The sequence below is a fragment of the Notolepis coatsorum genome (assembly GCF_963971535.1).
Source record: "Notolepis coatsorum genome assembly, chromosome: 6".
NCBI lineage: Eukaryota > Metazoa > Chordata > Actinopteri > Aulopiformes > Paralepididae > Notolepis > Notolepis coatsorum.
Window position 1 is genome coordinate 73981756 of NC_140170.1, and position 124124 is coordinate 74105879.

A 124124-nucleotide genomic window follows, 5' to 3' on the forward strand; every position below is an offset into this window, starting at 1 on the left:
CGCCATGCGTCGAATGCCAACAATGGCGTAAATCGTTTTTGGGATCAATATTAAATTTTTTCGCCATGGCATTCATAATTTATCCAGTCTCCCTCCGGACTGCAGAGGTACCCTGTATGAGATTGCAACGCCTCAATACCGCCGCCTGGTGGATGGTCGGGCGAGTTACACTCTCGCCAAAACCGGAAGTGGCACTGGTGCATCGAGGAAATCCCTCCGGCAGTAATATCTTGTTACGTGGATCCAGACAAACACTATAGTGCATTTGGATCGCTTTCTAAACTCAATAATCAATATGATTTCGCCGTTTATTGCGCCATACAAACCGGAAATGGATCTAAGAGATCGGCGTCAAATAATTGGGATCTTTTTCCTCCAGTCTCATCGGCGAACGGTAAGAGGACACTAACGTTATTTTCAGCCCGATTGTTTTTTTTTTTATCCACTTTTTCTCCCATTTTTCTATAATATTCTCCCATCCCAATTTCGTATCATCCAATTCAACCCTCCCCTGTCACGAATGCTGTTTCTTGATTGATTGATTGATTGATTGAAAACTTTATTAACAGATTGCAGAATGGGTACAGTACAGTACAGCTCAATACATACAATTGTTAAGGGGATGCAGACCAGAGAAAGACTTTTGTCTTGTTTACAGCAGGGTCCCCCATTTTCAATTCATCGTAACATATATGACATACATGACATACAGATAGACAGTACTGCTACATCTATACATTTATGACATACCAGATTTGCAAATACAGTACTGTTTGTGATACAAAAAGAGTCCAGAAAAAAGAGTATATACAGGGCCGCCTGGGAGAAATGCGAGGCCCTGTGCGAGATTTAACGCGAGCCCCCCCCCCCCCCCCCCCCCCCCCCCCCCCCAAAGGTAAAAAAAAAAAAATTATATATATATATATATATATATATATATATATATATATTTTTTTTATACAGTCAACATATTCTTAAATAATAGCGCTGCCCGAGGCGGGGCATGATACAGTCAACATATAGCAAAAGAGAGAGCGAGAGAGAGCTCCCGTTCTACAGTCAATATACAGTGTACAGAGAGAGAGAGAGAGAGAGAGACACACATTGGAATGAAATTGAAATGCTATTTGGCCCTAAACAGAGAGTACACAGTGGCAGAATACCTGAGCACTGTGACTGAAGATCCTTGAGCACAGCCTAGCCATCGAGAAAGGCCGCCATAGGCAGACTGTGTGTGTTAGAAAGAGAGAGAGAGAGAGAGAGAGAACATGTGTGTTTGTCATGTGTGTGTGTGTTAGAGAGAGACTAGAGCATGTATGACAGATTCAAAAGGACAAAGATCAACACTTAAATCCAAGAGAGAGAGAGAGAGAGTATGGTATGCGCATGGACAAGATGGCGGCAGTGGACAAGATGGCGGCGACGGTGGACGTGAGACGAATCGAGATGACGCCCGGAGAGTAGCGGGGCAAGAAGACTTCATCTTCGGGGCGCAGACAGCGTACGTCACCCGGCCGCGTGTACCTGTTCCGCAACAGTAAGTGACTTCCGGGGTAGGCCTGATTGGCCCCGACAGGCACGTGACGCGGCAAACTCAGGACGCGCAACGAGGCTGCTGAGAGCTGTCGCGCGGAAATAGGCTGTCTATTGCCATTCTCTAACACAAACTCTAACCTTAACCAGCTCCTTAACAGCGCCTAAACTTAACCGTTCTAACCTTAACCAACTCCGAAACTATGCCTAACCTTAACCTTAACCTTAACCATGCCTAACCTTAACCATAGAAAGAATATTGCCATTCTCTAAGACAAACTCTAACCTTAACCAGCTCCTTAACAGCGCCTAAACTTAACCGTTCTAACCTTAACCAACTCCGAAACAATGCCTAACCTTAACCTTAACCTTAACCATGCCTAACCTTAACCGGCGAAAGAATACACGTTAAAAAAAAAAATCACGTTAAAAAAAAAAGTTTTGATGGGATTCGAACTCACCAACAACGGACTGCAGGATCGCAGGACCGCTGCTCTGCCAGGTGAGCTATAGCGCCGAATGAGAGTCATGGCGTATTTGGACGGTTACGTAATTCCGTAAGCTCTGCCGCTCGGCTCCGCGGAGCGTGCCGCGCGGCAGAGAAAGTTGCGCGTCACGTGCCTTGTCGGGGCCAATCAGGCCTACCCCGGAAGTCACTTACTGTTGCGGAACAGTTACACGCCACCCGGCCAACGCAGCTGCAGCAGGCCCAAAGGAAGGGACTGATCGTGGACACAGGTGCGTCGTCCCACGTCATCATCGACAGGAGTCGGTTCAAGAACTTTGACAACACTTTCGACCCGGAGAGACACAGCATGGAGCTGGCAGACGGGAAGCGCACCTACGGGTTGGCGCAAGAGAGAGGAGACGCACAGGTATGCCTCATAGACAGTGAGGGGCGCCGGTGTACAGTGACGTTAAAGAACTCTCTCTACGTACCCTCGTTCCCACAAGAACTATTCTCTGTAATAGCAGCTACTGCGAACGGTGCCAAAGTGTTCTTCAATGAAGGTAAAAATTTTCTTGTAGAGCCTGACGGTACACGATTTAACATAAAGGTGTACAAGAGAATGTATTATCTACAAACAGAGTGTAATAATAGTGTAATGTGACTGTCAGTCACGATATTCAGACATGGCATGAGATTATGGGTCATTGTAATTACGAGGATTTACTGAAACTGCAAGCAGTGATAGAAGGCATGCACATTGAAGGTGAAAAGCGTAGACCTGACAGAGAATGTGTAGTGTGCATAAAGGGAACGTTCACTCGATCGATAAACAGAAATCCCACCGAAAAAGTAAAGGTACCACTTGCGCTAGTTAACACAGATCTAGCCGGTCCAGTAAGCAATGAGTCCATAGGAGGCTTTAGATATGTACTGTACAGTCTTTTACAGATGTGTGTACAGGGGCAGTGTTTGTTTACTTTCTCAAAGCAAAGAGTGACACACTCCAGGCCACGGAGAAATTCCTGGTAGACGTAGCCCCTTATGGTAACATAAGATGCTTGAGGTCCGACAACGGAACCGAGTTCACAAATAGAGAGTTCCAATCACTGTTGAGAAGGAACAAGATAAGACACAAGACGTCATGTCCATACTCCCCACACCAGAACGGAGTGTCAGAGAGGGAATGGCGCACTCTTTTCGAAATGGCTAGGTGTAAGCTAGTAGATAGTAACTTACCTAAGAGTCTATGGCATTATGCGGTGCAAGAAGCCGCTTACACCAGAAACAGGTGCTTTAATAAGCACACAGGCACCACCCCGTATACAGCACTGACAGGAAAGAAGTGTAATCTAGCTAGAATGCACCAATTTCGATCAGTGTGTTATGCTTACCTGCAGGACAGAGGAAAGCTCGAGTCCAGATGTGAAAAAGGACTCTTTGTAGGGCACGGCAAAGGAAACCCCGCTTTCCTAGTTTATTATCCCGGTAAAGGGAGAGTGCAGAAACACAGGCTAGTCAAATTAGTCACAAAGACAACATGTGAGAACGAGACACAGACAGAGGAGCCAGAGCTGGACTCCAGAGTAAGGTGTGAAGAAACAGAGACACCTCAGCCTAGTGTACTTAGCACGGTCGTGCAGACAGACAGTCAGCAACCCCCAGAGGACGATGACGAGGAGCACCCGAGGGTGACGTCACGTGCCCCAAGCAGTGGGAGGTATCCCTCAAGGGAACACAAACCCCCAAAGTATCTGACAGACTATGCCCGGAGAGAAAGTGACGAGGATGACAGTACACTTACCAGCATTGATTACTGCTACAGAGTAGTCAGTGGAGTACCTCAGACCTTTAAAGAGGCCATAGTGTCCCCTGAATCAAGTAAATGGGAGAGAGCAATGGATGAGGAGATGAGGTCCCTAGAGGACAACCACACCTTTACTCTAACCAAGTTACCAGAGGGCAGACAGACAATGGGAGGGAAATGGGTGTACTCAATCAAGGAGGGTATTGAAGGCCACGACAAGTACAAAGCCAGGTTCGGAGCTAAATGTTTAAATACTGAAGGAGGGTACTCCATCTTTAAATACAGAAGGAGGGTGGCTACATGCTTAAATGCAGAAGGAGGATACTCCATGTTTAAATACAGAAGGAGTAGATTCCAGGTTTAAATACCGTAGTGGATTCCATGTTTAAATACAGAAGTGGATTCTATGTTTAAATACAGAAGTGGGAGAGGGCGGAGCTAGGCGATCATGGAGTAGACGTGTTTCACGTGAGCTCCCTTCTATCGTGCGAAATATACTTTTCTCCCCATTAGTCTTTATTTAATTTGTATTTGTTATTTGTCTGCTTGTTGAGTCGTCGAGTTTCAACTACTGTCGTCGACTTTTTTCAACTTTCTGCAATGTCGGTGGTGGAGACCAGATCCATGAGCGCCCCAGCCGGCAAACTGCCACCGGGCCTAAACTCGCCGTCGCCCGGTATCAGTGAGATAAGCGAAGCTGTACTCTCGGTCATGACCAAACTCCATGCAGACTTTGAGACACGCTTCGCTGAAACACAAAGAAAAGTGCAGGCGGAATTTTTTGATAACCTTCATCGAGAGATTGGCGGTCGACCCGTTAAAAGATAAGATGGAGTCTGTAACTGAGGGGTACAATTCCCTGACTGTATTGTTAGATATGATACTTACTACCACTACCTTTGTACTTAATATTCGGCCACCCAGTACTCGGCATAAATATATTATGATGAACACTGTCACGTAGATGAAACGGATCCAACACAAATGTACGAATTAGAAATAGGTCTTTATTTCTACACAGCGATGGTGTGTAGAGCAAGCACTTAATCAAATCAATCACATTTATGAATGGGAATTAGTATGCACTTTTATGGCAAATGAGTATTCGTTGGTATATCAATAGAGAATGTCCAATCTCTGGTGGCGCAGGCGGTAAATATACAACCTGGAATATTTAAGGAATAATAGCAATGATACTTTAATGATTATAGAACTGGATACACTAGGGGGGAATTCCGGTCGCTTGTAAGACAACTGGAGAAGGGGGGGGGGGGTAGAGTCTGGCTGTATCCGTCTGGCCGAGGGTATCCTGGGAGAACCCACGGTTGTGCGGCTCGGTGCCTCAGCGAGCCTCGATCCACAGATGAAAGCAGTTGGACTCTCTGTGGGCCGGCTTCCTTCGGTCCACGATGGAGAGACGTGAAGCGACCTCGTCGTGTAGAGCGTCTCCTCACCTGTCGTCCTCTCCGGGGGGGGGTTTTCCAACACACGGCAGTGTTGGTCTTTATCCATAGAATAATCACTGTATACAAAGCATAATCCGTGCCTGGGAAGGCGGGCTGTCGTCGGTAGAATAATCCGGTATGCAGGTCCACTCGCTCGTCGGCTCTGGGGCTCCTCGGGTGCAGCCTCACATGGGGTCGGCCACCCTGGATAAGCAGCCAGTTCTCTGCCCGAAACGATGGGGTACTGACTACGATAGTATTCTCACCGCACGAAGCACTACATATGAATAGACTATTATTAGCTTAATAGACTACGTCCAACTCGACGATATAGTGCCAAATATGACTATTCAAATATTAATATACACGATGTCTCAATACCGATGGTAGGCCGAACTTGGCCTTACTCCCACACGTGGCGTCGCGGGGAGGCTTTACGTCTGTCACTCTATTGGAGGGTAAGAAACTGGACTAAAAAAGGAAGTCCTACTTTAGTAGCGCAGTATATATACGCACTATGAACAAATAGTACCGTTAGTGGTGCGGTAGCCAGATTCCTACGCGGAACTAGGACTTGTTCGTACATGTTGAGCGGTACGTTTGAACTGGGTCTGGGGGGTATGGCAGCCTGGCACCAAGGTCTCGACCAATAGTCGAATGGAGACTATTATGGGATGTTCAGTAGGCTAGAATGGATATTCAATGCATATTGTACAAGGAATATACAAGGGATATCAGGGAATATTAGAGAATATACAAATACAATTAAATATATATATATAAATAAATATATATATTCGGTTTGAGCCTCGCCACGGGACGGGTGTAAGTGCGACCCTGGACAAGCACTTCAGCTGCTCGGACCTTGCCGTCGGCACCGGTGATCACTTTGCTTACGCGGCCGGCCGGCCACATAGCTCTGGGCAGTGATTGATCAATAATCATGACGACTGTTCCTTCTGTCAAATTGTCTCTCTCCTTTACCCACTTCTGGCGGGTCTGTAGAGACGGTAGGTAGTGCAGTAGGAATGTCCTTTGTTGTGCACTCTCTATGGTAGTGCAATCATCTATGTTGGGGTCTGCGGAGATAACAGTGCTCAATCCACAGAACACAGGCTTCTTATTCTCAGCCTCCTCCTGACTGGCTTCCCTCGGGATAGGCGTGGGCCACTCTCCTTCCGGGAGCTTTAGGAATGCTGGGCCGTCACTGTAGACATTGCGACGGGTGAGGTCATCCAGGGGCATTCCCCGGGTGATGACGTCAGCTGGGTTCTGTTTTGTATCAACGTAGCGCCACTCTGTTTCTCCGGTTAACTCTTCGGTTAAGTCTTGAATCTCGGTGACTCTGACTCCCACGAAGACTTTGTACTTGCATGAGTCCGATTTGATCCAGGCGAGTACTGTCGTGGAATCTGACCACAGGATTGTTCTAGACACCGGTACGGTGAGCTCACGTTGGATGAGCGTGGCTAGGTGCGCTCCGGCTAGGGCTGCGCAGAGCTCTAGGCGTGGGATAGATTGTTGCTTGCGTGGGGCTATTCTCGAGCGGGCGAGGACAAATGCTGTGTAGATCTCTCCCCCCTCTTCTTGGGCCCGCAAGTAGGCTACTGATCCGTATGCGACCTCTGAGGCGTCACTGAAGACGTGTAAGTCCATTTTACATGTCTCTGGCCTCACCGTGGGTGGGAAGTAGCTTCGGCGCATATTAACGCCTGGGAGTGAGTGGAGCTCCATCTCCCACTCTCTCCGGGTGGATGCAAGGTGTGCGGGAATGGGGTCGTCCCAGCCCTGGTCCTTGTCCCACAATGCTCGTACAATCATTTTTGCCCTGGTGGTGTACGGTAGAATACATCCTAGCGGGTCATATTGTCGGGCGAGTGTTGTGTACACACTCCGTCTGGTGGTCGGCGCCGCCGCCGGCCTTCCCTGCTCCGTAGTCAGGGGCTTGTGTCTGTAGTGAAGCAAATCTGTTTTGAATCGCCACACCAATCCCAGGGTCATCTCCTGGGCTTCTCCCGGGATTGTAGCCATCCAGGTCTCGCTGCTGGCTGCCTTGTCCTCGGAGGAGAGGCTGCGCAGTACTTGCGGATCGCTGCTGGCCCACTGCCTGAGATCAAAGCCGCCTTTGATCAATGAGGCGCGGAGTTTAATCAGGAGAGCCTCGGCTTCTTCCTGGGTTGAAAGGCTTTGTAGACAGTTGTCTACGTAGAAGCTGTTCTTTACGCTGTGTCGGACCTCTTCGTCCGCTGCTGGGTCCTCTGCTACATGTTTCTGTAGTGCAAATGTAGCACAGCAGGGGCTGCACGTCGTTCCGAAGGGGAGGACTTCCCATTGGTAGATGGCTGGGTGCTCATCTCCTGGCTTCTCTCTCCATAGGAACCGTAACAGGGGCTTGTCCTCCTCTACTAATCTCACCTGCAGGAACATTCCTTTAATGTCCCCGCTGATGGCCACCTTTTCCTGGCGGAAGCGGAGTAGAACGCCGAGTAGGGAGGGGCCGAGTGTGGGACCGGGCAGTAACTCTTTATTCAGATTTTGGGATCCGATCTGGTAGCTGCAGTTAAATACTATGCGGTCTTTACCGTTGTGATGGACCTTGTGGTGAGGCACGTACCACGATTCAGTGGTCTGGTCAGCCTCTTTAATGTCCATCTTTGTGACGTGTCCCGCTGTGATGAGCTTCTCAATCTCAGCGCGGTATACACTCTCTTGGGCGGGGTTCTTGGCTAAGCGCCGCTCCGTGTTCAGCAGGTACCGTTCTGTGGCATCTGTCTTGGCGTGGAAAGTAGGCATTCCTTCTCGCCGCAGGAGTGGCGTGGCGTATCTCAACACGCCGTTGACCGGGACTCTCTTGGTCCCTGTCTCGAGGAGGTGAATGGCGTAAATGTCATCTTTAGAGCGAATGTCTTTCTTTCCGTTCTTAAAGGGCATTTGTTCCAAGGTCCATAACCGCTCTACGTGTTGCAGGAGTGCGGTTTCTCCCTCTGTGACTCGGGAGTGGAGACATCTAGTGGCTGTACTTCGGTTGAGAGATTTGGCGAGCGGGCCTTGGAGAGTCCATCCCAAACGGGTCTCGACTGCTGCAGGACAGCCTCGGGGTCCGGTATGAACCCGGTCTATCGGGACAATGAGGTCTGCATGGTCGGAGCCTATCAACAGGGTCGGCATAGCATTGTCTATGAGCGGGATCGGTAACTTGCGCAGATGTGCATATTTCTCCATCAGCTTGGCGACGGGGTATGTGTACCGCGACAGTCCTATTTCTTGGCTGGTGAAAGCGTCTGTAATCTGGTACCGTCGCTCAGGCTGGCCGCTTGCTGCGATAGAGAATGAGACATTCTCGCCCTTTATTGTCTTCAAATCTCGTCTTATTGTCCGAATTGTCATTTGGGTTTCGCTTCCCCGCAGCCCTAGCTGGGCCGCAGCGGAGGCGAGCAGAAGGGTCTTCTCTGACCCGTCATCGAGGACGGCGTAAGTGTCCAGGACTTTATTCTGGTAGCTTAGTGTCACACGCACTACTTTTAGGAGTACTCGGGCTCCACTGCTGCTGGCGGGATCGATGTACATGACGCTCGCTTTGCTGCTGGATGGTGCGGGTGAAGGGCGCCGTCTGTTACTGTCGTGAAGTATGTCCAGATGGGCTCCATCGCACTTGGTGCACCTTTTCTTTAAGCGGCATTCGGCTGCCATGTGTGAGCGCGCACAGCGAAAACAGCGCTTGTTGGACTTTATCCATTGACTTGCTTCCTCCGCGTTCAGCTTGGGGAAGGAGTCACATTGCGCTAGCCAGTGTTCTTTCTCACAGTAGGGGCACACTATCTTCCACTTCTCCGTTCTGGAGGGGGTACTGTGGCTCCTGCTGCTCGGTACTGACTCCGATTGGTGCATCACAGTCACCGATCTTCTTCCATCATTTAGTCGTCTGGTTCCTTCTCTGGAGCCAGGGGTGCTCCGTCCGAATGTATCTAGCCGTAGGCTGCTGACTTCTCTCGCCAGGAAGTCTGCTAGATCGAGGAGGTTCGGTTCGGGGCCATTCGGGTCTCGGTGGTCTCTCTGCCGCCTAAAACGCTCCTGTCGAGCGGGCGGCAGCTTCTCCAAGATCCTTTCCACATTTGTGTTGGCGTAAAGTTCATGCCTCCCCTTCTCTCTCTGCGCTCCCAACATCCCTACCAGGGACTGCACTCTGATGGACAGGTCGTCCAGTGCTCGATTGTCTATTGCTGGGGGCAAGCGGTCGATGTGTCGGATCTCCTGGATCACGTAATCCCATATGCGCCCATACCTCTGGTCCAATGCTACCAGCGCTGCTGTGTATGGGGTGGTGGAAGTCGCGTAGGCGAGCGCTATATTATGTGCGCGGGGTACCTTTAAGTGCTTCAGTAGGATGACGTATTTATGGCGTTCATCCAATACATCCACCAACATGGTCTCCAGACACATGCGGAGTTCTGTATACTGGGCCCGGTTCTCTTGGGTGAAGTCGGGTACCATAGGCGTGCCAATGTATGACGCTGACTGTGGATACATCGGCGAGCGTTGGGGGAGAGGCCTCCTAGGCGAGTCTCCTCCCGCTCCTTGGTAGGGGCTGGTACCGGCAGTGTACCATGGCCCGCTTGTCCAGGTGCTGTTCCTCGGTGCGGGTCGTGCGTCGTGCTCACCCGTGTATAGAGTCGGGGGTCTGTAGCGCAGCTCCGCGGGAGTATAGCCTGGGCTGTACCGGACCTCCTGGTCCGGTAGAGTACTGTGCTGTCGTCGGGCGTGGTTCTCCTCCTCTTCCTCTTCGTCTTCAGTTAGGTCATCCAGTGCTTGTAGTCTCTGGTTTAGCCTCTCCACAGGATATGCTGCTCCTTCCCGGTTGCTAGGTCTCGCTTGGACCGGTGGGGGGAGGTGGTCTGTGGGGGGTATAGACCTCGTCTGTTGGTCAAGTTCAGGGTTGTTTACTCGGCTAGGGGATGCCGCCCTGGAGGTGTGTCTAGACGAGTTCCTGGAGCCTCTGGCGGAGGGAGAGGGTGTTGTCCGTCTGATCAGCTGTTCTATTAGTTGCGCTTGCTGTCTGTCGCGCTCTGCGTCCCGTAGAGCACCAGCAGCTGCTCGCTGGCTGTCTGCTCGGTCTCGGGCCACATTCTCTTCCCTCTGAATGCGTCTTATTTCTAGACGTATATGCTCTTCTTCGCTCCGCTGCTGGATCTGCAGTCGTCGCGTTCAGCAGCGGCGTTCAGGCTGATGAGGAAGGCCTGCTGTAGGGTCCTCTCTGCCTCGCTGGGAGAAGGCGGTTGTATAGGGGAGCCTTCCCTCGGGGTACTCCTTGCGGAGCCTTGGAGCTCTATCTCCACGGTGCTCTCCCCGTCTTCTTCCGTGCCGAGTTCTCTCTCGGTAGCGTTGTATTCCTCCCGGGACTCATCGGGGACTACTTCTTCAGTACTGGCGGGGTGTGAAGTCATGTCTGGTTCCCACTGGTCCCCACCGTGAACTTGGTCAGTTACATTAGAACCCGTAGGGGCCTCTATGGTCGGGGTAGTCTGGGCGTTGGGGTTAGACATACTTTTACTTTCTAGTTTTACCGCGTTTACTGTTAGTAGAAGACTAGGTTGTTGACTGACAGCGTAAGCCTCTAAGTACTGAGGGAGCCGTCGTTCGCGCTGCGGGCGTTGGTTAGGAGGATCGTTTCGTGGAGTGTTCATCATAGGCCATTTCAATATTAATAACACTATATTAATATTACACTAATTACCCTCCGGCTCGAAGGACCAATTGTAACTGAGGGGTACAATTCCCTGACTGTATTGTTAGATATGATACTTACTACCACTACCTTTGTACTTAATATTCGGCCACCCAGTACTCGGCATAAATATATTATGATGAACACTGTCACGTAGATGAAACGGATCCAACACAAATGTACGAATTAGAAATAGGTCTTTATTTCTACACAGCGATGGTGTGTAGAGCAAGCACTTAATCAAATCAATCACATTTATGAATGGGAATTAGTATGCACTTTTATGGCAAATGAGTATTCGTTGGTATATCAATAGAGAACGTCCAATCTCTGGTGGCGCAGGCGGTAAATATACAACCTGGAATATTTAAGGAATAATAGCAATGATACTTTAATGATTATAGAACTGGATACACTAGGGGGGAATTCCGGTCGCTTGTAAGACAACTGGAGAAGGGGGGGGGGGGGGTAGAGTCTGGCTGTATCCGTCTGGCCGAGGGTATCCTGGGAGAACCCACGGTTGTGCGGCTCGGTGCCTCAGCGATCCTCGATCCACAGATGAAAGCAGTTGGACTCTCTGTGGGCCGGCTTCCTTCGGTCCACGATGGAGAGACGTGAAGCGACCTCGTCGTGTAGAGCGTCTCCTCACCTGTCGTCCTCTCCGGGGGGGGGGTTTTCCAACACACGGCAGTGTTGGTCTTTATCCATAGAATAATCACTGTATACAAAGCATAATCCGTGCCTGGGAAGGCGGGCTGTCGTCGGTAGAATAATCCGGTATGCAGGTCCACTCGCTCGTCGGCTCTGGGGCTCCTCGGGTGCAGCCTCACATGGGGTCGGCCACCCTGGATAAGCAGCCAGTTCTCTGCCCGAAACGATGGGGTACTGACTACGATAGTATTCTCACCGCACGAAGCACTACATATGAATAGACTATTATTAGCTTAATAGACTACGTCCAACTCGACGATATAGTGCCAAATATGACTATTCAAATATTAATATACACGATGTCTCAATACCGATGGTAGGCCGAACTTGGCCTTACTCCCACACGTGGCGTCGCGGGGAGGCTTTACGTCTGTCACTCTATTGGAGGGTAAGAAACTGGACTAAAAAAGGAAGTCCTACTTTAGTAGCGCAGTATATATACGCACTATGAACCAATAGTACCGTTAGTGGTGCGGTAGCCAGATTCCTACGCGGAACTAGGACTTGTTCGTACATGTTGAGCGGTACGTTTGAACTGGGTCTGGGGGGTATGGCAGCCTGGCACCAAGGTCTCGACCAATAGTCGAATGGAGACTATTATGGGATGTTCAGTAGGCTAGAATGGATATTCAATGCATATTGTACAAGGAATATACAAGGGATATCAGGGAATATTAGAGAATATACAAATACAATTAAATATATATAAATAAATATATATATTCGGTTTAATCTGGCCCTTCACAACAGAGTCGCTGCACGTTGTCTCCTCGGCTAATGCTAACGAACTAGCCACGCTAACGACAGAGGTCTCACTACAAGGCGAGAGGATGGCGGGTCTGGAGACCTCCCTGCTGGCTAGGCAGGCTGAAGTTGCCAAACTACAGTCGGTAATTGTGGAAATGCAGTCCCGGGAGAGACGCTACAACATCAGGATTGTTGGTGTACCGGAGGGCAACGAGGGAGGCCGTCTCTCGGAGACCATGCCGGAATTGCTGCAGGAAATACTGGGGAAAGATGTCCTCCCCACCCCTCCCGTATGTGAATCGGCCTACAGAGCGGGCAGGACCAGTCCTGGAGTGAACAAAGAGCCGAGGCCCATCATTGTTAAGCTGAACAGGCTTCAGCAGAGGGAGCTCATCATGCGGTCGGCCCGTGCCAGAAGGGGTAAACTAAGTCTTGGCGATCACAAAGTGGCCATTTTCGGAGACTTTACGCCGGAGGTTCAAGCACAGAGAGGCGAATACAAAGTGGTCATGTCCAGGCTATGGAAACTAGGCCTGAGGCCTACGCTATTCGTTCCCGCAAAATGATCTGTGCTGGGTAAGGACGATGATCGGCGTTCATTTTGGTCGTTGGCTAAAGCGAAGGAATATCTCGGGGAGTCGGGGGGATAGTCGAGACTGTAGCTTGATATCTATGTCGGGTGAGTGACTTGGCGATGTGGGCCTGAATACATTGATGGGGCGGACTACTCACAAATGCTTGTTGTCATGCCCAGACATGCTAACTGTCCACTGCCCATCCAAACTAGCGGGGCATCCCAATGACTTCTGTTACTTGCTAATGCTGACCTCATGGTCGTACTTGTGTGTCGCCTCTATGAAAGCTAGCGAGCTAGCTGAACAATGTACAAAACAGATTCTAGCGTGCTAGCCGGATTCATCACTAGCTTACGCGCTAGCCTCGGGCTAGGTAGCAGGCTGTGTCTATCGCCCGCGCCGAGACATTCGAGACCCGTTAATGTTTATGTATTTTGGTTGTTGTTGCTGTTTAAGTGACATCGGTTTGCACAATTCAACGGTGATCGGGTCCTTAACTAACTTCTTGTATGCTTTTATTTTTATATCCAGGCTGTTTTGAGCTTTGGGCTCCAGTAGTAGAAGGTCGGTTGAATATATATATACAATATATGATAACAGGTTGTGTCAGGTATAGCTTATTACTATCCCCGGTTTAATGAAGGTGTTTAATTCTATTCTTACATAGGTTATGTCATTCCAGCCGTTGTGCCTGATCAGAGGGGCTGTTACATGCGTGCACTTTGACCATAACCCTTTTTTCCCTTTCTTCTTATTGTCGCTGTTTAAATGACATCTGTTTGCGCAATTTAACTGTGATCCGATCCTGCCTTAGACTATCTGCTGGTATGCTTTAATTTAATTTTGAATTTTCCTTTATCCATTTATGCTATAACATTGCAACATTATACGCAGACTCGGAAGTAGATGGTTACAGGGTTGATGTTGAGTTATTATATAATAATGGCTATTTTTTCCATGATAGTTGTCTCATGTTAGGGCCAAGGCTCACGGTGGTTTTCGACCGATATCTTTATTGAATTTAATTTTAATTTTAATTTGTGTTTATTGGACTAGTGGGGGTTTAATCAGGGGTTTATCTAGAGGGGGGTCGGAGTGGAGAGCGTCTTATTGGATCCATGACTCCAGTGGGAAATGATAGGAAGATGACCATCCTTAGTGGATGGGGCATAGGGAGGGGATTGGAGAGTGGGTATAGGAGGGTTTATAATAGGACGGGTGGGTTAGGGTTTAGAGTAGAAGGAGGGGGGGTTGTAACTGGGGTGGTATTTTTCTGTGTTTTATGTACTGTTGTCTTATATGTGTGTAATTGTTCCTCCTCTGAACTCCTGGGATTGACCGTCTGGGCCCGCCTGGATCAGCGCCTCTGTACTCAGCCTGGCTGCACTGGTATGTTCTCTACGCATTCATTTAGACAAACTCGACCATGGCTAAATTGAATATTTTAATTTGGAACGCAGGGGGTCTTAACGCCCCACACAAGCATGCCAGTGTCCTTTGGTTATTGAAGAGAAGAAATATTGACATTGCTCTCCTTAGTGAGACGCATTTATTGGTGGGTGATGTGTCAAGGCTAGCAAATCGACAATATCACGTTATCTCCTCATCCTCAGCCGATGATAAGACGAAAGGAGTCGTCATAGTTACAAGACGTAACCTTGATATCAAAGTCCTGGATGTGTGGTCGGACACGGAGGGAAGGATTACTATAGCAAAAGGTGAGTTCTCTCATAGGAAGATGGCAATAATAGCATTGTATGCCCCTAACACATTTGATTCAGCGTTCTGTAATACAATCACGAAGAATATGTTGGAACTTACTGGATACGCTCTCATTGTGGGTGGCGATTTTAATGCGTGCTGGGATGCGGAGATGGATAGGTCCGGGTCCTCTGAAACAAGCGACCAAAAACGGTCCTCTAAGGCCCTCAGGATGTGGGCCCAGGACACGGGGCTCGCAGACCTATGGCGCTTATCCAATCCCACCCTCAAGGATTACTCTCACCTGTCAGCCAGACACAAAACCTTCTCTCGAATAGACTATGCATTCGCGTCCCCTAATATGTTTGATAGTTTCGACGTCTCATTGGTTCCCCTGGCTCTCTCGGACCACAAGGGGATTTTCCTAGTGGCAACCTTTGGCAGGCTCTCCACGAGAGCTCCCAGGTGGCGTTTTAACTCAACCTTATTAAAGAACGATGATTTCTGTTCTGAGTTCAGGAGTAAACTAGCTGAATTCTTGCAGATCAATGTTGGCACGTCGATGACCCCAGGGTCCTATGGAACGCATTGAAAGGATTTATCAGGGGTCATGTCACACTTTTCGCCTCCAATTTGCGTAAATCCCGGTCAAAAAAACTAGAAGGACTGGAAACATTATATGCGGACCTATACGCATCTTTGCAAACTAACTATAGTGAACGACTAAACACACAACGTAAGATAGTCAAGAAAGAAATAAACTCCATACTTAAACAACAGTCTGAGTTCTTGATACATAGGACAAGGCAAAATTACTACTTTCACGGCTCCAGGCCTAGCCATCTATTGGCAATGAAAATACGCTTGAATGATCATTTCTCGGATATCCCCTCGATCAAGACGCGACAGGGTACAGTCACTACTGATTCGAAAAAGATCAACGACACTTTTAAAGAGTTTTACTCACAGTTATATAGCTCAGAGGTTAATCTCGACGACTCTAAATTTGAATCGTTCATTAGCGGGCTTGAGATACCCCACATTTCTGAGGAAGAGGCTAAGGAACTGGGGAAACCGATCACTCTTATGGAACTAAGGGAGACGATTGCTGAAATGCAGAGGGGTAAGGCACCAGGCTGGGATGGTATTCCACCCGAGGTGTATTTAGCTTTCTGGGACCAACTGGGTCCATTGATGCTCGATATGATCAATTACGCTATCGAACAAGGGGAGTTCTCAAGAGATGTCAACATGGCGTTGATTTCTTTACTTCTCAAGAAGGACAAAGATCCCAATGATTGTGGTAGCTATAGGCCCTTGAGTCTTCTCGGGGCCGATTTAAAAGTGTTTGCCAAGGTGCTGGCCCGCCGCCTGCAGAGATTTATGACGGTATTGGTACACTGCGATCAAACTGGTTTTATCCCGGGGCGCCTGGCTGCAGATAATCTTAGGAGGCTGTTGCATGTAGTCGATAACAGTAAAGACAATACAGCTCCGTCCACAGTTCTGTCTTTGGATGCCATGAAGGCGTTTGACAGACTAGAATGGTCATACCTGTGGAAGGTACTTGAGGTCATGGGTCTTGGAAAGAATTTTATTCATATGATTAAAGTCCTGTATGCCTCGCCGTCGGCAATGATACTGACAGGCAAAAACTGTTCCACACTTTTCCCAGTCTCCAGATCTTCTAGACAGGGTTGTCCTCTGAGCCCAGGACTATTCGCGCTTTCCCTCGAACCATTGGCCCAATTTATTAGGCAATCGGAGGACATCGTCCCCATAATGATCAATAATACACCACACAAAATTGCTCTCTATGCGGATGACCTACTGATTTTTATGGATGACCCTTCCCGGTCGGCCACAAAATTATTGGGAATAATCGACGACTTTGGTAAATTGTCAGGCTTTAAGATTAACTGGAACAAATCAGCCTGCCTACCTCTTAATGAGCTGGCCAAGGCGGTGCGACTACCAGCTGATATCCCCATAGTAGAACATTTTAAATACTTAGGCATAGAGATATTCCCCACGCTGAGTCAAACTACTAAGTACAACTTCACGGGTACTTATGATAAAATACGCCAGGATCTAGACAGATGGTCGTCCCTTCCTAACTCCTTACAAGCCCGAGCTTCCATAATCAAAATGAACGTCCTGCCTAGGATAAATTTTGTTAGCTCAATGCTCCCCCTGCCCCCTCCAATAGACCACTGGCGCAAGGTACAATCGATGGTATCTAAATTTATCTGGAATAACAAACGCCCGAGAATCAAAAGAGCTACTACTCAACGTAGGAAACAAGATGGGGGCCTCGCAATCCCTGATTTTAAGCTTTATTTCTGGTCCTTTTCACTGAGACCTCTGATGTGCTGGCTAGACCCTGTAGATGCTGTATCTTGGCGCTCCTTAGAAGCGGCGGCGGTCTCACCGCTAAGATTGCAGGATGTGGTGTACTCCACTGTCCCTATTTCGAAATGCCGACTGAGGTATGGACCGATCATAACTCACATGATCCAGACGTGGCGTAATGTACAGAAGTCGTGTGGGGTTAAATGCCCATGGCACCTGGACTCTCCAATTTTTAATAACCAGCAATTACTTGTTGGGCACAAGCCGGTTAATATTCCTCAATGGCAAAGGAGGGGGGTTCATACTCTAGAGGATATTTATGATAAGAACGGCCTCCATGCGTTTCAGGACTTAAGAGAATTTTATGATCTTCCCGGCGAGTCCTTCTTTCTTTACCTTCAACTAAGGTCAGCGCTGAGGGCGCATGGCGTGCCGTGAGCTCAAGCTTTGTAACCACACCCCTTCCTCAGGCTCATAGTGGACAGGACGACCTCCAGAGGGTTTGTCTCAGACTTTTATACGCTCTTAATTCAGTCCACGTATAAAAATGTATCATTGGATACAATCTGGCATGTGGATATCCCGGAGTTGGACCCCGAGTTTGACTGGGATGATGTTTGGGCAAATGTGGCATTGTCTTCCCGCAACCCCAATCACCAGCAAATTAATTTTAATTATATTCATAGGACCTACCTTACACCTAGGAAGCTATTTGCTATGGGACTGATAACCGACTCTCGGTGCACTTTGTGCTCTCAAAAGGCCACTGGCACTTATATGCATATGTATTGGGATTGCCCACCAGTGGCCCGCTTCTGGAGGTCAATAGCGGACAAACTTTCAGATCTGTGTGGCTTAACTATCCCATTCACAGCTGTTACGCTACTCCTGAACGATATAACAACACTACTCGCGTCCGTACAACTGAAAAGGGTTGTCCTAGCGGGCGTCACAGCGGCGAAGAAGCTAATAGCAATGAGATGGAAGGAGCCTGAGAAGCTCACAGTGATTAACTGGTCCCTAACACTGTTGGATGTGATTTATCTTGAGATATCCACGGCGCGGGTGATTGGGGTGGGGCAGGCTGGGATTGACCTATGGTTCGCAGCAGCTGAGAAGGTCAGGACCGCCGTGTGCGGCTGAGCGGGGTTGGGGTGCTTGTTCGGGGGAGTCCGGCGGTCTCGTGGGAGGGGGAGGAGGAAATGTCTTGTCTGTCTTGTCTTTTGTGATGTCTTGAATTTAACTAGGGATTTTATTGGGGGGCAGCTATTTAGCTAGTTCTTCGCTATTTGGTCATCTATTAGATAGTACCCCTGGAATTTTGTATTTAAAATTTAAAAAGGTTGAACTCTGTTTTCTTTTCTTTTTGTCTTTATAATTTATAAATTGTTATATTCTGTATTATTATTGTTTTTGTTATTTTCCTGTGAAGTTCTGTGTATTGTGATTGTGATTAATGTGTTGTCTTGTTTCATGTAAGTAATAATAAAAAATTTGATCAAAAAAAAATACAGAAGTGGATGATTTACCAGATTCAAAATGAAGGACCTTGGAAGGTTAAAACATTTTCTAGGCATGGACTTTGAACAGTCTGCCAATTGTGTAAAAATATCCCAGAAGAGATATGTGGAAAAGATCCTGAAACGTTTTGACATGCAAGAATGTAGAACAAGGGAAACACCATGTGATCAAAAACTAGACTACCAAGAGGATGCTCAGAAATTGACTGATGTAAAAATGTACAGAGAAGCTGTAGGTAGCCTCATTTATTTGACAACATGTACTCGCCCTGACCTATGTTTTGTAGTGAGTAGATTGTCACAGCATTTTGCTGACCCCACAGAGGAGCACTGGATTACAGCAAAACACGTTTTTCGTTATCACAAAGGTACAGCAGATAAACAGCTTTGTTTCAGAAAGAGCAGCAAGGACTTAGGGCTTAAAGCCTACAGTGATGCAGACTGGACAGCAGACACCACAGACAGAAGAAGTACCACAGCGTATTATGTGAGTTTGAACACAAACAGCTCACTGGTTTCGTGGAAAACAAAGAAGCAGCCCACAGTGGCACTATCAACTTGTGAAGCCGAATACATGGCTCTAGCTATGACAATACAGGAATGTATTTATCTAGAACAACTGCTCGAAGGAATGGATACCTATGTGTATAAGAAGACTGTTGTTTATGAAGACAACCAGGGCCCTATTCCCCGTACCTGGTTCAACTAAGTCGATCAAGAGTCACATTATCCAGATTCAGTTAACCCGATGTTTGAAGCCGGGATTTTCCTGTTCCTCGAAGGTGGATTCAGTCTCGTTAACTCAAACCAGACTTGAGACCCAGGATAAGTGGGCGCGGCCGCTCCAGTTGAAAAGCCAGCACGTATCGATAGCAGAGATCCTGATTCTCTAGCGGCATTGATTGATTAATTGATTTAAAACTTTATTAACATATTGCAGTACGGCTCAATCGCCTCGCCGACAAGTTAAATGCGTTATCTATAGGCTAATTTTAAGTCCCTCATTACCTCAATCAATCAGATTATATTCCTTTAAACTTGCCTGCTGGATTGAATAATCAAATGAGATCTTGCTAGCGAAAATAATTAGTTAAACTGTTATACAGAATAACGATACGGCTCTCTTACCCATTGATTGATGCAGTGGCGGCCGCTGGCGCTGGTGCCTTGTAGGTCGCAGTTCTCGTTAATAGGTCGAGTTGAAAATGTAATGCTCTGAGATGCTCTGGAGCAATCTCTCTCTGTCTCTCGGATCAATCAAATCAAATAATTAACACATGTATGTTGTCATTTTAAACAACTCACCATTCATTCATTATGCATCAGCAGCAACACAAACATGCACAGCTCTCTCTCTCTCTCTCGCTCTCTCTCTCTCTCGCTCTCTCTCTCTCTCTCAGATGATGTCAGATCCATTCAATAATAAACACATTTGTAAAGCTCGTTATTTTAAACAAGTTACCATTCATTGTCTGAGTGGTTATGTCCCACATGCGGTGAAATTAGAGAGAGAGAGAGAGAGCGAGAGCGAGAGCGAGAGAGAGAGAGAGAGCAAGAGAGAGAGAGAGCATTTTAGTAAAGTTACATTTTCAACAAGATTGCTGCTATTTAAACACTTCATGGAAACGGGGTAACGTTAACCTTATGTCGACTGTAGTATTGTATGACCTCGACATAACGTTTAAACGTTAACGTTACTCCGTTTCCATGCAGTAATTATAAAAGTGGCCAGCTAAGCTAACGGAGCTAACAGCTAGCAGTAGCTGTAACGTTACAACGTTATGCGGCATCAGTAGACAACGTATCATGTATTAAACTAGAGTTAAGATCGCTAATCTACCTTGTTGTTGGCTTGTTGATAAAGTATATCCACTCCATGGCATTGTCCATCCAGCCTGTGTTGATGTCCATCCATTGTTGTCCCTCCGCATCCATATAGCTTGTTGTTAGCCAACAAGCTGTGTGAGTGAAGAGCTGTGTCTTTGTCCATTTCCGCCTCGAACAGCCTGCAAACTACCTGGCGTTCTATCGCCATGCTCTAAGACAAACTCTAACCTTAACCAACTTTGAAAGAGTGCCTAAGCTTAACAGTCTAAAGAACTTGCAGTCACGGTACGCTCGTCTAAGACAAACAGCTGCCTGCATCATTCTCACAACAACACTATCTCCACCGTCGGACCAACCTAGGAATAATAACCTAGAAATTGGATTCGGCCAATGATTTGTCCGTCTTTCAAACGGTGTTGATTTGATGGATTTAACAGAATTATCCAATTCCATGGTGGTAGCTTTAGCTAACTATAAATCGAAATGAAAATACTCAGTCCTTGAATAAACCTGGCGCATTCTCTCTCTAAGCCAAGTAGCCAACCCGAGAAATGCGGCTATGGAAAAAAACTGGCATCGCGTCGGCCAATCAGAGAGCGTCTCCACGAAAATGCGGCTATGGAAATTCTTCACGGAAGTTCACGCTGCTGCCTAGACCGCTTCAAATCGCGCTCGGATTCCAACATAATAGTCATATTTCAACGCACCACGCCGTATGCACTGATTGGCTGTGACGGAGACAGCGATCAAACTGTGACGCGCACTCAGAGCGCTATCGCTTCTAGCCCGGGCGAGAAATACGAAAAAATTTAAAAAAACGTCACTTCCTGCTCATGAAAACGATGTTTTTTTAATTTAGATAATAACGTTATATTGTGCATTGGAAATACAAACATACTTAAAATGAGTAAATATTATTCATTTTAAACATGTTTATATTATTTATAGGGCTATAAAACACAAAAACGAAAAAGTTTTATTGTCTTCTTCTCTGATTTAACAGCAGCTGGCCAGCAGGTGGGTCGGCGCCCTTGCGCCCCTAGTGGCGAGCCGCCACTGGATTGATGTATGGTCGATCTTTTACTTATCTCCACTGTGGTGTAACGGGTTCTTCTTTTGACTTTCACGCAGACGACCGGGGTTCGAAACCTAGTCTTTTCCTTCTCTTTGCAATGTAGGAATAATTCAATTTGGTGCACGTTGAGAGCTATATAAAGAATGACATCCTCAATGCATGTAGATTTATAATATTTTAACTTAAAACTAGGCTACTTCTGCGTATAATCATTAATATTATATTCCAAAAAATTATATTGGAAACACGGGGTTTCGAACACCGGTCGCCGGGTTGCCAGGATTGAGCACTACCGCTGCGCCACTGTGCCAGATGGGATAAATTCATTGTTTATACATTAATGAACGAGAGACCCGTGTTTAGAATATTCTTTATTTTGAATGAAGTTTCATCTCTTTATTCTCATTCATTAATGTGACGTCAACGGCTCATTCAATTTCTCAAATCCGTCAAACAGCGCATCTCATCAGACATCTTAATCCCAGTTACAATATCACACAAAATCCACAATCCACGCATAGACACTTCAATTTTATGCTGGAATGAAACAAAATCCAGGCGCTCCTGTCCTTCCTCGCTCCTCATCCACAGCGGAGAATATGAAAGGAATCAGAGCCAAACGAGCGATAGGTTTCAATCATTAAGGATGTCCCCGCGGGATTCACATTTGCAATGCTGCGCGTTGTTAAAATAACCACATAATGTGTACATCGCACCGAGCGAGCGCCACGGTATATAACGCGCATTATTTAGGACAAAGTGAATTTAGTATCAGCATTTTGGGTCTATTTTACATTTCAAAAGCCCCCTCTGGAAGAATGGAGCACAAAAGCGTAATTCAGAATGGTATAATGCAGATCGTAGACTGTGGGAATAATTTCAGGAAACGGGCTGTCATTTCTTTGCGGGGGCGTGGCGATGGTTCATCCGGCTAACTTGAACTTAAACCCTGCTCTCGACCAGGCTCAACCTTTTTGATCTGTTGTCATGGTGATTTAGACAATCCAGCTTCGGGGAACAGGAAGGTCCGGCTTAAGTCAGACTTGACCGAAAGTTATCCGGCTAACTCAGTTATCCAGGTACGGGGAACGGGGCCCCGGGAACCATTGCGATTGCTAGAAACCCTGTGTGCCGACAGAGGTGTAAACATGTCGATATAAAATATCATTTCATCAGATCTGTCATCAGAGAAGAAAGAATGACACTGATTTATTGTCCAACAGACGACATGGTAGCAGACGCTATGACGAAACCTGCTTCCAAACTGAAATTGAGAAGATTTGCAGAGGTCATGTTTGGTGTGTAAATATTGACTGTTATGTAGTATTGACTGCCATATTCTTTTTGATGCTCTGAACTGTATTATTTTCTTTGTAAAATTGTTTTTGAAGAAGTTGTACAGTGTAACTAGACAACCATAAGTGGGAGTGTTAAAGTTAGAGGTTATATATGATTGCAAGTAACTGAGTAACTGTCTAACTATGTATAACTGTTTCCACTAGAGGGCGCTATAGGCGGAGCTGTTAATGCTGCCGCCAGGTAGAGGGTATATAAGGAGATGCCGACTCCCCCTCTGTCTCTTCCACCTTCGCTCTCATAAGAGAAGGATGTATCATGTACTGCTGTGGACCAATGTGAAATAAACCACGCCGTTTAATGGCTAAAGATAGAAACCATGCCTCATGAACATATTATTGTCGCCCCATAGCAGACTCTGTCAACACTTAACCTGCACAGTAACATGTTAAAACATGATTAATTGATTAAAATGTTCCTTACGCTTTCTCCTAGCATCACAATTGTCCATGCTTGATGAACGAGGGGTGTGGCTCTCCACTTTAGATGATGTGGAACTACAGTGGTTGGCTTCATATGGGTGGGTGGAGTCAGATGACAATAATTGTAGATCTAGACAGCCTTGAAAAGTCATGTCCATGGATCGAATGGGATATCTTTATAAATTGTACCATAAATGTTGTATTTTTTGTGTATTTTCATCACATCCAGAGTTACAGTATATTTGTAGTCAATAGTAGGATGACACATTCAGTTGCATTATTATCCATGGGATCTTGCTTATAATGGTGATATTGCCTTTTAAATGTAGAATATGTACCTGGTGAGGGGGAACAAAAATATTATGTTTTCCTTCATTGTATCTCCATTTATTCTGGAATGGTAATAGATGGTTTACTTACACTGGATTCACATGTCCTATCTTGTTACCTCACTGATTCTTGAGAGTTGGGACAAAACATGTCCTACATAGAAAAGTCTAATTTATATAAAAAATAAAGAAATTCATAATGAGTGATATACTCACAAAGTTACATCTAAAGGTATTGTGTATACTGATGTTATGTTTTAGCACATATATTTGTTTTTTGGGGGATATTTGTTTAAATGTATAATCTGTGGTTAGAAGCTCCCATGTTAATTATCTTGTCCTCAGCAAGGGGTTACATTATTGACCAGCCCAAAAAAGCTTGAAAGACCTCTCCACGTGTGAAAACATACATATCAAATCAAAGATAAGGGTTATACATGTATAAAACAATGCATGCCATGAAACTCAAATAATATTGCCCATAGAAATCTACCTATCAAAGTTGTGTCCTCAGTTTATGTCAACTCTGTCAGACCTTTTCATAAACCTAATTAAATCAGGCAATAGCATGGCTAGCTCTATCCCTGAGGACCCCTTTTCCTTCCCCTGAATGTGGTGAATGCAACACTACCACACATGGTCTGGTAAGTTTTACACTTTTTGATATTTTAGACAAACAATGTCAATATTCCGATGGTCACAGCTGGAACATGTCAACACCGTCTCTCCGTTATTATACTTTAAAAAAAACAATAGTGGATTGAATTCAAGTGTTTCAGTGAGATTATTAAGACAGCTAGCAACTGCCAAAAAAACTAGCTAGCTGCAGTGCACAATACAGGCTTGGAGGGAAAATGTGTGCCCTTTTGTCAACTCCGTCAGCCGTCAACTCCATCCGATTGTGTGTCTGACGGAGTTGACGTGTAAACTGATGGAGTTGACAAATCCATCAATAACCTCATAATATGCTATTATTATACTATTTTTGAACATGGTAAAGGATTTAAATGTTATTTCAGAGTTTTATCTGCACAGAAGTGTGCATATAATAGCATGCATCAGAGCATGGGCAGGCTGTGGTCTGCTTATTGAATAATTGTCTTACTTTCCCAGCACATGTGTTAATAAATAAATATAAATATATCACTTGTCTACGTTGATTGATTGATTGATGTAAAATATGGTGCAGTGTGTAGTTTTCACTACCAAACATCTACACTCTTGCCTCTTATAGAGCGGGGAAGGAGTTCCATGTTGCCCTTTCATATCCCAGAAGAGATACAAGACAGAAGAAAACAGTTATTCTTGTTATTATACTGTTTACTTAGATCATCAGAGCAGAGGGGCACGGTGGTAAACTGTGGATATTTGTTAGGTTTTAGTGAGTTGTTCCTTACCTTCGCGTGGGGTATGTCTGGGAGTGCTTGCATTCTTTCATTTATTTGCATTTCTTTTAAATTTGTTGGACCTTATGGTGTTCTTGTTCTGTTCTTGACTTATTGTTATGTTTCTTCTTGACTTGTTTAAAGAAGACGTGTACGGCCCATGGGGACATTAACGTGTGTTGTCGGGCCTTACAAATAAATTTGATTTGATTTGATTTCATCTTAATATCTTTATAATAATTCTTAATATAGGACTGGTCCATGCGTGTCTAGATTGCTGCATCATCCTTTCTCTGACTTTCCATCCATAGTGTAATACATTATGGTATGGAGTGATCAACAGGATAATTATTTGCTAGTCAGTTGTCACAATCTTATCAGTTGTAATTAAGGCTGTCAAAGTTAACACGGTATTAACGCGTTATCGCCCGATTCTATTAACGCCACTATTTTTTTTAACTCACGATTAACTTTTAAGATTATTATTATTTTTGTATTACTAGACTTCACTCAGGTGTATTATTGATGCTCTCATTGATACTATGTTTGTTTCTGAAGTGTGTGTGTGTGTGTGTGTGAGATATATATATAGAGAGAGGGGGGTGAGAGAGATGAGGAAGGGGCAAGAGAGAAAGAGAGCCGGGAGAGTGTGAGTGTGAGAGAGAGAGAGGGGGGGTGTGTGATTACTCAGCCCTTGTGTGGGTGAATGTAACAAGTTCCTAACGTTTTCTTTCCCCTATTATTTCATGCACACTTTATTCATTGTTTTAAATTATTATTTTCTTTTAAGTTATTTTGTGCATCACTCTGTTTTGAATTTGATGCAAATTTGCAATGCATTGTGTTAAATGGCTGCATAAAGCAAGCATTTGTTGACTCATGTTGATAAGATTATTAAAACTTGGAACTTGAAAAATATCTGTTTAAGGTAGATAAAAAAAGATATGTTAAAAAAAATGCGATTAATTCATGATTAATCGCGAGTTAACTATGGACAATCATGCGATTAATCACGATTATATATTTTAATCCATTGACCGCACTAGTTGTAATATACCCTAGGATTATTGGAATGAATGTCTTTGAATTTTCTCCCACTGCTTCCACTGAACATGGATTTTGTCTGCACAAGCCAGTGTGAAGATGTTTGCAACATCTAGTTGTAGAAACTACGCACTGCAGCTTTAACGTCAATCAATCAATCATGTTTAGTAAATAGACACCTGATTTTATAGTCTTATTCTAATACATTTTCATGACTTTTGTATTATAGGAAAGCATGGCTAGACAGAAATTGTCAGTTGAGGAGCGAAGGAGAAGAAATAGAGAGTACCAATGAAAGAGAAGAGAAGAATTACACAGTGACGAAGAGAGCAAACATGTCATGCAAGAGCAGGAAAGACAAAGGTGGAAAAAGAGGGTTCAAGACAAAAAAGTAATAGAAATAGACAAGATGGGAGACAGGGCACAGAGGTATCGGAGAAAATATTGGAGAGAGGTCCAGAAAAGGTGCAGATAGAAAAGGTCCTGTGAAGGTGCGGTGCTGGAGGCAGACACCCCCCCAGATCAGGATATTCTAGATAACAATGCCAGACAGCGCAGAGAGTCTCTCAGACAGGAACAGAAACAAAGTAAAACACGAAAAAGGCATTCAAGATAAATACAAACTTTAAAAGAGAAGATTACAAATGTAACAAAGCAACAAAACAACCTGAGAAAAACAATAATGTGCTGAAAAAAGGCTACAAATACTGTACATCACCACTGGACTCTCCAGGCACGGAAACAAAGAATATGCTATCAGGAAGCAAAGTAAGGAATCAGAAAATCCAAAAGGCCCTGCTATTCCACCACATCCTCAGAAGAGAGCTGAAGACAAACAAACAAACTCCTGGCCCACGGCGCCAAAAACCAGCACTGAGTTCATCAGGCACGATTCTTAAAAAGTATCGTCTTCTTCAACAAATGAAAGACTTTGGGTTAACCTATAAGTTAATGAGAGAAAGGGAGCATCCTCAGAAAAAGCCAACATTCATACAGGGTGTAACACAGAATGTCCAGGATTTCTTCCTGAACTCTGCACGTGTGACGATGTGTGATGATGGATAGTGCTAATGATGGCTTTGTCATTATAAATTATTTCCCATATCTTTTAAAATCTTCGAAATTTTGCAATACAAAATTATGTAGGTTAGAGTTATCCTATCCCAAAAATGTATACTCATATTTAAATTCCCCATTAAGAAATGCATCATTTAGACACCTTGCATGTTAGGATTTCCTTCAGATTCATGTTGGCATCCATGTATGGCGAAGGCCCGGACTGGCCATCGGGAGCTCTGTCTGTCTGTCACACACACACAAAGGGAGCCGCATGTGATTGGTGGAGGCGGTACCAGGCCATACAACTGATTGACAGTTGAGATGAATGAATGAATGAATTAATGACTTTATTTGACAATATAAAAAATAAACATGTGACAGAAGAGCACAGTCGGGATATACTGCCAAGGATGAAACACAAAAAAGCTCAGAGCTTATTTCCATTGTGGTCCTTGTAGGGGGGTGGGGGAATGTGATGCTTAAAGGGGAACTATCTTATAAATGGCCTTTTTGAGTGTTTAGCATTGTTTCCTAGCTATGTGAACTTATATTAATATGATCTATGTCTAAAAATTCTCATATTGGCGCATTCTTCCAATTCTCCTCTCACAATATTCACCCTCACTGAACTGAGTCATTTGAAAATGTGCTGATATGTGATGTCATAAAGACACCGCTGCATGTTAATGTTCAGGCGAAGACGACGCTGCGCAGTGGTTTAGGAGCCCAGGCTCAAAACAGCTCGAGATCTTGAGGTAGAAAAATGCTGTTTTTGAGGACTTGATTAGAAATACAAAACAATGAATAAAAAAATATATATATATTACAGAGGTGTTCCATAGACTCACAGGAATTGTGTAAAAGTGCCCAAATAGTGAAAGAAATAGTAAAATAGTTCCCCTTTAAAACATGCATCATACAAAACGTGACATCACAACACATCACATATAGTGTCTAGGTATAGTCCCTTTTGAGCCATGTCTTCAGATGGCGAATGGAATGGCAGATGGCACTTCTGCAAAATGACAGGGAGAGACAGCGAAAGACAAAAAATGTCAAGCATAACCTGCGCTTGAAGATGGACAGTGGAAAAAGAGGAAGGGTCGAGCAGAGAGGGAAAGAGAGAAAAATACATACTGCTTACTGCTTGTATTTCACAGAACAGTCAGATGGAAATGACTGGAAATGAAATGTTTCAACAGTGGAAAAAAGAGGAAGGGTGGGGCAGAGAGGGAGGGAGAGAAAAATACATACTGCTGACTGCTTGTATTTCACAGAACAGTCAGATGGGAATTACTGGAAATGAAATGTTTCAACACTTCAACAGTGAAAAAAAGAGGAAGCATGGAGCAGAGACGGGACGCCCTAAATGTTGCCGCTAAATGTGGCAACATTGACCAAATGTTTTCTTGCACCACGGGACCACCAGGTTAGTCAGTGATAAAAATAAACATGCTAGCTAGCTAACATAGCTAATGTTACCATGCAAAATGAAATACTCTAACTTTTCTGATTTCTGAGTTGTTAAGTCTGACATTACAAAAACTAAAAATCCATCAAAATCAGTGTTGTTGCTAATCATTGACACATGATGATTATAACAATTATTAGCCTGTAATAATCCCCCCCAGAAAAATCCACTTTGCATTTGATATATTGAAAATATTTAAATGTGTGTGTTTTTTTAACAATAATTTGTGATGCCATCACAAACAATGGCATTTAAAGGGTAAACATTTTAAAAGTCCTGCACCAGCATGTAGGGAATTAAGTCATTGTAACAAAAATCTTCCTGGTGGGGGACCCCCAGACCCCCTGCTTAAAAATTTGCCTGACTTGGGCTATATTTCGCACTATATTTCCTGGCCTGAATAATTCCCCCAGTCCGGCCCTGCAAAGGGGTGAAAAATGGTCAAATCTGCCAGTTTGAAATACAAAATGATGTAAGTTAGATTTATCATATCCGAAAATGTTTCCTATATTTTAATTTAAGAAACACATATTTTAGACACCCCTCATGTTAAGATTTCTTTAAAATTCATGTTTGCACAAAAGTATGGCCCGCCCTAATATGATGACCACTGGTGGCTAGCCAAGATCATCGATGTGGATACTGATCAACAAGATGTAAAAGTGGAATTTCTGCATCCCCATGGTCCAACAGAAAAGGTTCTGTTTCTGCCCAGTTCAAGACATCATAGTGAAACTAATCGGAAATGCAGAAGGAAACGAAGAGGAGAAGTGCAGGGTGAGAACGTGGAGATCAGGAAGTTGGGTAGATGAAAACAGGGACGAGAAGAAGGGGTCCTGCCCCGTTCCCCGTACCTGGATAACTGAGTTAGCCGGATAACTTTCGGTCAAGCCTGACTTAAGCCGGACCTTCCCATTCCCAGACGCGCGATTGTCTAAATCACCATGACAACAGATCAAAAAGTTTGAGCCTGGTCGAGAGCAGGGTTAAGTTCAAGTTAGCCGGATGAACCATGGCCACGCCCCCGCAAAGAAGTGACAGCTCGTTTCCTGAAATGATTCTCACAGTCTAGGATCTGCATTATACCATTCTGAATTACGTTTTTGTGCTCCATTCTTCCAGAGGGGGCTTTTGAAATGTAAAATAGACCCAAAATGCTGATACTAAATTCACTTTGTCCTAAATAATGCACGTTATATATACCGTGGCGCTCTCTAGGTGCGATGTACACATTATGTGGTTATTTTAACAACGCGCAGCATTGCAAATGTGGGATATCCTTAATGATTGAAACCTATCGCTCGTTTGGCTCTGATTCCTTTCATATTCTCCGCTGTGGATGAGGAGCGAGGAAGGAGAGGAGCGCCTGGATTTTGTTTCATTCAAGCATAAAATTGAAGTGTCTATGCGTGGATTGTGGATTTTGTGTGATATTGTAACTGGGATTAAAATGTCTGATGAGATGCGCTGTTTGACGGATTTGAGAAATTGAATGAGCTGTTGACGTCACATTAATGCATTTGAGAATAAAGAGATAAAACTTCATTCAAAAGAAAGAATATTCTAAACACGGGTCTCTCGTTCATTAATGTATAAACAATGAATCTATCCAGTCTGGCACAGTGGCGCAGCGGTAGTGCTCAATCCTGGCAACCGGGCGACCCGAGTTCGAGACCCCGCGTTTCCAATATAATTTTTTGGAATATAATATTAATGATTATACGCAAAAGTAGCCTAGTTTTAAGTTAAAATATTATAAATCTACATGCATTGAGGATGTCATTCTTTATATAGCTCTCAACGTGCACCAAATTGAATTATTCCTACATTGCAAAAAGAAGGAAAAGACTAGGATTCGAACCCCGGTCATCTGCATGAAAGTCAAAAGAAGACACCGTTACACCACAGTTCAGATAAGTAAAAGATCCACCATACATCAATCAATGGGTAAGAGAGCCGTATCGTTATTCTGTATAACAGTTTAACGAATTATTTTCGCTAGCAAGATCTCATTTGATTATTCAATCCATAAACCTACTGCCAGCAGGCAAGTTTAAAGAAATATAATCTGATTGATTGAGGTAATGAGGGACTTAAAATTTGCCTATAGATAACGCATTTAACTTGTCGGCGAGGCGAATGAGCCGTACTGCAATCTGATAATAAAGTTTTAAATCAATTAATCAATCAATGCCGTTAGAAAATCAGGATCTCTGCTATCGATAAGTGCTGGCTTTTCAACTGAAGCGGCCGCGCGCACTTATCCTGGGTCTCAACTCTGGTTCGAGTTAACGAGACTGAATCCACCTTCGAGGAACAGGAAAATCCCGGCTTCAAACATCGGGTTAACTGAATCTGGATAATGGGACTCTTGATCGACTTAGTTGAACCAGGTACGGGGAATAGGGCCACGTCTCCATGACTGTTTTTGTTGTTGGAAACAGTGCATTTTGTAATAGTTGGAAACAGTGTATGTAAAGTTTGTTGTTATTACAATTGAGTTAACAAAATGTTCAGTATTAACATTAACAAGGAGTTATTAGTTCTTATCATTGTCACTTCCATCTGTTTAAAAAATGCATGTGTTCATTTATCAGAGATGCATATACAATTTAGTCAACTCTGTCAGTTTCTCGTCAACTCCGTCAGATCTTTGTCAACACCGTCAGATGTTTGTTTTTGTTAATTCTGTGGAAAATACAAATTCCTTCTTCAGTTTATGTTGTTTAAGTAATAAAGGAGCATCAGATCTTCATCCTCTTGTCTTATTTACTTAATGATCTTTTTTTTATCATATCAAAATTAAAAACAAAGTTTGAAAATGCAAATATTTCTAAATCTGTGTTTTCAGAATAGTGTGAAATTACACCTGAGGTTTATATATTATATTTGATTGCATACCAGAGTAACTAAACACTATTACAACATACTTCAGAACCTTAGATTCTTGTTGGACTGGAATAATTAGAATTATATACTTTTTTGTGTGTCTGACGGAGTTAACCCAAATCAAGTTTCAAAGGGAAACATGTGAATTTGTTCAAAATGTTTTTCTATGTAGAGCCCGCACCTTTACATGGTTAAATAGCTCAGACCTTTCTCTACATGAATATACAACTCTAATCAATATAGTGTGCATTCTCAAAATATAATATTAAAACGTGTTTTGTCCCGACTCTCAAGAATCAGTGACCTATCAAAGGAGACCAGACACATGCATATAGGCCTTGTGGTTCAGGAGCTATCATGAATTAATTTGGGGCATGTAATTTCGGACAGGAGGCCTGAAAAATATGCTTGTAGTGTTATAAAATGGGTGATGGGTGATTTTCTAGCAGTAGGGGTGTATACCTTCCCAAAAATCACTATGAAAGTTAGTCCCCCAAGATGGTACCCGTGACCCAAATTTGGGGCCCTGGCTCACGGCCTAAACGGAGCACAATGGGTAACAGACACACAGGGAGAGATGACAAAATGGGGAGAAAACAGAGAAACAAGGATACTTTAACAAAACACAAGTGAAGGAGGAGTAGTGGTAGTATTTGTCCAGCAGGTGGGGGTACAGGACCACGGATGGATGGAGGAACAGAGGGGATTTGAGCATGGGTGAATGGAGGATGTGGGTGAAGTCTCTGAATAGGAGGAGGAACGTGGGGAGGAACTGGTGGACCGTAACTAATTTGATGGATAGGCAGTTACAGATGGTGTGATCTGTTACCAAATTGTCATAACACATCCTTTTTTTTTTTTTTCAATTATTATCTTTTATTTGCTTTTAACATTTCATTTACATACAGTTGTAAAATGCAAGTTATAAATATATAAATTACATTTCCTAACTAAACAATTACTAACCCTTCCCCGACCCTTCCTAGTACAAAAAAAAAAGAACTATCGAATGCATGATTTACTTTAAGACCATGATTGTCTGTGCTACTACCTGAATAAAATAATAAATATGACAACAAAAAAAAAAAAGGCAGACAAATATAGAATATAAAAAGACATAATCCACAATCTCTATGCTTCAATTGGCTCTCTCCAGTTCTATACCCATATTTGGTATGTAATCCATTGCCCGACCCCAGATCTTCTGAAAGTGTATTATTTTTCCTTTCACATTATACATGATTTTTTCAGGTGTGCAATAGGATAGGAGTTCTGCCCACCATTGTTTAGTCTGGGGAGGGGGTTCAGATTTCCAATGACAAAGAATACATTTTTTTGCAGCAGACATTCCTAACAGGATACATTTCTTTTCAAAGTTGTCAAAGTTACTCAGCATAGAGATATCACCCAAAATAGCTATTCGTGCGTCAGGAGTCATCGTCTTTCCAATAATTTTTGAAAGTTGTTAAAATATAAATTTCCAGTAATAATTTAACTTCCGGCAATTCCAGAACGTGTGGATTAGGTCCCCTTTAGCATGTTGACATCGAAGACAATTGGGTGATGTCTCGTGGCTAAATTGATATAATCTGTGAGGTGTATAATAAATTCTGTGTAGTATATTAAATTGTGTTAACCTATGGTTGGTATTTGTTAAAGTTGTTTGGGAGTTCTGGAGCAATGACTGCCATTCTTTCATGGTATATTTGTGTTTAATATCTTTTTCCCATTTATCTTTTTGTTGTAGCATCCTATCATCTTTCTGTTCAGTGTTCATCAGTGTGTCGATTTTAGATATCAGGCCCTTTGATGTTTTTGTAGTGTTAAACAGTTTCTCTATTGGTGTTTCAGACATATGGGGATAGCTATAACTGTTATTTTTGACCCAGTTCCATATCTGTAGGTATTTAAAAAAGATGGATGAAGGTAAATTATATTTCGCTCTCAGGGAATTAAAATCAGAAAAGATGCTTTGGTTATACAAGTCTCTTATTTCGCTGATTCCCTTGGTTCTCCAATTTTCAGATATTCCATCACTAATAATTTTGGGGACACAAGGGTTGTTCCACAGGGGCATGCTCATTAACAAGGTATTTTGATTTCCCATTAGTTTAATAGTTTCTTTCCAACATGCAAAGGTATGATGTATAATCTGGTTTTTAGTGATAGAGTTAAGGGTTTTTTGCGTGTCTATATAGGGGATTACCTGTAGTGGAGTAGGATGGATTATGTTCTCTTCCAGTTTAACCCATGCTGGTGTGGGCAGCCTCTCACTGTTGAGCCAACACCAAATAACACGTGATTGACAGGCTAGGTAGTACAGTCTGAAGTTGGGGAGGTTTAAGCCCCCTTTATTCAGGGGAGCCTGTAGTGCTTTTAATCTGATCCTAGCCCGTTTCTGGGACCACAAAAACATTAAAATGATTTTATTCAGTGATGTAAACAAGCTTGGTGGACAGCTAAGTGGAATTGACTGGAACAAATAAATTAATTTAGGCAGAACATTCATCTTGACCACATTAACACGTCCAATTAAAGAAATTGGTAGATCTTTCCATTTGTATAGGTCTGTTTTGATTTTTTCCATAATAGGTAGATAGTTATTTTGGTATGTTTGGTTCAGGTCATTAGATATTTGGATTCCCAGGTATTTGAAGCTTTTTGGTGCCCATTTAAAATGGGAAATCATTGGGTGGGTATTCTGGGTGGTAACACTATTTAGTGGCATTATTTCACTCTTGTCATAATTTATCGTGTAACCAGATATGGCACTGTATGCCTCTAGTATGCTGAGTAATTGCGGCAAGGATATATCTGGTTGGGTAATATAAATTAGTAAATCATCACAATATAGTGAGAGTTTGGATTCGTTTGCTCCAGTCTTTATGCCACATATATTGTTGTTGTTCCGTATTGCCACCGCCAATGGTTCAATGGCTGCGGCGAACAGATATACGGAGAGTGGGCAGCCCTGTCGTACTCCACGTCCCAATTGGAAGGGTTTGGAAAGTATACCATTTGTCAACACTTGTGCCTTCGGAGAGCAATAAAGCATCTTAATATAATTAATGAAAACATCACCAAAATTCATCTGTTTCAGAGTATAAAAAAGATATTCAAATTCTATTGTATCAAAAGCTTTTCGAGCATCCATCGAGATTACAAGTCTTGAGTCATTCGTTTGTTTAGAGAGCTCAATGATATGAAAAAGTTTTCTGATATTGTCAGATCCCTGTCGCTGCTGAATAAAACCCGTCTGATCCTCGTGGATTAAGAGAGACATCACAGGGTCCATTCTTAGTGCGAGTGCTTTAGAAAATATTTTATAATCCACATTTAACATTGACAGGGGCCTATAGGAGTCACAAAGTTGTTTATCCTTAGAGGGCTTAGGAAGTACATTGATTGTTGCTAATTCTAGACTTGGTGGTAATTTACCATTATTGAGACTGTCTTTGAGCATGTCCATATAAGGGCGGATTAATTTATTTATGAACAGTTTGTAAAATTCAGCAGGTAGGCCGTCGGGACCGGGTGCTTTGCCCGTTTGCAATGAGTTAATAGCCTTGGTGATTTCTTCCTTTGATATTTCTGTTTCAAGAGTAGTTCTCACTTCTACAGGAAGCTTAGTAATCGGTAAATTTCCCAAGAATTCCTCGCATTTTGTAGCAGTTGAGTCTTGGTTTTCAGATGTATATAGATTGTGGTAGAACATTTCAAAACGCTGGTTTATCTCTTCAGGTTTATGTAATACATCACCATCCTTAAATTTGATTGAGTCTATTGTTTTTGCCATCTCTTCTTTTCTTATTTGCCAGCTGAGTAGCTTGCCGGTTTTGTCCCCCTTTTCATAGTAGTGGTATTTAGTTCTGGCCATGTCTGCTTCTACTTGGCTAGTAGTTAAGTTGCTATATTCAAGCCGCTTTTTTACTAGTATGTGCAGAGTTTCTGCTCTATTGGATTCTGCGTGTTTTTTCTCTAGTTCATGAATTTCTTTGTCTAGTGTGTTTAGATACTGTCTACTTTTTCTTTGTTTAGAAGCTCCAAAAGACGTTATCTGACCTCTTAGGTAAGCTTTCAGTGTCTCCCAGATTATGCTTGGGGAGGCAGAGTTTACATTAATTATTAAAAAGTCATCAATTTGATTTTCTAGGAAGTTAACAAAATCTGGGTCGTTAAGGAGATATGGCTTGAATCTCCAACGCTTAGTTTTAGGTTTGTCCAAATATTGTTTCACCTTCAATTTCAAAGGACAGTGATCCGATATTGTAGAGGCTAGATATTTACATTCAATTACATTGTGAAGTAGTGATTTAGTTGTTAAAAACAAGTCTAATCTGGAATAAGTGTCATGTACCGCAGAATGAAATGAGTATTCCCTCTCCAGTGGGTTAAGTATTCTCCAAACATCGACCAAACCCATTTCAGACATACCATCCCTTACTACTTTGGCTGCGGCACTTAATGGCTGGGGGATGCTATTAGATCTATCTGATGTGCTCAGTGTTAAATTATAGTCACCTCCAAGGATACATGTGCCATAGTTTTGAGCAGAGGATAATAGAATATTCCTAAAAAAGGGTGCATCGTCTTTGTTGGGGCCATATATATTAATAAGTGTAAAAGGTTCGTGATTTATGTCACATTTGAGGATTATCCATCTACCTGCAGTGTCTTTTTCTTGAGAACGTATTTTTAGGTTTAACTGTTTGTGACATAGTATGGCCACTCCTCTTGATCTGGAATTAAATGAGGAATAAAATACTGACCCAACCCAATCTCTTTGCAACTTATGCTCTGCATCAGTTAAGTGGCTTTCCTGAATAAATGCAATGCCGCAATCTTGATTCTTTAAATAGTTGAGAATCTTTTTCCTTTTAATGGGATTATTGATGCCCTTAACATTGAAGGACATAAATGTCAGAGTGCTAGTCATCTAGGATCATTTTCAATATCGACTTTAATAGGGGTTTAAATGTGGTTTTGTTATAGAGATTGCAGCGTTCCATTTGAACTTGAGCGCGTGCGTGTGTTTTTGCACACACACACACACACACACACACACACACATGTTCGCAGTGCATATGCCTACCATTAGTCACTCCAGTTATATCATACAATCTATCATGGTTCACAAGATCACATGCATTGAGTTCGTGAAGATAATATGTATTTGTACTAGGTCCCCCCCCCACCCTTTTTTCCCCCCATACCCTCCCCAAACAGAAAGTAAACCATAACATAGGCTCACTAGTCCTATATTACCCTACTTGGCTCCCTGTTAACTCCCCCTTTAAATTGCCAGGTGGCACACCACTATTTGAACCAGGCTGTGAAGCGTTACTCCTTATAACAAAAAGAAAAAAGGAACAAAATTAAACTAAAAAACAAACAATACAGGCAAGCAATTGATTCAGTAATAAGGCAGAGAAATAAATTAATTAATGAATAAGAGAAATGAATAATGAATAACACATCCTGCTCCATTAACAGCAGAGCAGAGCATGATTGAGATGAAGGAAAACATGCCAAGCTTTCACCCCAGAATGGATCTGATTCAACTTGAAGAGATATTAGCAAAGTGGTTGGAATAATATAGGAAGAGGGAAGCCATGCTGGGAAATTAATAGGAGGCGACGTCCTCACTGAAAACTCAACACGTCATTCACATTATTAGAGAAACTGACTTGTGCTGAATAGCAATCAACTGCTTAAATATGAATATCAATTGCAATATTGTTTATGAAATCATATCTCAATTTGATGTAAAAACTAGCCAAATCGTTAGCCTAGCTTACCCTTGCTTGTAATCTTTTTTTAAAAAGATCCGCCGAATGACATTCCAAGTTTAAGTTTCTAAGACCCTAAAACATGACTAATCCGTTCCTCAATCAAACGAGCCTCCTCTACTTTTACTGGTATAGGTCATTTTATGTCATATATTTACAGTACCAGTTTGGACACAATTTCTCATTGAACTGAATGAGAAGGTGTGTCTAAACTTCTGACTGGTTACTATATACGTTAGCTTGTTTGCTAACTTGTTTCTTTGTCGGGTCAGTGTGTGCGGCAACGTTACCGATGGTCATTTACTCTTCAGGTTTGCTGGGATGTGCTCACCATAGCACTCGTCTTGTGTGTATTTCTCCATGTCAGTAACATTGTTTTCTGCCCACTAGAGGGCAGCAAGGTGCCATTGTTTACACAGCACAGTATGTTTATCATGTAAAAAACATATATATATCAGATTGGTATCACTATCAGTATATGCAGATACTCAAGGTTGTGGTGTTGGTATCAGAAATGGAAAAAGTGGTATCGAGCCATCACTCACCGATATATCGGTCTGGCTCTAACTGAGAGGCTCATCTGTCGCTCAGTACTAGGGAGAGGGCATGCACCACCTCTACCACCTCACCTATCTCTTCTACAATTTTAGCTTCGTATATTGTATAGTATTTGGTCTTTATCCTTTTACCTTTTTACTGTATGAAGCACAATCTCAGGAGGGTCATACAGAACCAAGCATTTCATGTACCTTTATTTTTATTTATTTTTTAGCGTTTATCGCTTTTTACTACTGGGCAGTCCAGTAGAGAGAGAGAGAGGAGGAACGGGAGACAGAGTGGGGGGAAGACATTCGGCAAATAATGACGGGTCCGGGAATCGAACCCGGGTCGGCCGTGCTGCGACTCAGCGCGTTATGTGGTTCGCCACTGGGGCGCCCCTCATGTACCTTTATAATGTGACAAATAAAACAAAATGTGAACTTAAAACGTGCACTGGCCTGTTTGTGAGGATGTCCTTAGCACAGTGCAGACCTCCACCTGAAACATATGCTAGAGGAGACACTGTAAAATACACATACTATATGACAACAGCACGTGACCACGACACAAAGGTGTCAAGCAAAAATGAATTTATTGTTTCTGTCTTCAAGTATGTACAGCTTTTGAGAAAGAGTAGGCTACTCCTGACCACGCCAGGAAGGTGCAGGGAAGAGGCTACACAGCAGGCTAAAGCAATCACACAGAGCGTTTATCGCAAGCGTTTAAAAGAGATCAAAGGTAGGTCTTGCTGTGTAAAGCACATGAAGATAGCTGCATAGGTGATGTTTACAGAGAAGGGGGGAGGGGGAATTCATTAATGGACGATTCTTCTATGCTCTCGAGTCTATAAAAGTTCAATTTTAACGGAACTAGATAAACACTGTGCAGTCGTGAAAGGGTTCAAACTTTTACAAAACAAATTGCCAATGTCCGAGAGCCCCATGGGATGAGGAAGAGTCTTCTGGCCATCTGAGACAAACACAGCACGGTGACTTATTGCAGCTGAACCACACAGATGTGAAAACAAACACAGTGTCATTGAGTTTACTCTATGCTCAACACAAATTCTACTGGCTAGTGGCTAGTTTCTCTCTATATGGCTCCGTCTATCAATTTCAGTACAGGATTTACTGATCTAGCTTCGTGTTCACAATAAGTGAAGTGAATGGAAGTGTTTTAACCACTGACCATCATTTTGTATCATTTAAATATATATTTTTGCAGAATAATCCAAAGACCTGATGTATAGCCCTACATTAGACCGGTCGACGGAACGAGTCAGAAGTTAAACAAAAAACAAACAAACAAACAAACAAACAAACACAACTGTAGCAGACGTTACTCAGCAGTATTAATGTGGCAAATCACAGATGACCTCCTCTTTATCCGTTGCAACTCCTTCTAGTCACACGTGGATCCCATGACGACACGATGTGAGAAACCTCTGAATAAACAAACGTACTAACACCCTTCACAACCTACCCGGAACAACCTATGTATTATTGCACATATACGAGCACGACGTCAACGCGTTTTAGCCGAACCGTCTCGGCCGTTCAGTAGCATCACATTCTCTACCCGTCCTCTGGCGTCTTCTCGCCATGTCAAAAGCGTAAACCAAATCTGTAATCTCTTTCGAAAATCAAAAGGCAACCGTTTGTAAAGCTTCCTACTGCATACATAGAGGTACGAGATTATCGTGATTTTGTAGAAGATTCGGTTGAGTTACTCAGCCCTCCTTATTGTATGGTATCAACGCCGACTTCCGAAGAGCAGGCTATCGACTTTGTACCATATCAACCTGTAACCTGGGAACATTCAGGAGAACGGTGTAGAGCAAAAGGAGCATGTAGCCGTTACCCATCGAGGCGACAGGAGACGACCGCCGGTGAACAAATGGAAAGGTCACAGTTAAAGTTAGTACATAACCTAAGTGTATTTTCTGTGTGTTTTCTGGGCCATTTTCCACAAGTCAATTAACGTTTCATGAGCTTCAACAGAACCGGACAATATTGTTTCAAGTCCAGCAGTAGTCTTGATAGCAGTAGTCTTGATAGCAGTAGTCTCGACTGTTAGAAATAAATAGGCGGTTGTCTTCCCCTAGTTTGAACCAACATTCATTATTCAAATCGCCTCGCTTTCCCCGTTGAAGGCAAAAACCGTTACACACAGAATGATTATTGTACAAAGTCGCCTGCATTCCCTCCGGATAAACTGAAACTGCAATTCAAGGCACTCTCACAGGTTTATATATTTTTTTATATATCTATTTTTTTTGTATTCGTTTACTTTTTTTTCTTTCACCTGAAGATAAAGTTCAAGTTCTTTTTTAAATCTCTTAGGACTATTTCAAGCGCTTTTTGTGCTGGAAGCATTTCGTCAACGAAGCACTGGTGTGCGATCCTATCCTCGGACGACGCGAGCAGAGTTCAAAGCAGCTACAGTCATACAGCGACCCGGGACGACGAGGCTTCACAGTGACGGCATGGTGGTGAACGGTGAGCGTGTTGCGTTAAGGACATCTATCCGCCGTACCGACCGGCACAGTTGGAATATTGAACTACGCAAACACACTACAGTATGTACTACAGACCGACAGGCAGTGGTGGAAGAAGTACACGGTTCCTTTACTTAAGTAGAAGTAGAAATACCCAGATAAATGAGTACTTTGGTAAAAGTTAAAGTTCTCCATTCAGATTCTACTTAAATAAAAGCAGAGAAGTATTTGCCATTGAATGTACTTAGTATCTAAAGTAAAAGTGTTCATTCTACATGACGTTTTTGTGTATTCCAGTGTTTGGGAGCTTTCAATCCTCAATTCATTGACCTCTAAAGGTCATGTTAAAGTGGTATATGGTCCAGTTATGCTGCTCTGAGTAAAGGTCATGTTAAAGTGGTATGTGGTCCAGTTATGCTGCTCTGATTACATCCTCTTGAAGTTGGCAGGCTTCAAATGTGAAAGTATATATAATCTTCATAAAATGTTTCCACGTTTTCTACTCAAAATATTTTTCTTCAAAGTAACTAGTAACCGATGGGTTCAGATAAATGTAGTGGAGTAAAAAGCACAATGTTTCCTTTGAAATGTGGAGTAAAAAGTTCCCTAAAAATTTAAATACTCACATAAAGTAAAAGTCGCAAATTTTTTTACTCAAGTACAGTACTCGAGTAAAAATACTGTACTTCCACCACTGCCGACAGGCGCTCATGTACACACACAGGGGCTTACATTTCTATCCTTGATGTTGTGCGGGCGGCACAAAATTAGCTATTTACTGTATACACACTCAACAGTATGAACGGACAATGTAGAAATGATTATGTAAAGTCATAGAGCGGTAGGCCATAATGTACACACTTAAACATGAAAAAGAAAGATATGCACATTCAAACCCTGAATCAGCTAATTATACATCTGATTTTTTTGTTTATACATTTCTACTGCACATCCACTTCGGTAATATGTATAACATATGGGTTATGTACTGCATCATATGAACATGAGGTATGTAATGCAAAACAAATCAAATAACATAATAATTCAATAGGCTATGTACAAATAGTTCCTATTAACATACATGCTGGTTAAATATATACAGTATAAATACTGTAGGCTGACTAGAGCTACAACCTAAATCAAAACAAGATTTATTTTTGGTAACAGAGAGTTGAAAGACACGATGCTACTTGGGTTAGAGAGTCCTGGTCTTGGGGTCGGGGGGCTCGTGGGGGGGAGGCGGGGCCGGGGCGGGAGCGTCCCAGGCGGGGGGCACGGCGGGGAAAGTGAAGACCAGGCCCCCCTCGGCGAGCGGGGACAGCAGCCCGGGCCAGTGGGGGCCGCGGAGAGGCGAGGCCGGCGAGCCCCTGAAGGGAGGAGAGGCGGCGGGGGGGAGCGTGTAGCTGGGCAGGGCCCCCGCAGGAGGCCTGGTCCTCGCTAGCGACGAGTAGCTGCTCATCATGGGCCATGACAGCGGGAGCTGGGAGACCTCCGGACCGGGGCCCGTCCACGTAGGCAACTGAGGAGTATAACGTGAAGGTGACTGTGTGGCTTTACATAACGATCGAAAAAAACTACTAACCGTTGTACTGTCTTCTAAATGGTAAATGGTAAATGGCTGCATTTATATAGCGCTTTTATCCAAAGCGCTTTACAATTTGTTCCTCACATTTTACCCATTCACTCACACATTCACACACCGATGGCAAAGGTAACCATGCAAGGTGTTAACCTGCACATTGGGAGCAATTAGGGGTTAAGTGTCTTGCTCAGGGACACTTCGACATGCTGCCCTGGAGGAGTAGGAATCAAACCAGGAAGCTTCCGATTACCAGACGAGCGTTCTACCTCCTGAGCCACTGTCGCCCCAATAGTCTTCTACTAGTATGCACTCTGCTACTAAGGAATCTACCTTGCCTATAATATTATTTACTCTCTTAATTTGCACTCAAGTCTGTAGCACTCAAGTTCAGCTAAATTACTAAATGTAAAATGTAAATGCATTGAGGCCTCGCATGGAAGGTTTGTGTGGTTCTCTGGTCTTCCAACATGGCTGCCTGTAACATAGCAACCATTGTTTTGTACACGGCAATGGAAGAAACAATGGTTGCTATGTGCAAAACAACGGCTATGTATGGATATGAGAAATGAGAAATATATCAACAATGATTTGATCATTTGGTGTCTTATTATTGGATCTAGTAAACAACTCACAGTAGTAGCAATATCATGCTTTTACCAACCCTACCACTAAGTGGTTACTAATGGTTACAGGCAGCCATGTTGGAAGAAAGAGAGTTACCAGTAAAGACACATTTCATGCAAGGCCTCTATTATAAATCTCTCTCTCATTGTCTGTTGCATTGTGGTCTCTCTCTCTCTCTCTCTCTCTCTCTCTCTCTCTCTCTCTCTCTCTCTCTCTCTCTCTCTCTCTCTCTCTCTCTCTCTCTCTCTCTCTCTCTCTCTCTCTCTCTCTCTCTCTCTCTCTTTCTCTCTCTCCACAGATACACACACACATACATACACACACACACAAGACAGGAAATAATTTTAATTGTTTAATTAATTATATTCTCTGTAATATGCTTTTGTTCCCATTTGTGCAATTATGGTCATTTTTGAGCATTCATAGGGCAATTACAATAATCAAAATCATTGTGTGCAAAATAAAGAGATAATCTCTCACATTAATGTGAGCAACACACTGTAGAGTACACTATATAAGCAGTATTAATACAGTCAGACAGACTGCATTACTATTTTCCATTTCCCATCTTTGATTTCAGGGTAATTTTCCGCACCCATAATCCCAATTTCTGGGTCATTTTTGTATTAACTTTCAGGGGAATTAATTCCCCCCCCCCCTAAGCTGCCGTTAAACCACTTCCCGTCATGAAACTCACATCTGGAGCACTGGCCAGTCTCCCGTGGCCGCGAGGCGCTCCCTGCTCGGCCCACAGCGGCTGCCCGCTGAAGCTGAACAGGTTGGGCTGTGGCCTGCAGGACACCACCAGCACTTCCTGGGTCCAGTCGTCCACCAGCAGGTGGCGCTCGTCTGTCAGGTGGCCTGTTCCCGTGGCTCTCGTCTTGTTGTTGCTGTTGTTGGCCTGGGCCTGAGCCAGCCCCTTTACGTTCTGGTGGGGAGGTGGGGTGGCACTGCCTGGAGGCTGCTGGGGCTGATGGGAAGCCCCTGGCCCTGCGCCAGACCCTTGAGATACACACACACACACACGCACGCACGCGCGCGCACACACACACACACACACACACACACACACACACACACACACACACACACACACACACACACACACACACACACACACACACACACACACACACACACACACACACACACACACACACACACACACACACACACACAGAAGACACCATACATACGTATTTCCAGTGGTGGAAGAAGTTCACAGTTCCTTTACTTAAGTAAAAGTAGAAATACCCAGAGAAATTAGTACCCTGGTAAAAGTAAGAGTCCTCCATTCAAATTCTACTTAAGTAAAAGTAGAGAAGTATTTGCTATAAAAATGTTTGCAAAAGTAAACACATTCTACATGACGTTTGTGTAATCCAGTGGTTGGGAGCATTCAATCCTCGAACCATTGACCTCTAAATGTTGTGTTCAAGTGGTATGTGATCCGGTTATGCTGCTCTGATTAAAGGTTATGTTAAAGTGGTGTGTGGTCCAAACATCTGGGATGATGTTTGACTGGGATGATGTTTGGACAAATGTTACATTGGCCTCCCGCAACCCTAATCACCAGCAAATACATTTAAATTATATTCATAGGACGTATCTCACACCAAGGAAGCTGTTTGCTATGGGACTGGTGACCGACTCTCGTGCACTTTGTGCTCTCTGAGGGCCACTGTCGCTTGTTTTTGGAAATCCATACTAAACTTTCAAACATATGTAACCTAACAATCCCACTTACGGCAGCAACACTACTTCTAAACGATATATCATTACTACCAGCAAACACAAACAACAAAAATGTAAATGTAAATGTAAATGTAAAATAGTAATTCTGGCGGGCGTTACTGTAGCCAAGAAGCTGATAGCTATGAGGTGGAAGGAACCTGAGAAACTCACACTGATTAATTGGTTTCTGACACTACTGGATGTCATCTATATGGAAATCTCGACTGCACATGTAATTGGGGTGGGACAGGCCAGCATTGAGCTGTGGGTCGCAGCAGCCGATAAAGTAAAGGCCACTATCTAGCAGCGGATCGGGGTTGGGGTGTTGGTCCTGGGGGGTCCAGGGGTCCTGGGGTGGGGGAGGAAATGTCTTTTGTGATGTCTTTTGTGGTGTCTTTTGTGGTGTCTGTAAAAGTACAAGTTGTTTTTTATGTTCTGTATTTATTATTTTTATTATTGCTAATGTCGTTATTGTTGCTATTATTATTGTTGTGGTACTGTGTGGTCTTGTTATTATTATTACTGTATTGTGTTGCCTTGTTTTATGTTTAAAATGAAGAAAAATATATATATATTTGATAATAAAAGAAAGAAGTTATGCTGCTCTGATTAAAGGTTATGTTAAAGTGGTATGCGGTCAAGTTATACTGCTGTGATTAAAGGTTATATTAAAGTGGTATGTGGTCCAGTTATGGTGCTCTGATTAAAGGTTATGTTAATGTGGTATGTGGTCCAGTTATGGTTATCTGATTAAAGGTTATGTTAAAGTGGTATGTGGTCCAGTTATGCTGCACTTATGATTACGTCCTCTTTAAGTTGGGTTCAGATAAATGTAGTGGAGTAAAAAGTATAATATTTCCTTTGAAATGTAGTGGAGTAAAAGTATAAAGTTCCCTAAAATGAAAATACTCTGCGTATTGCAATAGTAAGAAGATGTTTCTTCATTTCTAAAAAGATAAGGCGAAATACGTACTGCTGCCACGCTCTTTGCCCAGACACAGTCGTTTCAGCGTTGTCCCTGTAAGACAAAATAAAATCAAGATTCCATACATAGCACACCAAACACAAAGACATGTTAGACACGTATTACATGTTGCCAGAGCCGTTCAATAGCTGGATGTGGTAAAAGCAACGTGGCATCAGTCTCAAAAGCAACAGCAACAACAAAAGCTCTTAGGCCAGTCATGCAGGTATTCTGTACTGTATATGAATCACAGATAAGTAAGATGTGCTCCTTTTGGTTGGATAGATGGAGGGAGAGAGAGAGAGAGAGAGAGAGAGAGAGAGAGAGAGAGAGAGAGGGAGGAAGAGAGAGTGCATGACGCAACAGACGATGAACCTGCAAGGACAGACTAAGGGGCAGCCTTATATAGCGGGCCAGAATATGTGTAGCCATGCAGAGGTTTCCATTATACAGTAGTGTAGGTGTAAAGAATAGAAGTCACAGAGTCTTGGGTCAAGCAGGACGTGAGAAGGACAGCGCAGCTGGCATTAGTCCAACATCTAAACCTCAGACTTCTGAACACACTGGTCTATAAAACGAGCATCACTGAACCAAAAATAGATATTCAATTGAGAATGTGTAATTGTTGAAATGTCCCTTGTACATACGAGCGAATATATACTGTAGCAAATTAGTCTGTGTACAGAACATTTCAGAATTAGCTTTGGTGCAGAATTTCAAGCCGGTTCGCTGTTCCAAACATTCCCTTCTCCAATCTCCACATGCGAGGCGTTCAGATGGACGAGGTTCCGCTGGTACAAGCAAAGGGGACAAGAGGGGACGAGGAGGAGACGAGGTGGTGAAGGGAGCGGAGGAGGAGCGGTAGACGGGAGGGGGGGGGGGACCAAAGACAGTTGTACGATGTCGAGGCGAGGACCGTTTCGGCGGGAAAAGACGGAGAGGAACGGAGCGTGCGAGAGGAGAGTAATGTGGAAAACAAAACACAGGGGCGAAGCTATGGAGGAGAGGAGGTACAAACAGATGGAAAGAGAGACAGGCCCACTGAGGAATCTAGCTCGCGACTTGCTACTGGATTTATAGGTCACTCTCTCAGACGGTTGAGGACACGGAGGCCAGCCTGTAGAGGGATATATACGAGGAAGAGGAGAGGGGATACCAGGGGAAGAAGAGAGACACCCGAACACGTCAGACCAAATCGATCAAACAACCCCCCACACCATAGACACTGAATTGATAGAACGGGTCACGTTCCTATTTGAATCTATACCGTTTGACTGCGATGGCTACCGTAGATTCCACGTTGTCATGGAAATTGGTGTTGGTTTGATTCAGAGAGCTTTTGTGTTTACCGTGGCAAAGGCGTCGTCTGGATAAACATTCTGGTGTCATCTGCATCTCAACTAATTTCTATTACGATTATATGGACTACAATTCGATCAATTAACGATTCTCAATATTTGTATTTGATCCCATTTGATACGTGGTGATTTTTATTCTTTTTGGCCAGACCCTATACGACCCAATGTCCCTTACTTACCGACTGACTGACTGACTGACTCCCCATTGTACAAAGAAACATGCGTGAGTGTTGTAGCCTACTGAACTTTAGTCTAGGGTTTAATTTCCTCCTTAATTATTACACTGCCTACTTGCTCATATGCTTATATTCAGAGTTAATTATATTGTTTACACTGCTTATTTTTATCATTACTATAATTGTATTGCCTATATTTATGTCTTTCTACTATTACCCTGCCCATACCTGTACCCCCCCCCCCCCCCCCCCCCCCCCCCCATGCTGCTATGATGCCTGAATTTCCCAAGGCGATCAATAAAGGAATATCGTATCTTATCTTATCTTAACCTTTTCTAGTCCCTGGTAGCAAGTAACCTCGCCCCCCAAATGTTGCCACACCAAATCGCGCTGTAAGAAGTAGCATTATCTCCCAGTGCTAAACAGCTTCTTTGAGAACATCGGGGTCATGACCCTGTCCTCTTCTTGGAATGGTAGTGATAGACTAGGAACAGACCCTTCACATCCATTCAATGTCTGTGGTCCACACACCAAAATAACAGCAGACACCAAAAAACAACTTATCCTCTACTGATCCGAAACGTTTACAGCCCACGGTAAGATTAGAAAGTGGTGGTAAGATTAAACAAGGTGACAGGGCGGTCCGGTCTGGGAGAGAGGAGGGAAGAGGAGGGAAGAGGGGAAAGAGAGGAGGGAAGAGGAGGGAAGAGGAGAGAGAGGAGGGAAGAGGAGAGAGAGGAAAGAAGAGGAGAAAGAGAGGAGGGAAGAGGAGAAAGAGAGGAGGGAAGAGGAGAGAGAGAGGAGGGAAGAGGAGAGACAGGAGGAGAGGAGGGCAGGGGTGGGAGAGAGGAGAGAGAGAGGAGGGAAGAGGAGAGAGGTGGGAAGAGTAGAGAGAGGAGGAGAGAGGCAGGAAGAGGAGAGAGGGGGGAAGAGGAGAGACAGGAGGAGAGAGGGGGGAAGAGTAGAGAGAGGAGGAGAGAGGCAGGAAGAGGAGAGAGGGGGGAAGAGGAGAGACAGGAGGGAGAGAGGTTGGAAGAGGAGAGAGGAGAGGGGAAAGAGGTGGGAGAGAGGAGAGAGAGGCGGGAAGAGTAGAGAGAGAAGGAGAGAGGCAGGAAGAGGAGAGAGAGGAGGAGAGGGGGGGAAGAGGAGAGACAGGAGGAGAGAGGAGGGAAGAGGAGAGACTGGAGGAGAGAAGGGGGAAGAGGAGAGAGAGAGGAGAGAGGCAGGAAGAGGAGAGAGAGGAGAGGGGGAAGAGGAGAGAGAGAGGAGGAGAGAGGAGGGAAGAGGAGAGACAGGAGGAGAGAGGAGGGAGAGAGGTGGGAGAGAGGAGAGAGAGGAGGAGAGAGGCAGGAAGAGGAGGAGAGAAGGGGGAAGAGGAGAGAGAGGAGGAGAGAGGAGGGAAGAGGAGAGACAGGAGGAGGGCAGAGGAGGGAGAGAGGAGGGAAGAGGAGAGAGAGGAGGAGAGAGCGGGAAGAGGAGAGAGAGGAGAGAGGGGGGAAGAGGAGGGAGAAAGGTTGGAAGAGGAGAGAGAGGAGGAGAGAGGAGGAAAGAGGTGGGAGAGAGGAGAGAGAGGCGGAGAGAGGAGGGAGAGAGGTGGGGAAGAGGAGGGAGAGAGGTGGGAAGAGGAGAGAGAGGAGGAGAGAGGAGGAAAGAGGAGGTAAGAGGAGGGAGAGAGGAGAGAAGGGGAGGTTAGAGGAGGGAGAGAAGATAGAGGGAGGATGGAAGACCATCCTGTCGAATACCGCTACGTGTCCCATGTGGTGGTCACCTTGTTCGGGCGGAGCTTGCGTGCCGGCGCCCTCGTTCCGGAGCCCAGCGTAGATGTTGTCTGAAGACAGGGAGCCCTTGAGCGAGCAAGGCTGCTGGGTCTGGACGGGGTCCGACGGGGAGCTGGGCAGGTGGGTGGTGCTCGGACGCGTCCTGCTGAGCGTCAGGACCGCCGGGACCGCTGGACCTCTGGCCGGAGACCCGTTTAGACTCGCCGTAGGTTCACCTGCCGCCACGTCTTGCACACACGCACGCACGCACACACGCACACACACACACACACACACACACACACACACACACACACACACACACACACACACACACACACACACACACACACACACACACACACACACACACACACATACACAAACACCATATTGGAGCATTGGTTTGAAAGTAATTAAATACTTAAAATACTTGTTTAGTGCTACTGTTTTACACGAGTAACACAATTTAACCCTTTCACTACCACCACACTACAGAAAGTTAACCTTTCACTACCACACTACAGATGGTTACACTTTCACTACCACCGTCTGTAGTGTGGCAGTGCAAGACCGTCTGTAGTGTGGTAGTGAAAGGGTTAAAGTACAGTAAATAAAGAGATATTTGAGTAATATATTTGACCTACAGCTAATCTAGTTCCTCACAACCGTATGTCCCCTAATTAATAGATGCTCACTTGCTTTGCTGGAATCGCTAGATTTGGCAGTGACGTTTTTGAACTGCTGAACAAGGGGGCTGAGTAGTTTGCCGGCCTTCAGTTTGTGCTTGCTGGACCGTTTCCTGCGGCCAGTAGGGGGTGCTGTGTGCGAGAGGCCCAGACCAGGAGGCAGGGCTTTGCCCAGGCGTTGATACAGAAACTCCACCTCGCCTCTCTGGTGGGACTGCAGCTCCGAGATCTCCTTCAGGTGTCTGGGTGGCGAGGAGAGGAGGGAGATAGGAGGGAGAGAGAAGGAGAAAGAGGAGGAGAGAGTGGAGGAGAGAGGAGGGAAGAGGAGAAAGTGGAGGGAGAGAGGAGAGAGAGAGAGAAGGAGAGGAGGGAAGAGGAGGGAGAGAGGAGGAGAGAGGAGGGAAGAGGAGAGAGAGAGGAGGGATAGAGGAGAGAAGAGGAGGGAGAGATGAGGAGAGAGAGGAGGGAAGAGGAGAGAGAGAGGATGAGAGAGCAGGCAATAGGAGAGAGAGAGAGAGGAGGGAAGAGGAGAGAAGAGGAGGTCATCAGTGGGCAGGAGGAAAAGGATGTTTGACATAAGAGATGTTTTTTATTTACAGAGGTCAGGTTTGGCAACAGCCATGGCAACAGCAGGCACCTTTAAAGTTTAGCCAGGGGGGAGGGTGGCTAACTTTTCTGTCACAAAATAAGTTTATGCAACATACTATACTGTCTTATTTAGACTGTTCTAACTAGAGAATCTCTGACAGATGGTATAACAGGACAGTCTGAAGAGACAGTAGGCTACACGAGGTGAACAACCGTGTTATTTCTGCCACGTTCTGCAGTACAGTTAGTAAAGAACACAGATAGTAAAACCACACAAATCCTACTTCTCCCTCAGTCTCGTCAGCTCTTTCTTCATATCCGAGTCCTCCAGCTCCGAGTCGTTGTCGCTGCTGGCGTAGGCCGAGCCGGGCGCTCCCCCGTGCCGGCTCGGCGAATCGGAGCTCTGCACGCTGCTGCTGCGTCCCGAGCGCCGGAGGAAGGCCACCGCCCTCTTCATCAGGTCACTCCCCCTGCGCTCAGAGCGGCCGGCCCGGGACGGCGTGGCGGGCGCCAGCTTGGCGGGGCTGCTCTCGGCCCCCGAGTCCGAGGATAGGAACCGGGGGGCGTGGACCGTGACGTCCACGGGGACGGAGGCGGAGGCGGAGGAGGGCTGAGGGGGGCCCGGGGAGGCCCGCTTGGGCAGAGAGGGGGGCGTGTCCAGGTAGAAGTCCGGCGGGGCGGAGTAGCGGCTGGCGCGGGTCCTCAGAGTGATGTCGTCCTCGGCGACAACCACAGAGAAGCGGCCGATGGTCTTGGAGGCAGCCATGGCCCCACCCAGACCGTGGTCCCCGATGTGGCCACCAGGGTGCGCCGGGGAGGCGGCGGCACTGTTCCAGGTCCTCTGCTTCACGTCTCTCCTAGCAGCCGCCTCAGGGGGAGCGGAGATGATCTGGGCAGAACAGAACAGACCGAAATACACATACTGGCCTGCAGGGGTGGAAGAATTACACAGTTCCTCCATTCAAAATCCTACCTAAGTAAAAATAGAGAAGTATTTGATATTGAATGTACTTAATAAGTATCAAAAGTAAAAGTATGCGTTTGTGTATTCCAGTGCTTGGGAGAGTTCAGTCCTCGAACCATTGACTCACTCGATCTACAGGTTAAAGTGGTATGTAGTCCAGTTATGCTGCTCTGATTAAAGGTGATGTTAAAGTGGTATGTGGTCCAGTTATGCTGCTCTGATTAAAGGTGATGTTAAAGTGGTATGTGGTCCAGTTATGCTGCTCTGATTAAAGGTGATGTTAAAGTGGTATGTGGTCCAGTTATGCTGCTCTGATTAAAGGTGATGTTAAAGTGGTGTGTGGTCCAGTTATGCTGCTCTGATTAAAGGTGATGTTAAAGTGGTATGTGGTCCAGTTATGCTGCTCTGATTAAAGGTGATGTTAAAGTGGTATGTGGTCCAGTTATGCTGCTCTGATTAAAGGTGATGTTAAAGTGGTATGTAGTCCAGTTATGCTGCTCTGATTAAAGGTGATGTTAAAGTGGTATGTGGTCCAGTTATGCTGCTCTGATTAAAGGTGATGTTAAAGTGGTATGTGGTCCAGTTATGCTGCTCTGATTAAAGGTGATGTTAAAGTGGTGTGTGGTCCAGTTATGCTGCTCTGATTAAAGGTGATGTTAAAGTGGTATGTGGTCCAGTTATGCTGCTCTGATTAAAGGTGATGTTAAAGTGGTATGTGGTCCAGTTATGCTGCTCTGATTAAAGGTGATGTTAAAGTGGTATGTGGTCCAGTTATGCTGCTCTGATTACGCTCAACAGCTCTGAAATTGACACGCTTCAAATTTGAACGTACATAATCTTCATAAATTCTTGCCATGTTTTCTATTCAAAATCTTTTTCTTCAAAGTAACTAGTAGCTGATGGGTTCAGATAAATGTAGTGAAGTAAAAAGTACAATACTTCCTTTGAAATGTAGGGGAGTGAAAGTACCAAGCTCCCTAAAATGAAAATACTCACGTAAGACACAAATGCCTCAAAACTATACTTAATTACAGTACTTGAGTAAAAGTTATTTCCACCACTGCTGGCGTGTGCTTGCATTATATTAACAGTTGTGGTGGACAACAGAAGGTTAACCCTTTCACTACCACACTACAGAAGGTTAACCTTTCACTACCACACTACAGACGGTTAACCTTTCACTACCACACTACAGACGGTTAACCTTTCACTACCACACTACAGATGGTTAACCTTTCACTACCACACTACAGACGGTTAACCTTTCACTACCACACTACAGGTTAACTCTTTCACTACCACACTACAGACGGTTAACCTTTCACTACCACACTACAGACGGTTAACCCTTTCACTACCACACTACAGACGGTTAACCTTTCACTACCACACTACAGAAGGTTAACCTTTCACTACCACACTACAGACGGTTAACCTTTCACTACCACACTACAGACGGTTAACCTTTCACTACCACACTACAGACGGTTAACCTTTCACTACCACACTACAGACGGTTAACCTTTCACTACCACACTACAGACGGTTAACCTTTCACTACCACACTACAGACGGTTAACCTTTCACTACCACACTACAGACGGTTAACCTTTCACTACCACACTACAGACGGTTAACCCTTTCACTACATTTACATTTAGTCATTTAGCTGACGCTTTTATCCAAAGCGACTTACAAGTTCTGTACGACAAGCCATCAGGAAGGGCACAACTCTATCAGCTGAGCAACAATGTTCATCAAAGTGTTGAGTGCTACAGTGTAGGTTAGTTTATTAGGACAAGTGCATGACAGTACGGTTAGTTAGGGTTCGATTTTTTTTTTTTATTGTTTTTTTTTAAAATTCAGATAATGGTTGAAGAAGTGCGTCTTTAGTCGACGGCGAAAGATTGGACGTGATTCGGCTGTCCTAACTGGGGTGGGTAGTTTATTCCACCATTGTGGGGCAAGGACTGAGAATAGGCGACTTCTCTTTGATGACCCTCCCGGAGCTTGGATAGGAGTAGGTCTGAGGCGGCCAGAAGATGCAGAGCGTAGGGGTCTTGAGGGTGTGTAGTTAGAGACCATTGACCGGAGGTAGGCGGGAGCGGTTCCCTTTGCCGCACTGTATGCTAGGTCGAGGGCCTTGAAGCGGATTCGTGCAGCAATGGGGAGCCAGTGCAGGTCCCTAAGAAGTGGGGTGACATGGGCCGACTTCGGTAGGTTTGAGATCAGGCGGGCCGCTGCGTTCTGAATGAGTTGAAGAGGCTTAGTGGCAGTGGCCGGGAAGCCAGCGAGCAGTGCATTGCAGTAGTCGAGGCGGGAGATGACTGTTGATTGGACGAGGAGTTGGGTGGCTTCTTTTGTCAGGAAGGGGCGGATCCTTCTGACGTTGCTCAGGAGGAATCGGCAGGTTCTGGTCGTCGCTGCGATGTGAGCAGAGAAGTTCAACTGGTCGTCGAGGACAACACCAAGGTTCTTGGCGGTCGGGGACGCAGTCACAGCTGCATTCTCGACTGTTCTCGAGTGATAACATGTGGTGATAACATGTGGTATATATACAGTATATATATAAAAAGAAAACATACAAAATATAATTAAAGATAATTAAAAAGCGGATTGACATATAAACAGAAATATGTACTTTTTTTTCTGAGGTGAGGTGAATTATCATATTCATGTGGAGAAGAAAAAAAAGGTGTATTGCTAATTCGTTTTCAATACTAAATGTATTGCATGTTCAATTAAAATATAGGAAAATTACAGAAGGTTAACCCTTCACTACCACACTACAGGTTAACCCTTTCACTACCACACTACAGACGGTTAACCTTTCACTACCACACTACAGACGGTTAACCCTTTCACTACCACACTACAGACGGTTAACCTTTCACTACCACACTACAGACGGTTAACCTTTCACTACCACACTACAGAAGGTTAACCTTGAAAGGGTTAATCTCCACATAAGGTAAAAAATACAACAACCAAAAAAGCTTTTAGTACCTTAAATCGGCCTCTGGGTCCAGAGCAGGAGGAGGAGTGGGGGACGTGCCTTCTGGAGATGGAGGCTGCGAGGGAGAGATTTCCACCACAGTAAACACAACAGGACTACAGTATAACACCCACGATAACACATGGATTAAGGATGCTAGTTAAGGATGCTATTTAATTCAGGCCACTCTAGCGAATGCTAGATTAAACGTCAGAATGACTAGTGCAGGCTGTACCTACCACACACAGCTGAGTCACTGAGCGTGCTCAAACTATCCATTCTCTCTGGAATCTGAGGCTAAGAAGAGTTGAACAACAACAAAAGGAGAGAAATAGGGGGGGGGGGGATAAAGACAGGTAATTACTGTTAGAAACAAGCTCAGTTTTTTTTCATTTAACATTTTTCTAATGAATGTCATCTTAATACATTTTCCTATATTTTAATTGAACATGCAATACATTTAGTATTGCATGTTTAGTATTGAAAACGAATTAGCAATACACCTTTTTTTTCTTCTCCACATGAATATGATAATTCACCTCACCTCAGAAAAAAAAGTACATATTTCTGTTTATATGTCAATCCGCTTTTTAATTATCTTTAATTATATTTTGTATGTTTTCTTTTTATATATATACTGTATATATACCACATGTTATCACCACATGTTATCACTACATGTTATCACTACATGTTATCACTACATGTCATCACTACATGTCATCACTACATGTTATCACTACATGTTATCACTACATGTCATCACTACATGTCATCACTACATGTTATCACTACATGTCATCACTACATGTCATCACTACATGTTATCACTACATGTTATCACTACATGTCATCACTACATGTCATCACTACATGTTATCACTACATGTTATCACTACATGGTATCACTACATGTCATCACTACATGTTATCACTACATGTTATCACTACATGTTATCACTACATGGTATCACTACATGTTATCACTACATGTTATCACTACATGTCCTGTATGTACCAGCTGTTCTACGGTCCGGTAGCGGCCCTCTCCCATGGGCCCCGGGGTGTTGTTCCCAGACCCTCCCATGGCGATGTCGGGCCCGGAGGGAGACTGGACGTACTCGGTGCAGGAGCCCGGCGTCTCCGCGGCGGTGCCCGACGGGTACATGGGGGCGTACTCCTGGTAGAGCAGGTTCCTCAGCTTCTCGTCCAGAGTCTTTATGGTGCTGTCCACGAAGCCCCCCCGGCCCAGCCTCGCCCCCTCCCCGTCCGACTCGCCGGGCCCCCCGCTGTGCTGGGACGGTGCCGGGCTCTGGGGCAGCGAGGACACTTTGGCCCCGCCCACGCTGGAGAAAGGCTGCTGGAGCACCACGGGCTGCTGCGGCCGGTCGCCCCGGGCGACAGAGGGGAAGGACATGGCCAGGGGTTCCCTGGCCGGGCCCAGTTCCAGCGGGAGGGGAGGGAGAGCCAGGCCGCCGTGGGCGCCGACATCCAGGGATAAAGGCGTGACGAGCGGGCAGCAGGGGGCCTCCTCCACCAGGGAGGTGGCACACGCGATCTCTGCCATCTGCTGGGCGGCGTGCAGAGAGGACATGGGGCCCAGGTGGCCCCCCTGCGACTCGTCCACAGACAGGGAGTTGTGCAGGGCGGAGGGGGCCGGGGGTGGCGCTATAGGGGGCGGCGACCGCTGCGCGCTGGGCTGAGTGAAGCTGGCGGCGGGCTCTTCGCAGCGCAGGACCGGGGGTGCAGAGACGGGGGGAGAGCGAGTGGCCAAGAGCAGCGGGTCCACGTTGGACATGACAGGGGGACTGTAGAAGCCATAGGCCTCATAGTTAAAGCTCCCGGCTGACATGGTGGAGGAGGAGCCGTCTGGGAAGGAACAAACACATCAGAAACCAAGGAAACTATAAAAGAAGGAAGGGTCATCACGCCACTGATGCGCTTTGGTGCCAAGTGTGGAAACTTTCAATTCGGCCGACATTGAGTTGAATAGGATCGCCATCTCATCGTCATTTAAACAGATTATTACCTCAGGTGTCAGAATCATTGGCATTGTTAACTAGCTAACGCTTCATGTATTAGTTGAGTCTGGCACCAAGCAGAGCATAGAACGCTGGTATTCTGACGTGATGATGCTTCCTTCTTTCATTCATTTCATATTGAGCCGTACTGTATTGTACCCATTCTGCAATCTGTTAATACAATTTTCAATCAATCAATCAATCAATCAATCAATCAATCAATCAATCAATCAAACAATCAATCAATCAATCAATCAATCATAGTTTACTTGTCAGAACTGGGGCGAAAGATGAGAACTTCATGTCAATGTTTATAATTATCTGGGTCAACTGAGACACTGACATTAGCCTTATTGACTCGGCTGCCAACTCTAACGGAGATGAGGCTGAGGGAGTGAGACCAGAAGAACCACATTGAGTCCCACGTTACAGCTGCTGCAAATGTCGCAAAGAAAGTCGCCATTTTAGCATCGAAATTATAGAAATGACAAGTGGAATTAAATTGACATATTTTCAAAAGTGTTCCTAGATGACGTTGTTAACTTAGAGCGTTTCGAGCACATTTCAATTAGCAGATGACTCATTCCCATACATTTCAAAACACAAAGACTATGGCAGATAAAAACAATCAGAGTCTGTGGTCACATTAGTGTTGATGCCTGTTGATTTTACTAGTTCGGTTCTTGAAGAACCAAGGGGGAGTCTTAGGGAGCGGACTACCTTGGATTATGTTGGGATAAACCAACTACCATCATAATGTAGACACCTGAATATGTCTAACAGTAATTCAATGTGTCTAACTCTAATTCCTTGTACTCTACTGTGTTCACGATAACGTTGTGTAACTCGCTGACCCGTCTTGATTCTCCACATCCTAATATTGACATTTAGTAGTGGGACATGGCGCTGGACTGTCGCCAGGGGGAGCTGGTGCGACGTTGGGCTGGCAAAGACAGGTGAGGAAGAGACTGGCATGAAGGAGGAGCTGGATACACGGGACGCTCTCTTCGTCAATTTCCAGAGAAGCAAGCAGACGTGTGGACGAAGAGCTCCTCATAACAAGGACACGCGAAATACGACTCCGGCCACGTTGTGGGAAAGTAACGTTGTATGCGAAAGTTTAGCTTACCAGTATAGTGATTAGGGTACGTTTGAACCAAGAAGAAGACGTTTCCGGACTGCACTGTTGATCCTCCATGTGCTGCGTTTAGAACGTATAGTCGGGAGAATAGTTTGGTCACACTGACCAGAGCTTAGTTTCAAGTATAGGCCTGTTAGCCCAATTAGCTCACGCGTCGCCCCGCCGTTCTTCTAGAGCCCGGAGCTGACACCGCAGCAGACGTTTCCGGACTGCACCCGCCTCCAGCATTCTCCTAGCCGACCGCCAGTCCAGCGATTCGCCTGCCTAACGTCAGCCCAGCCAGCCCCTTGCTATCACAGGTGACACCCATGGGACCGTTCGACGGCCAACTCGCGTCACAGACATTCGTTGCAGGAGCAGGCCAGCACTCGGTTGGTATACTCACGGCAGGTACATTTAGCGCTCCAAGCGCCCTGGAATATGACCGGCGAACATTTCTGTTTCGGTAGCATGCTCGTTAGGAGCGAAGATAATAGGGTGCTTTGAACTTTCGCCCCAACCTTTGTTATTTTGTTAATGCCGGCTTGATCAGGTATTTTGTTTCAGTGTGGGCCCACTCTCTTGTATTTGTTGTGTTGTGTTATCGTGCTGTGCATATGGCACCATTGTATGAATAAGTTGTTTCCCATTGTGTGGCTCCCGGAGCGTCCTGCCAACCTCCTCGTTATTTGCATATGAAAAGTGTATTAACCCGTACGGGGACTTGTTCATGCAGATACCAAACTTTAAGTAAAAGGAGAGGCATATAAATGGGACCACTGTGTGTGTGTGAATTACTGTGCATTATCGTTTAAACCCTTTTCTTGATTAATGTGCATTATTGCTTAACCCCTTCCTCCTCTATGGCCTATGTGTAATTGGGGCAGTTGCTCTGTACAGGTCTTCACCAGTCAACAAGGAAAGCTACTGCTTTGGGGAGAAATTATATCACCATCACTACCAGGGCCCGTGAGCGGATCGGCACGGGCGAGAAATCCGCTCTTCGCTCTAGACGGCTTGTTCCGCTCGCTCACCGCTCACCTTGAATCGAGCGCTCCCCGCTCCCCGCTCCACATCGCTCGGCAGAATATTTTTTTGGAGCATGTTGTAAATTTGCTTGATTTGACCAAACTACAACAATCTACACCCCCTGGGCCCCTTAACAATTTTTTGTATTGAGCCGTATTGTAATTGTACCCATTCTGCAATGTTAAATAACGTTGTTTATCCATTCACTAGTTCTACTAAGCGATGATAGCTAGCCTAGCCACAATGCTATGGTCGCTGCCATTCACGTTAGCATGTAAGCTAACGACAACAACAATGGCGGCATATACTTTTTCTAACAGGATGTGAGTGACGGTTCACCCTTCTCATTGGTTGAAAATTGCCTTCATGTTTGTACATCGCCACCTGTTGCTTTGGAATTGTACTACATGTATATTACATCAGTGTTAAACCACTGTGAGCGGCCCGGAGTGGATTGGAGCGGAGGAGAACTCTCGCTCCGGACGTCGCGCCGACCCATTTTAAAACCCACTCCGTCGCTCACGTCAAAACCGCCCGCTCCGCTCCCCGCGCCGCTCCCCGCGCCGCTCACGCGCCGCTCACATGGCCTGATCACTACTGCCACCGGGTGTGAGAGGGTGTGGGACGTATTAGGGGAAGTGTGGGTGTGTGGGGAACTACTGCAGTCGCCCTGGAGGCGTGTATGCTTTCCGCAACGGAGTTCGGTTTCCGGGTTCCTCTGATTGGCCGCGACCCCCACATGACCGCTGCCGCTCTGCTGTGTGTTGACCCCTACCTTCCTCAATTTATACGCATGGAAGTATTGACTACGCCGTAACGAATCATTAAAAAAATATACCGTTAACTGGAATATGTTGTGCCTTTACACATATGGCACAATATGGTCTGTCATGACAAACCAATAAAATATTGCATCACCGGCTGTCTCTGGCTTGCTCCAGCGGACACCAGAGTCCGCTGGAGCAAGCCAGAGACAGCCGGCGATGCGATATTTTATTTGTTTGTCATGACAAACCAATTACATAATCCAACATATGTGTAAAGGCACAACATATTCCAGTTAACGGTATCTTTTTTTAATGATTCGTTACGGCGCAATCAATACTTCCATGCATTCGGGACCTCCATGTTTTGGGGGTATTCATCAGACAAATCGGATCCGGGGATTCGGCTCCCATCAGTCGGGCAAGAACTGCAGGTTTTCAGCCTCTCTCCTCTCTCCTGGAGCTTAAGGGGGAGCTTAGTATTCCTGCCTCTGAGGAGGGCGACTACATGCAGTCACTGTGTGTTGTTGTAGCCAGCGGGTAAATCGCAATTTTTTTATTTGTTTGTCATGACAAACCAATTACATAATCCAACATATGTGTAAAGGCACAACATATTCCCGTTAACGGTATATTTTTTTAATGATTCGTTATGGCGTAGTCAATACTTCCATGTGTATAAATTGAGGAAGGCAGGGACCTCTGCCGCTGTGGTGCGAGCTGCAACACAACACACAGCAGAGCGGCAGCGGTCACGTGGGGGCCAATCAGAGGAACCCGGAAACCGAACTCCGTTGCGGAAAGCATACACGCGCCCTGGAGGGCAAGAAGGACCAGTGTAAAACCACTAGGTTAGTAAATCCTAGGCCCCATCCACTCCCTCTGCTAAATCCCCATTCTAGTACCCCTACACTACAGTCGGGGACTCAGCCGGACCCAGATCTGCTGTGCTCCCACTACCTGGTGACAGTTCATATCCACTCTCATAAAGTAGGGATAATTCACCCTTCTACAATCATATTTAAACATCTCAGCTTCACGTATCATAAAATGAAGCTTCCACCATCCCACCGCCAGGGGGTGCCATCGGCCCCCCATGACATGACACTGCCTGTGGTCACATTAGTGTCTTCTGCCTGTTGATTTGACTAGTTCGGTTCTTGAAGTGGTATTTTTATGGATGTGAATGGGCACTTCTGCATCTTCCCACCCCGTCATCCAGTGATTATAATGTATAACCAGTGTGAATAAGGGACCAGTGCACCAGCATGTCTTCTAACAGAGAGGAACAGAATTCTGGTCCCAGGAAACACGGTTGTTTTGACATTGTTATCTAGACCTGAACAATCAAGGTGACCTTTTTAATGTCAAGGACTCCCAAAATGGATGAGCGTTAGGGAGCGGCTACATTGATCTGTCGGAGAGGAAAGAGACGTGACGGTATTGCTGTCTGTTGGTTTGTTTTCTAATTGGAACCACGACGTAATCGCGCTTTTGCATAAACAACAGCTTTGCTTACAGCTGGTGATGTATCCGCCCGTTCCAAAAGTCCATCCTCTCCGACCTTCTCTGTCCGTCACACAACGGACACAAACCTAGCGGAGACACACTCATCATCCGTCCCCATCCGACATATGGACGTTCTTCATTGAAAAATCATTAAAAACAGATGTAGACAGAGACGGATCAATAGCCGGACCCATTAGAGACTAACTAGGAGAGAATCATGGACCCAGGACCATCTACACTGTGAGGTAACCATGGAGAGAGAGAAACCTGTGATTAGAATAGTCATTATTATAAGATAAGATAAGATACGATAAGATAAGATATTCCCCATTTTTCTGAGAACCCCCGAAAAGCACTGCAAGGACCCCTGGGGGCCGTCGTGCCTCAGACTGTACTTAAGAATCATCAATCTAAATTACCTTGGATTTTGTTGGGATAAACCGACTAGTACTACCATCATAATATTTAAACATCTCATCTCATCTCTTATTTAAACAAGACGAAAGTCTTTTTCTGGTCTGCATCCTCTTAGCAGTTTGTTTGTATTTGAGCCGTACTGTATTGTACCCATTCTGTAATCTGTTAATAAAGTTTTCAATCAATCAAGCTTCACGTATCATAAAATGAAGCTTCCACCACCCCACCACCAGGGGGTGCCATCGGCCCCCCCATGACATGACACTGCCTGAATGAAGTGCTGAAATGCTAGTCCAGAAACAAAGTCACCTCTGGCTATGGCAGGCCCTGCAGTGACACAGTCAGCAGACTGGCCTGTAGCCGCACTCCCGGGAGACAGGACCGTCGTGCCCTCAGACGGGGTCTCCTGGCTGGACGACTGAGTCTCCTCCACAGGGCAGATTATGAACCACCTCCTCCCTGTGTGAAGCATTGAAGGTTTAGATACAAATCTGTTCATAGAGAAATACATTTACTTCTAATAGGGATCACTTACAGATAATACTGTATCTGTATAGTCATGTATTTCGAATTAATACATTACAACCAGCAAGAGCACGGCTCACGCCAGATAATCCTGCCAAGTCACCTCTAGTCACAGCGTAGTGTGTTTTGGCTGTAACATTTTGCAACATTTTGGCTGAAAATAAGACTTTCCTAACTTTCATAAATCAAAATACTGATATATTTTTTTTTAAACAAATGTTTGCAAACATTACAAATGTAAAAACTACTTCACAGCATCACACACATTCGTTTGCACATAACAGCCTTTCCAGTCTTTGTATTATGATCTTATTCACTCGATTTGAGAATGGAGGAGGGGGGGGGGGGGCTGACCCGTTTGTTTATATTTGGATTACAGATAACACCTTTCATTAATTGAACCAATTTAGAGATGGTGAAGTAGACAGATGACTGTGCTTTTAAAAAAGAAAAGGGGGGGAAGTGATTTACCGTTCTGCTGATACACCGCCTGGGAGGCGCCGTTCTGCTGGTTCTGCACAAGGAGTAGATGTCACTATACTGCTGGCTGTGTTTACATGCACAATAACATTCAAACATTATTTGGGCTATTCGAGTGTCGTAAATATCCATATCGCGTTTCGCCAGGATAAACCCATATCCTGTCTATGTTTGCTGGGATACAGTATGTCAATATTATCTGGGATATATAGTATGTCAATATTATCTGGGATACAGTACAGTATGGTCAATATTATCTTGGATACTGAAGCCTATAAACACCTTATCCTTTACTGTTATTATTCTGTGGTCTGTGGGAGCTGTTTCAATGATAATACTGTTGTTATTCCGTGGTCTGTGTGAGCTCTGTTTCAATGGTAATACTGTTGTTATTCTGTGGTCAGAGTTAGCTCTGTTTCAATGATAATACTGTTGTTATTCTGTGGTCTGTGTGAGCTCTGTTTCAATGGTAATACTGTTGTTATTCTGTGGTCAGAGTTAGCTCTGTTTCAATGATAATACTGTTGTTATTCTGTGGTCAAAGTGAGCTCTGTTTCAATGATAATACTGTTGTTATTCTGTGGTCAGAGTGAGCTCTGTTTCAATGATAATACTGTTGTTATTCTGTGGTCAGAGTGAGCTCTGTTTCAATGATAATACTGTTGTTATTCTGTAGTCAGTGGGAGCTCTGTTTCAATGATAATACTGTTATTTTTCTGTAGTCAGTGGGAGCTCTGTTTCAATGATAATACTGTTGTTATTCTGTGGTCAGAGTGAGCTCTGTTTCAATGATAATACTGTTATTTTTCTGTAGTCAGTGGGAGCTCTGTTTCAATGATAATACTGTTGTTTTTCTGTAGTCAGTGGGAGCTCTGTTTCAATGATAATACTGTTGTTTTTCTGTAGTCAGTGGGAGCTCTGTTTCAATGATAATACTGTTGTTTTTCTGTAGTCAGTGGGAGCTCTGTTTCAATGATAATACTGTTGTTTTTCCGTGATCTGTGTGAGCTCTGTTTCAATGGTAATACCGTTGTTTTTCTGTGGTCTGTGAGATTTTTTCCATGATAATACTTGCAATATTCCACTTATTACTATTAGTAATAATCTGAGAGTCTAATAATCTAAGAGTATGAAAATGTAAACATGTTATTCTGGCCTACTGTATGACCATAACCAGGGTATTAGCAAGTTTCCGGAATGCATGTAAACGCACTCACTGTCTGTTTGTTTGTGTTGTGAATGGAATGAGCCTCCGTACCTCTCCCCCTAGCTTTTCAAAGACCTGGCCTTGCTGGGGACTACTGCCCAGGGCAGAGACACTCTCTCCCTCCACGTCCTCATTCAGCATGTCCTCCGCTTTGTCCATAATGTCTTTCAGCTGGTCGATGAAGATCTCCTTCTCTATGGGGAGGATGAAGCCATTCTCTACCTGCAGCCGAAACAGTTTCAAGGTCAATGTCACAACGGCCACTAAATGCCGTCACGACGACACACGTGCAAGAAATGTATCTATTGTGCAAGATCATGGAATATGTTTAGTTTTTGTCTCGTTATATCATGTCCCTGGATGCATAGTACAACTATGTACCAATACACACCAAAGAAATGAGAAATAAATCACATTTTCTTGCATTTCTTATGACAATTCCATGGCTCTGGATGCTATTTTATGGGCCATGTCGCTTTAACCCTTTCACAACCACACTACAGAAGGTTAACCCTATCATTACCACACTACAGACGGTTGTTGTGAAAGGGTTAACCATTTGTCGTGTGGCAGTGAAAGGATTAACCTTCTGTATTGTCGCAGCAGGTTAACCCTTCTGTAGTGTGGTAGTGAAAGTGTTAACCCTTTGTTGTGTGGTAGTGAAAGGGTTAACCTTCTGTATTGTTGCAGTGAAAGGGTTAACCCTTTGGTAGTGTGGAAGTGAAAGGTTAACCTTATGTAGTGTGGTAATGAAAGGGTTAACCTTCTGTCGTGTGGTAGTGAAATGGTTATCCTTCTGTAGTGTGGTAGTGAAAGCTTAACCTTCTGTAGTGTGGTAGTGAAAGCTTAACCTTCTGTAGTGTGGTAGTGAAAGGGTTAACCTTCTGTAGTGTGGTAGTGAAAGCTTAACCTTCTGTAGTGTGGTAGTGAAAGGGTTAACCTTATGTAGTGTGGTAGTGAAAGGGTTAACCTTCTGTAGTGTGGTAGTGAAAGGGTTAACCTTCTGTAGTGTGGTAGTGAAAGGGTTAACCTTCTGTAGTGTGGTAGTGAAAGGGTTAACCTTCTGTAGTGGTAGTGAAAGGGTTAACCTTCTGTAGTGTGGTAGTGAAAGGGTAACCTTCTGTAGTGTGGCAGTGAAAGGGTTAACCTTCTGTAGTGTGGTAGTGAAAGGGTAACCTTCTGTAGTGTGGTAGTGAAAGGGTTAACCTTCTGTAGTGTGGTAGTGAAAGGGTAACCTTCTGTAGCTTGGTAGTGAAAGCGTTAACCTTCTGTAGTGTGGTAGTGAAAGGGTTAACCTTCTGTAGTGTGGTAGTGAAAGGGTAACCTTCTGTAGTGTGGTAGTGAAAGGGTTAACCTTCTGTAGTGTGGTAGTGAAAGGGTTAACCTTATGTAGTGTGGTAGTGAAAGGGTTAACCTTCTGTAGTGTGGTAGTGAAAGGGTTAACCTTCTGTATTGTGGTAGTGAAAGGGTTAACCTTCTGTAGTGGTAGTGAAAGGGTTAACCTTCTGTAGTGTGGTAGTGAAAGGGTTAACCTTCTGTAGTGTGGTAGTGAAAGGGTTAACCTTATGTAGTGTGGTAGTGAAAGGGTTACCCTTCTGTAGTGTGGTAGTGAAAGGGTTAACCTTCTGTAGTGTGGTAGTGAAAGGGTTAACCTTCTGTAGTGTGGTAGTGAAAGGGTTAACCTTCTGTAGTGTGGTAGTGAAAGGGTTACCCTTCTGTAGTGTGGTAGTGAAAGGGTTAACCTCCAGTAGTGTGGTAGTGAAAGGGTTACCCTTCTGTAGTGTGGTAGTGAAAGGGTTAACCTCCAGTAGTGTGGTAGTGAAAGGGTTAACCTTCTGTAGTGTGGTAGTGAAAGGGTTAACCTCCAGTAGTGTGGTAGTGAAAGGGTTAACCTTCTGTAGTGTGGTAGTGAAAGGGTTAAGTGAAACCTGACCATATACGTGGCGATTTCCTCCGGAGCGTCCCCGTCCAGGTCGAACTTGAACGTCACCATCTTGTGGTTGTGTGTCTCCAGCTGACATTCCACCATCTTATCGCCCGTGTTGCAAACCTGTGAGGGACGTGCAGGTGACGTCACTTTCTGGGGTCAAAGCGTAACGTAACCATATAATGAGATCACCAGGGCTATACCACACGAGTGGTCGTCGCAAAGAAAGTGTTTGGACTCACGTTGAGCATGCTCAGTTTGGGTTTGCTGGTCCTCTCTTGCCGCGAGCGTGTGCGGGCGGACTTGCGGTGGTGTTTCCTCGGCCTCCCGTCCCCCTTCCCGCCGCTGGCCAAGCTGTCGTAGCCGTCGCTCGTCTCCTTACCGGACGCCGCGTCAGAGTTGAGACTGTAGCCGTGAAGTATAGAAGTAAAAATACTGATTTTTAAATCCTCCAGTTCAGTGACAGTAAATACGGAGGTGGAGAGAGTCTGTTCAGTGCTCAGCAGTAAACGTGGCCACTCACCTGTCGTAGGCAAAGTTAGGTAATAGTGTCGGTTTCTCCTGGAGTATTTCCTAAGGACAAAATAACAGTTCATTTAAAAACCTTGGGAACATTTGGCAAACAGTGTTGTAAACAGAGATATACATTATGTGTAAAATGTGATTGCGATTAAGGTCTAAATCATCCCCTATGTGTGTATATAGGTGTTTATCATTACGTGCGTATATAGGCGTACATATTGGTACAATTGTGAAAGTCCCAGATTCGGGCATTAGTGTACCTCTACGCTGGGTTCAGGTTGAGAAGAGCTGGATGCAGACGTGTTCTCCAGGTGCTGCTGAGTTGCAGGCTGGTTGGCACCGTCTGGGGCCGCTGTGTGGAGGCCAGCCGGCTGCAGAGCGGGAGGAGCAGCGATGGGGGCTGCAGCACCAGCAGGGGGCACTTGAACCGGGGCCGAAGACGACGCACCTGTCGGGTCAAAGCTGGGACCCGACGCGACGGAGAGCGGGTCTGGGGCCGCGGTTTGAGTTTGAACCGAGGACAACGTCGGAACCACCGGCACCGCCGTTGGAACTTGGATCGGGACGGCAAGCGGCGGGGCTGGAGCTAGAGCCGGAGCTGGGACCGGAGACGGGGCGGCAGCCTGAGCCGGTACCTGGACCGGGACTTGGGCTGCGGCTGAAGCGGGGCCGTGGGCTTCCGCTTGGACTTGGGATGGGGCTTGGGGAGGGGCTGAGACGTGATGAGGGCCTGCGGCTTGAGCGGCGATGGAAGAGACAGCGGTCAGGTCTAAACTGGCTGCCGCAGCCTCTGCATTCAACCTGCCTCCCCAGAGTGGAGGGTGAACAGCAGGCGAGGCACAGTGGACCGCAGCCAGAGCCTGGCCATCTGACAGGCTCTCCTAAGGAAAACAAAAATAACACAACACATTTAGACATTTTAATCAGCGTGTACGCACGAGACGTGGTTCACCGCGACATCACCTAAATACTTGCCCCGGCACAACCCCAAAACAAAGAACAAAGACACACTTTCCACTTTCAACCATTCCAGTGAGAAGTGAGCGGGATATTCACCTGGACAGCCTGCTCTGTCAGGCCCTGCTCAGGGTGGGGGGTGGGGTGTGGGGCGGGGTGTGCCCGGGAAAGGAGAGGAGGCAAGGCGTGGCCGGGAAGGGTCGGGTGAGAAACGGGCTGCTGCTGCTGGGGCACCCTAGGGGGCAACGCCATCGCCGTGGCGAAGAGTGGAAAGGAGGACACGGGGGTCCGTGGGGTGTCGTAGGGGGCGGCCATGGAGGGCAGGATTGGCATGGAGGGCCGGGACGGCATGGAGGGACGGGGCGGCATGGAGGGCAGGGACGGCATGGACGGCATGGAGGGAAGGGGTGGCATGGGGGCCAGGGGTGGGAAGTGGGGCGCGGGGGTGTAGTAGACGTTGGTGTAGGCGGAGGGTAGAGACGTCGTGGAGAAGGGAGGGGACTCATAGCTCACCGGTTGAATGACAGGATATGGAGAGGGGAACTGGGGATGAAGAACAAGAGGGGGGGGGGAAGAATGATAGGAAATAAATAAACACAACCAGTCTGAAGAAATAACAGATGAGATCCTTGATATTAGCGAGCTCTTCAAACCATTGCTTCTTTTAAAGGGACATTTTTAAGACGCCCATCTGAGTCATTTCAGTCTTACGCTGTTGTTTTGATTTTGGGGATACTTGGGAGTAGAAATTATTAGCATTTGTTAGCTTGTGGAGGTCTATGATCCTATGGTCTAGATTATATTGTGGAGGTCTATGGTCATATGGTCTAGATCAGGGGTGGCCAACCCGCGGCTCGCGAGCCGCATGCGGCTCTTTGCCCGTCAAAATATTGATATTTCTTTTAACTTTTCTTTTTTTAACTTTTTTTTTATGTCACTCATTACATAAGGACGTAGAATAAACATTAAAATTTTTTTTTAAATGGTCCATTTACATGTTCTTGGTATCTGAATCTAGGGACATATATGGATCAGTGTCAGAAATAGTGTGTCTGTTACTAGGCTTGAGTAAATTGTAATGAACCAAAGGAGAATATCAATTCTATTTAAAAAAAAATATTATCTTTGACTGTGAATAACACCATGCTAAAATTGACCAGACCTGAAAAATCTAAGCAAATGAATAAAGGGAAGATGATTAAACAGAAGGTTTTGTAGATACAGTACTGAATTCTGCCATCTTTTTTATAATGTAAATTTCTCCACCATTTTTCATTGTATTGCAACACCGTTTCTTGCAAGACGTTGACAGAAAGGTAGAGAAACTAACTGCATTCTGTTTTCTGGCAATAACGTTCAGGTTTGTGGGAGATAATCCCAAAAAATAAGAGAAATAAAAAAGTTAATCCAGAAGTCAGATGATTGACAGGAGCTGGGTAGGGTAGTTTTTCGAAATTCGAAAGCCCTGAATCTCTTCCTTCAAAAGACTACACTCACTTTTGGCTGTGCCACTTCCTCCTGTCAATATGCGCCGGTTTCCGAATCAATGCCCTGAGATTTCTATAATCTTATATTTCACTAATAACAGTTAAAATCATTGGTAAACAAACGTAATGCTGAAAATATACACTTTTACTGTATATCTCGGGCTTAAGAGGTTAACCCTGTGAGGCCCAAATTAAAAAGACATTAGCAACTTCAGAGGCCAGAGGGTGGGACATATCAACACATTTACTATCAAATAGCATTGTGAGGCTGAACAACAGGACCAATTGACTATACTGTACATGTGCTTAAATTTTTTTAAATAAACATTATTTTTTTAAATGGCTAAAAGTGATTTTGTAATTTTGCAACCGTGGGTCTCACAGGGTACTTTTAACCCTGTGAGGCCCAAATAAAAAAGACATTAGCAACTTCAGAGGCCAGAGGGTGAGACCTATAAACACATGAAGGGTGCCGTGACTGAAAAAAAAGGTTGAGAAACGTTGGTATATGGTGTGGCTCTTTGTGGTACCACAGTAATTTTTGTGGCTCTTAGTCTCTGACTGGTTGGCCACCCCTGGTCTAGATTATATTGTGGAGGTCTATGGTCCTGTGGTCTAGATTATATTATGGAGGTCTATGGTCCTGTGGTCTAGATTATATTGTGGAGGTCTATGGTCCTGTGGTCTAGATTATATTGTGGAGGTCTATGGTCCTGTGGTCTAGATTATATTGTGGAGGTCTATGGTCATATAGTCTAGATTATATTGTGGCGGTCTATGGTCCTGTGGTCTAGATTATATTGTGGAGGTCTATGGTCATATGGTCTAGATTATATTGTGGAGGTCTATGGTCCTGTGGTCTAGATTATATTGTGGAGGTCTATGGTCCTGTGGTCTAGATTATATTGTGGAGGTCTATGGTCCTGTGGTCTAGATTATATTGTGGAGGTCTATGGTCCTATGGTCTAGATTCTATTCTGGAGGTTTCAAATAATTTCTCTGAAGAAACAAACCTTTATTTTAACTTGTGAGACACTGAGGTTTCCCTCATTTACAGCGACGACAAGTTTACGAAACAAGAACATATAGGCACAATAAGTAAGAATAAACAAAAAAAAATCAAACAATAAAAAAAGACAGTTACAAGTCGACACACAGTGGTCAGAGATCATACTTTTAAGTGCAGCAAAAGAAGGAAGAACCCTCAGCTTCAGAGTCAGTTGGAGGGAATTCCAGGTGTTGGAAGCTTCAAAGGAAAAAGCAGTTTTTCCTACTGTAGTTCCGAGGAAACTCAAGGAACCCTAAGAACCAACCAGTCATTTGAACGTGTAGAATAGGTTCCAAGATTCCATTCCAACAGTGTTGTGATGTAAGGGGGGAGTTGAAGCCACAGCATGCCTATTAATCACATCACCATAGTCCATAATTGATAAAGAATCCATAAAGAAAACAGCTTCAACAAGCCTCTTTTTACTAATAACGAGAAAGCTGGATCTATTTCTGTACAGGAAGCAAATTTTCTGTTGCAGCTTGGAAGCAAGAATATCCACATGGAACTTAAAATGAAAATTCATCGAGCTACAAGCCAAGATATTTATACTCAGTGACTCTCTCAATGTTAGAACCACTTACAGTAGATATATGTACTTCATCATAATCAATATTTTGTGGGTCTGGAGAACAGCATACATTTAGTTTTACTAGCACCGAGGACTATTTTAAGATTGATAAAAGCTTCCAGAAGAACATTATATAAAGCTGCAAGTTCAAATGACTCCAACTTTGTACCAAATGAAATAGGCGTGTTAGAAAGTCCCTTAGGACTCTATTTTTGCACAAGCGCTGGTGCAGGTGTATTGCCAATTTGGTCGGGCGCAACACAAATTCTTTCCGCTTAAACATGTTTGGCAATTCCGTGGCAAGAGAAGTCGCTTGCCTGGGGATATGATGGAACTGGGGGTGTGTCGATACAGATCCACTACTACAATATTTGGCTTAATTTTAGCATATAATCACGCCTGTGTCTTCAGCCTGCTTAGACCATGTGTAAGTGCAGACGCTGGTGATCTGAGCTATTTTCGTGACAGTAGTTGGCGCTGGCGCACAGGAACATCGGTCTAGTTTCCAACAAGCCATTATTATTGATGTTAGACTGTGCGTTTCATCCCACTTTGAAGTAAATCTGTCAACTGAATGGAACCTTCTAATCAGTCCAATCACAACAAGCTATGTATGCTTTACACTTGTGTTCATTGAATTTCTGCGTGGATCAGAAGCAATCGATACGCATTATTACACATGGAAAACATCACAGTGACCCGCATTCCATATCAGTTAACACAAGCTCACAAGCCAGCTCAATTAGTCTACACACCTGTGTCTTCCTCTGGGGTCTGCGGGGCTGACTGTGGACTATTGTAGGCTACTCTGCTGGCTGGAAAAGATTTATATAGGCTATATATAACTAAGCATACATTCTCTTTCACATGTGGAGAACTGACAGGAGACATGGTTTGTGAGATAGGCCATCCTGTAAAATAATTATCTGAACGCTGCCTCCTATTAATTTTACTTCATGTTTAATCAATCTATGGAGATCATGGATAGCTTGTAAATTAATGAAATTAATGAAAATGACGAATCCCATTAGGCTATGGACCACAAGTGTATGACGTGAAAATAAATAATCCATTCATTCATAATTTTATTATCTACATGCACATATTGCCACTGGATCTCTTTGGCCTTGGTTGAAGTTGTTCTTATGTAGCCAGGTGCATATAAAGGGAATGAGTGGAACTGATTTGATTGGTCATAATTGAAGCCAGCCCTAACTCCACCTGCTAATAATGTATTCCTCCTGCTCCAACTCCAACCTGCTAATAATGTATTCCTCCTGCTCCAACTCCAACCTGCTAATAATGTATTCCTCCTACTCCACCTTCTAATAATGTATTCCTCCTACTCCACCTTCTAATAATGTATTCCTCCTACTCCACCTTCTAATAATGTATTCCTCCTACTCCACCTGCTAATAATGTATTCCTCCAACTCCACCTGCTAATAATGTATTCCTCCTGCTCCAACTCCAACCTGCTAATAATGTATTCCTCCTACTCCACCTTCTAATAATGTATTCCTCCTACTCCACCTTCTAATAATGTATTCCTCCTACTCCACCTTCTAATAATGTATTCCTCCTACTCCACCTTCTAATAATGTATTCCTCCAACTCCACCTTCTAATAATGTATTCCTCCTACTCCACCTTCTAATAATGTATTCCTCCAACTCCACCTGCTAATAATGTATTCCTCCTACTCCACCTGCTAATAATGTATTCCTCCTACTCCACCTTCTAATAATGTATTCCTCCTACTCCACCTTCTAATAATGTATTCCTCCAACTCCACCTTCTAATAATGTATTCCTCCAACTCCACCTTCTAATAATGTATTCCTCCAACTCCACCTTCTAATAATGTATTCCTCCAACTCCACCTTCTAATAATGTATTCCTCCAACTCCACCTGCTAATAATATATTACTCCAACTCCAACCTGCTAATAATGTATTCCTCCTACTCCAACCTTCTAATAATGTATTCCTCCTACTCCACCTTCTAATAATGTATTCCTCCTACTCCAACTCCACCTGCTAATAATATATTACTCCAACTCCAACCTGCTAATAATGTATTCCTCCTGCTCCAACTCCACCTGCTAATAATGTATTCCTCCTGCTCCAACTCCACCTGCTAATAATGTATTCCTCCTGCTCCAACTCCACCTGCTAATAATGTATTCCTCCTACTCCAACTCCACCTGCTAATAATGTATTCCTCCTGCTCCAACTCCACCTGCTAATAATATATTACTCCAACCTCACCTGCTAATAATGTATTCCTCCTGCTCCAACCTCACCTGCTAATAATGTATTCCTCCTGCTCCAACTCCACCTGCTAATAATGTATTCCTCCTACTCCAACCTCACCTGCTAATAATGTATTCCTCCTGCTCCAACTCCACCTGCTAATAATATATTACTCCAACTCCAACTCCACCTGCTAATAATATATTACTCCAACCTCACCTGCTAATAATGTATTCCTCCTACTCCAACCTCACCTGCTAATAATGTATTCCTCCTGCTCCAACTCCACCTGCTAATAATGTATTCCTCCTACTCCAACTCCACCTGCTAATAATGTATTCCTCCTGCTCCAACTCCACCTGCTAATAATATATTACTCCAACTCCGTGCGTGCGTGCGTGCGTGTGTGTGTGTGTCCGCAGCAAATCTCACAAAATAAAATGCAGCACATTTGAATTAGTTTGTCCATTGAAATAGATATCGTTTGGGATTACTCTTCCCTCCTCCAGGGTGCAGCGTAATACAAGTGATTGAGTGACTTATGGGAGGTGTCAATGACCAGCCTCCATGTTTAAGCCACGCCCTATACATAAACCACGCCCCCTTCTTAACTCACGAGAGACTAAATTAACTCACTTGGCCTGCAAACCCAGTTTGCAACGCAACAAGTTGTCATCATTTTAACCTTAAACGTTGTTGAACCTATGAACCTATCCCTAACCCTAACCTCGACCACTCCCACTACTGTACCTACACTACCGGGTTTTCAGGCCCAGTGAGGGTATTTAATCTCTCTTCTTCTCCTCAGCTGTCACCTTACTGAACTCTGCACCACGCCCCGTCGCCCCGGACACCACCCCCTACTTCCTGCGTGCCGGATGATTTCCCCTGGGAATGTCCTACCAGACACCAGTGTTTAGAGCAGCCAAGAACAGCAAATGTAAAAGCATTCATGAACTGGGTATAGGTGGCATCCCTATTGTGTTATATCAGTTAGTGATAGAGAGCAGCAAAATAGACATTTATTTATATGAAAATGTTTAAGATTATTACTTTAAAGTGCCGCTTTAAATTGAGCGCATTGATCTGCTTTATTCTCTACGCGGATCCACAGTATGTTTATAACCCACCTGTGCACTGATCTGCAGTGGCTGAAGTGGAGGAGGAGCGTTGGTACATACATCAAGACTCTGGTGAAGTTGGCCAGGCTGAAGGAGAGAGAGAGGGGGGGGGGGGTCTAATTACTCATTAGGTGAAGTAAATTTATTAATATCTTCTCTTGAGAACATAATAGTGTTTCCCTAAATCAATAATTTTCTGGTCACTCTGATGATGGTAGTGACCACAAAAGGATGGAAACACCATGATATTACCATCTGCATCATGGTTCAACTTGGGTTACAACATGGCAGTGTTGTAGTCGAGTCACTAAATCTCGAGCCAGAGTCGAGTCTCGAGTCCCCAGTGTTCGAGTCAGAGTCCAAGTCCGAGTCACCAAAGAAGAGCCCGAGTCGAGTCCTCATTACCCTAGTCCGAGTCCGAGTCCAAGTCAGCAAGGTTGAGTCCACTCCACAAATAAAAAAAGGTCTACATTAAACATAAATGACACAGTGGTCACCATTTCAAAGGGAGTTTATATTAACAAGTCCGAGTCCTCGTCTGCACCTCCCGAGTCCAAATGCAGTCAATGCTTGAGTCCAAGTCCAAGTCTGAGTCATCAGTGCTCAAGTCCAAGTCGACAAGTCCTGAAAATCAGTCCAGACCTCAGACTTGAGTACTACAACACTGCAACATGGTATTATTTATGTACAAAAGTGGTACCATGGCGATACATACAACCCTGATGGGGGATCCCCTTTGAACTGCCTATCTGAGGTTTCTTCCTGTTGCTCGGTTACAGGGAGCTGTTCCTTATCTTCATTGGGGAAAGTCTGGCGGTGTTGTAAAATTGTGTATTTTATGGTTTAGTTCGTTTTTATTGTGGATCTATTGTGATGTCATCATCATCATCATCATCATTTATTTATTCGTACATGGAATTACCACAGTCCAACAGTACATATTCATATAATTCACCAACAATACCATGGCCGAAAGGAACAGGAAGAAGAAAAAATCTTATATATACCTGCCCCTACACACACACAACACACCGATAGACATATTGTGTAAAACCAAACAGAATATACCCATTTTGCACAAAAAAAATGTAACATCAACACAACCAAATTAAATCAACATAAATAAACCCATTTTGTCTATCTATCAGTCAAACTACATATTTAGGTTCATTCATTTACACACACACACCCCCACACACACACTTATATAATGTATTATACTTCTATATACTATCTAATTTCTATTTTATTATAATATAACTAAATCATACTAATTATTCTACACCAAAATAGTACAGTATTATACAATATTTTAATATATTATTATTCTATGTTACGCTGCTATATACTATATTACTATACTCATACTGGCCTACACTACAACTCTATGCTACGTCATCCTGACACGCTAAACTGCAATATTATACTAAACTGTGCTATACTGTCTATGTATCTTTTCTTTGCACAACCTTTTGAAGTGAAATATATTATTGGAACTCTTTTCATCGTTCTGCAAGGAGTTCCATAGTTTGATACCTATAACTGAGGTGCACCTTTGTTTTAAGGTTGTTCGTGCAAATTGGTGTTTAAAATTTAATTTCCTTCTGCTGTCATCTGGACAGGGAACGAACAACCTCTGTATATTTGCTGGTAATACTCTGCATTTTGCTCTAAACAAAACTAATAAAGTCTGTATTTCAGCTAACTCTTTAAGTTTCAATAGTCTGGACTCTGGATTTAATAAATAATTTGTTGGTATGTTCTCTTGAATCTACATTGTGAACTATTCTTACTGCTCTCTTCTGTAATATAAATAATGGCTTTATGTTGCTTTCATACGTGTTACCCCACACTTCCACACAGTAACTCAAATATGGTAGGATGAGTGAACAATATAATATTCGCATAGAATTATAATCAAGCACATTCTTTGCCTTGTTCAAAACAAAAACACTCTTGGCTACCTTATTTTTTATGTACATTATATGTGGCTTCCATGTCAATTTCTCATCCAACATAACACCAATTTTTTTTAACTCAGATACTCTTTCAATATTAACTCCGTCAATACATAATGCCACATTGTCCTTCTTTCGATTAGTAAATATCATACATTTCGTTTTTTCCTAATTTAGGGATAGCTTATTGTTATCAAACCATATCTTAAGTTTACACATTTCATTTACAATGTTATCTGCTAATTTTTTAAGGTATTTTCCTGAACTGAAGAAATGTGTATCGTCAGCAAATAAAACAAATTTCAATATGTTTGACACTTCACATATATCATTAATATATAAAATAAAAAGTTTGGGCCCCAGGACCGAACCTTGAGGGACACCACATTCAATATTCATACATGCAGATGTGTAACCAGAGAGTTGTACATATTGTTGTCTATTTTCAAGATAGCTACTTAACCAGTTCATCGCCACCCCTCTCACACCATATGTTTGTAATTTAGAAATTAAAATGTGATGATCTATCGTATCAAATGTTTTTTTTAAGTCAATAAACACCCCTATTGTGTAATTCCTCTCATCTACTGCTGTGGTTATTTCTTCATATATATTCATTAAGGCTAAGGCTGTTGATCGATTTGCCCTGAATCCATACTGACTCTCACTCAGCAGGTTATTCTTTTCAATACAACTATCTAATTTATGAGCAAACACTTTTTCAAGAATCTTGGAAAATTGTGAAAGCAAAGTGTGAGTCCAAGTCCGAGTCACCAAAGAAGAGCCCGAGTCGAGTCCGAGTCGAGTCCCCATTACCCTAGTCCGAGTCCGAGTCCAAGTCAGCAAGGTTGAGTCCACTCCACAAATAAAAAAAGGTCTACATTAAACATAAATGACACAGTGGTCACCATTTCAAAGGGAGTTTATATTAACAAGTCCGAGTCCTCGTCTGCACCTCCCGAGTCCAAATGCAGTCAATGCTCGAGTCCAAGTCCAAGTCTGAGTCATCAGTGCTCAAGTCCAAGTCGACAAGTCCTGAAAATCAGTCCAGACCTCAGACTTGAGTACTACAACACTGCAACATGGTATTATTTATGTACAAAAGTGGTACCATGGCGATACATACAACCCTGATGGGGGATCCCCTTTGAACTGCCTATCTGAGGTTTCTTCCTCTTTTTTCTTCCTGTTGCTCGGTTACAGGGAGCTGTTCCTTATCTTCATTGGGGAAAGTCTGGCGGTGTTGTAAAATTGTGTATTTTATGGTTTAGTTCGTTTTTATTGTGGATCTATTGTGATGTTACTTGTGTTACGGGTGTTCTATGAGAACAGGTGTAGACCAAATGGGGATCTTGTGTGGTTGAAAGTAGAGGACAGACTACTTTCTGTCCTCTACAGAAAGTAGTCTATTCAGAAATATAACTGTGTCCAAACAACCAAGCTGCCTGTACTCAAATAACCTTTTCCCAAGACAGACATGAGCACAGGACAAGACATGTTACCAGGGGCCATGTTTCAATTCCTCTACCGAGATCAAGTGCAATGAAAATAACTGCTATGTAATGTATAGGGCTATCTCACAGTGGAATAGGTTGCCATATGCAATTACTCAAGCAACAAGCAAAGAAAGCTTTAAAAAGCAAGTAAAGAGGTTACTTTTGGGTACAGGCACAATGCTTGACATATAACATTTTATTATTTTACATTTTGTAATATTTTGATATAATGCTAATGTAATGAGTTGGGTTGGATGGTTGTGGGGGGGGGGGGTTGTTTGATTATGTTATGTATAGTGTTTCGTATGTTTGTTGTTGGTTTTATTTTTTATTATGTTTGTTTGTATTTATTGTTTTCTGTGGACCCCAGGAAGAGTAGCTGTTGCCATTTGTAACAGCTAATGGGGATCCAAATAAACTTAAACTTAAACTTGTTGATCTGTGAAGCCCGTCTAGGCAACTCGTTGTGATTTTGGGCTATACAAATGGCCAGTACATCCAAATGTCTTTTGCATTTCACATTTATATTTATGCAAATGACATGTTGTCAGCTTGTGACTGCAACTTGTTCTTGTTCGTGGACGACTCAGCCCTGCTGGTCTCTGACAAGAACAAGTTACAGGTTGAAACTCGGCAGAATCTGCACCTGGCTCGCTGATAACAAACTATCATTACACCTGGGTAAAACAGAGTCCATTCTCTTCGGATCAAATAACAAACTCAGCAAGACCGACGGCTTCTCAGTTACAGTGGGTGACAATATTGTCACAAGGAAAGATGAAATTACATACCTAGGTTCCATCCTAGAGGTAAATCTTTCCTGTGACAAAATGGCATCCAAGGTTGTAACTGAGGGGTACAATTCCCTGACTGTATTAATCAAGTATTAGTATCATTAAACTACTACCGTCTTATGTACATTACTGGCCAATACCGTACACAGGTATATGATGAGAACTTCTCCACAATAACACGGTTTCCACACAAATACTCGTTTAGAATATTTATTACATCAAAAGGTATTATTACATTTATCATTTGAATGCACTTGTAAGACAAAGAATGTGCGTAGGCAAGTCAATACTGAATATTAGGAATTCTCTATTGTACTCTGGGAAGGGGTGTACTACCGGTTGTAAGCCAGCAGGGGGAGGCAATGCTCTATGAAAGTCAAGGGTCCACGGAGGCGATATCACCCCTGTGTCAGCGGGGAAAGCAGCAGCTGTAATCCTAGGGTGCGCGCCGCAGATGAAGCCGTGGAGTCTCTGCTCCGACAGAGACGGGCTCGAGTGATGTCCTCACGGGCACGTGTAGATCTCACAGCAGTGGGGTAGACGGTTCTCTGCTCCAGCAGCTTGATCCAAGCAATGAAGAATAATAATCCTTGCCGGAAAGTGGCTCTGCAATCACCGGTGTAGGTATCCTCCGTGGTGCGCGGTGGTTCACAATTGAACTTGACGTTACTATCCTATCAGCATGCGGCAATAAGTGCTCTATGTAGACACACAATTACCCACTTCACGTGGTCTTTGACTCGTAATGAAGGCTTTTACTAGTAAGGAGCGAACGATACGTTAAACAAACGTACTAGGATAACACGAGACTCTATCTTGGGGCAATACGAGCCCTACTCTGCCCACGTTGCGTAGTGGGGAGAGACGTCACTTGGATAACTGGAACTGAACGAGACTGAACGGGACAAGGACTCCCGTCAAGGAGTCGCTTGGGGTGCTGGGTTCGAGGTCAGCTACGTCTGGAGCGCAGCTGAGGGGGGTGGAGTTCCGAACTCCCTCTGGTACCCACGGTTCTCTCACGGGCCTCTCGCTTAATGTCAATAGCCTCTGCTGTACGGGGGAGAGGCCGGTGTCGCTCGCCTCTGTGTGTAGGCAGCGTGTAGACGTGGGTTGACTGTCAAGTCCGTAGAGGGGGCCCTGGAGCGTCCATCCCAGTCGGGTCTGAACCGCGACTGGGCATCCTTTAGGTCCGACGTGGGCCGCCTCAATTGGGAGAATGAGGTCCGCGTGGTCGGAGCCGATGAGCAGGGTCGGTGTGGCGCCGTCGATAAGCGGTATAGGTAGTTGACGTAGGTGCACATACTTAGCCATCAGCTGTGGGATGGGGTAGGTGTACTGAGACAGGCCTATGTCGTGGCTAGTGAAGACGTTGCTTATACTATACTGCTTCTCGGGCTGGTCCACCGCTGCTATCTCGAAGGAGACCTTTTCACCCTTTATGGTCTTCTGGTCCCTTCTGATGGTGCGTATGGTCATCGTATCTTTGACACCTCGCAGGCCCAACTGGGCTGCTGCGGAAGCGAGGAGGAGAGTCTTTTCAGACCCATCGTCCAGGACGGCGTAAGTGTCCAGGACCTTGTCCTCGTAGCTCAGGAGCACCCTGACCACTTTGAGGAGCACACGGGGGGTCCCGCTATGCTGGTCAATGTGGAGCACTCCTGTGGGTGGTGACGTAGAATCTATATGGTGCGAGTCGCACCGTGGCTCCCAGTGTCTGCTGTAGCAGTCGGGACACCAGGGAGCGGTCTGGTGGAACTTTGGTGCTGGTGCCACCGCCTCGGCATGGTACATTACCGCGACGGGCCCACTCTGTTGTCCTGGCTGACGCCTGTTGATGTCATGCAGGACCTCCAAGTGGGTGCCACCGCACCTGCTGCACTTCTTTTTCAAGCGGCACTCAGCTGCTAGGTGGCTGCGCGCGCAGCGGAAGCAGCGGCGGTGGTCCTTGACCCACTGACTCACATCATCCGTGGTCAGCTTCTTGAAATCTTCGCACTGATACAGCCGATGTTCTCCCTCACAGTACTGGCACTCAATCTTCCACTGGTCCTCTTTCGTCGAGGGGGTGTTGTGGTTCTTGTGTGGTACTGATTCGGCTTGGTGCATAACGGTCACCAACCGGCGGTTATCCGTTTGTCCCCGAGGTCCGAGTCTTGGGCTTGGTCCACTCCATACTAACGTGTCGAGTCGTAGGCTACTGACCTCCCTGGCGAGGAACTCAGATAGGTCTAGGAGGGATGCCTCTGGACCGTTGGGGTCGCGGTAGTCTCTCTGCCGCCTGAAGCGCGCTTGTCGGGCGGGGGGGAGCTTCTCTAATATCCTCTCTACGTTAGAGTTAGCGTACAGTTCGTAGATACCCTTTTCCTTTTGGGACCCCAGCATCCCTACCAGGGACTGTACCTTGATAGACAGGTCATCTAGCGCTCTGTTGTCTCTGGCTGGGGGGAGACGGTCAATGTCTCTTATCTCCTGTATCACGTAGTCCCATACGCGTCCATACCGTTGGTCGAGTGCTGCTAAAGCCGCTGTGTATGGGGTAGTAGAGTTGGCATAGGCCAGCGCTATATTGTGCGCTCTGGGCACCTTGAGGTGCTTCAATAGGGTAGCATACTTGTGGCGTTCATCAGCTACATCAACCATCATTGTCTCTAAGCACATCCGTAGCTCCGTGTACTGTGCTCGGTTCTCATGGGTGAAGTCTGGAAACGTCGGTGCGCCAAGGTACGATGTCATGGATGAGCGTTGGGGAAGAGGCCTCCTAGGCGAGTCTCCCCGTGCGTGTCGTCTTGGGCTGGTACTTGGTGGGTACCGAAGGTCGGGTACCCAGGTGCTGTCCCTCGGGGCTGGCGGTGCGTCAAACTCACCCGTGAGTTGAGTCGGGGGTTTGTAGCGCAGGGCCTCTGGGCTGACTTCTGGGCTGTACTGGACCTCCTGGTCCAGAGTACGTTGCTGCTGGTCGGGGCTGTACTGGGCCTCCTGGGCCAGAGTACGTTGCTGCTGGTCGGCTTGACATTCCTCCTCTTCCTCCTCCTCTCCCTCTGCTAGGACCTGGAGTCTTCTGTTCAGTCTCTCGGCGTGGTTCGGTTCTTCCCGGTTGCTGGGTCTCGTATGGACCGGCTGGGGAGGGGGTTCGGAGACGTGGACGGGATCCTCCTGTTGGCGGGGTCCCGGGTCGCTTCGTCGGGTAGGGGAATGTGTCCTAGACCCATGTCTTGACGATCTCTGAGAGCTCCGTGTGGAGTGAGGGGGTGTCGCCATGGCAACCAGTTTGTCCATCAGCTCCGCCTGCAGCCGGTCGCGCTCTGCCTCGCGCTGGGCATGGGCGGCGTCGCGCGCTGCTTCGCGCTGGGCATTGGCGACGTCGCGCTGCGCATTGGCGCTGGCCTGGGCAGCGTCGCGCTGTGCGTTGGCGGCGTCGCGCTGGGCATGTGCGACGTTGCGCTGTGCATTGGCGGCGGCGTGCTGTGCATTGGCGGCGGCGTGCTGTGCATCGGCGCGGCTTCTCTCAATGTTCTCTTCTGTCTGGAGGCGTCTGGTCTCCAGTCTTATGCGGTCGTCTTCACTCCTTTGTTGCGCCTGGAAGCGCTCTCGCTCGAAAATGTTCGCGCTCGCGCGTCTGTTGCGCTTGAAGTCGATCGCGTTCGGTGGAGGCTGCCAGGGTGGCGATGAGTGCTTGCGCCAGCATCTTGTCCGCCGCGCTGGGGGAAGACGCCGTTCGGGGCGATCGGCTCCCGGCAGTGCTTGTTGGAGATCCGTTCTCCTGTTGCGCACCGAGGAGATGGGTGCGCGTCTCTTCTTGTGGTGGGTCGGGTTCCATCCTGGGAGGGCTTTCTTTATCCTGGAGCGCTCCGGGGACTACCTCGTCGGCGTTGTCGGGGGATAAAGTCGTGTCAGTTCCCTCCTGGTCCCCACCGTGAGCTTGGTCAGTTACATTAGAACCCACTAGGGCCTCTGTTGGCGGGGTAGCCTGGTTGGTAGGGTCGGACATAATTTTACTATCCGCTTTAGTTATTTTATCCGTATCTAATTTCCCTTTAAAGCTAGGTATTGGACTGACAGAGTATGCCTCTAGATAGGGAGGTGGCTGCCGTCTGCGCTGCGGGCGATCTAGCTTAGGAGAACCGTTTGTGGAGTGTTCGTCATCGGCCATGTCAATATTAATATTATATTAATATTACGCTAATTATTATCTCCGGCTCGAAGGACCAATTGTAACTGAGGGGTACAATTCCCTGACTGTATTAATCAAGTATTAGTATCATTAAACTACTACCGTCTTATGTACATTACTGGCCAATACCGTACACAGGTATATGATGAGAACTTCTCCACAATAACACGGTTTCCACACAAATACTTGTTTAGAATATTTATTACATCAAAAGGTATTATTACATTTATCATTTGAATGCACTTGTATTGTACTCTGGGAAGGGGTGTACTACCGGTTGTAAGCCAGCAGGGGGAGGCAATGCTCTATGAAAGTCAAGGGTCCATGGAGGCGATATCACCCCTGTGTCAGCGGGGAAAGCAGCAGCTGTAATCCTAGGGTGCGCGCCGCAGATGAAGCCGTGGAGTCTCTGCTCCGACAGAGACGGGCTCGAGTGATGTCCTCACGGGCACGTGTAGATCTCACAGCAGTGGGGTAGACGGTTCTCTGCTCCAGCAGCTTGATCCAAGCAATGAAGAATAATAATCCTTGCCGGAAAGTGGCTCTGCAATCACCGGTGTAGGTATCCTCCGTGGTGCGCGGTGGTTCACAATTGAACTTGACGTTACTATCCTATCAGCACGCGGCAATAAGTGCTCTATGTAGACACACAATTACCCACTTCACGTGGTCTTTGACTCGTAATGAAGGCTTTTACTAGTAAGGAGCGAACGATACGTTAAACAAACGTACTAGGATAACACGAGACTCTATCTTGGGGCAATACGAGCCCTACTCTGCCCACGTTGCGTAATGGGGAGAGACGTCACTTGGATAACTGGAACTGAACGAGACTGAACGGGACAAGGACTAAGAGGAATTCTACATTTCTTGCGCCATATTTATATACACAGTGGACAAATAGTGCCGCTCTGCTTTCGGTAGCCGTATTCCTGCGCGGAGCTGGGCTAGTTGGGACATGTTCGTCGGCACTATTGAACTTGACTCAAGGGGCCTGTCTGCTGGCGCCAGGTTCTTGTCCAATGAGAGAATGAACTATTATGGGCTGTAGGCTAAAGGGATATTCCGTGCATATGTACAAAGAATATACAAGGGATATCAAACGACATACAAATACTATTCAATATATATCCATAAATAAATATATATATTCGGTTTAATCTGACCCTTTGTAACAAAGGTAATAAAAAAAGTCAACCAACAAACTAGATTCTTGTACCGGATCTCCTCTCTGGTAAACAAGAATACCCTGAAGACTCTGGCAGGAGCACTCATTCAAGGGTACTACGACTATGCTTGCACCTCATGGTACCAAAGCACCTCAAAGGCGCTAAAAACAAGATTACAAACATCACAAAACAAACTGGTCAGACTTCTACTTGACCTTACCCCTAGAACCCACCTCACCCCTGCCCACTTTGACAACCTAGGATGGCTTAGAGTAGACGCCAGAGTACAGCAACTTGCAATGGGCCTGATCTACAAGATACACTATACGACTAAGGTACTTCCCAAAGGTCAGTGAATACCACAACCACAACACCAGAGGAAGCTCAACAAATCATGTTAAACCCAGATTCGGCTCAAACAAGGGACTAAACACGTTTCGCAATTATGCCACATCAATGTGGAACGCCCTACCCAAAGCTGTAAAGGAATGTGAATCCCTACCCACATTCAAAACCGCTCTTAAAGAGCACCTACGGGAGGCTGCAATTCGAAACTGGCCACCGTAAATGTCCAAACCCCCCCCCCACCCAAACCCCCTCCCCACCGCATGTATATATTCTCTCCCCGCCGTATGTATATTTCTCTCCCACCCACCCACCCCCTCCAAATGTACAGTCTCCTCCCCACCGTATGTATATATTCTCTCCCCACCGTATGTATATTTCTCTCCCACCCACCCACCCCCTCCTAATGTACAGTCCCCTCCCCATCATATGTATATACTCTGTCAGGATCTATGGGTAACAGTACTGTATATTTGAATATCGTATATGTCACAAATGTAACAGTACTAAATACCTGTATGTCATGTATGTCCCTATGCCATAAATGTCATGTATGTTGTGTATGTCATAAATGTCACTATGAATTGAAAATGGGGGACCCTGATGTAAACAAGACAAACGTCTTTCTCTGGTCTGCATCCCCTTAACAATTGTGTGTATTGAGCCATACTGTATTGTACCCATTCTGCAATCTGTTAAATAAAGTTTTCATTAATTAATTCATTCACACTTTGAGTGCCAGCAGGGGGCGCACGATTTATCGCTTGAATGCCAGCCTTTTTGGACTGATTTTCCGATATTTCATGATTTTCGCGGAGCTATTTCTATATTCTGTGAGGATTGGTTCTTTCCCCACCACAGGCTTCTTAAGGTACTGTGATGATTGGTCCGTTCCCCGCCACACGCTCCGTTCCTTTAAGGTACTGTGAGGATTCTGTGATGATTGGTCCGTTGCCGAACGCACACTTCTAAGTCAAGTATCAATTACCATCACGCACCTGATGTGTGTTCTAATCAGCGCCCCAGAGGCTTCATATACTCTGACCTTCTGTCATTCGATGCCGGGTCGTTTTGAGTACTACTGTTCTGGAATACAACTGCTTTGCCTGCTTTTTTCCCGTTGCTGTTTCCTGGTCTATATTCTCTCCAGGACCTTTCTGTGGAGAACTGTTTGGAGCTGCGCCTTGTTACCCGTTACGCGTTGCACTTGGGTGAGTGGAACAAAACCCCTCTGGATCATTTGGATTGTGTGTTATTGAAGAAACACAGAAGATATCATTTTGTTTGCTCTGGATAGTTCTGATTGTGTGTTATTGAAGAAACACTGAAGAGATAATTTTGTTTGCTCTGGATAATTCTGATTGTGTGTTATTGAAGAAGCACTGAAGATATAATTTTGTTTGCACTGGATTCAGCCGGATTGTGTGTTATAGAAGAAGCACTGAAGACATCTTTTGTTTGCACTGACTCTGCTAATTGTGTGTTGGGGAAAACACTGATACCTCTCTCTTTCTCCGTTTCCCACCTCGAGGAGGAGTTGGGAGTATCTGCAGAGCCGCTACAACATCATATGCCAAATTCCCACCACTGTCGCCAGGAGGATTCTGCAGAGCGGCTGATGATTCTGCCGGAGGCAGTCTCCCCGTTTGTTTGATTACTGTGCCTTATCCATCTTTTGACTCTGTAAATAAATACGCCCTAGCATTTGGCTAACTCTGAACTTCCTGTCTGTGCCGTTGCGTTTGAGGTCGGTTACAAACCATAACATATTCTATATTATGGCTATGTGTCTAATACGCCCGTCGCTTATCAATGACTTGCTTGCAGTCAACATGTATGAAACGGATTGTTTTTTCATCAGTACATTTCCGTTTTATACCGTTTTGAAAAACTGACGTTTTTGGAAATTACTAGAAGAAAAAAAAGATTCCGCGATAATAGCTCTTTACTGGAATACACACAACACGTTGTCATTTTCCAGCTGATTTATTAATCGTTTTCAAATAAACGCTAGATTATCGATAGTATATGTGTACTTATGCACGCTAGAGAAGCGGGCTGAAAAATCGATTATCTATGCCCTGCCTGGCGCTAACGCTGCACACACACACACACACACACATAGGGGACACGTTGAGATTAGGGATGTCCGATATTATCGGCCGACCGATATTATCGGCCGATATCGGTAGTAAAATGTGATTATCGGAAAATATCGGTATCGGTTTAAAAACAAAAAAAAACAATAACAATATTTGTTATATATATATCCAGTGAAATTATTAGTTACCTGAAATTATTCAGTTTTTTGGACGGGGAAACCCTGCATATATCGGTATCGGTTGATATCGGTATCGGAAATTAAGAGTTGGACAATATCGGAATATCGGTATCGGTAAAAAAGCCAATATCGAGCATCCCTAGTTGAGATATATGTGAAAAATACATCTGATTACCCCAAGACTAGTAACATAGATTCCTTACCTCACATCAGATGTTCTGCAAAAAGATTATTCCAATTCCTGATCGCCATTCCAAATATCGATCGCTGCTCTGAGTGTCCACAATGAATCCAATCGTCTCCGGTTACATGCCTGAGAAGTAAAATGTGGATTCCGGGTTTTTTTTCCCCAATGCAGTTCCATTGAGTCCAATCCAATGGGTGCATTACCATCCGGGAGACAATAGGGGGCGGCATTTTCCCTGTTCGAGCTCATAGACAGTCCCAATGATAACGTGAGGCTAGATTAATGAAACATTTATGGATATCGCTAATAAAAGCAATAACGATTAAATAACGAGATTTCTCGTCCCTGGCACTCAACGCATGGCATGAAATCACAAGATTTCTCGTGGCTGGCACTCAATGTGTTGTTAATACAAACTGTGTATAACAAGTCAGCAGGAGGGGTGCATCTCTGGGAGCCAAGGGTCAGTGGCATTATTTGTCAAACAGTGTCGAACACTAGAGTGTTACACTCTGAGCCCATAGTAGTATAGACATAGTAGCATAGTAGTAGGTAGTAGTATAGGTATAGTAGCATAGTACATAGTACATAGTAGTATAGACATAGTAGCATAGTACATAATAGTAAATAGTCTTTGCCATGGTAACAAGTCAACTTTCTGATTCTCACGCACAAAACCGACACCAATTTCAATCTTGTTCCGACCCTTGAATCTAACGTGATAAACTATCAATATATAAAGTTCATATTTGCATTTCAACACTGTAACGTAAATCTGTCATCATATATCAGTTTCCACAATCTAACTATAAAGGAGGGAATCTCTGTCTGTCTGTCCCTGATAAACGTTCATCTGATTGACTTCACACTTGGCACGTGTGTTGCTGAGGACCCAGAGGAGTACAGAGTCTAGTGTGAAGTGGATTAGATGAACACTGCAAGCAGCCATATTGCGGTTCTCAAGAATGCTGTAAGCAGCCATACTGTGAGCCAAGCATGATGTAAACATTTGAATCTTAATACAATTATTACTCAACTCCGCTCCCGTCAAATGCCCGAATAAGTGAATAAGTGGAACCATATAAACCCGCTACCATGAGAAACTCCAGGGTTGGCAGGGTTGCTTTATACATGTCTTCCATTACAATTTCCTGTTGAAAAATGTATTCAGTAACTTACTCTAGGTATCAAAATATTAAAGTAATGGAATTTGGTTAATTTGAGTTACTTTTGGATAACCTCAATTGGAATACAGTAAAGATGTTGTATCCTGATTATTACGTAATGCCGTTACTATATTCCGTTACTCCACAAGCCTGAGGGTTTGGGTTCCTCTGTTTATCTGGAACCAGGCAGGTCTTAAAACAGGTGACTCCCCACTGGTCTATAACAACATAATTCAGTCCCCCCAGGACTCCACGGTAAAAAATCTCAAATTCCAAGATGAATTCAATTCCGTGATTGTAAAATAGCAATTTCGAGTGAATGCAAAAAGCGGAAACAATACATTCAAGTAAGAGTGAAATGTGATCCTTTACTGACATCTACTGGTGGTGATATGCAACTGCAAAATGTGCCAATCACGTGGGTGCTAGCTGTTCTGATTGGTGTGGAACCAATTAAAAGCGCTGTATTTTTTGTTTGTTTGTGTAGGCTACGTTAGTTCTGTGCTCTGACCCTAAACCAGGAGGAGATTTGTGTCTCTGATCCGGTCAACATTTCTGCAGCTAGTAGATAGTAGCTACTGCGAGGCTGCATCCAACTTCCCCGACAACATCGGGTCCAGTTAAATCATTGGTACATCCTAACTTAACACTAATTCTGCTGGCCTATCAGTATCTTTGGAGAAGGATCATACTTGGCTGTCAATGTCGAGTGTCTCCCACAATTTGCCACTTCAGAATGCAAACTGTTGTACTTGTCTTAATAGCCATTCAAAAATTATTATTCCTATTTTACAGTGTTATTGGTGATGGCAAAGTCGTTTCATTTAAGTGCCAAAAAATTCCTTATATTAACACCATTAGGCATCTATGAGCAGGGTAGAAAAGTGTACCAATTACTTCCACATTATTCCTGTATTATGTGTATCAACAGAGGAAGCCAGAGCCTGGCAAACAGGCATCTCGATGAAGAACTGTGTCTCTAGTTTCTTTTAACCCCTTCACAATCTTTCTCCAGGGTCTCACACTGTAGCTGGGCTAGGGATGGGTACCGAATTCTGTACTTTTAAGGTACCGAACCGAAACACGTCGGTACTACCGAGTATCAATTCAAGTGAGATACAGATTTTTTTTTTCTTTTTTTTTTTACTTTTTTCTTTTCTTGTCAACGTTCACACGCACAATATATGCTTACCTAGGATTTCACTTGATTCAACAACAAAGCAGTCGGAGCAATGGTAAGCCGAAAACGGTCGAAATTGTAGTTATTTGAAGTTTGGATATTTTTTGACACTAAAGTACAGAAAAAAGGTACCGTTGGGTACCGGTATCGATTCACAGGTACCGGTACCGGTACCGTATCGGTTCAAATGTGAAAGGTACCCATCCCTAAGCTGGGCCCTCCTTGTGTCTGAGTCATCTTGTATACTTATGTACAGGTAGCTGTCTATTATGATAAGTATTTATGTTCTGTATGTACAGTATATGATGTCTGCCATGATAATCTTTCTTCTGAGCAGATGATGTAACTATGTTGGATGTATTCCAAATCCTGTATTAATTATGTATACTTCAATATGGATTATGTATATGGCTAAGTGGCTGATTGGTGGCACTCCTTGCCTCTCATCAGCCTCATTCCTATTGGCAACCGCTGATTTGTTGCCTATTTAGTGCTAACCAAGGAAACTATAAAAGAAGGAACGGTCATCATGTCACTGTGTAGCGTGTGAACGCACATTGGTGCCAAGTGTGAAAACGATCAATTCAATTTAGTTTATTGTCATTGTATAACGAGCGAGGCACATATACAACAGAGTTGTCTGTGTCTGTGTGTCAGTTCAGCGTCATTGAGTTGAATGGGATCAGCCGTCTCCTCGTTTATGACCATTTAAACAAGTTATTACCTCGGATGTCAGAGTCATCGGCAATTTGTTGCACTGTTGACTAGCTAACGTTTGATATATTGGTTGATGTATACTTCCTCAGATAGCTGGTATATTTAGAATTGTATTATGGGCTTCAGTAGAACTGGGACCAACGTCTGACACCAAGCAGAGCATAGAGCGCTGGTATTCTGACGTGATGACCCTTCCTTCTTTTATAGTTTCCTTGGTGCTAACATGGAAAACATGGAAGTAGTAGACAGAATGGTCTGAGGACCGAAATGGTCACCCCTAGTCACTTAATCACCTTTTTCACTATGTAAATAAATACATATTTGCGTCCAGAGAGCCTCTATATATTTTGTAAATGGTAAATGGTGCATTTATATAGCTCTTTTATCCAAAGCGCTTTACAATTCGTTCTTCACATTTCACCCATTCACTCACACATTCACACACCGATGGCAGAGGCAACCCTGCAAGGGGCAATTAGGAGCCTCCCGAGCCACTTTCTTCGGATCACACTGGACAGACATACATTTACATTTACATTTAGTCATTTAACTGAACGCTTTTATCCAAAGCGACTTACAAGTTCTGTACGGCAAGTCAGCAGGAAGGGTACGACACTTTCAGCTGAGTAACAATGTTCATCAAACAGTGTTGAGTGCATAGTAGTAAAGACATATTAGTATAGTAGGAAGAGTGCGTGATAGTATAAGACAGTAAGAAGGTTACATACCTCCTGACTTAGTTGGGCGGTTATCTGTACGGCAGCGGCTGCGGCTGGGAAGCTCTGTCCTGCCTGTCTGCTCTGGTGCGCAGATGGGCCCGGTGTGGCGGGCGCAGAGGCCGTCTGGGGAGGCTGGATCAGGATCGCAGTGGGCTGGACGACAGACAGAAAGCGTATGATGATAGGACGACGTACAGTAACTGACAATGCTACACCACTCTGTAATGAAATAGAGATCACAATGACACGAGGAGTGAAGGGGGAGGATTAAATGTTCAGCGTGTTTAGGCAGCGAGAATACTCAACGATCAAAGTTATTCGTTATCAGCGGTTGCCATGGCTACATCAGAGAAGCTGCAGAAATAAAGGCGTCTACAGTGTTAGTCTTGCATCCACCTGACCACCACGATACCACTATTATACCACTATTTCACCTTTTATAATCCCTGCTGGTATAAATCACACACTCAGGGATCTCGGGGGGATATTCTTTATTGTGGATTAAAGCAGGAGGTTCTGACTTATCATTTAGTGTTTTCTTTTTCCATCACGGAGAAGAAGCAGAGCGAAGCAGGTGGCGGAGTGCGGAGAGGAGAGCGCCCCCGCGCCCCACAGCGCATCAGACCTGGGTTCAGTAGGATTTGGAAATACTTCTTTCTACATGTTTTAATCTCCTTCGACAACCAGATGGGTGAGATATGAGAATATTTACATACAGTATAAGTGCCATAAAATTCAGACAATTTCTAATTGTGCGATTGACAGCTAGCCGACACTAATTGAATTGTCCAGATCCGTTAAACTCCGCCCATCCAGGTGCATCCAAGTAGTTAAAAAACAAAACATCAGGAATTATTTGCGAAGTACTATTTGACCCCAGGTCTGTTGCAGATCCAGTAGGCTGCTGCTATGGCTGGCCATAAGCCTCCTTCTCTAACCTACCGTGGGACCCGGTCTGCCCCCGCTGTCAGGTGGTGATAGCACCAGCTGGTTCCTGTCCAGATTCGGGCTAAAGAAGACGGGCACCTCCAGGCTGTGACCCTGGCCAGTAGGCCCGGCAGCCCTCACCTCTCCACGGCCGTGTGCACCAGGACAGTCGTTCGACCCCCATTCTGAGACCGCGGGGGAGCGGGTCTTGCGGCCGACGATGTGGTGGAGACACTGGTCGAGAAGAGTGAGGTGTCTGTTCTCGTACGAGCCCCGGGGGGACAGGGCTAGCGGGGAGGGCGGGGCCAGGCACGAGGGCGACGTCGCCGGGGAAGGAGCGGCCGAAGAAAAGAGAGAGGGCGGGGCCAAGAGGGAGGACGAGGAAACCGGCCTGGCCGAAGACAGGAGAGGAGACACTGGGCACGGCGGCTTACAGACTGCAGCGCGTTGGGGGGATGAGGGGAGAGGGGGCATGTGTTGGTGTCCCAGGGAGCCCCCGGCCTCCGTTCTGTCCCCCAGGAGGAGCGCCACACAGGCTTTGCAGTGGTGACGGTGGTGCTGGTGGTGGTGCGGGGGCTGCTGGGCGAGCAGGGGCGGACGCTGTAACGGCAGGGAAAGGAGAGCGGGGCGACGGGAAAGCTGGTGACGGTGACACGGCTGTGGCGAGCGAGGAGACGGTGACGTGGCGGGACCCCCAGGTGAGCCTTGTCCCCCGGAGAGCCGGCAAGTGGGACCCGGTGTCTTACTGGGAGAGTGCGTCCTACAACAACATAACATCTCAAGCGAGGAGGCGCAGCCGTGCCTAAGAGGCGCCGCTCCCCCAGGGGTGAGAGGACTCTCAAAGGGCTCACTGGAGTGGCACTGCTCAGGTGCCGTTTTGTCGAGAGAAAACACATTTATTTTGTTATTTCAAAGGATTCCTGGTGTAAAACATTTAAAAGAGAAAAGTGAGAGAGGTGAGAGAAGGTTCGACTGGGAGAGTAGCTCTTGCGTACGAATAAATAAATGATGATGATGATGATGACAACCACATTGCCATGTTTGGTGGCCAATTTGAGCTACAGGAGCTGATTGGTTGGGGTAGTACAGATACAGTAGCTATGCTAGGACTAGGACCAACGTCCCCCAAACGTTCACCTGTGGCTCACAGAGAGGCAACTGTGGTCAACATAGGAAATGGAAAATTAATGCATGTCGGGTGACTCATCTCCCAAGCTACTCGCAGTGTGAACACATCAGCTAGTAAATAACAAGAGAAATAATCCAGTTGTGAACTCACGGTTTTAGCCAGATAAGACGCCGGGTGTACAGGTGCTGCAGGTTGCTGGTAGGCCCCCTGGTGGAGCTGACCGGCAGGCTGCTGGTAGGCCCCCTGGTGGAGCTGTGTGGCCCCCTGGTGCAGCTGAGGCCCGGGCTGCGCAGGGGGGCTGTAGACCATCTGAGCCGTGGAGATGGGCTCTGGGAGAGACTGGTAGGGAGCATTCTGTTGGCTGCTGAGATCATCTAATAACATGGTGCAGCCCATGCCGCTGTCGGCTGTAATGACAGGGAACAGGAGGAAAACATTATGTCTAAACCAGACACCATGTACAGAGGAGAGGTAAGGAGAGGAGGAGAGGAGACAGACAGACAGACAGACAGACAGACAGACAGACAGACAGACAGACAGACAGACACAGACAGACAGACAGACAGACAGACAGACAACAGACAGACAGACAGACAGACAGACAGACAGACACAGACAGACAGACAGACAGACAGACAGACAGACAGACAGACAGACAGACAGATAGATAGATAGATAGATAGATAGATAGATAGATAGATAGATAGATAGATAGATAGATAGATTGCCTCATTACAATTCAAAGGCTGGTGGATGATGACTCAGAGCTGACACAGGTATTATTCACAACCTGCAGTAGTCTCTCTCTCTCTCTCTCTCTCTCTCTCTCTCTCTCTCTCTCTCTCTCTCTCTCTCTCTCTCTCTCTCTCTCCTCTCAACAACAACCAAAATACCCCCCCCCCACACACACACACACACACACACACACACACACACACACACACACACACACACACCACACACTGATGTGTTGTAATGTCCTTCCTGGTCATAATGTCAGGGTGGGTTCTATCATCTGGATTATTTATTAGGTATATTACTGTCACAAGGTGACCAATCAGTTTTCACAATGCGTGACGCATTTCTGTGCATGTGTGTGTACGTGTGTGTCTGTGTGTGTATGTGAGTGCGCATGTGTATGTGTATGTGTGTGTGTGTGTGTGTGTGTGTGTGTGTGTGTGTGTGTGTGTGTGTATGCGTGCGTGCGTGCGTGCATGCGTGCGTGTGTGCGTGCGTGCGTGCGTGCGTGCGTGTGTGTGTGTCTCACATGTGGTGGAGGTGAGGGTGGTGGTGACAGGTACGGTACAGAGTAGGGTGTGCTGGTCGACCTCTGGCTCTTCAGAGTCTGCGGTGCCCGGTATGGTTCCCTGGGGGACGCCGGGCACCTGAAGCAGGCTCTGCTGGGTCTTCTTCACAGCTGCCTCCTCGCCTCCCGACGGGACCCTCCGCTCCCTCCTCCATTTAATGAGAGCCACGCGGTCCCGGATCGACTTCCCCACGACCTTCACATCGCTGTCCAGGAAGAACCCAGAGTCCACCTACAGTACACGACACAAGGACAGACAGAGAATAACTAGAGTACAACTGTAAACACCGCCCTGCAGAAGCTAACCACAGTAACTAAACCATTTTTCAAAGTTGAGTTATAAGTGAAATTTTACTTCTCAATATCTGTTTTATCTTGTGACAACTGTAGCACTCAACACTAACATTGTTACTCAGCTGATAGAGTTGTGCCCTTCCTGATGACTTGTCGTACAGAACTTGTAAGTCGCTTTGGATAAAAGCGTCAGCTAAATGACTAAATGTAAATGTAAAAATTTAATGTTTCAGAGTTCAATCTTGCTCTAACTACTTGCAGTAACTACAAAAATCAATGGATAGTCAAGAACTTTAAAGCCATTTTTCTCAGTTCCACTGTTTGCGTAGTCACTGTGGTTAGCTTCTGCAGGGCAGTATAGAAATGTAGCATTTTTATGGTAAATCCACAGGAATACTATAGTACTTTGGCGTCAGCGTCATCTTATAGGCAAAACTCTGGCTTCCAGAACCGAACCTCACACGCACGTCTTTTGCGGTGGGGGGAGACTCCAAGGTCATTCTGGATGAAAGTTCTGGACGTCATGTGGTTTCATCCAGACTGTCCCTGGAGACGGCCAAAAAACTGTTTTTGTTCCCAAAACGTCACCGTTGCTTACAAACTGTGAAAGGTTCTATGGTGAAATACTGTGGTGCATCAGTGCATCACTATAGTATTTCTGTGGTAAATGTATAGTGTCTATGAAAAAAAGACAGGAATAATGTCAATGACTACAGTATGTATGTGGTAAATGTAGTGTATATGAAGAAATCACAGGAATAATGTAAATTACTACAGTAGGCCTATGTATGTGGTAAATATCTACAGTGTGAAGAAAAAGGAATACTATAGGTTTTAGCTCATTTTCCTATAGGGATGTTCACAGGGGACTAGATATGAACTAAGTCAACGAACAAGCAATTTAAAAAGACATCATTGGGTAGATCAATATTCTCTGCAGTTCGGTTCCTGTTCCTCAACCAATGGGAGTATGTCCTTTCCTGGACCGATAGATCTTTTAGACAGAAGACGAGTTGATTGGTTGCTAGTGCTACTGCGTTGGCCAAGACAATCCGTCACCAACGCATATTGATTGAACCATGGCTACGTTACTGGAGATCTAATTACTGCAGCTCCCAGAGGAAGTTTCCCAATGTAGAAAGTGCTGTTTACAATGATACCAGTGAGGGTTCTGGAACATATTACCAGCCAACATAGTCTCATCAGAAAACATAAATAAAGGGGGCGGCTAAGTGGCGCAGTGGGCAAGGCGCTCGCCACTAACGCAGGATATGCTGGTATCGAGCCCAGCTCTCGGCGTTGCTACCGGCTTGGCTGGTCGTTCATACTAATACAATTGGCAGTATTAGAGGGCGGGAAAGTCGGTGGGTGGGGATTGGACGTTGTGGACAGCGACTCCTACAGGTCGGTTGATGCGCCTGTACAGCAGAATCAGGAAGTATCGGGGGCAGCGTGAGCCTCCCACGTGTTACTCCTCGCCACTGAGAGATCGCGCTGTACAGGTGAAAAGATGCGACAGCTGCCTCCTCGTGTACCGGAGGGGACACGTGATGCAAGGCTTGGTCCTCACTGCAGCCGACCAGTGGGAGGCATAGTCTAGCAACGTTCGAGACAGGGGAGGGGAGAATTGAAGGGAGAATTGGCGAGGCGAAATTGGGATGGGAGAAAAATAGAAAATAAGGAGAAAAAGTGGATACAAATAAAATAAAAAGTAGCAACCACAGGAAAAAGGTACATCATGTATGCTATGTTATATTATGAATAAGTCATATATTTACATTTTGTATCGAGTCAGCCGAACAATGTTTGTGGTGGGGGGTGAATGCACTCACTACTAGACCAAGACACCCACCCTGATACTAACAGCAATACTATGATTTTTGTTTGTGATCAAATTTTTTTTTATAGATTATACAAAATAGCAGCAATACTATGATGATAGAAAGTTAGGGTTAAAGTTATGGTTAAGGTTATGGTTAAGGTTATGTTTAAGGTTATGTTTAAGGTTATGGTTAGTTTAAGGTAACAGTGTGGTTAAGGTTAGGGTTAGGGCTAAGGTTGTTAGTCTAAGGTAACAGTGTGGTTAAGGTTAGGGTTAGGGTTAGTTTAAGGTAACAGTGTGGTTAAGGTTAGGGTTAGGGCTAAGGTTGTTAGTCTAAGGTAACAGTGTGGTTAAGGTTAGGGTTAGGGTTAGGGTTGGGGTTGGGGCGAGGCGATCAGAGAAGTGTGTCTCGGTCTTGAGCAGCATGATCTCGCTTAAAACACTAACTTTCTATCTTAAAATCTATGTTAAAACGAACCATCATCATAGTCTTCACTCCTGAATCCTGATTGCGCTGTTTTTCTTTGGACTTTCAACGATACAAACCATAATATATACAACATGTAAATATATTACTTATGGCTATAACATAACATACATTATGTAAATTATTCCTGTGGTTGATACATACTTTATTTACATATTTTAAGCGAGATCGGGGCTGTACCAGCTGTACAATAGGAATCGGCTAACGGGAGTTTTTTTGTGGGACATGCAGTGGAGTCTGTGGCCAGTGCAGCAAAAGCCAAGGTCAATAGAGGGAGGTCGCCGAGCAGAATGTCTGACAGCCACCGCCCGGTCGCGAGGACAGAGCAGCCTTTCATTAGCTCCACCACCATATGGCCTAAAATCACATCAAAAGGCTGAATTTATTTCATGATTCATAACCTAGCAATGTGAAACCACAGGCTCAAAATAGAGAGATGCACTGCTCACAGATGTATCATGCAGTTGGGGGGGTGGGGGATTTGTTTACATTGCTTTCTGTAATAAGTTTATAAAACATATGTGTCATTCTTAAAATTATATTATGCCTAGAGGATACTTCTTGGAATAATAAATATGTAAATATAATTGCGGTCCCTGCCTTTGAGGTAGCTGTCTAGTTTCCAGGGACCCAATTTTCCCCTGAGGGCGGTTTGTTGATTCAGTTGTGAAAATATACCATCACTTTTTTTTTTTTTTTACTTCAATGAGATTCAAATGTCTGTGCCAAAACTGCATAGTTCGCAAGGTTTGTTATGTCACAGTTCATAACATCTGTCATGTGTTTGAATAACGAGCCCTATGACCGCAAATTACATGAAGATTATCCAATAGTAGCAATATTATTATCTTCTTGTTTACTATGGGTGAAGCTCAGCAGAGAGGCCCCATTATCATATTATCATGATAACTGAGCTACAGTATAATAATATTATGATTATTCTATTTTGTGTAAAGGTATTTTCAAGTAAGAGTAGGTTCAAGTATTGTAGTTCTACACTGAAATGTTACGAAAATAATATTTATTCTCACCGCATATATATATATACTGTTGGACTGTGGTAATCCATGTACGAATAAATAAATTATGATGATGATGATGATGATGATGATGATGATGATAATGATGATGATGATCTATCCACACCTGTCTGTATTTACCTGCACATAACTCCTTTTACATATCTATATCTGTACATATATACTCTTACTAGTTATGCTGCTGGCCAGTATGACTACTACCATACTACCATCTGTACACCTGTATCACTGTACATATTAATATTATACTACAACTCTGTACATACCTCTGATTAGCACTACACTCAGTAGCACTAATTTATATATTTTATACCCAGTTTAATCACCTGTACATTGTATATTGCTGTTGCACTTTACTGCTACATTTGCACTCTGGCTGGATGCCAAACCTCTTTTTGTTGTAGTGTACTTGTGCTGTATAATGACAATACATTTTAATCTCATCTAATTTAATCAAATCTAAAAATATGTTACGATTCATCATACAATCTAAAAAGCTGAAATAATATCCAATAGGGCAAGAAAATGTAAAGATGTGTTCTAAATATAAAAATTTAACACTAAATTAAATTCACTTTCAAGTAGTCTTTCGAATACCTTTACCCCCCTTTCCATTCTCAATAATCATCCAACATAAAACCATTAAAGTCTTTTGTAAAAACCTTCCAAGAGGTACTATGAAAAACATCACGGTACGGCGTCGACACAACGATCCATCAGCGTCGGAGAGAAAGCTTTTATACACGTTTTCCCAAACGCCCGCTTACCATCTCTTGGGCCACAACCTCTGGCTCCTCCTCCTCCAGGTCAAAGGTGAACTCGATGGCTCCGCTGTCCTTGTACTTCCCCTTCAGCTTCTTGGGATCCTCCACCCACAGCTTCAGGGCTATCGACGATTTCTCCCCATCGTCCTCCTCGGCCAGCTCCACCCTCACGCCGGTGTCCTCCGCGAAGAAGGCGTGGTTCAGGAGGTCCTTGATGGAGTATCTGAGGGTGGGGGGGCGACACACACATGAACACACACACACACACCTACAGCTACCATGCTGTACAAAGGTCAGTGTGTCACCAAGAATTAATGACACACGACACACAGAAACATCAACAGCAGCAGAGACAAATACAGGCGCCAACGTCATACCGTAGTGACAAGAAACAGAGCGACCTCCTCCTTTAGAAACAGATTGATACTAGATACACAGGGGTCTCCCACCCGCAAGCGTGTGTTGCTGCTAAGAGTTAGTGGACTAAGAGTTGTAGGACTTTTTTTAGACTAATCGGTCCGTTGATTTGATCGATGATTCTGTGAATTTGGCAGAAATACCTCAAGTTAGTGATGGCATGGCCCCTAATGGAGACAACTGTGCTGTTGACTGTTGACAACACTGTTGACAATTTGGACACACACTTGCATAGTCGTCTCTACGCTGCCATCTTTGTTTTGTGGAGCATACGCTGAACCGGATCTCACCGTAGGTCTTTACCGCACTCCTTCCTTACAGCGGTGGCACTCGAAAGGCACCAGTTGATTGGCAGGAGGGAGAATTACGTCGCTGCAGATGCTAGCATTTAGCTGACAATGGAGACGGTAAAGCAAGGTAAAGCACTAAAGATGTCAAAGTTTTGGCATTTTTTTGGAATAACGAAGGAATTGTACAGCTTCAAGGTGCCCTTCGAGGGCTGCTGCTGCAAGGAAAGAGCACAGGAAAGACTTTCATTGTGACATCTTTGCAAGCATCCATTTTCCAAATTGTCAATAGTTGTTGTCTCCATTAGGGGCTAGGGCTGGAACATATGGGAAAAAATCAATGTAACAGTAATCATGGACTTTCCAGGACTTTTTTCAAGAGATCAGGACTTTTCTCAATATATAATGAAACCAAAACTGCAATTTTCAAACGATATTCCCTCAAATCAATGGTGTACTTGTTATTACAGCACAGCATCGTGTATCACAATATCTCGATTTCATCACGATGCGATCCCATTGAGAAAAAAAAAGATAAACATGTTGAATCATCGCCCCCGGCCCCGCCTGGACTGTGCGTCGCTAACCGCCGCCCTGCAGACAAGGTCAAACGGTCTGGTGGTCCACACTCACCTCTCCTCCCATCGGTGACAGATGCACTCCCCAATGATCTCCTTAATCTCTGGGTCGCTGACTTTACTGTAGCTGGCAGGTTTGATCCCCTGGAGGCGAATGGGGGGGGGGGGGGGGGGCAGGGGGGGGCAAGGTAACACACAAACATTGTCATCATGTCACACGTCTCCCCATTGACGCACACAGACAGACAGAGCAGCAACACTCAGGCTTGTGGCCAATGCATTCCTTGTGACAGACACCAGATGGATTGAGTGGGTGTTTGTGTGCGTGTGTGTGTGTGCGTGTGTGTGTGTGTGTGTGTGTGTGTGTGTGTGTGTGTGTGTGTGTGTGTGTGTGTGTGTGTGTGTGTGTGTGTGTGTGTGTGTGTGTGTGTGTGTGTGTGTGTGTGTGTGTGTGTGTGTGTGTGTCCCAGACATCTCTACTGCTGTGGAGACAGATAAATCACTACTCAACATGGGAGTCTCTGAGACAAATGCCTCAATTGAGAAGAGTTATGTTGTCTGTCATGCAAACTATGCACACTAATGGGGGAAATGTTGCTTACTTTGTTGAAAAGTATCAAATGTTATGTAATACACGTTGTCTTCAGTGTCGTTAGTTAACGTCCAAGTTTAGTTACATTTTGCCGTAGTTGGGTGGTCGTTTAATTAAATACATAAAAATATAGTTTTAATGCTTTTTTTTTTAATCAGTAATTACATAGTTAAGATAGTTAATTACTACATTCCCCCCAAAATATTAGCATTTTCGTATTCAACCTTGACAACTGCACCCTGTCCCCTAAAACATAACCCTCGTGCCTAAGGGCTCTTTTTTCCCGCCGCATTGTCCAATTAGATGTGTGTAACTGAGGGGTTACAAAACCCTGACTGTATTAAAGATTGTGATAGATTAAACCACTGCTAGTTATGTACTTTAATTACTGGCCAGACAGTACATCAAATATAGATGGTGAACACCCACAAGAACACGGCATTGACACAGAAATACTATTGGAGGGTAATTTATTATTATTAGGCAACGTTAGGTTACAGAATGAGAATTAGGGTCGCGCTTGTATGGCGAAGAATATACGTAAAGTCAGTCAAGAGCATAAGTCACTAAGAATAGCAGGAATCCTACGATGGGTCTAAGCTGACGTTACCTGTTGTATAGTAGCAATTATATAGGGCAACACCGGTACCGACTGGAGACAATGGGTTCCCTCCGGGGGTGTAAGGCCTGGAGGGTAGAGGAATGTTCGGATACTCAGTCTGATTCAATGAGGAATAAAGAGACTCCAGATACAGGAGTCGGTTCTTGTAAACTCCCTTGATCAGCAGCAAAAGCAATAGTTGTAATCCAAATGCCCGACAGCATTAATGACAGCTAGCCAGCCCCGTCCACGAGGCAGGCCCGAGTTGTAATCCTCACGAGGTTGAATCCCAAACGATAGTGGAAATCAATGATACTCTTCTCCGGTGGTCACGTTCCAAATCAATATAATGGTTAGCCGATGACCACCGTACCCCAAGTATGTTTGTGTGCGTGTGTGTGTGTGTGCGTGTGTGTGTGTGCGTGTGTGTGTGTGTGTGTGTGTGTGTGTGTGTGTGTGTGTGTGTGTGTGTGTGTGTGTGTGTGTGTGTGTCCCAGACATCTCTACTGCTGTGGAGACAGATAAATCACTACTCAACATGGGAGTCTCTGAGACAAATGCCTCAATTGAGAAGAGTTATGTTGTCTGTCATGCAAACTATGCACACTAATGGGGGAAATGTTGCTTACTTTGTTGAAAAGTATCAAATGTTATGTAATACACGTTGTCTTCAGTGTCGTTAGTTAACGTCCAAGTTTAGTTACATTTTTCCGTAGTTGGGTGGTCGTTTAATTAAATACATAAAAATATAGTTTTAATGCTTTTTTTTTTTAATCAGTAATTACTTTGGGTCATAAAGTAATTACATAGTTAAGATAGTTAATTACTACATTCCCCCCAAAATATTAGCATTTTCGTATTCAACCTTGACAACTGCACCCTGTCCCCTAAAACATAACCCTCGTGCCTAAGGGCTCTTTTTTCCCGCCGCATTGTCCAATTAGATGTGAATGAGACCTACATTACATTTACATTTAGTCATTTAGCTGATGCTTTTATCCAGAGCGACTTACAAGTTCTGTACAACAAGTCAGCAGGAAGGGTACAACTCTGGCAGCTAAGGGTCAGTAAGATTGTTCGTCAAACAGTGTTGAACTTGAGTGCTACAGACTTGAGTGCATAGTAGTATAGACATGTTAGCATAGTAGGTAGTAATATAGACAAGGTAGATTCCTCAGTAGCAGAGTGCATAATAGTAAAAGACAGTGCAAATTAGTTTTACATTTTAAATTTAAAAATATTTGTGTGTTTTTAGTTGACAATGGAGAATTGGGTGGGTTTCGGCTGTCCTGACGGTGGTGGGAAGGTCATTCCACCATTGTGGAACAAGGACCGAGAATAGCCGGCTTCTCTTTGATGACCCACCCGGAGCTCTAATAGGAGTGGGTCTGAGGCGGCCAGAAGATGCAGAGCGGAGGGGTCTTGAGGGTGTGTAGTTAGAGACCCTTGACCAGAAATAGGCAGGAGCTGTTCTCTTCGCTGCGCGGTATGCCAGGTCAAGGACCTCAAAGTGGATTTGTGCAGCGATGAGAAGCCAGTGCAGCTCTCTAATAAGTGGGGTAACATGGGCTGACCTTGGGAACCTAACTCAGGACATAACTGAGGTTTGCCTGCTGATCAGAAAAATCAAACACACCCACACTTTACCCTATGTCAGTATAGTTGTTGCTCCATGCACCTACATGACATTCCATTCAGACTCAGATGGTACATACGACTTACTACCATAGTGTCTTTATACCTGTATCACTGTACATATTAATACTACAACTCTGTACATACATCTGATTAGCACTATACTCAGTAGTACTAATTTAGATATTTTATACCCAGTTTAATCACGTTTACATTGTATATTACAAATGTATTGTCATTATACAGCACAAGTACAGTACATTGTTGTACTGTAGTACTTGTGCTGTATACTGACAATACATTTTAGTCTAATCTAATCTAATCTAATGTGATCGAATCAAATCGAATCTGATCTAATCTAATGTAATCTAATATAATAGAACTAATTTTCCATAATGTTGTTCGGATGTAGCTCAGCTACTAAGTAGTGTGTAGTGTGACAAAGTAGTTCAGATTTAGTATGGTAGCTAGTAGCTTGTTTAAACTACAGTTTTAGAGTAGTTTCCCCCAAAACTGGTGATCCTATAAGAATAGATACTGTATTTTCTTCAGGACTTTATATCATTCTAGCACTGTCATTAGCATTATTAAGTAATAAATAGCAATGTAATGAGTTGGGAGCATTGAAACTGGACTCACGCTGGTGACCTTGCGGTAGATCTGAGCAGCGTTCTGGCACTCTGAGTAAGGGTATTCGGAGGTGGCCATCTCTAACATGCACATCCCAAAGGCATAGACGTCCACGGCCTCGTCGTAGTGCTCCTCATACATCTCCGGAGCCATGAACTCTGGGGTACCTGGCGGGACGAAGTGAGGAAGAGAGTAAACCATCAGAGAAAAGTGAAAGAAAAACATTAACATTGTTTTATTTAGGAGTTGGCACAATGTGATGTTCGCTAGCATAGGCTAACTCTCAGATGAAGGAGGTCCTTCACACTAGGAACCCCTGAATCAAGCCTTTGGACGGACAATAAATCTCTGAATATATAAGTTCATAATGTTTACTTCCTATTAAATGACCGCACAGTGAACCAGAACTAAGGAAGATAGTAGTAGCCTTTCAACCAAGTCTATCCCTGAAGACTCTCTGAGAAAACCCTTCCAAACTGTGACCATTCATCTAAAGTAGGGCTACCTAGTGTCAGAGCACGAAAGCAAACTCATCTGACAGCTAACCGATGTGGACTGACCGATGACACTTTTGGCGAAGGAGGACCTCTTCAGCGTTGCCAGGCCCAGGTCGCCTATCTTCACCGACCCCGTGGGGCCCGTGATGAAGATGTTGTCGCACTTGAGGTCTCGGTGGATGATGGGAGGGGTCCTGGTGTGCAGGAAGTGAAGGCCTTTGAGGATCTGTCGACACCAGCTCCGGAGAACCTTGGGCTTCATCACCTTGAAGCGCTTCAGATACCTGTGGGACAAGTTGGATTTTTGGACAAGTTGGGAAATTAGGATTCTCCAGAGAGAGACAAGAAGATAGATACCAGTTTCCTCTCTGTGCGTTCAGTAGAAAGCTATCTGGCTGCACGTTAGCCTACTGTAGCTTAGCACAATGAATGGAAGCAGACAGTGCCGGTTAGCCTAGGCATTGTCCAACTAATGCCTCTCCCGAAGGCTAACCAGCACTGTCCGCTTCCATTCATTGTGCTAAGCTAGGCTAACATGCAGCCAGATATCTTTCTACTGAAAGCACAGAGAGGAAACTGGTATCTATCTTCTTGTCTCTCTCTGGGGAAGACGGTAAGCAAATTTCCCAAAATGTTGGCGTGTTCCTTTAACAAAGACAGTATTCAGTGGTTTTCTGACAGGGTGACATTTCCAGGGCTCTTGCCTTCTCGTTAATACGATGCATTTTTTCTTTTTGTTAATAGTTATTAGAACATTTCTTCCTCCAATAATCGTCTGTTTAGTTTATCCTTGAAGTGACCTGTTCATTTTCATTATTATTATCTGGGGGGGAAAAAGGTGTATTCCTGAGGCATTTACCCTTTCAGGTGTCTGATATTGCACATACTGTACAATAGAATTCCAAGACGTTCAAGAATTCAGAATAAACGCTCCAAAATGAAAAAGACAATTACCTTTATAGTGTCCTGGCTGGAAATAACTGTCATTAAACATTTTCCAGATGTCTCTCTCTCTCTCTCTCTCTCTCTCTCTCTCTCTCTCTCTCTCTCTCTCTCTCTCTCTCTCTCTCTCTCTCTCTCTCTAGCCACAAAAAGCATATTTAAGTCTTTCATCCCACATACCATTACCCTGATGCATTCTTAGCTTTTCATTTTAACTATAGTACTGGTTAGATTCCTGAAGCTCTGTCTGTGTTTGTTTGTTGTTGTTGTTTTTCTTTTGTGTATGTATTGGGCTATCTTTCTTTGTATATCGCAAAATAAATGTTTGTATCCGAAAATTTGCCCAAAGTAGTGTACTGTACGCGTGAATACTTTCGGCAACCAACATGTCCTTCCGCGTTGCTCTGATTGGCCAGCGATCGGCCAGCCCTCTACGCTCGTTTTCCCCCTACGCCGGTAACGCGCGCATGCGCATTTTCTTTTTGACGGCACTCACACGCCAAGCGAAATGTAATGTTATGTTCGAATCCGTAGAATACATATTTATCAAAACAACTACCAGATTCACTCATAACGTTATTTCGCGTGACAACACAGCCCAGCTGTCAGAAACTGTACATTGTAACGTTATATAATGTTATTTCGCGTTTTATTCATAACGTTATTTCACGTGACAACACAGCCCAGCTGTCAGAAACTGTACATTGAGGGGGTTTGAATCACTGTTTACACTCCCCACTTACTGTACCATGTTCTACATATAGAACCTCATCTCATGCACCGGTTTGAATCAAAGCCCTATCGAAAGTACTCAAGCTCTACTGTCTTTAATTATAAATGTTTACACTCCCCACTTACTGTACCATGTTCTACATATAGGCGTTGGAGTATATAGTATATAGCGCGGCGTATATTGATGCAGGTAGGTATTATCTGATGCAGCTAGGTATTATCATGCTATACCCGCTTATTATTATTATTAACCAGCGTTGCTAATATGGCGTGTTCTGTGATGCCCATTTATTATTATTAACCAGGGGGATTATCGCGTCGCATATTAACCTGGGGGAGCCTCATGCGCATGCGCGGCGTAGCATGTAAACGAGCACCTGGGGGGAGCCTCATGCGCATGGGCGGCGTAGGGAACGAGCGTAGAGCGCTGGTATTCACGAAGGAGAGCGCTGGCCAACGTTGGCCAATCAGAGCAACGTGGAAGGACATGTTGGTTGCCGAAAGTATTCACGCGTACAGTACACTAACTTTGTCATATTATCGCATATTATTATAAGATGCGATTTAATAAACCCCCAATATTTCTACCTGAAGATTGGGTGAATCACATTGCACACACATCCACATGCACACACTCACTTTAAACATTCACCTTTAACATTCACTTTAGACACTTTAAATACACTACATCATATTTTATCTATTTATTACTAAAAGATTTGCACTACATCTCTACCTCATTTTGAACTTGAAACTTGAAACATGTCAGCCAATAGGACGGACCTGATGAATCTAATTCAATTGGTCCGAGACAGTGGCGGACATTTGAAACGGTATGGTCACAACAGTGAAGCGGGGAAGATGTTTTTGACATTTGATCAGTTTAGTTTGATCGGCGCTCATGTCTTCAGGGTCCCGGAGGTCATCAGCTCCGTCACCTGACCTCTGACCTCTAACACACTCACGTCTTCAGGGTCCCTGAGGTCATCAGCTCCGTCACCAGGACGATGCATTTCTTCCCTTTCACAGGCGACTCCCAGAAGTCGTAGAAGCGCACGATGTTCGGGTGCTGGAGCGCCTTCAGCATCTCTGCCTCCTCTTTGAACCTCTGTCTCTCCGCTCTGGACAGCTTCCGGTCCTGACGGAGATGGAGAGAGAAAGGAAGAGGTATTATCAAGATGAAGAGAGAGAAGAGGTAAGGAGAACACGAAGATGGATACCAACATCCACCTCAACCGGTTACCTCAGAGCCTTGTCAGTGGACACGTACTTCAGCAGCAGGGCTGGGTTGAAAAAAATGTATTTCCCGATTCTAAACCGATCTTCATTTGAATGAGAGATTATCGATTCATAATCGGCGAGATCGAAATTATTATTAAACATTTTTATAAAAAAATGCTCCCATCCCCCAATCTAGTCGTTATGCCAATTCCCTTCTGGTCGTCTCATGTCCACATCTCGCGCAACGTGTTTGAATCTAAAAACATCGATCAAGTGAAAGCATCACTCAAGTCACCGCCAGGTGCAAAGGCAGATGTCTGGTTGCATTTTGGATTTCAAAAACATGACGACAGAGAAGAGCTGGACAAAAGCAAAGCCATATATATGTAAACTGTGCAATGTGGAGGTGAAATATTGTGGAAATACAACAAATCTACGAAACCACTTACTGAGACTGCTTGAGAGTCAATTCTTAATGTAAACTAAACATTGATATTTTTTACAATGCAACATGTTAGAGGGTTCCGTGAACCATTTATAGCATTGAATTGAATCGAATAGTTTTGGGAAATCAGTGGCGATACCCAGACCTATTCAGCAGTCAAACATAAAAGGCCCAATCAGTGATTCAAATACAAATGGGCGGCCCCACCACCAAAAGAATGACTCTTGATATGGGGACTAATACTAGACAACTGTAAATATGATGTTTTTGGGTTATTTTACAGTATTCACTGCATTTTGTAGCTGTTTGTGTTGGTAATATTAGTAAACACTGGTGTAATTCAGACCTATATACATAATAATTAGCATATTTACTCTGTAGCTTTGTTATATATATTCCATTTAATCACTTGTTACACTGTTGTTATTCACTTTACTCACTGTTCACTTTACTTTTGCACTCTGCTTAGATGCCAACTTATTTTCATTGTACCGTACTTGTGCTGTGCGATGACAATACATTTTAATCTAAATCTAATCTAATCTATTCTTATTTACAATGGGTTTAGAAAGTTCCAAATTGCGTATTTTCACATCTACAGATCAGAATATTCATTATTGTACACAAAGGTGTATAGTGGTTAAGAAGTATCATTCCTAATTATTGTTTCCTCTCAAGTTGTTGCTCTCAAATAATAAGGTGAGGCAGGATGGCCTAGACTAGAGTTAAAGAGGCCGGCCAGTAACCGAAAGGTAGCTGGTTCGGTCCCCACCACAGGGTGTATTCCAGCTGTGAGTTAGTGACTGAAGGGTGGCTGGTATTATATCTACGTGCCCACCATCTCTGCCTAAGTGCCCTTGAGCAAGGCACTGAACATCAAAACTGCTCCAGGGGCGCCACACTGCTAGTAACCCTGCACTCTGACCTCTGATGAAATGCATGTGTGGGGGACTGTGTGTATGTGTAACTAGGGGGATATGGGGACTGTGTACAGTATGTGTAACTAGGAGGGATATGAGGACTGTATGTATGTGTAACTAGGAGGGATATGAGGACTGTGTGTATGTGTAACTAGGATGGATATGAGGACTGTGTGTACGTGTAACTAGGAGGGATATGAGGACTGTGTGTATGTGTAACTAGGAGGGATATGAGGACTGTGTGCATGTGTAACTAGGAGGGATATGAGGACTGTGTGCATGTGTAACTAGGAGGGATATGAGGACTGTATGTATGTGTAACTAGGAGGGATATGAAAAGTCAAATTTAAATTGCCTTGTGTACATTGACAATAAAGTAAATCTTCATCTTCTTCTTCTAAGGGGGATTGTTATATCAAAAACGTTTTTTTTAAGCCACTCAGGTTCTCCCATGCTGTAGTTCTCCCATGCTGTGGTTCTCCCATCATGCTGAGCTTCAAGCAGCAGAGCTGTGAGAATAGGACAAATCCGTGTTTGGACTGAACACAGCCTTGGTATTTTGAGTGGGTGAAGCATGAGGGTCTAAAAGCATTTACTCTTCTCTTCAACCGCTGTGTATGAAACAGTAAAGCCTGTGATGACCGGCGTCAAGGGTGGTGAGTCGTCATGACCACATTTTCAGGCAGTAGTACATTCAGGCAAAGGATTATGCGCAATGTTCCCAATAATTACAAGCATTCTTATGGTTTTTCTTTTTATGCCCCCTTTTTATGCACCCTTAAAGCCCATTATGTCATCCATGATGATTTTGCCTATTTAACGATTCCCGTCTCTCCGGAAAGCAACATGTCCCATCTCCTGTCCCTTTAAAGGTTGTTCCGCATCACCTAAAGAGAGGTAAAATTCCTCAATGAATCTGCTGTGAGAATTCAGAGATGGTTATGTGTCATATGGGTAGACATTGTCATAGAGGGCATGTTAAACAGAAACAATAAATACAAAACACAGATGCAGAATGAGATTATAGCTCCATCTCCGGCACAACCTTCACCACTGAAGATAATTTATTTCTCTAGGTTGAATCTATTTTCTTTTACCCAAAAAAGACATGACACGTCTTCCTATGCTTTCTTGTTGTTGTTTTAGCTCTATTTATATACTGTATATATATATATATTTTTTTTTATGTATGTACGTATGTAACATGTACCTTAGTTACTATTGCTACCATGTATGTATGTATGTGTTTCATTTCATGTATATGCTAGGGTTTAGTTAGTTGTTCCATATCTTCATTGAGGAATCCATATCTGGATTTTATGGTGGTTTTGTTTTAGTTTTTGTTCTTGGTCCGTTGATGTTTCTTCTTGACTGTGCAGCCCATGGGGGCAATGCCTTGTGATCTCGGGCTATATACATTTATTTGATTTGATACAAATATTGGGGGTACGTGACAGATACATTTCAATCTTAAATAGATTTTGAAGGTGTCATTGCTTTTACCTGTCTATTTTGTGTTAACATTTGTGCAGAATCATCCAAACAATCAATCAATCAATCAATCAATTAAAAGGAACCGGTATTTTGCGTTATTTGGGGTCTGAAAGTCCCACCCAACCAGAATAGTTTTTATCCACAACTGATAGTGTATACAGAATCCAAGAGTGGGATTTTAAACGGTCCACCTCCTGGGTGCACAGCCTCTGGGTGAGCGAGTTCACGCAGGATCAATATTTTGGCCCTCGCCGTCTTCCCTGAGCTGTTGTATAAATAGTAGAACAGCTGACAGTAAAGATCCTTCACACCTCTGCCTCTTTATCTCTCTGTCCACCGTGGCAGAAACCATGACTCTGACACCACAGAAAGCCCAGTGATGTCGTGTGAGAATAAACTCAACCTCCGGTCGACGGTCAAGGTAACCACACTAATCGTCAACAATCAAAACAGGGCTGAAACAACTATTTTGATCACCGATTAATCTGTCTATTATTACTTCTATTAAATAGTAAATGGTGCATTTACAGTATATATAGCGGTTTTATCCAAAGCGCTTTCACTCACACACTCACACACCGATGGCGGAAGCGACCATGCAAGGTGCCAATCTGCTCATTGGGAGCAATTAGGGGTTAAGTGTCAAATCAAACTATTTGCAAATTAACAGTTAAAACAAAAGCAAACTATAAACTGCTCTACACCAAGAGTGCACAAAATATTTTTTTTTTTTATAAAGTGCACATAGCAGGTGTTTTGTTGTTCTCAAAACAAAAACCTGTTCAAGGCTAAAAGGTACTGAATCGTTTGAATGATAATAAAGAAAAACATAAAACACAAACTAAGTGTTAACAGGCATTGCTTTGCAGTGAAGGGCTTCAACAGGCTATGGAGGTGCATCCTAACACAGACCCTTGACATGTTCCAAATGTCTTTATAATTGATTAGTTGTTGATTAGCTGTTTAGTTGTTGCAGCCCTAATACAAAATAATGGCAATATTTATATTTTTCAAAAATACTATTCCCCCAGAAATACCCTATTTTCATGTTATTTGCATCAATCTGATTGCTACTTACTATAATCTATACTAGAAATTTCAATCAGGACAATTTTTCATCAACTTAAAAAGGTATAGGCAAACTGATATTTTCCACATTAAAAAGAGGGTAAACAGAGTTTAGGAGGATCAACTCTGAGAATGCCACGTAATGCTCCTCTCTTTTCTTGTCTTTCTTCCTTTTCCTTTCTCTCTTTCTCTCTAAAATGCACATTTTAATGGGAACAGGGAGTCTGACTCTGCAAATAGTGTTTGAAATGTCGGTAATCTAATGTCTAATCTAATCTGCTAGCATTGATTAGTAAAGGAAGCTTCCGACTCCTATTCCCTTCTCAGGCCATAGTGACCTATGCAGCGTATACTGTAGCCCACTACGTCTTAGGTTACGGCTAGTATTGCTAAGCAATATTCCCGTCACGAAATACTATATATCACCCTACCTCCCACCTGCCCACACTGTATATTCTAGGCAGCTTTGTAGCCTAATTATTCAGGATCTTATGCTGCAGGGTGATTCAAGGACGCAACAGGAAGGCTGGGCTGAGTGAGGATGCTGTCTTTTTAAATTTGTATTCCTATCGACACAGGGTGTGGCACGTTTTATTTTTTCTTCTGAAATCTCCTTTTGGCTCATAGAAAAGATGGATATTTAGCAGCATTGATGCTTGTATCTAATGGAGAGGTGTTTTCTTGTGTTCCCTTTTTTTCTTTTCATTGGATTGCAGTGCAGCATATGAGACAATGGAGCGATCTCTTCCTTGTTATCCTCAGATGAACCCACCCTCTGCCTCTCTCTCTCTCCCATTCTCTCCTTCCCTCTCTTGCCCACTATCTCTCACTGCAGAAGACTTGCGTCAGCAGGACTCTCTCCCTCTCCCTTTCTCCCTCTCCCTTTCTCCCTCTCCCTCTCCCTTTCTCCCTCTCCCTCTCCCTCTGTCTCTCTCTCTCTCTTTCTCTCTCTCTCTCTCTTTCTCCCTCTCTCTCTCTCTCTCTCTCTCTCTCTCTCTCTCTCTCTCTCTCTCTCTCTCTCTCTCTCTCTCTCTCTCTCTCTCTCTCTCTCTCTCTCCCTCTCTCTCTCTCTCTTCAGACACATCTGCATGGTAATACCACAGGGGGATAGACTCTTATTTAGTATCGGCACTATTATCTCCTTAACGTCAGACAGTATGTAGTGCTGCAGAGCAGAGAAAAGATCTGAAACATTGGGTTTTTGTTTTTTTTTGCTACATCATGCCATATCATTCAATACTATTGAATAGAAAACACTCTCTACAGTAGACCTAATAGGCATTGAGATTATTTATTTAGTGAGCATTAGGGGCTGCCTCCTCTTAGTCGATTAATGGTATTTATTTAGTGAGCATTAGGTGCCGCCTCTTTTTAGTCGATTAATGGGTCGTTTTTTGTCAACCAAGACTTTTTTAGTCAAGTAGTCGTTTTCTAGGCTTTTCTCCGTGCTTAGTGAATTGTTTCCCGAAGAATTATTAATCACATCTCTAGCAAGCACTAGAGGTGGGCAAAACTCACAAAATTACTATTCGATGGTCACTGGGAACTATTCGAATACTAATATAATACTAATACCCTCCATGTTAATGTAGACACCTGAATATGTCTAACAATAATTCAATGTGTCTAACTTTATTTCCTTGCATTCTACAGTGTTCACGGTGACGTTGTGTAACTCTTCCATCGTTTTCCAGAGAAGCAAGAGGTCGCTTGGAGCCGGAGCTCCAGACATTAAGCACGCGGAATATAAACCCAGTCACGAGGCGGGTTAGTAATGGAATATGCGATAGCTTAGCTTCCAGTTAATGCTAAAGAGACATCGTGAACAAAGAAGCAGACGTGCTGCTGCCGAAGAGTGTTGTAGATATTGCACACGTTGCGTTTTAGTTAAAGTATAAGCGACAGGACAGGGAGTCGTCCCGACCCACAGTTTAGCTTCAGTTAGGCCTAGCACCACAGTTTAGCTAGGACTAGCTAAACAGCTAGGCTAGCTGGTCCGTATCCTCTTACATTCATTTGTGCTAAGCTAGGCTAGTTTACAGCCAGATATCTTTCTACTGAACACACAGAGAGGTCTGACTCTTTTTTTTATCCACTTTTTCTCCTCCTATTTTTCTTGTATTTTTCCTCCCATGCATCCCAATTTAGTCGTTATGACAATTCCCCACTCCCCTTCCTGGTCGTTGCGCGCATTTGCCCCCTACTTGCCGGTCTAGGGAGCCCTGAAGTCTATCACATGCTTCCTCTGATCTGGCAGTGAGGACTCGCATTGGGTGAGTGTAACGCGTGGGAGGGCACACTACATCACCCAGATCCCTTCCTCGCTGTGCAGGCGCCCTGACCGACCTGTAGGAGTCGCTGTTTACAACGACCAGATTACCACCCACCGGTAATCTTTGACGCATTTTGCAGTAAGTACATTTCCCATAATGTTGGTGTGTTCCTTTAAAATGTGGACAATGTCTGTGTTAAATGTACCGGTACTACCGGTAGTTACTGCCAAGTGTTTTCCACTGTGACTACTGCAGAAATCTTAGCCTACTACGGTTCAGGTAGGTTCAGCATTAAGGACAACCACTTCCTACATGTTACACGAACAGATTAATCATTTGATTACCACAGGAATACAGAGATTACCGGACTCAATACGTGTCAGCAGCACCTGTGAACTGCCTGTCTCTCTCACCTACAGCTGTCCAGACACTTCAGATCCTCTCCCATGCTCTGTTGTATTTGAATTCAAGGGCACTTGCTGACAATGCTGATTTATTTTGCACATGATCTCACACACGTCCAACAACTCTAAAACAGTTTTGCACACATTAATTTAGTCATTGAGAGTAAATTAGTTTTAATATGGCCACCAGTGATGTCATCGGGGGCATTAAATCCTTGTGTTGTGTTAATTACAGCTCAATGACATGATAAGGTAGCAGTTCCCTATAAGACTAGATATTGCCATGTTTTGATCTACATCACTTCATGGAGCTGTAATTAACACAACACAAGGATTAAATGTCCCCGATGACATCACTGGTGACCATATTCAAACTCATTTCCTCTCAATAACTGGCTAACTAAATGGATGTGTGCAAAACTGTTTTGGGATGTGTGTGAGATTATGTGCAAAATAAATCACCTTGTTTTTTTGTTTTTTTTTGTGAAGTGCCCCTTTAGGAACCTATATGTGCAGAAGGGTGAGAACTACAGTTGCCAAATGGTAAACATATGGTCATTTAACCGGGGAAATCAACATGATAACCATGTTAGATCCTACTATTGGTTGGTTGATTCAAATTAAGTGTTTACTGCAGACCCCACTTGATCTGTGTGATGATGACATACTGTAGAGTACAGTAGATACAGTATTAACCACTAGGCCGAGCTCATGATAAGAAGGAAAAGCTATTACTCCCTCCTACAATAAAACTACAGATATAAGAAACAGACCCATCTACTTAAATCTACCCTATGAAGAGATCCCTTATCCACAACTCTCCCACCGAAAACAAGCTAGCGAGTGTTGGCCCAACAGAACACCACCACACAGTGCAGTGAAGCACTGCCTCCCAGGTATTTGCGTAAAGGGCAAGGCATTAGATCCTTCAGTGAGGCCCTCCTTCAATAATGCCACCCTTCAATATTCGCTCAGCAGCATCAACAAATGAATGGAAGAGGACACGAACCAGCGAACCTAGCTATTGGCCAAAGACACCTCTCCCGGAGCTATAAGCTAGCCTAGTGGTCCCTATCCAGAGTCAGACAAGAAGATAGATACCTATTTCCTCTCTGTGCGTTCAGTAGAAAGCTATCTGGCTGCAAGATAGTCTAGCTTAGCACAAATGAATGGAAGCGGATAAGAACCACTAGCCTAGCTCAAAACTCTGGGAAAGGTGTTTTTGGCCAACAGCTAGGCTAGCTGGTCCGTATCCTCTTCGGCTAGCTTGCAACCGGATAGTTTTGTACTGAACACACAGAGAGGAAATTGGTATCTATCTTCTTGTCTGACTCTGGTGAAGACGGTAAGCTAATTTCCCATAATGTTGGCGTGTTCGTTTGAACTGAGATGCATTTCCATTTCCAATAATGGCCATCATGTCTGCCAACGCACCACCAATCAGCTCAAAACGTCTAATCAGTACTGATTAATTGGTTGATTATAGACCAAAACAGTATATCATCCGTACATTCACAATGCAAATAGAAACTGTATTACTATCAATATCAAATATCGTATTCATATGGAGAAGGGGCAAGACAGAGGTCTCTCTTTAAGTCTAAGGCTGAACCAGTCCAACCCGAACCAGACATAATTAGCTGGTATAAATTGAGAAGGACACTGGTGAATAGGCTACCAGTATGGATAATGTATACACCAGTATGGATTATGTACTGTATGTACCAGTGTCAATTATGTATACACCAGTATGGGTGATATATATACCAGTATGGATTATGTATATACCAGTATAGGTTATGTATATACCAGTATGGATTATGTATATACCAATATGGATTATGTATATACCAGTATAGGTTATGTATATACCAGTATGGATTATGTATATACCAATATGGATTATGTATATACCAGTATGGATTATGTATTACACCTATATGGATTATGTATATACCAGTATGGATTATGTATTACATCTATATGGATTATGTATATACCAGTATAGGTTATGTATATACCAGTATAGGTTATGTATACACCAGTATGGATTATGTATATACCAGTATGGATTATGTATATACCAATATGGATTATGGATACACCAGTATGGATTATGTATACACCAGTATGGATTATGTATACACCAGTATAGGTTATGTATACATCACAACACCAGTATGGATTATGTATAAACCAGTATAAATTATGTAACACCAGTATGTATTATATATACACCAGTATGGAGTATGTATACACCAATATGGATAATATATACACCAGTATGGATTATGTATACACCAGTATGGGCTACGTAAACAGGTACACCAGTATATGTTATGTATACACCAGTAATGTATGGATTATGTACACATCAGTATAGGTTATGTGCCAGTATGGATTATGTATATATGCCAGTATAGGTTATGTATGTACTAGTATGGATTATGTATACACCAGTATAGATTATGTACACACCAGTATAGGTTATGTATACACCAGTATGGATTATGTACACACCAGTATAGGTTATGTATACATCAGTATGGATTATGTACACACCAGTATAGGTTATGTATACACTAGTATGGATTATGTATACACCAATATAGGTTATGTATATACCAGTATAGGTTATGTATATGCCAGTATGGATTATGTTTATATGCATAGGTTATGTACACCAGTATGGATTATGTATACACCAGTATGGATTATATATATGCATACACACCAGTGTGGTACTGTATAAGCATGCCTATGGTTGTCCTCAGATGAGCACATGAGAGCTAGGAAGAATTACCAAGCATAGACTATATAATCAATCCTATTACAACATAACCATGTGTGTGTGTGTGTGTGTGTGTGTGTGTGTGTGTGTGTGTGTGTGTGTGTGTGTGTGTGTGTGTGTGTGTGTGTGTGTGTGTGTGTGTGTGTGTGTGTGTGTGTGTGTGTGTGTGTGTGTGTGTGTGTGTGTGTGTGTGTGTGTGTGTGTGTGTGTGTGTGTGTGTGTGTGTGTGTGTGTGTGTGTGTGTGTGTGTGTGTGTGTGTGTGTGTGTGATAATAAGAACGGCCAGCAGTGTAAGCCTGGCAATCCAAAGGCAAATAGTCAACCAGCCACCTGTCTGTCCATACTGGCCTGTAAAGTATATTACAGATCAGTATAAAACATTCAGACAGCTGATGACTGGTCATATGGAAGGAGTTGAATGGGACGCAGCAGCCCTGTCATTTAGAAAGTGGTGATGTGATGGGCCTGCAGGCTGATTGATTGATGCTGCACTTTGATTTGTGTCTAAGAGCTCTTGAAAATGATAATAAACCCACCTGAAGTTCACACCATGCGACTTCGACCCACGTATCGGTGTCGAGGCCTTTATACACCGTTTTGAAGGACCCCCTGCCGATCTCAATGTCGAACTTGAGAAAGCGGCCGCCAGGTGAGGTGGACACTGCCTTTATACCGGCGTCCTCTTCGTTCTCGTCGCTCCCCGCTTTCCCGGTGACATCCGACGGCGCACCATCTCCCCCGTTCTCGCTCGCGCTCCCGTCCTTCTCCTCGTCGCCATTCGCACTTTCCGCGGAGCTGTCTCCCTGTCCCACCTCACTGTCTTTCTGTTCCACCTCACTGTCTCCCTGTCCCATGTCACTGTCTCCCTGTCCCACTTCACTGTCTCCCTGTTCCACCTCACTGTCTCCCTGTCCCATGTCACTGTCTCCCTGTCCCATGTCACTGTCTCCCTGTCCCACTTCACTGTCTCCCTGTCCCGTCTCACTGTCTCCCTGTCCCACATCACTGTCTCTCTGTCCCGTCTCACTGTCTGCGCTGGAGCTCTCCTCCTGGAGCCCCGCACAGGTCCCGAGGGCCCGCGTCCGAGTTCGGTCCACGATCGTGCGCAGGTGGATGCTGCTGAGCACGGGGCTGGTGTGGACGCACTCCGGCGGGTCCAACATTTGGTCCTCCGTCTCGGAAAACCACAAACTCCGCCGGATGAACCTCTGCCGGACCAGTCCCCGGTAATCGGGGTACGCGCTGGGGTCATTCGCGCCTCGCAGGGATGCATTATTCTCTATGTCAATGTTGTGGTGATCTGCCCCGTTCTCATAAATAGGCCTACTGTCGTTTGCATTTATGTCCGAGTCTAAATTGGGCACTGAAGAAAATGATGATGATGATCCCTGCAGCGGCGGATCTGTCCCGGAATCGTCTCCCCAATCCATGCCCCCGGTCAACGCTTAAACCCTCACCGGTGGCATCACGGAGGCGATCGACGCGCTCCCCTCCCACCACTGGGACCGACCTGCAACTGGCATGCGGTGACGCACTTCGCCAGCATGGGTAGCCTTGGTCTACAGTATGTCCCCTATGTCTTCATCTAGCATCTTTACAAAATGTCAAACTCAGTCTCTACATGGGTGCATTGGCTCCCTGTTACGTTTCAACCCACCGCACTACAACACCAATACCCTAAATTGCGCTCACAGGAATCCCCATGTGTGTACTGCACTATATATAAGCTATAATGACAACAGTTAGCATATAAGGTCTAACACACTCTATAGACATGTAGGCTACCGTAGACTAATTCCCTACCGCTTGACAGGCTATATAGGGTGTTGATGCCTCGCACTAATCCCTAACGTGCAGGCTGTCAAGTGCGCAAATGTCATCCCTTGTCATCATTATGTGATCCAATTGCTGGTTAATGAAAAATAAATCGGTTGCTGATCAGGTCAAAATAATCAACTCTGGACAGGTGTGACCTCCACATATATGCATCGCCCCTTTAACTGTCCGCCTCTAGCACTTGGCCCCCCCTGGTCCCGGTGAGGAGTAGCCAGCTGGGTTAGAAGAAGAAGCGTTGATCAGATTATGCTCACTGCGGCACGGTGCGTAGTAGAGGCATCTCTTCGTCCGGAATGGATGATTGTCTTTTTCTCACATTTCACTTCTTCTTGATAAGGTGCGTGGGAAAACAGGCTCGGTCGCACGCCCCTAGCAACAACACGTATCCAATAAGTGCGCGAGTTTTTAGGCGATACCCTCAGCCTCCGCGAGACGGGTTGTTATGGGCCGCATCACTGGCACGCCCATGTCGTGACGTCGCAGTCCCCCTCCAACGGAAGCGGTGCACACTGTATGTACACGGCTGTGTACGTGTACAATGTACACACTCCAGTTTATTCTCTGAATTTAAAACTGCACTCACTGAAATTAAAAGCATAATAACAACGCCAAGAAATATAAAACGAAATGTAACCTAACCCTCAGTATGACAAACATGTATTTTAATCACCCCAGGTCTGCTGACTAAATATCGACCATATAGGTTTTACTGGAATTATGTTGCTAAGGAACTGTTCCTGTTTGCATATATTATTCTGATATACATCAACTACAGACATGAACAGTCATTATATTATTATAGTATATTACATTATATAAACAATGAGCCCATTGAGATATAGGCATATGATTTTATTTTTTATTGTCAGCATACAGCACAAGTATAGTACAACAAAAATAAGTTGGCATCTAACCAGAGTGCAAGGTAATAATAAAGTGCATAAGAATATACAGGATAGGTGTGTAATATGCTGTGTATATACAGTAATATACAGTGTAACAAGTGATTACATTGAATATATTGTCAATCTGATGTATTATTTATTATGTAAATTGTTAAATGGTGCATTTATCAATTTTTTTGTTGTTTTTTACAATTTGTTCCTCACATTTTACCCATTCACTTGCACATGCACACACCGACGGCAGATGCAACCATGCAAGGTGCCAACCTGCTCATTGGGAGCTAAGAGTCTTTGCTCAAGGACACTTCGACACACTGCCCGGGAGGAGCGGGAATCGAACCGGGAACCTTCAGATCATCAGATGACCGCTCTACCTCCTGAACCACGGTAGTAAGCCATACTGGTCAGTGGTATAACTAATAAGAGTATGGGATATATACAGATATATAACTAATAAGAGGGGCGGCTACGTGGCGTAGTGGGCAAGGCGCTCGCCACGAAATCTGGAGACGCTGGGCTCGCCTGCGCCCACATTTGCTTTCAGTTTAGCTGGTCGTCCGTACTAATACACATTGGCCGTATTAGGGGGTGGGAAACTGATGGGTGGGGATCGGGCGTTGTGGACAGCGACTCCTACAGGTCGGTTGGTGCGCCTGCGCAGTGGAATCAGGAAGTGTCGGGGGCAGCGTGAGCCTCCCACGCGTTACTCCTCACCACTGCGAGATCGAGCTGCGCAGGTGAAAAGATGCGACTGCTGTTACCTCAAGTACCGGAGGGGACTTGTGCTATGTATGACTTAGTCCACATTGCAGCCGGCTTGTGGGAGGCAAGAAACAGCGTTCGTGACAGGGGAGGGTTGAATTGGATGATACGAAATTGGGATGGGAGAAAACATAGAAATGGGAGAAAAAGTGGACCAAAAAAAAAAACTAATAAGAGTAGGTATGTGATACTTAAGCATTACATCACACGCAGGAGTGGTTTGTGACCAATAAACCATGCCTAGGGGTGGTTGTTAGGCCCGAGGCGCAGCCGAGGGTCGTTAGACCCCCCTAGGCATGGTTTATTGGTCACAAATCACGACTGCACGTGGTGTAAAGCTTTTATACAACTGCCAGATTCATCCAACCTTATTTCTATACAATAAACACACATTAATCGAAGATTTATTGAAAAAACCATCCGCCAGAAAAAGTAGTTCCCACAACTCCATGTGGAAGCAGCTTGAAGTGCATCCAACCAAACTAACACATCCAACTGTGTATTATTGGAATGATTGAGAGAAGTTGCCTCATGTGGAAGCAGCTTGAAGTGCATCCAACCAACTAACACATCCAACTGTGTATTATTGGAATGATTGATTGAAAATTGTATTACCAGATGCAGAATATAAAGTAGGTAAAACAAATTAAAACGTTTTCTTTGCCCTATAGGAAAAAAACGTTTTCTTCGCCCTATTTTTTTATTTATTTCTTTTAGCCTAAACTTAACCAGTTGGAAACCAGGGGTACAGTAATAAAATTAGCAATCAACCAATCAATCAATTCAATAGACCATGCTCACTTAAAACAGCGCTGCTTCTCTCTCAGTCTGACTCCCCCGCTGTTGCAGACAGGAGTGTGTGTGTGTGTGTGTGCGTGTGTGTGTGTGTGTGTGTCACAGTGTGTGTGTGCGTGTGTGTGTGTATGTGTGTGTGTGTGTGTGTGTGTGTGTGTGTGTGTGTGTATGTGTGTGTGTGTGTTTGTGGGTACGCCAGCGTCGAACAGTGTGTGAGAGAGAACGCTGCAGTCAGTAGAAAGTAGGAAGGAAGAAATTTAAATCAATCAATTAATCTATCAATCAATCCGCGATTTTTCTTTTGTTCTAGATTGAGTCAAGACCCATCAATTACATCATCCAACATTGTTTAAAGGACTAACACATTCCCCTTGACAGAATCGCTTCATATTTAGTCGTTATGGTGCTTTCAACATAACCATTTGATCTCCGCGATCTTGTTTTCTCCCGGAGTGAGCCGGGGAGGGTTATGTGATTTGGTTGTGGGCGGGTCCTGAGCCCAGGACCGTGGATTGTTGCCAATAAAGACGTGTGAATGGCCAATCAGAATCGAGAAATTTGCATGCCGTTGTATAAAGATATATACCATTTGCTATTTTTGACCCTCAATGCTCACCGTTGTCTGTTAGGGTTGAAAGTAGTGGGTTAAGAAGGACAAGGAGCAATCAAATGCTCTCAACTTATAGACTACTTGAATGCTTTTAATGGCGCCTGAGGGACATCACCGAATAGGACTGTTCATATGGGGCGACAGTGGCTCAGGAGGTAGAGCAGTCGTCTGGCAATCCGGAGGTTTCCGGTTCGATTCCTGCTCCTCCCGGGCAGCGTGTCGATGTGTCCTTGAGCAAGACACTTAACCCCTAATTGCTCCCGATGAGCAGGTTGGCACCTTGCATGGTCGCCTCCGCCGTCGGTGTGTGAATGTGTGAGTGAATGGGTAAAATGTGAGTAACAAAATTGTAAAGAGCTTTGGATAAAAGCGCTATATAAAAAAGCAGCCATTTACCATATGGCGCAGGACGAAGAAAATGTCCACATTTTATAGCTGTGGAGTAGTAAACCTACCCTGTTCACTCACTATGCAGCCTATAGTCTGGGATGCAGGCATGTCCTAAAGGGTACAGATAGGGGGCTTGAGTCCCTGCCTCTCTGCCGTGCCATCATAGTTGGCCTTAGCTATGTTAGTTTCACCCGTTTCCACTCGCTAGCAGTGCCCCGGATTGACAAAGTGAACACACCCTGGATTGATAAAGCAGCACTGTGCCAATGTGGATAACTGATGCACGGTGGAAACGCTTGAAAAGGCAGAAAGATGTTTACTGACAAAGTATTTCACCTTGTAGAAGAAACATTGCTCCTGACATAAACCAAGTAATGTAAATCTCCAGGGTCTAGTTGAGCTGCGTCATGGTGAGTTTGGCACAGTGGCTACAGTAGTTTCCTGCCTTATGTGCAAATGTGGCTTTATGTTCATTGGCTTCCTATTATGATTCTGGGTGGGGTAGAATATGATGCATCATATCTTCAGAAACCTCAGAATTTGCTGTTTCATTCGGTATATGACATGTCACTGTAGCATTTAGCTGTAAGATTTTAGGGTTGAAGAGTAAGCAGAAAATGTCTCTTGTGTGTGTGCAGGCTCTCCCCATTTGCTTGCACCCCACAGTTTAAGAATCACTGGTTTAGTTGGTGTGTGTTTGAGAGAGAGAGAGAGAGAGAGAGAGAGAGAGAGAGAGAGAGAGAGAGAGAGAGAGAGAGAGAGAGAGAGAGAGAGAGAGAGAGAGAGAGAGAGAGAGAGAGAGAGAGAGAGAGAGAGAGAGAGAGAGAGAGAGAGAGAGAGAGAATTTCCTGAGAGTAGTTACACATTTAGTCAGAGAGAGCAAAAGTGTGCATGCCAGTGGCTCCCAGTCGTCTGGTTATCCGGAGGTTCCTGGTTCGATTCCCGCTCCTCCAGGGCAGCGAGTTGAAGTGTCCTTGAGCAAGACACTAAACCCCTAAATGCTCCAGATGAGCAGGTTGGCACCTTGCTTGCCTCCACTGTCGGTGTGTGAATGTGTGAGTAAATTGGTCAAATGTGAGGAACAAATTGTAAAACTTTGGTTAAAAGTGCTATATAAATGCAGCCATTTACCATTTATTTACATCATTCTCCTGTAAATGTACATGGGGGGGGGTTGTTAATATAAGATATGGGCCCCATATTCATCTTGAAGCGGGCCCCCTGAACCTTTTGGCCGCCCATGAGCCTAGTCTGGGATGCAGGCATGTGACGCTCTGCCTTGTCATACAGTGCCTTCTTAAAGTGGTATGAATGTATTCTATTTTTGCATATAGATTTTTTCAAGGATGTGATTCCAGAATGGGAATCACTATGTGAGTCTGCACTATCTTTTTCATATAACACTCGACATAAACGTATGCAATTTAACATTCTCCATAGAACCTATTTTACGCCGGAAAGACTTCACAGGATGAATGATGCTATCTCTGACCTTTGCCGTAGGTGCTCAACGGAAACAGGTAGCCTGCTCCACATGTTCTGGGAATGTAACAAACTGAGACCTTACTGGGGCTCAATTTGGGAGATTCTCGAAGAGGTCACAGGGTTTGAGATCCCATGTACACCTAAATTAGCATTATTAGGAGACATGTCTGACATTTCTCCAGATAAGAGAGGCAAGGTGCGGATCATTAAATTGGCCATGATTGCAGGGAACAAGTGTATTGCCATGCTGTGGAAAAGTGCTGAATCCCCCCCCATGTCTATGTGGCTTAGTGAAATCTCTTCGTACATGGCATCAGAGAAAATAATGTTCAATCTTAAGAAAAAACCACATCTCTTTGATAAATGCTGGGCTGGGTATAGGCAATACTTAAAACAGATTACATAGTAGGTTGACGATGTAGGCTATTATTGAAGCTCCCTTTTGTCTTTCTGATGGGTATATATTGCAATGAATGATACTGTAAATGTTATTAGTTGCTCTTTGAAGAGAAAAGATGTAACGTTAGATATTTATTTGTTTGGTGTAGAAGTATGGGCACCTGTTAGACGGGTGTAACTGGGTTTACTAAATTCTCAAAATGTGTAAAAAAAAGAAGAAAAAACTTAATTTGTTGAGGTCCTAGTCTGGGGGAGGGGAGGGGGGGTCTGGCCTAGAGTTTTTTTTTTTTTTTTTTTATTATATTGATTTTTTATTTTTCTTTCAGGGGGGGGGGGTATTTTGTATCTATTTTTCTGTAACTCGGGGAGGGGGGGCAGTTGGCAGCATTCCCTTTTGTATGGTTGTTGAACTGTTGAACTGATGCTGTAAAACTGGAAAAAAAATGAAAATACCAATAAACATATTGTTTAAAAAAAGGATGTGATTCCACATGCATACAGGTGGTGGCGGTAGACAGTCAAAGTAGCCGAACCTAGAGTCTCGAGATACCGAGTCAGACGGAACCTTCTAGCTGTGTCAAGCTTGCTTAATTAAGCCATGATAAGACTTTCCGTCGAGGTTTGGCCTTCAAAATAAAAGCACTGACATTGAAGCGAATACATCTCGAGTCTCTGGCACTGGCAGTAAAGCAAAAATAAACATAATATAAACATTTTGGGAACCCTACATTAACTATAGAGCGTAGAGTAAAAAAACATAGAACATGAGTAAAAATTATTATGAATTATTATGGTGACTGTTAATTGTGAAATAGGGCCTGATACAGCCTGTAAGCTTGATACATTGTGATTTTTTTTTATTACAAGTAACACATATACTAAATGATAAAGGAAGACTCTTTTCATTAGCAATGGAGGTTAAACTCAAAGCAGCTTTGCCTTTACACTGACTGCACCCTCACCTAACGTCCTCCTCCCTGTGTGTTCTAGCTACAGGCCAGATGTAGAGGCCTGATTAAAGTCGTAATCAACTTTAATCAGGCCTCTGCACAAGGCCCATATGAACAGGGAGGAGGACGTCAAGTCAGGTCAAGTCAAGTCTTATTTTATTGATGCCCTTGGAGAAATGCAGGTGTAATAGCAGCATGGGGAGGGGAGGTACAGGCAGAAGAGGTAATGATAACAAAAATAGTAAAATACCTTTAAGATGGCTTGACACCACATTCTAAAGCTTCCAGAGAGTAATTGTACACTGTAATCATTTGGTAAATATAAAATGGTAAATGGTGAATTTATATAGCGCTTTTATCCAAAGCACTTTACAATTTTGTTCCTCACATTCACCCATTCACTCACACATTCACAAACGGAAAGTGGAGGCGACCATGCAAGGTGCCAACCTGCTCATCAGGAGCAATTAGGGGTTAAGTGTCATGCTCAAGGACATGCTCATGGAGCGGGAATCAAGCCGGGAACCTTGCGGTAGCCAGACGACCGCTCTACCTCCTGAGCCACAGTCGCCCACCCATTTGGTATATGTGTTGTTATGACAACTTTTTTTTAATCAATTTTGTAGCTCATAGGCTATAATAGGGAACAGGAAGTAAGTTGAATTTTACACTGCTTTGAGTTTAACCTCCATCGCTAATGACAGAAGAGACCTTCCTGATTGACATTTAATGTGGAAAATGTATAAGGCCATTATGTGTGGCCTATAGGCTGATTGATTGATTGAAAACTTTATTAACAGATTGCAGAATGGGTACAATACAGTACAGCTCAATACACACAATTGTTAAGGGGATGCAGACCAGAGAAAGACTTTCGTCTTGTTTACATCAGGGTCCCCCATTTTCAATTCATCATAACATATATGCTACATTATACATTTATGACATACCAGATTTACAAATACAGTACTGTTTGTGATACAAAAATAGTCTAAAAAAGAGAGTATATACATTTGACGTATAGAAACTGTACATTGGAGGAGGTTGGGACTGTACATTGTAGGTGGTTGGGGTGGGGGTTGGGTAGGTGGGGTGGGGTGGGGTGGGGGAAACTGTACAACTGTACAAGCAAAACTGTACATTGGAATATCGACGAAACCTTACTTGGTCCCAAGAAGAGGGTCTCGTGTAGGGGAGAACGGGGGACGTTGTCACAGGGGTAGGTTGTCACATTCATTATATTTCACCACCAGAGGATCCTGTCTCCCATACTTTCGTATTTAAATGTCCAGAATTGGGGTCAGAGTTCACCCACATTGTCATATTTGGAGTGAAACAGCTGAATTTGAGGTGAGAGGACTTTTTGTGTTTTTCATGTCCATTTGTAAATATTCCGCTCCTCAGTATTTTTCTTCTAGGCTTTTACACAATTGGTTTATAATGAAACAATTATTACCCTTAAAAAGTGTGAAGGGATAGCTATAGTTTAGATTGTTGTTAGCTAGCTAACTAGTTGTTAGATGGCTGTTAGCATTGATGCTATCAAGACATTCCAGTTGGGGTTGGTTGTCACATTTTATTTGGGGTTGGTTGTCACATGTTACAACTATGAATTGAAAATGGGGGACCCTGATGTAAACAAGACAAACATCTTTCTCTGGTCTGCATCCCCTTAACAATTGTGTGTATTGAGCCATACTGTATTGTACCCATTCTGCAATCTGTTAAATAAAGTTTTCATTCATTCATGTTGTGTAGGCTATTATTGTTAGGCCGATTTATTGTGTTCTTATTTTGTTATATAGGATGGCCTAAAGATGTGTTTCCTGTTTATGTTCATGTTAAGATGCTTAAGTTATGTATTTGTCAACTTGTCAATGC

The 124124-nt window shown here is 44.2% G+C and overlaps 1 protein-coding gene across 3 annotated transcripts; it reads right to left on the reverse strand.

Moving 5' to 3' along the window:
• Positions 1–38329: 38329 nt before the first annotated feature.
• Positions 38330–114773, reverse strand: LOC311230941 (serine/threonine-protein kinase WNK2-like). Of its 3 annotated transcripts, none has more exons than XM_084317394.1 (28): positions 114648–114773; positions 104461–104633; positions 101885–102105; positions 101334–101491; positions 97922–98010; positions 96588–96807; positions 92139–92409; positions 91022–91278; positions 89758–90603; positions 88825–88968; positions 72642–72719; positions 66253–66696; positions 65457–66077; positions 65198–65247; positions 64917–65079; positions 64681–64797; positions 62799–62969; positions 61532–61574; positions 60845–60994; positions 54694–55544; positions 53915–53972; positions 53687–53751; positions 50001–50605; positions 49138–49370; positions 48451–48675; positions 45158–45202; positions 43148–43452; positions 38330–41763 (listed from the first exon to the last, which is right to left on the reverse strand). In XM_084317394.1, exons 2-28 carry the CDS (start codon positions 104580–104582, stop codon positions 41440–41442), a joined length of 6876 nt encoding a protein of 2291 aa, XP_084173520.1. In that variant the 5' UTR covers positions 104583–104633; positions 114648–114773; the 3' UTR covers positions 38330–41439. The 3 variants fall into 3 exon arrangements, with proteins under 3 accessions (XP_084173520.1, XP_084173519.1, XP_084173521.1); XM_084317393.1 differs by having other exon boundaries at positions 48451–48687; XM_084317395.1 differs by lacking the exon at positions 89758–90603 and having other exon boundaries at positions 48451–48687.
• Positions 114774–124124: the final 9351 nt, after the last annotated feature.

Coding starts and splice junctions, on each gene's coding strand:
- LOC311230941 (XM_084317393.1), bottom strand. CDS start 104,582: ATGCTGAAGGCGCTCCAGCACCCGAACATCGTGCGCTTCTACGACTTC. Junction 91,279..92,138: donor CACCCTCACCTCCACCACAT/GTGAGACACACA, acceptor CTGTCATTACAG/CCGACAGCGGCATGGGCTGC. Junction 55,545..60,844: donor AGGGCCTGCCATAGCCAGAG/GTGACTTTGTTT, acceptor GTTCCTTCCCAG/ACGGCTCCTCCTCCACCATG.